The 144,179-nt window shown below is 43.8% G+C and overlaps 4 protein-coding genes across 6 annotated transcripts; 2 read left to right on the top strand and 2 right to left on the bottom strand.

The window, feature by feature from the left end:
• Window positions 1-12,689: 12,689 nt before the first annotated feature.
• SP9 (Sp9 transcription factor) lies at window positions 12,690-15,356 on the top strand. The gene is made up of 2 exons (XM_044304848.1): window positions 12,690-12,710; window positions 13,882-15,356. Exons 1-2 carry the CDS (start codon window positions 12,690-12,692, stop codon window positions 15,157-15,159), a joined length of 1,299 nt encoding a protein of 432 aa, XP_044160783.1. The 3' UTR covers window positions 15,160-15,356.
• Window positions 15,357-48,614: 33,258 nt separating this feature from the next.
• On the bottom strand, window positions 48,615-83,323 carry CIR1 (corepressor interacting with RBPJ, CIR1). Its single transcript, XM_044302599.1, is given in 11 exon segments — window positions 48,615-49,492; window positions 49,495-49,508; window positions 54,874-54,962; window positions 57,631-57,737; window positions 70,582-70,699; window positions 72,407-72,455; window positions 73,826-73,881; window positions 75,862-75,872; window positions 77,802-77,875; window positions 79,308-79,402; window positions 83,016-83,323. Coding segments are annotated over 11 exon segments (1,335 nt in total). The 5' UTR covers window positions 83,088-83,323; the 3' UTR covers window positions 48,615-48,842.
• Window positions 83,324-83,478: 155 nt separating this feature from the next.
• SCRN3 (secernin 3) lies at window positions 83,479-100,039 on the top strand. 2 transcript variants are annotated; one of them, XM_044302596.1, is made up of 8 exons: window positions 83,479-83,626; window positions 89,700-89,869; window positions 90,953-91,134; window positions 91,216-91,415; window positions 94,322-94,534; window positions 95,810-95,972; window positions 99,141-99,321; window positions 99,772-100,039. In XM_044302596.1, the coding sequence occupies exons 1-8, from the start codon at window positions 83,536-83,538 to the stop codon at window positions 99,916-99,918; spliced, it is 1,347 nt and encodes a 448-aa protein (XP_044158531.1). In that variant the 5' UTR covers window positions 83,479-83,535; the 3' UTR covers window positions 99,919-100,039. The 2 variants fall into 2 exon arrangements, with proteins under 2 accessions (XP_044158531.1, XP_044158533.1); XM_044302598.1 differs by lacking the exon at window positions 83,479-83,626 and adding an exon at window positions 83,634-83,787.
• Window positions 100,040-106,237: 6,198 nt separating this feature from the next.
• On the bottom strand, window positions 106,238-143,470 carry GPR155 (G protein-coupled receptor 155). 2 transcript variants are annotated; one of them, XM_044303868.1, is made up of 16 exons: window positions 143,345-143,470; window positions 137,385-137,914; window positions 135,199-135,598; window positions 127,315-127,480; window positions 125,160-125,315; window positions 123,750-123,833; window positions 121,920-122,040; window positions 121,475-121,559; window positions 121,297-121,387; window positions 118,840-119,044; window positions 118,102-118,197; window positions 116,325-116,461; window positions 115,192-115,287; window positions 113,285-113,349; window positions 111,472-111,612; window positions 106,238-107,716 (listed from the first exon to the last, which is right to left on the bottom strand). In XM_044303868.1, the coding sequence occupies exons 2-16, from the start codon at window positions 137,836-137,838 to the stop codon at window positions 107,494-107,496; spliced, it is 2,520 nt and encodes an 839-aa protein (XP_044159803.1). In that variant the 5' UTR covers window positions 137,839-137,914; window positions 143,345-143,470; the 3' UTR covers window positions 106,238-107,493. The 2 variants fall into 2 exon arrangements, with proteins under 2 accessions (XP_044159803.1, XP_044159804.1); XM_044303869.1 differs by having other exon boundaries at window positions 107,576-107,769.
• Window positions 143,471-144,179: the final 709 nt, after the last annotated feature.

The raw sequence follows: 144,179 nt of genomic DNA, 5'->3' as shown, positions 1-144,179 counted from the left end.
CTTCTGCTAAAAGGTGGGTACCCTCTAGCTCTGAGTTTTTGCCACATTTTTTCTAGTTGGATAAGTTGGTTCTGTGGATTGGATACTATGTGTCGTAATCTGGTAAATTGGGATCGTGGTAAGGATTTTTTTGTGTTGTGGGGGTGGCAGCTGGTGTATTGGAGGAGGCCATTCCGATCTGTTGGTTTCGTGTACAGGTCAATGGAAAGATTGCCATTCTCGTCTTTTTGGATCAGAGTGTAAGGTGAATTTTAATTCTGTTCTTATCTGGTTGATGTTGTCCACAAATTGTGTGAGAGTGTGTGTCGGACCTGTCCATATACAGAATACATCATCTATATATCTATGCCGACATAGGGCAAATTGTTGGAATAGTGGATACTTGTAGATGTGGGTAATTTCAAATTGTGACATGTATGTGTTAGCATACAGCGGCGCCACATTTAAACCCATGGCGGTCCCACACGTCTAAACTTAGTAAGTGTCACCAAAGAGGAAGTCATTTTTTTTTAGAACTAATGTGAGTAAATCAAGACAAAAGTTGATGGAGTCTTGTGTTAAAGTTTCAGCTCAGGCAGAACAGTTAGCTACTTTTCCCACAGCCCGTTCTGGACTCGGGGAAAACAGTTAGGCGGTTAAAGCCCATTTACCTTTACCGCCTTTATATGGTAAATGGAGTTAAAGAGGTTAAGGGTGGGCCGCTACACATGGGCCAGTGCTGTGTGCTTGCCCCCCAGGCTAAAATTTGCCAGCCAGCCCTCCGATTTCCTTCCCTACTCCAATAATATACAAATAGGCAAATTGGCTTCTTGTGATATGGACCCTAGTGTGCGTGTGTTGGGCATGAGCACTTATATGGCAACCATTGCCTTCCCAGGGAGTCGCCCCGGCCACACAACTATCCCTGCGCTTTGAGTCCCTGTGAGAAAAAGCACTTTACAAATGTTTGTCATTATTATTATTATTATTATTATTATTATTAATAATAATAATACTACACAATAAAACTATTACTATTTAGTAGTAAAATACTAATTGCATCAAAATATGTAAATAATGTTTTTTAATAATAACATTAAAAGATATTGATGATTATAATAGTAATAATGCAGTAGTTATCAGTTATAATAATATCACTAATAATATTAGTAGTGGTAATAGAAACAATTTAATATTATTTTTCTTTATAATAGCCTTAATAATAATTGACAATAATTCAATAGAATCTTTAGTAATAAAAATAATAATATATCAAATGAATTCTAAAAAAAATACGTAAAATAAGGTACCCTGTGTACCCTCAGCAAAGGTTTTTTTCCCCCTCCAGTTAAAAATTTGTTTATGCAGAGTGGCCGTTTAATAGTGCTAATTACAACGCAGTTAAATTGGCCTGATTGCAGAAAAAGGAGGCAATTTGCGTGCTCTGCGTCTAGGCTGGTGAGAAATCGTTCCATATTCACCTCTTGATAAAGAAGTGGAGGTTTAAGGCTCAGAGTCTGCACCAATTACACTGGGCTGACTGCTAGCATTCAGCCTCTATAATAGGAGTGTTATTTGACCGGTTTGAATAATGTGGAAAGCTGTTCTCCGGGAAATTGCTTTTAACTTTTTTTTTTGTTCGGCAAAGGTGATTTTTTAAATTCCAGGCCTTTGTTATTTGGGGGGGGGGGGGGGGGTTTTTATTAATGGCATATCAAGTATATCCTGAAATTAATACAGTTATTATGACACAGCAGCCAACACACCCAGGAATCATAAAATTCTTTAAAAATCTTTATATGATAGATGGATGGATAGATAGACACCACTGCCTATGTGGCTTCATAAGTAGCCGTACCACTCACTGGCATGATGTGATGTCATGAGGCTGCACATTGCCTGGCCAGGGACAAGTGGAGATAGCACTGGACTCCTCGGGGGAGGGAGGATAGGTAAGTATTGCCAATTACCCCCTATTTCTTGGGATTCATGGCACAGATTTACATGAAGCACTAAGGAGACAATATATGGAACAATATTTATGGCACAGCTTTATTTTGAGACACTACACGGCATAGTTTCTCTGGGTTACAGACATGGATGACCTATGCTTACAGATAGGTAATGAATATCAGATCAGTTGGGGTGCGATTCTAGATCCAGTTCATGTGAATGCGAGCTGAGCTGCAGTAATACGGCATGGCCATTACACAGTGGATGGGGCCTTGTTTCCAGCTCTGCGGTGTTATTCCTTGCCCTGATGCAAACAGCTGATTAGTGGGGTGGAGGATGACAGACCCCCACCAATCTGATATTACCTACCCTAAGGATACGTCATCGATATATATATATATATATATATATATATATAACCCAGAAAACCCCTTTAATGATGAAGCACTGTATGATAGCCCTGATTTATCATACCTTCACTCTAGAATTCTGACGTCAAAAAGTCACAAAAATAGAGCTTTTGCAACTTTTTGCACTAGCTTGCAGAAAACTTCCCATTATGGTTTCCAGTGGTGCTTGCACGGAAACTTTGCAAAGCTTGGACACGGAAAACCATGCGTAAATAATCAGTGGCTGCATCAAGGTCGTCACAGACTCCCATTAAAGACAATGGGGGGGGGGGGGATGGGTGGACAGGTTTTGGTACAGAATCTGCACTGAAATCTGCAGACAAATGTGAACATACCCTCTACTGATAGCATAGTATTATAGTATGATGGTATATTCAGTAACGGTATGGTGGCATTATTCTGTTATGGTATGGTGACTGTATGGCAGTATTTTTTTGTTACTGTGTTTATTATTATTTGCAGCTAAGGCTTGTCTATCTATACCAATTCTGGTTCTGCACAGTGTGTGCTGTATTTTCCAATGGAGCTCACTATTCTTGGGGAACAAAGTCTCAGTACACAGGCATCCTGCTGTTCTTACTGCCCGTCCTTTGTGTCTCACTGTGACCTTAGTGCAGCGCAGCGCTAAGTTGTCGTCAGTCAAATTTATCTATAAATAACTACAAAAATTGGCATGGGGTCCCCCTATTTCTCAATTCCAAGGCACTGGTTCACACTACTGGCCCAAGTCCACTTTTGGTGGCACCCGTCTCGTCCTGGTAACCCTGTATCGAGGGGTATAGGAGTAACAGTGCGTGAAAGTGTTAATATCAGGTCAGGGGTGACAAAGTACCCCTCTGCCCGACAACTAGTTCCAGAATTAGTAATAGGGGGTGTCTGTTACACACCTCCATAAGATAAATAACTTTATTGTGATAAAGACTCTCACCAGCAACCATTTTTGTCCATTTTATTAAATACATAAATCCTCCAACGTATTTAAAAGGAAACCTAGATAAAAAAAACACAATAATGACACAAAAAAGTCAGAAATACAGCAAGAAAGATAACATTATACTTACACAGTGACGCTAGATGCGCTCCTCAGCGCCTTCATGCCCATCCTCTTCTCAGTCTGTAACCTTGACTTGTGGGGGAAGTTACAAGATAGATGGTGATGTCATTAGCGCTGGTCCATCCGAGTGAGAACAGCTCCTGTTCATTGTGTCTATGGCCCATGGTGGCTGCTGTAAAGCCTAGCGCTAAATGCTGTTAACAACAGCTCAGGCAAAATGGCCGCCCCCATAATCATGTTCAAGAAACAGAAAAACAGAATAAATAACAAAATTGCAGTCAGAAAATAAAAACAGATTAGAAAACGAGGATATGTGTCATTATCTGGTATTAAAGGGTTTGTCTCATCATGGACAATGGGGACATATCCCTAGGATTTGCACCTATTGGTGTCTTATAGGTGCTTTAGTGAAACTCGCACCATTTCGCAAGCAAGTTCAATAAGTTTTGTCTGCATTTGCGTTCAGTGTCTCAGTTTTTTCCGCGCGCGCGCGCGCAATCAGTTTTGATGCGTTTTTCACGCACACGTGAATAAAAACCTGAAGGTTTACAAACAACAACTCCTAGCAACCATCAGTGAAAAAACGCATTGTATCCGGACTGCATCCCTATTACATCCGGATGCGATGCGTTTTTCACTAAAGCCCCGCTCACCTCTATGGGTCCAGGGCTGCGTGAAAAAACGCAGAATATAGAACATGCTGTGATTCTCACGCAACGCAGAACTGATGGGTGAAAAAAATGAATGGGACAGGATTCAGTGCGGGTGCTAAGCGTTCACTTCACGCATCGCACCCACGCGGAAAACTCGCTCATGTGAAAGGGGCCTAAGACCTCCGATTTCAGCATTGGCTGTGTTGCTGCTTCTAGTTAATGTCCCATGCAATCTGATTAGATGACAGCTGCAACCAGCAGTACTTCAAAGCAGGTGGCTGCAAGTACTTACCCCGAGTCTGGTCCACCTCAGATAGGGCAACTTGCTGCAGGAAAAATATAGCATAGATACTGGCAGCATGTACCTGCGGGCACTCCTCTACCGCACGGACGGGCTATGGCTATGTCCTTTCTTGGGGTACATAAAGATTCTCCAGTCTCCTCCTACTTGTAACATAATTGCTACAAAGTTACAGTCTCTATTTCCCATAGAACACACTGTTATTAGGGTCATCATGACCTATCGGCCCCCTGTGCTCTGAGCTGTTATGTGCCACCAGTTCGTATGTCCCTTTACCAATCACCTCTCCTCCTCTCAGTGCCGGGTACATGGAACGTTTCATATATATTTTTTCTTTATTCCAACAATGCAGCCCGAGCGATCTCATTTGTCCTAATCCCCAAACCATTACCCCCAGGAATACAAGCAGCGCCAGCACTTAAGTGTTATTTCACTCTGCAGTTGTCTTGGGCTTCTCAAAGCTGCTGGAAATACAAGCCTAAGGACCAGCGATTAATACGTGTGCCCCCCCCCACCCCCATCAGTAGTAGCCTCCAGAAGACCTGGACCCTGTCTGCTTTGTATTATCTCATATCCCTTGTCATTTTTGTAAGGATTCCATCTGCTGGAACTTGCAAATAAAGATGTAGCAGAGCTAAATTTGTTGTTTGATCCAGCCAGTTGCTATATCACAATGTGTTGTCTGAGGTTTTCTGAAGGACTGCAAGTCAGCTTGCTATCAATATACCAAAATGAAACATTTAAATTACCAATATAGGACTGTTACATCTGTATATAATATATGATTTTCACTGTGCAATTTTCTACAGTATAGCGCTATATATAATAGTACCTCAGATGGGGGACTGTTTCTCATTGAAGAGACTCAGCAGTATATGTACATATCTCTTGTTTCAGGTAATGCTCCATGGGAAAATGTATGCAAATTATATTATACCAGCCAAAGCCCAGACACCCACCTGTAAACAGCTACTTTTCTTATCACTGACCTGTATACAGCAGGGTGCTACTTGGCTGGCTGGATAAAAAAAAATTAGGTCTGGCACCATGTGAACTGTTTAAAGGGGGTTTTCCAAGACTTAAAAAGATCTCAGAGACTGGCCAACCCAACGTGGGGTTCATACTTACCTTGTCCCCTCCACTGGATTCCAGCGGCCCAGAGAAATGGAGCCAGAACCCAATGGCGGGGACCAGGTAAATATGAACCTGCCATGGGCTTTTTAACCCCTTTAAGGATGCTTTATGGCTGGCTCAGAGATGCCTGGTCTTGAATTAGGAGATGATGCCCGACCAGGAAATTAGAAATCCAGAAACTATTCCATCATGGACTGTCCGGATGTTGAAGCAGAAAAGGACTGATATCTCTCTTCTACCCTCTCTCCCATTGGTGTGTCTGTCCTAAAAATTCAGGCCTGTGACTCCTCTTATTACTTTTTCCCAATTCCACATTCCCTCTCACGGATGTTGGTGTAGTGCAGTGTGTAATCTAAAGTGTAGGATCTGGGGGGGGGGGGGGTGTCCCTACACAGTATGACACTGGCAGCTCTGATTGGATAGTGTCAAACTGTGAAGGGATGAACCCCTAAATAGTAGCACCCATCTGTACTTTTATTGAAAACTGGTAGTAATTAATTCATAACTTCTACAAGGAATAATGGCACAACATGGAGTCATAAGAATAGATGTTCCAGAGTTATTATTACATTGGAAATGCAGGTGGTTCCTAAAGCAGATATGTCCAGGAGAGGTGACAGGCCCTGTATAAGGAGTCGCAGACAGGTAAAGTGCTGGGACCTGATGGCTTGCTTATAAAACATTTTCAGATGGGTGCTTGACTCCTCAGGAAACTTTGATAGTCGACATTACGGTTATACCAAAAGAGTGTAAGGACACCTCTCAGTGACAGAATTACAGGTCGATATCCTTACTGAATGTTGACCTCAAGTTATTCTCCAAGACGCTCTGCCAGACATTTTTTTCAACACATTATACACAAGGACCAATAGAGGGTTTAAGCTCAGGGCCATCAACCTGATATACCATGTATTTTCCATAGTATTTCCCATGTGCCTACTATCAAGTAATGCTGAAAAAGCCTTTGATAGGGTCAACCTGGATTTTATGTATGAATCTGTCTCATACACTGGATTAGGCACCAAAATGTTCACATGGACCTCTATGACCATTTCTCCTCATCCTTCTCCATCACCAGTGGTACACAGCAAGATTTCACCCTTTCCCCACCTATCTCTTTTCTCTGTCTGGAGACCCCATTCAGGCCAATCCTATGCATCTCTGGGGAGAGATTTCACACAAGGTGTTTCTTTCTTTCTTAACCCAGAAATCCTTACCTAATCAGAGGCATCCAGTGTTGGTCTTAGTACTTCAGGCTGCAAAGGATTTCAGGGGGAAAGGAGGCTCTTAAAGCTTCATCTGGATGTACTCAGGTTAAGTTCTTTCAAATTTTCCAAAGCTTGACCATATTAATTTTCACTATTATTGAGGAAACCACCTTTTTATCCAGACCATCATTTCTGTGACAGATTTTTACTTCACTATTGACCATCTTAATTGAGAAGACAACCCCTCTGGAAGGCCATTGGGTGTCTATCTACACACATGGACAAAATTGTCGGTACCCTCGCGTTAAAGAAAGAAAAATCCACAAGAGTCACTGAAATAACTTGAAACTGATAAAAGTAATAATACATTCAAAAGACGTACTGATAGGGAACTTAGATTGTGAGCCCCATTGAGGACAGAGTGATGCTAAAGTCTGTAAAGCGCTGAGGAATATAGTCTCGTTATATAAGTGCATAAAATAAATAATAATAAATAGAAATTTACTGAATATCAACTAATGAAAATCAGACTTTGTTTTTAAATGTTGGTTCTGTAACTCTCAATGAGACTTATGCACCTGTCCACAGGTATTTTGGCCCACTCCTCATGCATTCTTTGATAGAAGGGTACCAACAAATTTGTCCATTTGTCTATTTATCTATCTATCTAAAGAAGCAAAAAGGCAGCACTCCAAAATCAGTAAAAAATTAAGAAAATGCTTTTATTCACCCATGTGGATACGCGGCGTTTCGGCTCAACACTAGAGCTTTTCTTGAAACGTTGCGTATCCACATGGGTGAATAAAAGCATTTTCTTCATTTTTTACTGATTTTGGAGTGCTGCCTTTTTGCTACTTTGTGTATTGGGCAATAGTCTAGTCCCTTTGGGTGTGCCCCCTTTTTTGTTTACGTTGGACGTAGTGCTGCCAGATTTTTGCTTTATCTATCTATCTATCTCATTCTATTTATCTAGCTATCCTTCTCAGATCTATCTGTGTAGTCAATTTCTCGTGTTACCTAGATGTGTGGTCTTGACCTCTATCCAGTACAAAAAGTTTGTCCCCTCCCTTCTAAGACGATATGTCAAACTCCATGTCGTACAATGGGTTTGTCTTATTCCCTGAGCCTCACTCCTTCTGGGTTATGACCGTACATCCCAAGTGTATCAATGCAAATGATTTTTCCTGCACCCCCCTTTGTCGCAGAGGGTGGAAGAGCTAGTAGCAGTGAGGGTTGGAGGTTTTGGCAGCAGGGAATGCCGGGAAATGTAGTTCTAGGGACTGTTTGCAAAGCTCTTTCCCCTACCCTTGAACATCAGCCATTGATGTAGACAGAAAACATAACTTTTTACATAATTTCAGTTTTGTTTTGCTTTTACTTAACCGAAAACCAACCTTGAACTGCTCTTTGGCTTGAAAAGGATAGAACAAGGGGGTGAGAATGGGGAATGAAAATGCAGATTTAATAAAGTGAACTCTGGGTTAAAGATGTGGAACTTTAGGCTAATTTTTATGTGTTTTATCTAGAATTGGGTTTATACTAGAATGATTACTATAAAATATTAATATAGCATGTTCTGCTATTTGTATTATGATTCTGTCGTGTTGTTATTATATCTTATACTATTTAGATTTTATTTTTATTCTAATTTTTTTTATTGTTGCTATTATTACACTCCTTGCAGTAATTTTTATTTTTTTACTATAAGGCTACATTTGAATGACAAAATGGGCGTTAAAAAAATGTCCATCGTGTGAATGTACCTTAATTTAATACAAACACAGGACACCATACCATCACCTTGTCTGTCGTCAAATTGTCATCTGGCATGGGTGACAATATTATGCCGTCTTATACGATTTTAAAAAGACACAAGCAACAATGTAACCACAATCAGAAGAACGCGTGTGGAGAAGAGGAGGCATATTTGCAGGGTGACATGAGTGATCGTCCCAGCAATGGACACAGTGACTTGTGTGGAATGTCACTCTCTCGCTGGGATCCTCATTTGCTTTTCAATGTCTTACACAGAAAAGCTGAGGAAATGAATCAGGGACACATATGTGACTACAGGCTTAGGGTTCAGTGTTCAGCTCACTGATCAAGGGCCAGGGGGGGTATTGCTTCTGCCCTCTTAGGTCAAATACATGTCCATCAACCGCAGCCTCCCCAGAAATGAGGAAGGGGTCTGGGCGTGCCAAGCAATCAATGGGTTTCAATCATCGCTAGTAACTTACTCTATAAAGCATTGTTCAGGAGCGCTAATACCTGTTACAGACTGTATCTGATCTGTGAAATACCGCCCAGGGAAAATAAGAAATATATCATATACGTACTATATACATATGTCCTTATATATATTCTACTTATGTATTTATCAATCTAGTTATCTATCTCATTATCTATCTATCTCATTATCTATCTATCTATCTATCTATCAATCACTATTATTTATCTATCTATCTCTTTCTATCTATCTATCTATCTATCTATCACTATTATTTATCTATCTATCTATCAATATCTATCTATCTATCTATTATTTATCTATCTATGATCTATCTATCTATCCATCTATGATCTATCTATCTATCTATCTATCTATCTATCTATCTATCACTATTATTTATCTATCTATCTACTTGACAGAGACACCCATATATTTGTCTGCTCAGTATAGAAAGATGTATACATGCTACCTGTGTATATGGTTCGACCTGTGTATAAATACATATATGGGTGAAGAAAGTTTCTATCGCTTCTTCGCTTTATACGTTTGAAGTTCAGCTGCAACAAAATGATAGATACATAACACATTTAACTCAAGCTAAATCTATGGATCATATATAACAGTTACCGGCCAGTTATTAATGTGGAGTAGAAGGATACTGGACATGAATGATATCAGCTCATCGGCGGTGATCGATGTCCTGTATGACAGATACAATGTCTCCACTACTTCCCTTCATATCTCGTATTAATAACACAAACTTTCCTGCATCTACTAAACGCAGACATTCCCCAAATGAGGGAATCACATGGGCTGAGTCTCCTCCACACTAAGGTGTTATTTTATCAGCATCACTTGATTTGATAATAACAAGTCGATTATATAAAATGTAAATGAAAGTGTAATTATAACATATACTGGTGGGAGATGCCCTGCTGCTGACAAATGGCAGGATGCTATTATTTTTCGCACTTTTCCTCTCACTCTATTCACTGTGTTGTCTGTAATTGGAGATATTTTACATATCTTCCTACCGGACCTGTTTATTGATTAAACACATCAGGCACCTTGCATATGGCTAGAGCACAGCCAGGGACACCATACCACTATAGTCCTCTATATACTCCCTTATAATAGTGATATTACAGCGATAACATTGCATCTTTAGCTACGTACAATGGAGTCGTTTAGGCTCCTCTATGCAAGATTGCATTTTACATTTGAGAATTGGTTACGGTAAAATATAACGTATGAGTTATCATAAATGTGATTATTATTAGTCCTGGTAATAATAGTAATCCCAATACTATTGCTACCAATAATAATAATTATTAATATTATTCAATGATAGTAAGAGTATATTTATTTATAACATAACATTGCTAATAATTAATAATAATGATTATTATAGTTTAGCGGTAGTAGTAACTATAACAAGTCATAATAGCCATAATACTTATGTTATTATTAGTATTGCTAATAATAACTCATGGACTATTGTATTCGTAGCAGTAATGATAGTCGTAATGTTACTAATAGTAAAATATAATATTATTATTAGTCCTAGTAATAATAACAGAAGTACTAACACATAATATAAATAATAATATTGCAAAATATTCTTTAGTGGTGCTAAACAGTTATAATTAATAGTAAAAATGAATCTTAAAAATAATATTAATCATGATATATAGAATCGCTTAAAATATTTATATCACTATTTATCAAAAAATATCATTAATATTAGTAGTAATAATATAAATTATTGGATTTATAATAGTGATAATAACAGTCAATAATTAATTTGTAGTAATAAAGATTCTAATAATCAGATGTAAATAAAAAATATTTAATAAAAATAAATCTTGTGGCCTCAGCAAAGGTTTTTTTCCCTCCTCCAGTTAAAAATTTGTTTATGCAGAGTGGCCGTTTAATAGTGCTAATTACAACGCAGTTAAATTGGCCTGATTGCAGAAAAAGGAGGCAATTTGCGTGCTCTGCGTCTAGGCTGGTGAGAAATCGTTCCATATTCACCTCTTGATAAAGAAGTGGAGGTTTAAGGCTCAGAGTCTGCACCAATTACACTGGGCTGACTGCTAGCATTCAGCCTCTATAATAGGAGTGTTATTTGACCGGTTTGAATAATGTGGAAAGCTGTTCTCCGGGAAATTGCTTTTAACTTTTTTTTTTTCTTGTTTTGTTAGGAAAAAGTGATTCTTTAAATTCCAGGTCTTTGTTATTTGGAGCTTTGTATAATGAATATATTGTGTATGTCCTGTAATACAATAAATAGTACATGTGAGACAATACACTCGGGAACTAGATGGATAGATAGATATGAGATAGATAGATAGATATGCGATATATAATAGATAGATAGATATGAGATAAATATGAGAGAGAGAGAGATATGAGATAGATACATAGATAGAAGATAGATACAGATGATAGATATGAGATAGATAATAGATAGATATGAGATAGATAATAGATAGATAGATATTAGATAGATAGATAGATAGATAGATAGATATGAGATAGATAGATAAGAAGATAGATAGATATGAGATAGAAGATATAGGAGAGATAGATATTAGATAGATAGATAGATAATTAGACTAAAATTTCTAACTACACAAAACGCCAGGAATGCTATCAAGTGACTGACATCATTTATAAGGGATACAATGGGGATGCACTTGGTTTTGATGCAACATATTAAACCATTGCAGTTCAGTTAAAGGGGGGAATAATGAAGGCTTGAGCTGCTCCATGGGATGTCCAGGAACGCCTTACTGACACCTCTATTAGCACTTGGCATTAAATATGTACACATTCACCTGTTAGATCACTCACCTCTCCTATGTGTCTGGGCTGCAGCATATTCCTCTTCCATGCAGATGATCACAGATGACAAAATTCTGCATCAAAGCCACCAGGACCCAGGTCTCTCCTTGTGTTCAGACTCCACAGCTATCTGAATGTGTAATAATCAGTCAATAAAATCATATAATAATGACTTGTACCGACCAGGGTGGGGCTGTATTTATAATGAATCAATGATTGAATCAAGTGATGTATACTAGAGAGAAGGGGAATTGGGTATAAGCATAATTTCTGTGCAAATCACTTCTGGAAAAAATAAAGGGAATTAAAGTCCAAGCATCCTTGCTAGATGCGAGATGTTTTATATTAGTAGGACTTGAAGTTGCCCCCTCCCCAAATTTTGCTAATGTCCAAAAGGTGGCGGAAAATAAATGCCATTAAATGGCGGTATAATTAAACAGACCCTGCTATTCTGTCTGTATCACTATCTCATGGCAGATGTACAATCTAAATACGGTGGAATTCTCAGTTTTAGGTACAACAATCTTAAAAAAAAAATTGTAAGGGACTTGTTAACCCCTTAGGGAGCAGAGGGGACTGAACAGAACCTGAAGGGGTTAAATATATTTTGTCTTGTAGGCATCCAGAGCACACGGAGCCTCCAATTCCTCCCCTCTGCTTTGAATGGCACGGCTTGTGAGAACTCAGATTTTTTGCAAATCTTCTCCTCTCATTGGCCACGACGCAGCTCCCTGTCGACGTCCCATGCAATCCGATTGGACGGCATCTGCAGCTAGTGGTACTTCAAAGCAGGCTGCTGCCAGCACTTACCCTGAGTCTAGTCCTCCTCACTCAGTGCAACTTGTGTAGGGAGAAGGTGGCACAGAGCTGGCAGCATCTACCCCCGGGCACTTATCACTCCTCTACGGCTGGGACGGGCTATGGCTACGTCTATACTTGGGGTAAGTAATGATTATTCATTCTCTTCTGATTTGTAACATTTGCTAAAAAGTTATAGTTAAAGTTTATATTCCCCATAGAATAAACTGTGATTTATCAACCATATATGCCCACCAGTTCGTGTGTCCCCTTTTACTCTCATCCGCAATTCAAAATTTCTCCTATTTATCAGTTGCTAACAATGCAGCCTGAACAATCCTATTTGTCCTAATCCCCCAAACCATTACCTCCATGAATACAAGCAGTCGCAGCATTTAAGTGTTATTCCACTCTGCAGCATCCCAAAGCCGCTGGAATTACAACCCTAAGGACCAGCAATGAATAAGTGTGCCCCCCTTCATCAGTAGCAACCTCCAGAAGACCTGGAACCATGTCTGCTTTCTATTATCTTACATCCCTTGGCAATAATGCGTATGTTACTACTAACTCCATAGGTTAGAACTTGCAAATATTTGAAAACGTAGCAGAGATGAGTTTGTTATCTGATACAAACGGCTGTTCTATCAGGTTGTGTTGTTATTCACAGTTTTCTAGAGGACAAGTCAGTTTGCTATCACTGTAAGCAAAAGAAACAAATAAATAGCCAATCCAGCTCTGCTACATCTGTATGATAAAGATCTATACGCTTGATTTTAACTGTCCAGTTTCCAGTCATAATGTAAACAATTATAAGAATGATGAAACACATTGACATGTTTTGTAAACTTAATATTCAATTGTCCAAATTATCTGTAAGGAATACAATTGCATATTTTCTAATTTCTGGTAGATTAGATGTTTTTCTTATGTGTCGTACTATGATGTGACATTTTGTATTTTAAATGTTACTCTGTATCTCGATTTTATATACTGTATTTTTAATATACAAGAAATCTGCTAAACCCTCAATGTTTTTCAAACAGTAAGTTAAGGGCGGTGTAAATTAAAATGTTACACTAAAATAAAGTTCTAATCCATGCATTAATTTATATATTAAAGGGATATTTTAGTACTAGTGATATAGGGGCTCATTGATTATTGTTGAGAATGCTGCCGGTTCCATAAGTAGTGGGTGTCACAGTGTGGTGAAGGTGGCTCTAGGTTTCTGGGCCCCCAGGTTTATGACCAGGCTGCCGTACCTATATTCGGATGAAACATGAATTGACTTTGTGGTGTTTTGTGTCCCCCCTCCAGGAAGAACCCAGATTTGGCACTACTCCCTTGGCCATGCTGGCTGCTACTTGCAACAAGATCGGGAACACCAGTCCCCTTAGCAGCCTCCCCGAGTCCAGTGCTTTTGCTAAAGGAGGTTTTCACCCCTGGAAACGTTCCTCCTCCAGCTGCAGCCTGGGATCCAGCCTTGGGGGCTTCGCAGTGGCCACAAGCCGGGCATCCGGTGCCCTGACAGGAGGAAGTACCACCGCCAACAGCGCCTTCTGTTTGGCCTCTACATCCCCGACCTCTTCAGCTTTCAGCAGCGACTACAGCGGCCTCTTCTCCAACTCCTCCGGGGTTTCCCCCCAGGACGCTGCAGGACAATCTGCCTTCATCTCCAAGGTACATGGGGCAGCAGACGGGTTGTACCCAAGGGTAGGCATGGCACATCCCTATGAGTCCTGGTATAAGTCTGGCTTCCACTCAGAGGTGGCAAATGGGGCATCAGCCTGGTGGGATGTACACGCTGCCAGCCCCAGCACCTGGTTAGAGGTGCAGAACCCTCCGGCTGCAGCAGCTGCTCTTCAGGGGGCCCTACACACAGGTGGACATCATACCCAGCTCAGTGGGTACAGCCCGGACTTCAGTACTTTGACACACTCGGCTTTCAGCTCCACAGGGCTGGGCTCCAGCGCCGCCTCCCACCTTCTCTCCACGGGGCAGCACCTGCTTACCCAGGAGGGCTTCAAACCAGTCCTTCCCTCTTATCCAGACTCTGGCACATCAATGCTCACTGGGGCCTCTGGAGTAGCAAATGGCGCGACAGGGCGCTCTGCACGCAGATACTCTGGGAGAGCCACCTGTGATTGCCCCAACTGCCAGGAAGCAGAGCGCCTGGGGCCTGCAGGTGCCAGCCTTAGAAGAAAGGGGCTGCACAGCTGCCATATTCCTGGCTGTGGCAAAGTCTATGGCAAAACATCACACCTTAAGGCTCACCTGCGCTGGCACACTGGTGAACGACCCTTTGTCTGCAACTGGCTCTTCTGCGGCAAGAGGTTCACTCGCAGTGATGAGTTGCAGAGACACCTCCGAACCCACACTGGGGAGAAGAGATTCGCCTGCCCTGTATGCAACAAGCGCTTCATGCGCAGCGACCACCTAAGCAAACACATCAAGACGCACAACGCAGTAGGAGGGGGAAAGAAAGGCAGCGACAGCGACACAGATGCCAGCAATCTGGAGACACCTCGGTCAGAGTCCCCAGAGCTTATACTGGAAGGTGTAAGGCCTGGGAAAGAATCAGCCAATGACTCTTAGGGAGCAGCAGAGACTTTTGGGGTGCAGAAGAGACTCCTCCTTAAAAGCTGCAAACACTTCTAGGGTGCAGGACTCCTTGGAAGCTTTTGGGTTGTAGGGGCCACATGAACAGCAGGTGCTTTTGGGGTGAAGTATTGAATACTTGGCAGCAACAGCCACCTCTGGGTTGCAGCACATACACCTTGGAAGAAAGAGACACCTCTGGGGTGCAAGAAGGGACTTCTCTTGACCAGCAGCAATAGGTGAAGCAGTAACTTGAAAGCAGTCCTTCATTTATCAGCCACATTTATTAGTGGTGTAATGACTTCCCTTTGGAAGAAGAAGCAGATACTTTTCGGGGCAGTAGTAATGGCCTCGTAGGAATTAACTGTCACTTCAGGGGGGGCAGCAGGACTCCTTCCAGTAAGTGCAACCTCAATGGAACGACTATTATAAAAAATTAGAGTGATGAGGGTGAAGTGACTCCGAGGTTGTGGGGTGCAGCAGATTGACCCATTCTGTGCAGCAGACACAATCCCTCCAGGCTGCACTATCACAACTGATGACTGCAAACTTTCAGCAACCAGAGCAATATAACCAGACAGTGTGCGAAGAACTGAGACCGACATTTATTTTTCTTTCTTGATTTTGCTGGAGAAAACACAGACCATAAATCCCTAGCTGGATTATATACCATCCTCTCATTCATGTTTAATCCCAATCAGATAAAAAAAATATTAAATTACAAATGTTCAAATTACAAATGAAAATTCTAGCCATCCTCTAAGGTGAGAAGTGACAGGAACTCGTGGGACAGTCTCTGTATAAGCTGTATAAAGATCGTGTTCATTCCCATCCCCCTTGTAAATGTTTTTCCTAATAGTTTATATTTGGTGAATTCCTGAAATTCAGGAAATTTCATTTCTTTTTCTTTTAATTTCTGATGCACTTTGTGAAAGTCAATATATATATGTAAAAGATATTTAATATGTTGATTTAACATTTCACTCACAAGTAAATTAAATTCAATGAAAACAAATGAAATGCGTTTATCTGTATTATATAGAAAATAACCTTGATCATATTTTGATTTTTCGTATTATTAAAAGAATTACGATCAAATGTATTCCTGGTATTCTCTGTCTGTCCTGCTCCTCAGAGGAATAGATGCGTTAGGATTGTAAAGCTATGAGGCTGGCATGAAATGTGTGTGTCCTTATTTCTCTTTTTTTGTGTGTGTCCCTTTTTTCAATATTTTTAAATGATCTATCCATTATATATTATTATCCATTTCTCATATAATTACCTGCTTACCTAATCTGCCTATTATCTATTTCATATCTATCTATCTATCTATCTATCTATCTATCTATCTCATATTTATAATCAATCTCATATCTATCTATCATCTATATCTCTATCTAATCTATCTATCTATCAACTGTGTTATCTATTCTTTACTTATCGATCACTTATATATACTTAACTATTTATATTATCAATCCATTCAAGATCTGTCTATCTCTCTATGACAGAAACGTGTGTATCTTTTTTTATTTTCTATATTATTTTAGTTATTTTAAAGCATTTTGTTTAGAATAGCTATGGAATATCTATCTTTTTTTTATTTATTTATCTATTTCTAATTTATCCATTTACCTCAACTACTTATCTATCTTTCTATCCATTATTAAATTATCATCTATATATTTTTTTATTATCGATTTCCTATGTGTACCTGTATATTATATTTCTTTCTTGCTTGCGTTCTTTCTTTTTCTCACTCACTCTACCCCTTTCCTCTTTCACATTATCTATCTATCTATCTATCTATCTATCTAATCTCTATGTATCCACCCATCCTTCTCATATCTACCGTTCTCAACTTATGTTATATGTATTTTAATTGTTCTTTCTTATAAGAAGCAAGATATATGAAAGAATATCTACTTTTTTTAGCTATCTTATGTCTTTCTTACTCTTTCTATCTCTAATATCCTATACCTTTCATTCTAGCCTTCTCCTATGTATTTTATAAAATAGTATCATATCTATCTATCTACTCTATCATCTATCTATCTCATATCTATCTACCTTTCTTTTTACTTAAACTAATTTCTCTTTTTCACAATATTTTTTATTTTCTATAATTTATGTGGAATTTAAAAGAGGTTATATGTTTGTGAATAGCTATCATAAATGTCTGTATATCCATAAATGATCTATTATTTAATCACTATATATATATATATATCAATTACCTCCAAACTTGGTTTACAGATTGTCCCCAGTGACTAAATGACTACAATAAATACTCAACATCCTACATTTCATGCCTAAATGAAAATCGTGTTCAACGTTATTAATTTTGACTGTGAACAGGCAGCAGCCCCCTGTGTCTTGTACTCCCTCATTAGGGATTCATGTCTTATCAAATATCTAATTAATCTGCTAGACATCATTTGTTCTGGCCAACTTTATCTCAGATAGTCCAGGGGGAAAAGTGAGAATATTCAGTGGGACAAAAGCTCCCTTGAAGATCCCTTTTAATTGTCTAAATTAACTGCACAGAATTTGCATGTCAAACGGTATAAGGGGCAGGGGCACATGAAATGGAAAACGATTTGATCGCTCACACAACCAGCACTTGATTTGATAACTGCTCTGTTTAATGTTAGCAATGGCAACTGCGTCTTTCCCCTCTTTGATATATGCAAATAGAGGTTTTTGAAAATGCTGCTTATGTGTCCATGCAGTGCAATGGGCCTTGTTGGTTATTTGAATATCTCTGGCTCTGCTATTGAAAAGGTTCAAGGATACTGTGTTGCTTTTCTTTGTGATTACTCAGTGCTGCGTCCTATGCGCTGAAAAAAAGTCAGGAATAATTAAAGGCTGGGGGATCGGGCCTGGGAACACACTTGGAAGAGGAATCTCATTTAGACAGTTTCTTTCAAAATAAGGCCCAGTTAAATTGACCAGAAGGCAATTATTGAAATGAAAATTATTTTAACTGCTCTTTGTCTTGCAAAAGAAATAAAAAAGGGGGGCAAGAATGGTAAATGAAAATCATTATAGATTAAATAAAGTTGAACACCAGGTTAAAGATTGAGAATTTTTCTATATTTTATTTAGAATTGGGATTTATATTAGAATTATTATTTGCATTGTAAAATTTAGAATTTTATTAGTATCAATAGTATTTTTTTTTTTTTTTTTTTTTTATATGGTTATAATAGAACTCCTTACAGTAATTTAACTTTGTTTCGCTATAATGTATTACAAACACAGGACACTATACCATCACTTTGTCTCTTGTCAAATTGTCGCATGTGATTGTCATCTGGCATGGGTGACAATATTATGCCGTCTTATACGATTTTAAAAAGACACAAGCAACAATGTAACCACAATCAGAAGAACACGTGTGGAGAAGAGGAGGCATATTTGCAGGGTGACATGAGTGATCGTCCCAGCAATGGACACAGTGACTTGTGTGGAATGTCACTCTCTCGCTGGGATCCTCATTTGCTTTTCAATGTCTTACACAGAAAAGCTGAGGAAATGAATCAGGGACACATATGTGACTACAGGCTTAGGGTTCAGTGTTCAGCTCACTGATCAAGGGCCAGGGGGGGTATTGCTTCTGCCCTCTTAGGTCAAATACATGTCCATCAACCGCAGCCTCCCCAGAAATGAGGAAGGGGTCTGGGCGTGCCAAGCAATCAATGGGTTTCAATCATCGCTAGTAACTTACTCTATAAAGCATTGTTCAGGAGCGCTAATACCTGTTACAGACTGTATCTGATCTGTTTAATCCCTGTAGGGAAAAAAAAAAAGATCTATATATTTATTATTATAATGCAATTAATATAGAACTTATTACACAATTTTTCCTACTCATAAAATATAATAATAAGACAAAGGAAATATTTGCTTTTCATTTAATTCATTTCAATACGAGTCTCCTCCACCAAGAGTGATAGAAACAGACCTATATCCCATCTCTATATATTTATCGTGGTCAAGAACGATGCTCTCAATCATCCACTGAACATATTAGGCTTATATCAAACGAGAGATCCTTTAAATCAAATGAAATCCTAATATTAAAACCACCTCTCACTCTTGGATTTGCTCATCCTATTGGTAAGCCCGTAACAAATGCGCCGTGGGTCCTGCACAGCAAAACTCTACTACTATCTGAGGATATACGGCACATTTATACACTCGCTTGTTAATCCCTAGGAAGATGTCACTTGTTCTAAATGTTTTTCTAACATAAATAGATTAAAAAAGAGGAAGAAATAATCGACAACAGAAAATATTGCTCATCTCAGAGGGAAGCTGGTTGTAACTTTAACCCTTTAGCGCCATCTGTTGGGGATTTTGGGAACTGCCTCCAGGTTGCATTCTAGAGCATCTTGTTATTGCTACGTTTCAATGTATAGCACTTAATGATATCATCATAGTACCTGGCAGTTTTATCTATCTATCTATCTATCTATCTATCTAACCTATCATCTTTTAACCTGTGTATGATATATGTCATTTATGCAAATGTCAGAATACCTTACAAAGTACACAGATCAGCCTAAATGTATTCGCACTACTCCTTGCTGATAAGAGGCATCATTGGTGCTAGGTGTGCTTTCAGCACCAGGGAGAGCGATTGTGTAATCAATATAATAAGAAGCCAGTTACACAAAGAATATCATAAACATTACAGACACTCAGTCTTCAGACATAGCAGAGCTCTGCAGTTCTACATAAATAAGTAGACACTTATAAGATATCTATTAGTCTGCTGTCACACAGTCAGTGTTTGATCAGTGATTTCCATCAGCGATTGTGAGCCAAAACCAGGTGCAGAACCGGAATAAATCTTTCCCTTATACCTTATCTCTGTGGAGGCTCCACTTCTGGGTTTGTCTCACAATCGCTGATGGAAATCACAGATCAAACACTGACTGCGTGAAAGCGTCCTTAATGTGTTGTGCCAATTGACAAATTCAGTATTACTAGGTGGAGAAATGTAGCATTTACATCTGTTAGATTCCAGTCTGTTTAGATAGATAGATAATAGATAGACAGATGGATGGATCAATCAATAGATTGTTTGAGATGGATAGATTATATGAGAGCTAGGTTTAGATTGGGAGATAGATAAATATATAGATAATATAGATTTTATACTACAAAGGTCTATCCATATACACAGGTAGCATGTATACATTTTTCTATACTGAACACACAAATATATGGGTGTCTCTCTCAAGTAAATCCCAGCAAGATAGATAGATAAATAATATAGATAGATAGAAAATAGATAGATAGATAAATAATAGTGATAGATAGAAAATAGATAGATAATTGATAGATAGATAGCTAGATCATATATATTTTATATTACACAGGTCTATCCATATACACAAGTAGCATGTATACATCTTTCTATACTGACACAAATATATGGGTGTCTCTCTCAAGTAAATCCCAGCAAGATAGCTAAATAAAAGATATAGATAGATAAATAATAGATATAGATAAATAAATAAATAATAGATAGATAGATCAATCAATCAATCAATAGATTGATTGAGATAGATAGCTTGATAGATAGATAATATAGATTTTATATTACACAGGTCTATCCATATACACAAGTAAAATGTATACATCTTTCTATACTGAACACGCAAATCTACATCTACACATACACAATATACATAGTTTTAATATACATCATTTCAAAACTCATTGTCACAATGTATTACTTGGGATTTTACATGGGACTGCAAGGTAAATGTAATCTTAACTTATTCCGTTATTACGTTGCATCAGTACAATGACACTTTGAGCTCTGCTACATCTGCGGAATTTTCTCAGTACACATTTACATTGGTCCTCTCGGTTGATCAGATTGGTTCTGATCTGCATAAGAATTAAACCAGGCACTCAAATATGGATTATAGGTCAAAATTTTAATCAAATATAATGAAATAAAATATATCGATATACTCATAGAGTGCAAAATAAAATACAATATAAAATGCAATAAAATGACATAGAAATTCACATAAGGGTAACCATAAATTACTAGCAGCAATGTGGCCAATAGTTATAGCAGCTAAAATTGGAAAGACTACAATCCGGACAAAGGTCTATATAAAATTCCAGGCGGTTTTAAGTTAAAGGACCGCACCCTTGATTGTAGCCAGAACCAGCCTGGATAGTTGAAGTTCAGACAGCCGCAATTGTTATGTCAGTCTTTAAAGAAAACCGCAATCCCAAGTATATTAAAACGGGTCTTGTGAAACATTCACCGATCCTCCTCGGTTTAAGGTAAAAGTGACTGTGCACTAAGGTGGCGTCCCACCTATACACGCAACTTTACAGCTTTACCTTGGTCGATGTTGCTTTATCCTATGTCCGGACCCAAAGGAGATATGCTGTGGATGCCGAGTCAACCTTGTATCTGCTCACAGAACCTCCAGTTCACAGCGAATATAAGCAAAACAGAGATAGAATTCTTGGATAGTTTGCAGGCTCTGGACCTTCAGGGTCCCTCAGTGAGATGTGGCTTCTCTCACTCCCAGGGAGTTCTGATCTGCATCACCCGTCCAGTAGTTGCCCATCAGTTTCTGGGCTGCAGATAGACCGCTGGGTAACATATTAGCCTTGTGATAACATAAGGAGTCATTTGGATTTGCAGGTAGAGTGAAGAAAAAAAGTAAATGTAAAAATGAAAAATGTCTATTCATCCAAATGTCTTGCATTAAATATGGAAATTTTTTCTTCTTCCTTAAAATAACATAACCCTGAAGCCTCTCTGTGGCTGGCAGAGGTATAATTATTAGCAGAATATCAGCGGCAAAAAAAAAGTCCTTGTCCATTTCCCTAGGAGAAGCTGACTAGAAACTGTAAAATTGCCTTACTGCCTAAAGCTGCCTTACCTGAATGTCATAATTACAGTAATTATGCACATTCAAATTATATGCTAATTCAATTAGAATCAAATCGCTCTAAATCGGAACCAAATGAGTTAGCGAGGAATTAATCAATGACAACATAAATAAAGAACTTAATAGATATTTATTTCCTGCCATCTCAAGGCGAATGGGAAGTATTTTTTTTTTTAAGTCCCCATTCATTTCCTATAAACAAATATTAAATGATCACAGCTCTCATCAAGACACGGAAGAACTCCGACTGGAAGGAATACAAACTGCAACTTGTGTAATTAGATGTCAAACAACGCAATACAGTTATGTAACGTAAGGGTCAGGCAAGTCACCATGTCTATCTGTGGAAATATCTGACTGCATATATTATGGGAGAATACACATAGTATGTGTCCATCAACTATTTGTTGGTCCTATAACTACAAATATGTAATCAGTCTTTCTTTCTCTCTCTCTACCCCGTTCCTCTTTCACATTATCTATCTATTCTCTATGTATCCACCCATCCTTCTCATATCTAGCATTGTCCATTTAGGTTGTATACATTTTAATTGTTCTTTCTTATAAGAAGCAAGATATATGAGAAAGAACCTCTACTTCTTTCTGCCTCCTCTTTCTATCTCTAATATCTCCCTTTCATTCTAGCCTTCTCCTATATATATTTATATAATGCTATCATATCCGTCCGTCCATCCATCTTACCAAGTTAGGAATACCAACATATTCCCGTCTAATTCCAAATGAACTAGTAGCTGGACATGTACCTTTGGAATAAACATTTTGGGAAGAAATCCTTACAAATAAGAAATCTTTCAAATTGTAGTAATGTGGAAGAAGCTGAGTGGTATGAGGCGGCGGTGATGTATGCTAAGTGCCTGGTGTAGCAGGGACTGGAGATGAGGTCATTATCTGGACTTACAGTAGAAGCAATACCACGTAGGGACCCGGTGATATGGGAGCCTCTATTAGATAGGTTTAGGCTTTGTCTCAGCAGGTGATGGGGATTCCATTACATGACTACACATATTTGGATGTAGCAGAAATTGAAGCTTATTAGGGCAAATGGTATCACCGTTAATAGTGATTGCTCCTGAACATGACAGTAATATACAGCATGGCATACCATATACTAAGTGTTCTTATTTCCTGAGATCAAGGCACCGTTACAAATTCTACATAGTCAATCCCAGAACCGCAGCACAAATACATGTGGTTTACAGCTGCTTCACACCACGTCCTATGTATTAAAGTGAACATCAGTTCATGATATTGTTCCTTTCTAGTATTATCCCTCAGCAGTTTTATTCTATTAATTATTCATATATTTTATATAGCACTAACATATTTCATACAGCTGTACAGAGATGGTCATTACTTACATTGAATACAGTCTTCTCCAGTGGCACTCCAGCTGTTGTGAAACTACAACTCCCAGCATGTTGGGGAACTTTGCTGTGTAGTATAACTAAATGCGTTGGTGTATCTAAGCAATAATTTCTAAAATATTCTTGTTAATGAACCAGCCTTCTGTACTGGAGGAGTAATCAAGTAATTTGGCAGCAGGACCATATACCCCGTCCCCGCTTGTCCTATAAATCCCTTGGCAGAATGTAAGCTCCTATCCACACAGCCATAAAACAAGATCATTGGGACAAGGTAGCTTCCAGTAATATCTCATAGGTTGTTTATCAGACCCCTGTTGAATAATTTCTGCAAGCAGTATGGTTGGTAGACAGCAGGGTTGGGAGCCCTCGATCTCTTTTGCCATTAAAAGTCAATAGCAGAAGAGCTACATCGAAAGCCTTATCTGCATGATTAGTGCCATTCTGACTTATCTAGGTTTCCAGCAATAGATCAGAGCGGTCATTAAACCCCACCTTCTATTGAGAGTAAAATGACCTTGTTGTTCTGTCCTAGTCTACACAGCAAAGCTGAAAAAAGAAACTGCAGAAGACTGGAAATGTCAGCTTATTGTCTGTGATCTTCTGATGCTTTATATAGATATAGATAGATAGCCAAAAACATACAACCAACATAAATGTAAAAAATGTATGCTTTGTATATGCTTTTCCTTGTGTTTTAAATCATCAGTTTTTGTTAAATTTTGTATTTATTTACTCAAATAGTTTTTTTTTGTGTATTGTGTATTCTCATCTGAGACATTGACGGCATTTCAAAAATCCTACAACAGAATTCCTCACAAGGGAAAGAGGTACTATGACCTAATATTTATAAAAGTATGAAAACACCTTTATTCAGTACATCAAAAACATAAAAGCAAACCAATAATTGAGGAGATATACCAGTACAAGAAGATGTATGGCCATATAGGCTGTATGGAATGTACCTCAATAAATCACCTACAATGTATAGTTAACAGTGCCCAGTTAACAATTCTACATATAAAGTATACACCGTACTGCTGTAAGCTATAATAAACCCACGTCCCTGTGATACCGGAAAATACAATTACCCATCCTTGGACATTCTCTTGGATCCTTGGTCCTGGAGATCAATGCACCTTGACATGCTTTTCTCTTTTGAAAATCTTTATCAGGAGGTCTAGGATTTGCCATCAATGTCATATACATGAGGGTCCCACCTCTAGGACCAGCTTCTATCTCCAAAACAAGTCCCCCGAACTGAAAGAGAGTGCTCCGGGCAAGCATGGCCAACTTCCATTTACTGCTATTGGAGTTCCAAAAATATCCAAGTTCCCATAGCGGTGAAAGATGTGATGGTCGTGCATCCTCTGCGCTCTCTTCATTCATCAATATGGGACTTCCAAAAAATGGCGAGCGAGCTCACTCGGCTATTTTTTTCGGAACTAACTCCCATGGCAGCAAATGTAGAGCATGAGCGGTGTGCTCTCCTTCAGATTCAATAAACCGACAGATATCCGTATTGATCGCTTTATTGCATATGGGATATTTTAGCACAATGATTTATTAATACATTTCTCAGTCAGACTCTTGCTAGACTATAGGTCAAATCAAAACCCAGTGAGCGACCTTCCAAAGTGCCAACTGTGGCCAGAAAAGGTGATCCTTTCCTGTGTCATTTAATCATGTCTTGTCGATATCCTTAAAGGGGTTATCCAACCCCAAAAATGCCCAGGCCCCTCACACATATTGTACTTACCTCGCTCCCCTGCACCCGCTGCCCGCATGGCCGCTGCTGCATCTCCCCTAATGCGCATATCAAAACATACGGCGATGGGGGCGGGGGGCAGCCAATAGTAGGCTGCGACGGGAATGAGCCTCAGTAGCATTGCGGAGGCTCGTTTCTGTTGCAGCCTCCCATTGGCTGCCCCTTCTTCCCTTTGCTGGATGTTTTGATCCGCACAACGGAGAGATAAAGTGGCGGCCATGCGGGCAGCAGAAGCGAAGCAGGTGCTGGGAAGAGAGGTAAGTAGAATTTGAGGGGCCTAGGATTTGGGGGGCATTTTTGGGGTTGGATAGCCCCTTTAATTTAAAGTGGTCATACACATTTGATGAATGTCGGCTGAGGACGGTGATGTTAGCGGAACCGACCAAACATCTAATGTTTATGGTGGTGTCCCAACTCTCCCCTCCAGTGGCAGATGTGAGGGAAAATATGGATAAGGCATGGTGAATTTCAATGTCTGATCCTCTGTGTTCAAAAGAGATAAGCCGGCAAAGGATTCTGGTGGTGGCTTTGGCTTATACCACTTTTCACATTAAGAACACATGAATGCTCTGCTGAGCGGAGAGAGGGCTCGGCTTGCAATCTCCATTCTAGGTTATCCCAAAAGGGTCAGTCAGGTTCTTCCACACCAGACTTTTATGGACCCTGCTTTGTGCACTGGGGCACAGTCATGCTGGAACATGTTCCCACAAAGTTGGAAACATGCAATTGTCCACAATGTCTTCTTTCCCCGAAGCATTAGAGGGGTTCTGCAGTTTGTTTAAACTGATGATCTATCCTCTGGATAGATCAGCAGCATCTGATCGACGGGGGTCCGACACCCGGGACCCCCACCGATCAGCTGTTTGAGTAAGGCAGTGGATGCTCCAGCAGCGGCAGCGACCTTCTCACTGTTTACCGCAGGCCTAGTGACGTCACTACTAGTATCACCGGCCTGGGCAGCGGCTAAGCTCCATTCAAGTGAACAGATTTCCCTTCACTGGAACTAAGGGACCTAGGCCAACCCATAGCTTTATCTCTCCTCTACCAAAATCTACAGCTGGCACAATGCTGTCAGGCAGGTAACGTTCTCCTGGCATTCAGCAAATTTAGGCTCATCCATTAGACTGATAGACGGAGAAGCGTGATTCATTACTCCCCAGAACACGTTTCCACTGCTCCATAGTTCAGTGGTGAAGTGCTTTACACCACTCCATCCAGCGCTTGGCATTGTGCTGCTTGCATGCAGCTGTACGGAAGCTCCCGGCACAGCGCGTTTTTTGTGCTGATGTTGATGCCAGAGGAGGTTTAGATTCTGCAGTTATGGAGTCAGTGTTGGTGAATTATATGCACTATGCTCCTCAGCACTTGGCGACCTTGCTCTCTAACTTTAGGTCCATTTCACACTTGCGTTGTTAATTCCGGGATTGAGAGCCAGCAGAGGATCTCAATACCAGAATTAAACGGATCCGTTTTGATTTTACACATTAGGATGCATCCGTTCCATTAGGATGCAATTGTGTGAAATCAAAACCCAAAAATAACGGATCTGTCACTAAATACATTGAAAGTCAATGGGTGACCGATCCGTCACCACTGACATATTATTTAAGTGATGGATCATTTTTTTTCCATTTTTATGACCGGACGCAAAACCGCAGCTTGCAGTCAGAAAACGGAATGCTGCTGGAACGGAAGGCTACTGATGCATCGTGAACGGATCTCTTTCCATTCAGAATGCATGAGGACTAAAAGGAATTTTTTTTTTCCGGTATTGAGATCCTCTGCCGGATCTCAATACCGGAAAACAACAACGCAAGTGTGAAACAGGCCTTATGTGGTCTCCACTTTGTGGCTGTGATTCCTAAATAATACCACTCACGGTTGTTGGTGGAATCTCTACGAGGGAAGACATTTTAGAAACAGCGGTGACATTCTAGTACAGGACTATGCAGGAATTCACTGAACAAGCGATTCTATCACAAATGTTGGTAAAGACATTCTGCATGGCTAGGAGCTGGATTTTATACACCTGTGGCAATGGGGCTGAATGAAACGATTGAGTGGCGTGTCCTAATACTTTCCTCTATAAAATGTATATCTGTATCTGTCCTTTACCAGCCACTTTTCATGATACGCATGATTTGGGTTCATAAAATGCATTTAAGGAGCACTAAACATTTGCATTTTTAAGATCCTAACCTAATAGACCAAAGATCGTGTCCTTCGACATGTCCTGCATTTATCACCGGTTCCTAAGTGTCACAGTGGGGGTGGGGGAAACCCCCCACTGTATAATGGAAACTGGTACTAGGCCAGGCAACAGTGAAGGGAGCAGGCCACAATCTACAGCCGCCATAATCCTGACCCTGATCTCCTGACCGCATGAGCAAACCCTGAAGTTGGGAGGGCTCATGCACTGGAACCTGGCTCCTGCTGACCCTGACGGTCCCTTGGCATAGAGGTCAGAAATAGGAGACAACCGGATCCTCAGGGACTCAGGCAAACCGGAGTCTCCAGCTGTCTAGTAACAGGTGGAAGGGAAATGACCATATGCAGCATCTGGATTGGCAGGTAAGAACACCGGAAAACTCACTTACCTGCCGCTGCCACAACAACTGGAACCCATGCATACGTACAGGAGCCCACACACCAAACAGGACTCCGTACAAACAACACCACACACAGGCATCCAGCACACCTGATACTGCCTGGGCCCCATACAGCAAGGTGCACGGCAGCCCCAGGCAGCACTGCATCCAGACATATGGTTAACCCCTCCGGGAAACCAGCCCCCTTTCGGAGGTATCAACATCCAGGGTAACGTATAGCATACATGCAAGGACCAACACCAACAACAGCCCAGACATGTAACAACCAACAAAACGCTACACACACCCAGAACATAAACCCACACCACACATACAACAAGTGAGGGTAAAGGTAGAAGGAGGCTACAAAAGGGAGGACAATTTATGTTCCATAAGGTGGCCCTCAAGGACTGGGCTGGAACACCCAGGAAGCTCCAACACCAAGCAAGGCTGTAGTACCACTGCACCCAGCCAGCAAGCCACAGGTATATATCAAGCTTGTGGTCACACCCAGGAAACACCTTAATCCCCACTAGCCAGATTAACCCCTTGCTCACCAAACAGCAGGGAGGCACACCTTAAAGGGGAAGTGCACGTGCAAACCACAAACTACACGTTGACCCTGGCAGCCAGTCTGCACGGCAACCGCGTCACGGTCAAACACCAATATGACCGTGACACTAAGGAGCTGATTGGCCAGATATTATTGGATCAAGTAACAAAATGGCAGCTTCAGTGTGCAGCTCCATGACACTATTAGGAAGCATTATACCTCATGGTCTCATATCCTTGCTGTAACGGCGTCGGCGCTCCACGTGATATTTCTTATTATCTGAGACTCATTGGAGACCGAGGAATAATTGAATCGCTGTCTGAAGAAAAATGCACAGCGACATCATTCATGTGTTCCTCGGAACGATTCCCATTTCAGGCACTTACATGCTGCTGTGTGTTTACTCGCTGCTGCTGACCGGCTGCTCAGGGACAATGTGCGATTCAAATGTGTGCGGAAAATCGGAAATTGGGTCTGTCACTCTCACATAAAGCAGTGTTATTATGTTTAAGACATCAACATAAATGTTTTATCGCATCAACCGTATTCCCATTTTCCTAAGTGCTTTTGTGGCGTCGGCCATCTTTGTTTGTTAGTGACTGACAAGTGATTTTTAACTGGAATTAAAGGGCATTCCTCACCTACACACGGTAGGCAGCCGTTCTGTGGCTCGATCCAATATTCCCGGGACTTGAGCCTATGGACGATGAGAAAGTGACGTCTCGGTGACTAATGCACTAAAACCAATGCAAAATACAAAGGGGTTACCACCTAAAATCAAGAGTACTTAACCCCTTAGTGACCTGGCTATTTTAGGCCTTAAAGAGGGAATACAACCTCTCCTGACAAGTCTGTTTTAGCATTCCCAATTCTGGAGCATCTATTTTTATGACTCTTTTTAGTACCATTCCTTTATTATTCCTGCTAGAAGTTATGCATGAATTGCTAACAGTTTGCAGTGAGTGTTACTAGTTGGGGGAGTGTCCCTGCACAGTCTGACACTATCCAATCAGTGCTGCAGGTGTCAGACTGTACAAGGACACTTCTCAACTGGTAACGCTCCTCTGGACCTTCCTTGCAGACTGCTAGTAATTCAGTCATAACTTCTAGCAGGAATAATATAGGAATGACACATCATAGAGTTATAAGAATATATGATCCAGAATTGTTATTACGTGGAGAATGCAAGCGGTTATCAAAACAGACGTGTCAGGAGAGGGGACTTTTTAATGTCCACGCTTTGTTTCACCCATAACTTGAGATAGCCATATAAGGGCTTTTTTATAGGGTGGGTTGTATTTTTCAGTGTCCCAGTATTTGGGTACATATAACTTATCTGGGAATAAGGAAAAATCAGCAATTCTGCCATTATTTTTTGCATCATAAATTTTGCATTGCACACCACTCAGCATAAATAACATAATTATGTGGGTTAGTATCTCTAGGCTTTTATGTTTTTGCACTTTTGCACCATACAAAAACTTTTATTTAAAAAAATATCATAAAATTTGGTTTGCATCACCTCATTTGGAATGCCATTTTGAATTACGTTAATTTTGATTGTTTTTTATTCTGTTTATGGGTGGAGGGAAAAAAAGTAATCCTAGTATTGTTTTCCTTTACTAATCTTTTACATTTACATTTCTGTCACATTGGTTTATCCATTATAAAGTACCTTATTTTTCGCCTTATAAGATGCACTTTGTTTGGGAGTGGGAGGGGGGAAACGGCAGTACGTCTCAGAAAGCAAATACTAATGAGCACTTCTATTATGGAAACGCTCATTAGTATGCAGGAGGCATCTGATCTGAGGTCTAATTATGATTGGGGGTCCGTTTCGGGGTCTTCTCTGAGGTCTGATAAAGCTGGGGGTCTCATAAAGACTGGGATGTCTGATCTGAGGTCTGATAAAGTTTTATGGTCTGATCTGAGGTCTGATAAAGTTTAGGAGTCTTATTGGGGATCTCATAAAGATTGGGATTCAGATTTTGGGCCTGATCTGAGGTCTGATAAAGATTGGGAGTCTGATTGTGGGCCTGATTTGAGGTCTGATAAAGATTAGGGGTCTGATTTGGGGGTCTGATAAAGATTGGGGGATCTGAACTGAGGTCTGATGAAGATTGGGAGTCTAATGAAAATTGGGGGGTTTGATCTGAGGTCTGATGAAGATTGGGGTCTGATCTGAAATTAGATGAATTTTTTTTCTTCTGATTTTCCTCCTCTAAAACCTAGGGGCATCTTATAATCAGGTGTGTCTTATAAAGTGAAAAATATGGTGTATCTATATATTCTGGGGATAAACTTTTATTACATATTTCTAGGTTACGGTATACAATTAATATCTAATAGGCAGACATTTCACATATGAGGCTTTTGGGGCATATGTATGCCAAGTGTGCAGGACCGAGATGTATTGGGACAGGGAAAGACTCTCAGCTGAAACTGTTCTGCTAGATGCACAAAAACCCCACTTGCATATATTAAAAGGAGTGCTTGCTGCTGCGCACCCTGCCGCCGGCACTGCATTCTGGTACACTTGCTGAAAAAAAAAGAATTTGAAAAGAGATCTGTGGCAGCGCTGCAAGAAGGGGAGCAGATGGTCTTATTCTTAAAGACAACTAGGCTTTATTGATGAGTAGACAACGCGTTTCGGGGTTGGACCTGAAGAAGGGGTTGGTTAGACCCCGAAACGCATCAACTATTTATCATGAAAGCCAAGTTGTCTTCAAGAATAAAACCATCTGTTCCCCTTCTTGCAGCGTCGCCACAGCTACCTTTTCTAATTCTTTGTTCTTCATCCTACTAATATAATAATATCCTACGTCTGGCCAACTGTGTCATTCCCTGCAATAGAGGATCACTGCTGGGAGCTCCAAATATCAACTGTAATTCCTGCACTGTTTAATTCCTCTGCAGCGCTCCCACAGGGGAAATAAAGCATTACATGGTGCCTACTGAATTCTGAAGGCTGTCTATGTGAAAGGTGGATGTATCGGGTCCTCCAGCAACACACACACTCTTTTTAGATGCTGACGCTCAGCCTTATCAATAGACTTCCCCAGTGAGGGACCCCCTTCTCTACTAATAGACTCTGTCAATCCACTATGAGCGTAGATACAAGTGACAAACTCCCACCATAGGGTAATATGCAGGCTAGATATTGTCTCATAGCATCACTCCGTGGGCTATCTCACCAGCTTATATATTGTACTTCTTTGTCAGCTCTTAGTTCTTTGTTGCTTCCTGTCATATTTTAATTGCATTTATTCTTGCTTCTCAAATTTTCTGAAGTTGTAGCATGAAAGCCTTGTATTAAAGACTCAAGGTAGATGCAGGATCGATCGCACTAGAGGGTGTATCCACAAGATAATTACAGGCAGAATGGCCCTATTTGCAAAAATGATGGTGAGATTGACAGAATTTTGTAACGATGATTATATATATTTACACATATCAAGTAGGTTGTTATTGATCATCTGAGGAATGTTCTGCCATGCTGAATGCACTTGGGTACTAAGATCATCAAGATCTGCGGCTGGCAGCTCCCTTTGCAACTGCTAACTAATTATGTCCCAGATGTGCTTGATGGGAGACAAGTCCAGAGGCGCTGCAGGCCATGGTAGCAATTTAGACCAGAGCTTCTGGGACACTTTAGAGAAATGGCTGTACCACTGGTTCCATAACCAAATCAATGTAACGCCGAGCTGTTAGTGTACGCGAAGTGAAGACTAGAGGGGTCCGGTACCGTACATTATGCCACCTCACACCATCATCCCAGGGCTAGGACAAGTTTTGCTTTGTTTGTGAAGGCCTCTTCATAGCTTTGCCCATTTAGTCTCCAGACCTATCTCTGGCTATTATTGCATCCAAGACAAAAGCTGGACTCATTACTGAGGAGGACAGACCTCCATTCAGCCTCCGTTGCCATCTTGCTGTGTACCATGATAGCCTTTGAGAGCGGTGGAGTGAGGTAAATGGAAAACCTGTAGCTAGATGTCTGGCTCGTAGCCCAATGTCATAGAGATGCATTCTACTGTTTTGTGTAGACACTATTTGCCACTCTAGGCTTGAGATGTGACGTCCAATTTCACTTGCAGTACAAAATGGATCACTATACGTCATTTTTCTAATCAGACGATCCGTTCATGCAGAGGTCCTCCTCTGTCCATCTCTTGCTGTCATTCCAGTTCATTGTTGTTCTCGCAACCACTGGGACATGCAACGGTGAACAGTGCTGACATCTTGGTCTAGATGTGTAGCAATCTGCCAGAGTGATCTCTCAATTCAAGGATTCCATGCTGCTCAGTTTGTGACAAGTGGTGACACTTGGATTGTGTGAAGGCACAGTTCTAGAGAAGGGCACAAAATATTCTGCTGCACTGACAGTTCCCTAGAGCACAGCGGTCTCCATAATTCTTAAATGGAAGAAGTTTGGAACAACCAGGACTCTTCCTAGAGCATGCCGCCCCACCATAATAAGTAGGGGAGAAGGGCCTTTGTAAGAGAGGTGACCAAGAATCCAGTGGTCACTCTGGATGAGCTCCAAAGATCCAATGTGCAGATGGGAGAAACTTTCAGAAGGTCAACCATCACCGCAGCTCTCCACCAATCCCCAACTTCATTTGGGTGCAATTCTAATTTGTTAGAAAAAAATGTGATTATGAAACACAAAATGCAAATTTCTCAAAATTATTTTTTTAATGATCAGAAACGTAGAAGTTAACATGCTTGAAATGTAATGAATGGTTCAGATTGTGTAAATGTTGCCAATCAAAGACCAAACAAAACCAGTTCTGCATATAAATCTATAACCATTATTCTTTATAATGAAGCAAAGTAATCCACATCTGTGCACAATGGAGGAGAGGAGGCAGAATAATCAGTGCAGTTAACTTCATAAACGGGGTGTCACAGAAATAAAAAACAAAACACATTTTTTTTAAAGCAGGATTTGTAGGCTCCTCATGCACATGCTGATTCTGTCTTAGTTCATTGGCCTCATGTTTGGCAGCAAAGGGCCTCACAAAGAGAACTTTTGACTGCATAGACTATTAGACTTTTTGTGATGCTGTAGACTGTTCTGAATAAAGTGAAGGTGTAAATGACACATGGGTCAGTACACAATGTGCATCAAGAACCACAGCTCCTGGCTGCTCATATGGTTGCACAATCTTTCCTTTCAATGCACCACCCACAATGGATACATTTAGTGTTATGGGTCCTCCACAGATCTGATTTCTAGAGATAATGCTTCACATTAAAGGCTATGGACACCTTTGGGGGCAATTTTTTTTATTATTGCATTGTACTCATTATCAAAATTAAGTCAAAATCCTTTTTTTAATTGGTCTTCATTTAAAATATGGAGTCCTTTTCTCTGTACAGAGCTGAGATGCTCTATTAGCAGGATCTGAATTTTCTCTCTCTCCCGTCAGGCAGGGAGCTCACGGGCTACTTATCTCTGCTTTCTGACCTTATAAACGGTCATTATGGCTCATTCCTTATCTTACTGATATGAATGTGGCTTATATAAGTGTTTATGATCTCTTAGTAGTTTAGAGATAAGGTTTATTAGATGGCACAAAGTGAAAGTGAAAGTACCAGTCGCACAGTTAGAAAAACAGTTTACCCTTTGTGACAGAACAAACATCTCACAATTTTTTTATAAAGACCAATTAAAAAAATTATTTTTGTAGTCCAAAATCAGTAAAATGCAATCACATGTACACCCCGAAGGTGTACAGAGCCTTTAAGTATATCTCCAGACAACTCCCCTAGAATAAAAGCCCTCCAATAGAATAAAATAAAAAAAATATTTTCTGTGGTGCTGTTTGATTAGAAACTGCAGCGGTCATATGCCATATACCTGTCTAACACCGAGAACAATGATTGGCTGCAGTGGTCACATGCCGTACAGCTACACAATTTTTTTTTTTTGTGATTGCATTTTACTCATTTTGGACTACAAAAATATATTTTTTAATTGGTCTGCGACTGGTACTTTCACTTTCACTTTGTGCCATCTAATAAACCTTATCTCTAAACTACTAAGAGATCATAAACACTTATATAAGCCACATTCATATCACAATGGGTCCGTGAAAAAACATGGAGGCACACAAGATTATCATCCGCTTCTGTTTTTTTCCTATCATTTGCATGGCAAACTTGACTTAGATTTTTTTTTACTTTCCTTCATGTCTGGTGATCCTCCAAAAATAATGGAAGACACACGGAAACAAAAACAGACACGGAACAACGGAACCCCTTTTTGCGGACCGCAAAAAAATACTGTCGTGTGCATGAGGCCTAAGCCTCATGCACACGCTGTATGTATTTTGTGGTCCCGCAAAATACAGATGATGTCCATGTGACGTCCGTGTTGTATCCATTTTTTTATTTATTTTTTGCAGACCCATTGACTTCAGTGCCTCTATGGTAAGCCTTTTGCGGGCAAGAATAGAAAATGTTCTATGTTTTGCATAATGGACATAGGGATGCGGAATGATCATCTATATTTTGCAGATCTGCATTTCACGGAGCACAAAATACGTACACTTGTGTGCATGGCCTTATAGTCACTTTAAGGCAGGGTTTGTAATAACACAGTGTGGTGCAGTTTCTGTGCATCTCACCGATTCCATACAAACCTACAGAATACTTTTTTCATTTTCCTTTTTACATAGACATATAAGTGCTTATATTTTGCGTGGGAAGTTCTCTGTGGGGTGAAATTTACAATAAATAAATAAATCAATTCCGCCAAGGTTTTTGGGGTTTTTACATTACAGCGTTTGTGCGCTAAAAATGACATGACGTCTAGAGATTTTTAAAAAATTTGATTCGGCTGCTTTGCCAAATTTAAAAAATTTGTAAGTATGTAAGTAAGTGGGTACAATGACAGGGAGCGGCGATTGCGCTGCTCCTCGTCATTGTACCCCTCATAGCTGATCGCAGCATCTGATATAAATAACAGAGTGTAAAATAAAAAATAAAAAAAATCATACATTTGCCTCCATCTTGCTTAAAGATCTGGCGTGAAATCTCGCGCGGCCCATGATGATATCATCACGGCAGCCAGCGTGGTGAAGTCATACGTCACTGTGCACGGAATATTTTTTTACACTATTTCAGGTAAAATCGATTTGTTACCACGAAGCACGAGGAAATTCGGCTTTGAAGCGAATCGAATTTATCCTGAAATTTGGATCGAAGATTTGCTCAACACTAATGACGTCCTAATTCTGCATTTCAATACGATTACAGCAATATCATATTTGTATAGTTTTTATTTTGTTTTATGTTTATATCAGGATATTTGTGTATAACACTACATATAGAGGGAGAGCTAGAGAGAGAAGAGAGAGGTCTGTAATTTTCTAACATCAATATTTGATGGGGGGTAAAAAATGGACACATGGACCAAACATGGATCCTACATGGACATCTTCATGGATGAACCACTGACCATCTTGTTATTATGTATGTCATCAAGGACGTGTGAAAGAGGCCTCACATAAAGGGCTCATGCAAGCAGCCGTATTATGGATATAGTACAGGAATTATACCCTGCAATGGGCCAATGCTGGACCTCGACGTGCCTCTACATAGAGGTGCCCGAAGGTATTTCTCCTGGAATATTATTGTGGCATGTTCCTTTGCATGCAGCATTACAGATTGCATTTTTCTATAGAAACGTTGCTTCTATGAGAAAAACATGTGTCATGGAGGCACCATACAGCTGGAGTCCGTACACGGCCTACGATTAGTTTTATATAAAAATGATACAAAAGTATAAAAATCAATCCTCAATACATTCCTTGGTGTCATCCACATTAGAATTTGGATAGTTCTGTCTGCATTTATCTCAGTATTTTACCTCTGTTTCTGTGCTTATTTTCTCCATAGTTTTCCTTATGCAGATACATATTTGAATCTGTATTGTACCATTTAGATAGAAAAATACATATCCAAGCAGCTCCATTCACCTCTGTAGGCATCATGGTGCACACCTTGTATTGTAAGTAATGCAGTACGCCAGAAACATACCTCCATAGATTAACATTAGCTTATTGTGGACCTTTTCTGTACAGAACAAATAGAAATCCCAAATCTGTAAGTGTGAATAAGGCCGTTCCCAGCAAAATGAGTTCTCAGTATATATTATTTGATGTCCTCATATTTCCTGCTAAGATCATGAACTGTGTGCACTGCCACATGACCCAAATGAGCTGCTGTTCCTTAAAAACTTCTTTCCTATTAGTGATTTATTGAGTTTGTGTTGTATTTTAAAAGGTTTTCACCACTAACTACTAACTACAGGTCCATTATTACCAGCCGTCATGTCCTATGTGTGCATTGGTAAAGCAACAGCACCCCCTACTGGAACACTGGGAGAACTGTTTTGGAATAGTAGAAGTGTGTCATTTAGGCCTCATCTGTATTGTGGTTTAAAAAACCACGGATGTGCAAAATACGGACACTTTCAAGGCACATTTTTCTCACTCCCATTACTAGAAATGACTATTCTTGTCCGGACAAGAATAGGACACGTTCTATAATTTGTGGAACGGACACACGGATGCGGACAGCACGCAGATGACATCCGTGTGATGCCCCTTTTTTTTTCTTTTGCGGACCCATAGAAATAAATGGACCAGTGTACAATCCACAAAAAAATGTGGATCAGACACAGATACAAAATGTGGTTGCATGCGTGAGGCCTTAGGGTATGTTCACACAATGGATTTTGAAATCCGCCTACAAAATAAAGTATGTGGGGGGGTTTTCGGCGCCTTTTTTTAGTTTTTTTCTTGTGTTGTTGATGTGATTTTTCAACACGTCTTATTTATTTTTTTACCAATGGGTGTTTACCTCAATACAAAGCTGCATTTTCTGCTTCTGGTTTTTGCCACCGATCTGCAGACTTGTACGTTTTTTTTCTCCAGCTTCCTATTAATTTCAATGGGAGAATCAGCACAGATTCCGCGCTAAGATAGAGCAGGGTGCTGTTTTTTTTTCCCAAGTGCTGCCTCCTATTCAAATAAATGGGAGGCTATTTAGAGGTGTTTTTTGGCGCGGAAGTGAGGATCCTTTTTTTCCCGTGGATTTACTGACAATGACGTCGCAGAAAGGCCTCTTTCACACGAGCGTGTTTTTCCGCTCGGGTGCAATGCGTGACGTGAACGCCTAGCACCTGCACTGGATCCTGACCCATTCATTTCAATGGGTGTGTACAAGAGCGTTTTTTTTTTTTTCACGCATCCGTTCTGTGTTGCGTGAAAAACACAGCATGTTCTATATTCGCGGCCCTGGCTCCATAGAAGTGAATATGGCTTCAGTGAAAAATGCATTGCATCCGCATGCAAGTGGTTGATAAGAGATGTTGTTTGCAAACCTTCAGTTTTTTAGTTTCAAAGTATTTTATTAATACCATCACGTAAATCAAATAGCATACATTGAATGGCATTGAAATAATATGTATAATAAATCCAATGAGATGAGTAAGTACCATTACATCCGTACAGAAGATGATAAAATACATATTATGGGAAAAACAAAAAATAAAAATAAGGATAGGTAAAACAAAACAAATTAAAATAACATGAACATACGGAGATCATACCTGGGGGTCAGAATAGACCAAAACCTTCAGTTATTTATCACGCGCGTGAAAAACGCATCAAAACACATTGCACTCGCGCGGAAAAAACTGACTGAACTTGATTGTAAAATGGTGCGAGTTTCACTGAGCGCATCCGGAGCCGATCCATCACGATCGTGTGAAAGGGGCCAAAAAGTCCCAAAATCGATTCAAGCTCACTCGGACCCTGTAGTAAGCTGCCGGACTCTGCTGGTAATCACACGCGCTTTGGACTTCCTACTGCTACGTGGCGGCATGTACAGTTTTTGTGGCCACTGTCACTGTGCATAAAGGTCGTTATATAGGTAACTGCGCCTTCAATGAGCTCCTTAAATATTTCATAAGGGGAAAAATATTAAATGGCTGGATGGTATAAATGGTTCCTCTCTGGTACACAGCTGTCCTAGGCTAGCCTACTCAGGGGACATTATGAATGTAGGTACAATGGTTATATTTTAGGCCCAGTGTATATATAAGCTCAGCAGGTGGAGATGTTCCCATGGCCAGTGTTTGATTAGGGAAACACGCTCCATGGGAGGACTGCATTTCCTGGGCCGAACACTGCTCCTCGGACCAGAACTCACAGCATCATAGTGACATGATGCTGTCAATTCTTGACGGACTGCGGCTCTGTTGTACTGTACTCGTGGCATTATGTGAGTACAGTACAGTAGACCTATGGCGGGACAGGAACTCATAGCATCATTATGATGCTGTAAGTTCTGATCAGAGAAGCGATGTTCAGTCTGGGTAATGCAGCCCTCTCACGGCTGATTGCCAGACTAAACACACAGGTCTGAAACTGGCCATAATCAGATTGTGTTCCCTGCCCAGAACTAATAACAAAGGGTAGCACTGGCAACCCTTCTGGCCTCCTTCACATATAGTGTTTTTTTGTGGCTTTTTTTGGTTTATAAATTTTAATTTGTTTTTGGGTGGTGATTTTCTTTTTATTCTGACACAGCATGTTTTCGGGTTTCAAGTCCTACAGAGAAAACTTTGGGAAAATGCCAAGGGTATGCTGTGTTTTTAAAATTCCACCAACCCCAAAAAACACCCAAAATCCAAGAAAAACCACAAGCTAAAACGTGGCACTGACTTTCAGTGAACATCTTGCTGCAGTTTTTTCTGTAAAAAAAAAAAGCTAAATAAATTGCTGCAAAGACAAAACCAATTTTTAAAAATGTATGAAACCACCCTGACGCAACTGCTCTACTCTTTATATACACTAGTAACAGACCAACATTTAAAGGGCATTAGGGCATGCTTAAGAAATCACTTCCTTAGGAATTTTGGAAGCCGTATTTGTCTCCTAAATAGCAATGTGAAATGTACGTGCATTTATTTCTACGCTGACATTAATCAACTGCAATATTGGAAGCCACATGTTAAAAGCATAAGATTTATACATTTACGGTATATTAAAAGGGTTTCCAGACTATTATATGACTTTTTTTTTAGGAAAGGCCATCAATATATGAATGCAGCTTCATCACTGCAGTACCCAGCACAGCTACATTCATAAAAGTGTTGCAGTGCCCAGTACTGAAGTTCAACCAGTTTCAGCCTCAAATACTGCATTTTTGTGGTGTTTGTACTAATTTTGGTGTTTTGTCTTGGATCACTGTCGTGTGTTTTTTTTTTTTTTTAAACATAGTATGATCTAGGCATGCTTTTTTTCCCCCAGCTGTTTCCCCATAGGTTTCTCTATAGTCATTTAAAAGAGTACATAAAGAATGAAGATTCTTATTTAAAGGGGTTAGGCTACTTTCACATTTGCGTTCGGTGCGGATCCGTCTTGTATCTGCACAGACGGATCCGCACCGATAATGCAAACGCTTGTATCCGTTCAGAACGGATCAGTCTGCATTATTTTATTTTTTTTGAAGTCTAAGTCAAAATGGATCCGTCCTGACTTACATTGAAAGTCAATGGGGGACGGATCCGTTTTCAATTGCACCATATTGTGTTCGTGAAAACAGATCAGTCCCCATTGACTTACATTGTAAGTCAGGACGAATCCATTTGGCTCCGTATCGTCAGGCGGACACCAAAACGCTGGGTGTCCGCCTCTAGAGCGGACTACAGGCGCAACAGAACCAAACTGATGCATTCTGAACGGATCCTTATCCATTCAGAATGCATTGGGGCTGAACTGATCCGTTTTGGGCCGCTTGTGAGAGCCCTGAAAAGGATCTTACAAACGGACCCAGAAACGCCAGTGTGAAAGTAGCCTTAACCGAGATGCCGCACAATCCCGTGCGGCCGCCACTTTAGGGATCACATGCCGTACATTCAGACTCACGCACGCGCTGCTGGCTGGGATCATGTGCCGAATGCACGACATGCCATCACAGAAGTGCCGGACGCACAGGCATCTCAGATGAACCCTTGAACGAATGCAAGCAGAGATCTTAAAAACCAGCAAGTATATCGGAAAATTCTATCATTTCAATTTACCAGAAATATGTTTAAGTCCAAGCCTACACAACTGTATTTTTCATGCGTGTGCTAGCTGCATTTTTTGGGCGGATAGGCACACAGACCCATTCATTTCCCTGGAGCCATGCACACATCTGTGTGTTTTGTGGCTCCATGTGCCCATTCTGCAAATTACAGAACGTATTTTAATTTGGTCCGTATTGTGGACGAGAATAGTCCTTTCTATTGATGCGAGTGAGAAAAATGTGAATTGCATATGAAAGGTTCCCGTATTTTGCAGGTCCGTTGATTGCGGCCCGAAGTACAGACTCGGCAGCGCGCATGGAGCCTTATTCATAGAAACGGTAATACTCATTTAAGCAAAAGTAAATGGTGAACAAAAAGTCTTGTACATACATTTCATGTGGAAGAAACCGGCGCTGTGCTTATTTCAGTTTACTTTCAATGGCGCCCTTGGGATAAATGGTGCTACACCAATATTTTCCAGAGTGACTGCCTATTATGAAATGGTTTAGATATGTCTATAATTACAATACAAGACGCAATTTGTACAATATAAATTACATGAGACTATGCTGGACACCCGGCCTCGCTCAAATTAAAACTAAGGAAATTGACATTAAAATCAACACGTTAGGTGGCTTATTCAGACCACGGCAAATTATGACCGTATTGTTAAGCATTGTTAATGGTATATTTTTGTCGCTTTTAATGAAAAGATCCCAAAGCTTCTCACTTAATACCCCCTCCTTTGTATGGAGGTTGGAAACCAAATAGTTACATTGTTAATGAGTTCTGAAAATATTTTATATGATTTTTTATTATTTTTTTGCCGAAGAAAAGAAGTGACAACCAGGGGCTTTGAACAAAGCTTGTGATCAGGATAAAAAGTAAAAGGCAATTTGTAAAATTATATATGTTTTCCAGACTGAGAAAAGGAAGGTTGAGGCTTTAAAACATGTTGCTATTTCTGCTTGGTGTTAATTGGCTCTATGACAACATAATGAACAGGTTTGCTGCTTTCTTCCGATCAGTAAGCCACTGGCGAATATTAAAGGAATGTGAATTTTAGCCGAGCGGATTATCATGTGAAGTTCTTCTAGAAGGTCCAGTTGTTCCAGTGCTATTTGTCAGGCTTTGTGAAGGATCAACAAAAAAAAAAAAAGGGCATAAAAATATAAATGTAACGTTATGCTCTATAAATAGAGGAGAATGTGTGGGAATGAGGGGAAAGAAGGTTCCTGATGTAATACCGGGATTTAACATATGTATCTAGAGATCGTTATCGTACGTAGTTTTATATTCGCTTTTGCACTGAACTGAGGTCTAATGGGCGTTGAATGGTGGAGCAGTAACCGTTGTGATCTCGGGGGATACTGATCTTTTTACATTTTCTGAAATGTGACCAATTGAGACACTAAAAATAAATCAAATGAAGCAACCCGATATCGGAACCCCTTCACACATTTTTTACTGCTAAAAACATTAGAAAAATGCATGCTTTTTTTGCATATTTTATGGTGCTTTTGTGTTATAAATATAAATTGGATTATTTCAGGTATTTTTCCCTACACTAAAGGGGATTTAAAAATGCCTTTGCTTCAATGTCATATTTTGCATAAAAATGGCAGACAAAAAAATAAAAAATAAATTAAAAAAATGCTACTAGTAGAATAAAAAAAACATGTATGTCTTTCAGATCTCCCATAGACGTTCAGCTAACATCCGGAGCTGAGGCTTTTCAGCATAAGGGTCCATTCTCACGTCCGTGGTGTGTTGCGGATCCGCAACACACCCGGCCGGCACCCGCTATAGAAATGCCTATTCTTGTCCGCAGCTGTGGACAAGAATAGGACATGTTGTATCTTTTGAGGAGTTGCGGACCGGAAGTTTGGAGCCGAAACCCGGAAGTTCGGGGCCGCGCTCCGCAAATGCATAGTGTGCTCTCCGCTTCACGTCCGGGCCATAGAGAATGAATGGGTTCTCTTCTTCTGATACGTTAGAACAGAAAATTTAACAAAAAAAACAAAACAGATCCTTTATTTTGAGCATCCGTTTTGCTCATTTTGCATCCGTTTGTTTCTTTGTCAGTTCCATCAGAGATCCGTTATTTTAGATGGGAAAAAAGTCCTGCATGATGCTTTGATGGATCAGTAGAACGGAAAACAAAAACGAGACGTTAACACGGCCTAAACTGTTTGAATCCAGCCTTAAGGGTGCAACTGCTGGGACCGTCCTGATTGCAAGAACAGGGATTCTGTATCTCCTGGTATGAATGGTGCTGTCACAGATTGTAGAGCGCTGTATTCCGCTTCCCTTCTATTTCCCATAGAAATGAATGGAGACAGACTGCCGGATTGGTTATGAATATTACGCCTGACTCCCGCCACGCTGCCAATCAACTGGAGAGTCCACGGCTCTCTTCATAATATACCAAGCACAGTGCTGTACATTGTATAGTGGCTGTGCTTGATACTGCAGCTCAGTCCCATTCACTTGAATAGGACTGATCTGCAGAAAGGCCATGTGACGTCACAGGCCGAGGAAGAGGCCGCGCCATTCACCTGAGTGCCACAGCCCCTTACAACAGGTGTGCTGGTTACCCTGACAAATGTGATATGGCTGACCAATTCAGGATACGTCATTAATATTTTACTCCAGAAAAAACCCTTAAAACAGATTTCACAAGGCCATAATATGGCCAAATTTTAGGGCTAGAATTCAAGCCACAACACCCAACCCTCAGTTTAATACATCTGTCACCTACCTGCCTCCATACATAAACACCTGCCTCCTACTAACAGCTCTTTGGAAGCTAGCAATGTAATTCTGAGTGTGTGTCCATTCATTTTTAGTAGAAAGCATAGGTAGGAATATATATATATATATATATATATATATATTACATATACACACACATAAAACAAGATGGCTGTACACCATTATACATACAAACAAGAGCTAAGAAATGGGGGACATTCTAAATAAAAGTGGTACAATAACAATACCGACTATAAATGAGTTAATGGAAGCTCTTAGTGCACATATTTGATCAAATGTTTGTAGGGGCCCATCTACCAGGCGTCAAGGTGGCTTCCGCAGATGGGTCCCTATCACTAAATATACTGCCTCTCCTTGGACTTTCTTAGGCCTACAATATTCAGGGCAGTGTAGGAACAAACTACATACGTACTCTGCTCAGAAGTCCCAGGTAGATGAGCGTGTTCAGTCTAAAAGAGGCGCTACCCTAAGGCCCCTTTCACACGGGCGAGTTTTCCGTGCGGGTGCGATGCGTGCGGTGAACGTATTGCACCCGCACTGAATCCTGACCCATTCATTTCTATGGGGCTGTGCACATGAGCGGTGATTTTCACGCATCACTTGTGCGTTGAGTGAAAATCGCAGCATGCTCTATATTGTCCGATTTTCACGCGACGCAGGCCCCATAGAAGTGAATGGGAAGCGTGAAAATCGCATAGCATCCGCAAGCAAGTACGGATGCGGTGCAATTTTCACGCACGGTTGCTAGGAGACGATCGGGATGGAGACCCGATCATTATTAAATAATAGCATTCTGAATACAGAATGCATAGTAAAACAGCGCTAGAGGGGTTAAAAATAAAATAAAAATAATTTAACTCACCTTAGTCCACTTGATCGCGAAGCCGGCATCTCCTTGTGTCTCCTCTGCGCTGAACAGGACCTGGGGTGAGCTGCTCCATTAAATACCGGTTATGGACCTTTGATGACGTCACTCCGGTCATCACATGGTCTTTTACCATGGTGAATCACCATGGTAAAAGATCATGTGACGTACCATGTGATGACCGGAGTGACGTCATCGAAGGTCCTTAACCGGTATTTAATGGAGCAGCTCACCCCAGGTCCTGTTCAGCACAGAGGAGACACAAGGAGATGCCGGCTTCGCGATCAAGTGGACTAAGGTGAGTTAAATTATTTTTTATTTTTTTAACCCCTCTAGCGCTGTTTTAATAATACAATCTTCAGAACATCAATTCCAAGCCCGAACGTCTGTGAAGAAGTTCGGGTTTGGGTACCAAACATGCGCGATTTTTCTCACGCGAGTGCAAAACGCATGACAATGTTTTGCACTCGCGCTGGAAAATCGCGCATTTTCCCGCAACGCACCCGACTCTTATCCGGGCAAAAAAACTGACGCCCGTGTGAAAGAGGCCTAAATATATACAAGAGAATTTAGACTAGAACCTTAAGAATCACAGGTGCATATCCATGAAGCAAATATGATTATAAAAAATAAAATGGCTGCACACCATTATACATACAAACAATAGAGCTAAGAAATGGGTGTTATTCTAAAGAAAAGTGGTACAATACCTACTATAAATGAGTCAATGGAAGCTCTTAGCGCACATATTTGATCTGAAGGTTCTAGTCTAAATTCACTTGTAGTATATATTGAGGGTAGCGCCTCTTTTAGACTGAACACGCCCATCTACCTGGGATTTCTGAGCAGAGTACGTATGTAGCTGGTTCCTACACTGCCCTGAATATTGTAGGCTTAAGTAAGTCCAAAGTGAGGCAGTATATTTAGTGTTAGGAACCCATCTGTGGAAGCCACCTTGACGCCTGGTAGATGGGCCCGACACACGTTTGATCAAATATGTGCGCTAAGAGCTTCCAATACTCATTTATAGTTGGTATTGTACCACTTTTATTTAGAATGACCCCCATTTCTTAACTCTATTGTTTGTATGTATGTATAATGGTGTGTAGCTATATATATATATATATATAGAGAGATTAATTTTTTTTATTTATTTTATTGGTGCACCATGAGGCACATTTTTCCAAAAAACTGTACAGACAGATGAAAATATACTTTAATATGTATATTAGAATGAAATCCTTGAAAGCAACAACCGGTTAAGAAAATAATTTAACCACATGTGTTTACTGCAAAATGGGATAGTTACAGATGTATTTTCAAAATGAATAATAATTTACATAATGAAAAATGCCCTACGTTTCAAACCCGTAATAGTGCCATGTAATATGGCTGGGGAATATTGACAAGATAATGACAATTTGTAGAATTGTGTGTGTTCACAGGGAGGTGAGTTTTCAAAAATAGCAGGCAGCGTCGAATAAAAAGGAATAGATGCAGCGATGACTTCTTTAAACCTATCAATGTAAGTCAGGGGCAAGAGACAGATCGATCGCTGACAGTTGACGAGTAGATTACGGGAGGCAGTTATAAAGTTTATTCTCCAGTACTGACTGAACTGTGCACGGCTAAGGCCTCATGCACACGACCGTTATGTGTGCATCCGCGTTCATTCCGTCATTTTTCACAGTTTAGCGGAGGTCCCATTAATTTTTATGGAGCTGTGAAAAAAAACCTGATAGTCCTCAGTTTTTTCTCCGTGATTCCAGTCCGTCAAAAAAATATAACCTGTCCTATTCTTGTCTGTGGAAAACAGAGGACAGACCCATTTTTTTAAAAAACAGATGCACAACTGGTATGTCATCCGTGTCCGTTTTTTTCTACAAGACCTTGGTGCAAAAAAATTACACTTTTCATTAACCTTCCTTTTTTTCCCCCCGTCAGACAAAAAAAAAGGAAGACACAAGGAAATACAACTGAAGCAAAATCGGACCCAGACCACTGAAGCCAAATCACTGTCGTGTGCATGAGGCCTTACTCATTGAATGCATCAACCTGCCTGACAATCTTCGTGCCATGCAGGGGTGTAGGTAAAGGCTCATGGGCCCTAGTGCAAAAGTTCAGCTTGGGCCCCCCTTCCTTTGTGGCTAGGGAAGCACATAGCATCTTGCTGCCTAAGGCAAACTCCTCAATACCCAATTCTTGACCTAACACCTTCCCTCCAGCCGGAGGTATAACTTGACCAACATGCACTTTCTAGAATACCGGTGTCTTCTTATGCGGCACAAGGGTCTTTGCGCCCCCCTCAGGCTCCTGGGCCCATAGGCGACTGCTACCTCTGCACCCCCTATAGCTATGCCCATGGTGCCATGTGTCCCAAAGATGGCTCGATGCAGTCATGTAATGTGTACGGCTTCTCTTTTACCTCCTTCACATAGATTTATGAAGTCCAAATGAGTTGTGGTGTTTTAGACCTGTAATGTGGACACCTGGTGTCATACAGTTAAAGGCTATGAACACCTTTGGAAGAATCTTGTTTTTAACGACTACATTTTGTGCTAAAACTAATTTTATCATTTGGTTTTATTAAAAACGTTCAGCCATTTCTGAGAGACAACAGTGAAAAATCAGTGTTTGCAGGCTGTCAGTTTCCGTTCTCTTTGAATCCCATCATCTGACGCCTCATTTGTAGATCTGATTTCCTGACCACAAACACTCATAGCTCAATTCTTATCAAACTGATATCAGATCAGAGATAAGAGCAACACAAAAGGCAGATGACAAGATTCAGACTGATTTTTAACCCTGTATTTCAGAAAAGGCTGAACATTTTTAATAAAGACAGACTGCAAAAAGTGATTTTTAGCACAAAGTGAATACAATGCAATCATAAAAAAAATTGCTCCAGAGGTTTCCATAGCCTGTAAGGGCTCATGCACACAAAAGTATTTTCTTTCTGTGTCCATTCCGGGGTTTTTTGCGGTCCGTATGCAGAACCATTCATTTCAATGGGTCCACAAAAAAAGGAAGTTACGCCACGTGCATTCCGTTTCCGTATGTCCGTTCTGCAAAGATAGAACATGTCCTATTATTGTCTGCATGATGGACAAGGATAGGACTGTTCCATTAGGGGCCAGCTGTTCTGCTCTACAAAATACAGAATGCACACGGATGTCATCCATATTTCTTTTTGTGGACTGCAAAATACCTACATTGATGTGCATGAACCCTAAGGGAGATGGCACATGCACTGTGGTCTATTGTTTATTTTAAATGCACTTTGTTAATGACTATTCATGCACAAATGCTTGAAACGCGTAAGAGCTCTAGCTCTATTGGACTGCTTCCTTATGGACACGATATTAACATAATGTCAATAAAGAATATGTTTCATTGAAAAGGCGCTGGAGCTTTTTGCTTTGGATGCATCAATCAGTTCTCTGTGCACCTGTGATTTGGACTGGGCTGAGAAGACTACAGGATGGGTCTGTCTGTAGCTTATATCATAAGGAAGTTACTGGTAACTCAACTTCTCTATGTGTTCCTTGCACCGTTGGAGATTTGGACTATGATGTGAACACGTGACAAGTTGGGAGCCAGTTAAACCCTTTCGTTCACTGGCCTATCCTTGCCCCCTTCCGACATACCTTTACGTGTGTTGGAGTATACATTGGGAGTTCTCTGGTGTACACACCAACAAGGCAGGTGTGAATTTAATCTTTACTTCGCTGCAGGTCTCCAACCCTAATTTGAGGAAACACGGACCATAAATATGCCCTACATAGTATTGAACGAATTGAAGCCCCCCAAAAAATTTGGCTTCGATCCAAATTTCTGAAAAAAATTGATTTGCCAAATTGCTGAATTTCCTTGCGCTTCGTGTTAACAAATCTATTTTTCCTGACATGGCAGCAAAAACAACAAAAAACAAACATACTCACCTCATCCATTTGCTTGCAAAGAGGCCATAGTGATCATCTTGATTGAAGATCCCATGAGAATACTCACGCGGGATGCTGTGTGACGTCACCATGTCAGGGCGCAGTCACGTCATCAGTGATGATGTCACCGCGCCCGACCAGTGTGATGACATCATCATGTCACCTCACAAAATTTTGCGTGGTGTCTTCAATCAAGATGACCGCAGCTGCCTCTCCTCGAGCAAATGGATCAGGTGAGTATGGTGTTTTTTTTTCCATTTGTATCAGATTAACCCCTGAAAGCCCACAATTGTAGCATCAGATGAATTTTTTCATAACTTCGCTCATCACTAGTTGTATGTTACAGATGAGACCCTCCTAGCCGTGCATGGCTAAATGTGACGAACTGTCTTCTGTCTGTGTAATGCACAGACACCACTACATGCTGGTATTACAACCCTGCTGCATTGGGAAGCCGTGCCAATATGGTTTTAAACTGCTTCAAATGAAAAAAAGGGTAATAAATAAAATTATAGATTTGTAGATAAAAGTGATGGCGGAGGTCAGAAAAATGGACTCGCATTTGATTTTATTGCTCCTTTTCAAGTCGGAGGCAGAAGATCATCCTTTCAAATAAAAGTATTAATTCCACAAAGGCCCTGAACATGAAATGCTTAAAAATGTCAACATAAAAATCAAGGCAGGAAGAGAAGACAACATGCTATGAAGCATCTAAAAACCCAACTTGCTCTTAGCTGCTATGAAGATCTAACTCGTTTAATAGAATAGGAAACAGATGTTTAAACCACATGTGAAGAAGCTGGAAGTGAAATTACGTACACCTTGTCTATCTCCCTGTTATGATCTCTCTCTCGGCTCCTACTTTGGCTTCTTTCATCTCGGCTCTTCCCCTTATCTTTTCCATCCTCATATTCTCTCCCATTTCTGTGGTTACTTCTGCTTGAACTCCTGCTTCTATGCCGGTGGCTTCTAGATCGTTCATTGCTTGGACTTCTGCAAGATCTAGATTTTTCAGGTCTATGACTCTTCTCCGTTCTTGGTTCCTTTTGATAACCCCAGCTGTCGTCCTGTGTTCTGTGGTGTTCCCTCTTTTCTTTTTGATCATGGGACCTCTGATGATCTTTACTGCTCTTACAGTCCTCTTGTCCACCCTGACCTTTTCTGTGGCTAGTGGAAGGCTCATCTGAATCTTTGTTTCTCTTTGACCGAGATTTGTCTTCATCGTCACTGCTACTATCTTCAGAGTCTTTGGCAGGCTTCTTATTCTTGGACTTCTTCCTACGCTGCTTCTCCTTCTCATCGCTGGTGGATTCACTGTCGCTACTTGAAGAGGAGTCAGAGGTACTGCTGCTTTTGCGTTTCTTGTGCTTAATTTTTCTTTTTTTCTTTTGTGCCTTCTTTTTCTTTTCCTTTTTCTTCTTTTTCTTTCCAGACGATCTAGCTTTCTAAAGTGTGAAACAGAAATCATAATGTATTTAAGTAATCATCTACAGGAATCAACATTACATCGGTGCTGGGTTACAGATATACTTATAGCATATTTAAATCACTTCAAAACTAGGCCATTTACCCCCCTTACTGACTAAGGGGCATTTTTTTTTTTGTACATGCATCTTTTTCCCCATACAGTTATGTACTGTATTTTTCGCTTTATAAGATGCACTTTTTCACTCATTATGGAAGCGCTCACTAGTAGGCAGGAGGGTGCAGGCAGTGTAGAGCTGCTTGTACTCATCACACCCTGGGGTCTTCCTCTGGGCGCTGCACTATCCTGTGTACACAGTCAGGTCACTGTGCAGAGTGGCGCCCAGAGAAGAACAGGAAATAGTGACTAGAGGAGAGACCGCTGGATCTGCAGAGTAGCAGCAGAGCGAGAGAGGCAAGTTAATTTATTTATTTTATCTCTGATGGGGGTCTGATCTGAGGTCTGATGAAAATTGGGGGGTCTGCCCTGAGGCTGGATGAAAAATATATTTATTTTCCTCCTCTAAAACCTAGGTGTGTCTCATAAGGCTACTTTCACACTTGCGTTGTTTGATTCCGGCAGGCAGTTCCGTCGCCGAAACTGCCTGCCGGATCCAGCAATCTGCATGCAAACGGACAGCATTTGTAGACGATCCGGATCACAAATGCATTGCAAGAACGGATCCGTCTCTCCGTTTGTCATATGTCAAATTTTTCACATTTTTACCAGTCTGCGCATTGCGGTATTTTTAATGCCGGATCCGGCACTAATACATTTCAATGTAAATTAATGCCGGATCCGGCATTCCGGAAACTGATCCGAAATTATGGACGGAGATAATACCGCAGCATGCTGCGGTATTTCCTCCGGCCAAAACGCCGTTCAGTGACTGAACTGATGACATCCTGAACGGATTTCTCTCCATTCAGAATACATGGGGATAAAACTGATCATTTTTTCCCCGGTATTGAGCCACTAGGATGGAACTCCGTGCCGGAAAATAAAACCGCTAGTGTGAAGGTACCCTAAAGTGAAAAATACAGTAAATAATTTTTGCCCCTTTTTTCGGTCAGACGAGGCTTTATTTTAGCATTTGTTTTCATTATTTGCAAAAAGGAAAAAAAAAAAAAAAAGGAAAATAGTTATTTTTTTTCCCTCACGTGCCCTTTCCATAACAATTGCTTTGATATATTGGATATACGAGTTACGGTAACTAGGGGTGGGGCTAGAAGCTGTGTTGCAGCTTGTGGTGGCGTTTTATTATTATTATTATTTTTTTTTAAGTGTGTTTTTATTTTACACTTTGTGCCTTCATAATATCATACAAATCCTTTGGGGGACATTTAACATTACTTTTTTTTTTTCATTGCCATTTCTTCTGTAACTGGCGCTGCCACGTTTGCCCAACTTACAGGGGGAACACAGCCCCTTGAGAGGTTGTAGAGCATTGTACATTCTAACTGCAGAGCTGATCCCTGGGTCTGCTGAGACCTAGCAGCTCATGCAGACAACTTGCCCCCGACGATCACATGACCGGTGGGACCAGAGCAGGAAGTGCATTGCTATTTCCTGATCTTCATATGCAGCGCTTGTTCAGTGCTGTGTATAGAGCGATGGGAAAGCAGGCACGGTAAAAAACATCCCCTCCTCCTCTGTGGGGAGCCCTGCTGTCTGACAGTGGGCTTCTTGCTCCCACACAATTTTAGAACATCCATGCAGAGATACGTCTGGATGTATGCAGTCAATGGGCGGTTGACAAGGGGTTAAAAAAAAATTAGCGCCATGCAATTAGTCTATGCAACTACATCTACAAAGAAAACCAAGGTATTATCCAAGGGCAATGTCAATGAGTAAAATAGTGTAAATAATATAGAAGGAAACATACAAAAAACGGTGAATGGGGCACAAGGTGATGCACAGATTTATTTTCAGCCTACTGCCTCTGGAAGCTGTGTACTTTACATCAGATCACACAATGGACATCCAAATGCATGTAATGCATAAATGCATGGCGTCCAGCAGAGTCCTATTCATTCTGGCTCACAGGGATGGGGGCAACCCCCCTCTGTGTCATCCATATGATGAGATAGATAGAGATAGATAGATAGATAGATAGATAGAGATAGATACTGGATATTTTAAGACAACCCATCAGGGTAAATGCTCCCATACCCATTAGATTAGCGTCGGCTGAACCAGCTGACTAATGTGTACAGAGGGCGAGTGACTATATCCCCAAAATATCATGACGTTCAATGCCTGACCCTTTTGCTCCGGCAGGCCATAAGCCACCACCAGAGGTTTCTGGCAGCAGCTTTCTCCATAACTGCCATTGACAACACATGGGAGAGTCAGTAGGAACTGAAACATTGATATTCCTTTCTCAGTATAGGACATCAATTTGAAACGGTTGGGGTCCGACAGTCATGGCGGTCACTGGGGCTACTGTGAGCGCGGTGGCCTCCTCACAGCTCACCCAGCACGGTGCCGCACATTAGGATAGCGGCTGTGCTTGGTATTGCAGCCCAGACCTATTCAGTTGCATGAGACTAAAGTGCGCCTAGTGCACGTAAAGTGTACGGTGAAGTCAATGGCTGAGGTGCAGCCTCTCCATACAGTTTCGTACCCACCGATCTGATATCTATGACCTATCCTAAAGGATAGGCCATCAATATGACTTTACCAGATAACCCCTTAAAGCGCATCCCCCAGTGGTGGAGGGGGATGTCAGGACTGGCATAGAAAACACCAATGACCCCAAAAGAGCCTGCTGTGGATCTCAAAATCTGCAGCATTCTGATGTTTTTGTGCTCGTGTGAATGGGTATTTTGGAAAACCCCATTCACAAGTATTGTGATGTTAATGTCCCTTGCCTATATATAACTCTGATGAGTTACCGACAATAAAAATACCAGTCCACCTTCAAAAAAATAAATGAAAAAATATATATATATAAAAAATTAAAAACTCATTCTATGTGCCCACATAACTAGAGAAGGCTTTTATCCATGGGGAGAAGTAAAAAAATAAATATATGGCAGATGAACAACACTGTGCGGTTTGCAATAGCTTTCCATTCTAATAAATGTATACATGTGTAATTTTTGTAACACCCACCATTGTTTTCTGCGAGGCAGGCACCCCTGCTGTCAAAACAGCGTTAACCAATAGACAGACTATTCAACAACTTCAGCTCTAAAGCCTGTAATTCTTCTGTGCACGGTTGAATATTCTCTTTCAATGGACGAACCAATTACAGTATACATGGCCACTTTACAAGCGCATGGATCCTGCTGGTAGATCAGACTTCATATTTGTCTACCGCCATAAAGAACGGGGACATGAAAATACTTAATAAGGACACCCCCTGTAGAACACGGTCAGATTTGATGAGCCGCACGTATAGTTGTATACAACAGAAGAATGAACGCATGGCGCGTTATATGATCACAAAGCAAATGATGTGACAGCCGTAAACTGTAAAACGTCCCCCCCCCCCCCCCTCCGGGCTCAAGCAGGAATGTCTCATCATATAGGTAAACAGTCGTCACCTACACAAATGCTGAATTTAAGCAAGTATTGGTACAGCATCCTCTAGGCACTACCAGAAATGGATCTGTAAGGGGCTTGTGAATTGAAAGCCTCATCATAAAGAAGCATTGGCGCTCTAGCGGTATAGTGCCCCAAATGACGATTTCTGTATCTACAAACAGTGACCATAACTACTTAAACCAATGAGACAGAATGGGGTAATGTCAGAGTAAAAACCTAATATACGAGCTGTTAAATCAAATATATTAGGCTCCTTGCGTCTGCTTAGGATTTAGTACAGGGAATATAACGAGTTAAACAACTTTCAAGGGGTTATGCCATAACTGATGTAAAAATTAAAAAAAAAAAAATATATATATATATATATATATATATATATATATATATATATATATATATATATATATATATTATATATATATAAAATCAGACATGACGACCTCTTTTTAACAAAGCTAGAACCAGCCCTGGACCTCACATGGATCCACAGATCTCCCCATTCATTGCTCCAATTGTTCTGCTATCTAACAGAAGATAGGGCTGGTGGAAATTGAAGATTGAAACTGAGCGCGTGCGACCACCTCAGTGAGGTGAAGAAATAAGGAACTGGCTACACTAAATTTTTTATGACATGCTATTACAAAAGTATTCAGATGTAGGTAGTGGTTTGATAATATAGAATTACTTTTGTGGCACAACCCGCTGAATCTTATTAGTTTATATCTGGGAAGACTGTAGACCTTTGTTCAATGGTGGTTTATAGCGAACTTGTTGTCATTGTGACCTGTGACGCCTATGACCATCTACTGCTATCTACACTGACTAGTAGGCAATCTGTGGTCCTAACCACACAGGTAAGAACTGCAGAATCCACTGACTGTGCATGTAGAAAATTCATGCTATGCTTCTTATAATGCAAAATAGATGGGAATTTTTTCAGTTCACACCATATCCAATGATCAATGCAATAAGAGGTGAATGAATGTTCATTTTTTTTCAGCATAAATGCAAAAGAAGCATTTCCAGATTGTGTTATGTGACATTTCGGGCTAGATTAAGACCTTTCTGAAGCTAAATCTGCATCAGAAAAGAGGCGACCCTACGGATGCGGAGTAAGATCTTTTCAGCACACCTGCAGCAGCTTACTCCACATCCATAGATTCACTCCTTTTCTGATCCAGATTCGGCTTGAGAAAGGCCTTAAAGGATATGTACACCTTTGGAGTCGATTTTTTTATGATTGCATTTAACCTATTTTTGGATAAAAATCATATTTTTAATTAGCCTTTATTAAAAATATTGAGCTGTTCTGTCACAAAGGGTTAATAGTTTTTCTAGCTGTGTTACTGGTACTTTCACTTTGTGCCCTCATCTCTAAACTACTAAAGAGGTCATAAAAACTTATTTAAGCCACATTCTTATCAATACGATAAGGACTGAGCTTTAATGAGTGTTTATAATGTCAGAGAGCAGAGATAAGGAGCCCGTCTGCTCCCCAGATGACGGAAAAGACAGAAAATCCACAGGCAAATAGTAGAGTATGTCATCTCGGTACACAAAAAAGGATTCCATATTCTTTATGCTGAAGAAGATTGAACCTTCATTCACTTCTGTTGCATGGATCATTTGATCTGGTGTGAACTAATAAAATCACTTATTTTGAATAGAAGGGTGCTGCAAATTTCCTACGCGATACATGGACTGAAGAGTCCTTCTGCGAGCACCTTCCGCTGTGGTACCATTTTTCTATCGGTATGTATGTATTCACGATATGAAACCAGGTGATGAATTACCTCAAAAGCTTCTGTTTTTGTTTTGTAGATAAGGATTTTAAAAATTCGACTTCTGGATCATCTTCCTCAGGTTCACTGACGACATATCCCTGGAGGAAAAAAAGAAGAATCAGCATCCACCATCAGATGGTGCGGACCATGGTATGAAGCTGCCATATTTAATGGCCTCCTTAAATGTATACATCAAGCCACTATACTTAAAGGTTTTGTCAGAGCCCTTGGAAAATGTATCTTTTTTGTTGAAAATTCTCCTTAACCAGGCGTCCTTGGCTTCCAAGATTAAATCCATGTTCAGATACAGAGAGCATAATCGCCTCCATCTGTGCATGAGCTTCAGGCTGGGTTCAGACCTGAGCGCTGTGTATGCGCGATTCTCCCGCGTCTCACATACGCGGCTCCGGTAGTATGCGAACGCCCATTGTTGCGCGTTCCCGGAAGTCTATGTACGGGAACGCGCGACAAGACGCCCCAAAGAAGCTCCTGTACTTCTTGGGGCGTCGGGCGTTTTACAGCACGATCGTACGCGCTGTAAAACGCTCAGGTGAGAACCATTCCCATAGGGAATCATTGGTTCTTGCCTGTTGAGCGTTTTACAGCGCGTAGGAACGCGCTGTAAAACGCTCAGGTCTGAACCCAGCCTAAGGCTTAGAAGAGGTAACTAGGAAAGTGGTCACGTGCTTAAGATTTGCTACCAGATGATCGCTAACAAGCGTTCGTAGTAACACTGGTTAGCGATGATCTGGCAGTGTAATACTGCCACCGATTACCCAATGAATGAGCAAACACTTCATAGGGTAATCCAAATCTTTTGACAGGTTAAAAAAAATTAAAATCATTGTTTGCAGACGGCAGATAGCGGTGTCTAGTTGTGATCTGCTGCTGGCAAACAATTATTCAGGTAAAGGGAAGAGAGTGATGGTATAATGATCACTGCTCCCTATACGGAGGAGGAGATTGTTGCATGTAATAGCAGCGTCCTCCTCCGCTGGCGAGCAGGCGATTTACCGGGAAGAATCGTCTGTCTAATACAGCCCTAAGGCATTTGACCGTTGTCTCCACTGTTTACACATGATCATGGAGGGATGGGTTGTGTACCAGAGTAAACAATGACCCTTATAAGATTTATATGCATGGCAATTTCTGACATTTCATGAGAAAGTGGCCAATCCCTTTAATTTAGTATATTTATAAAGGGACTGAGTGCTATGTTTGTTACTGAGCTTTAAATTTTTTGCCTCCTTTCAGAGTCAAACTTAAGGAGACCGTTTCATAGTCAAGAGAGTCCTTGGCCCAATGATAAATTCTGGCTGTCTGCAGCCACCACTAGGGGGAGCTTATTGAAGACAGATTTATACAACTACAATAAACTAAAACATAAATCTGCCTGCAGTAAGCTCCCCCTAGGGGTTTAATCATTTTACACTACAGCTGGGGGAGGCCCCATTATTTTATTTTAATAATTTATAATGGAATTTCCCTGAATGACATTTATCTTCATTAAAGGGGTTCTCTGGGCCTTTAATATGGATGACCTATCCACATCTGCACTGAGGAGTCGGCACGCACAGTGTGCACGTGCCCTCTCCCTTCCTGTATGTCTATCGCAAAGCAGCAGCAGAGCAGGAAGAAAGACGGGAGACGGCATGTGCACACTGCGAGCGCCGTCTCCTCATACAGCTGATCAGCAGGGGTGCCGGGAGTCAGACCCCCCACCGATCTGATATTGATGACCTATCCTGAAGATAGGTCATCGATATTAAAAAAGTCGGGAGAATCCCTTTAAAATAAATATAATAAAAATATATCATAACCCTGATTTATACTAATAAAATGTAACATGCATAGAAAAAAATAAATAAATTATCTTTGTATACGGGCAACTGTCAGTATAAACTGTATTTCAGGTGACTGCTATAAAAGCTGTAGTACACAGCGCACACAAAGAGCAGGTACAATAAAGGCAGTAATACAATGTACCACGTGTAATATTCATGTCCTTTACAGGCCGTTCTAATATGGTGCAGTTTGTACCTACACACGGCTTTGTCTGGATTCAAAAGCTCTTGACAAATCCATCACTAAAAGTGTCGGGGAACAGATTGCTTGCAGAAAAAGGCTTTATGGAGTGGCCATCAGGCGGCGGCCGTCTTACACTTAGATGCGTAGTTTCTGTGAAGATGTCTGCCTTTTATTATGAATATTCAATTACAGCAATCTCCGCGTGCCGGGATGATGCCATCTAATGCACCCAGTTTTTATCAAGTCAATGTGGAGTGCCGCCATCCGCCATTGTGTCCATCTGGAAACACAATCCTTTCTAGTCTTCCCTTTTCAAGGCTCGGAATCGGCCAGCAGGTAGCAGGCAACAAACAATGGGCTAGGAGATGACGGCTATTACTTAAAGTTCACACTTTGGCTTCCAGGGGACTGGGGCACTTTTTTTTTTAATGCAAAACCGCCGCAAGAAACAAAAATCATAAAATATATATATATATATATACACACACACATATATATATATATATATATATATATATATATATATATATATATATACACACACATTTTTTATTTTATTTTACTTGCACTATAAAAGGGAAATGTAAACGCCATCATGATCCACTTTAGTGTTGTCATTTTCTCTTCACTATGGATATGCATATCAGCAAATGATGAGTTGTAATTTCCGGACAATCACATGAAAATTTTCAGATATTTTCAGCTTACTGATAAAAATAAATAAAAATAAATCATTACCTGTGATGGATCATTTACGGTCAGGTTTCTTCCCAGTACATTTTGTTTCAGTGCAAACCCACTGTTTCTCATCTCCGCCATTAACTCCGAGGGGCGCATTGATGGCCCTGAAAATAGGAATTTCGGTTTGAATGCATCATTGCTATCTCCCCTACCTTTATTCTGACTCCGCTGTAGGAATGCGTTTGAAGCTTTGTTAAGTAAAATCGGTGCTAAATCAACTCAATAATCTTCTGCTGGGAAAAGCATCGGATACGATTTTCTAAAACAGCGGCCGGGAGGGGGGATTCAGAATACAAAATAATTGCATTTGTGTTTAAGCGAAGAGCTGGATTCTCCTCTTATGTAACTTACTATAATGCGCCAAACAACATGCCGAGCGGATCATTAGTTAGGGGGTTTCTCATTACAGGAGGATGCTGGAAGGTATACTGGAGTTACCCAGATTAAGCCGAGGATCTCTCGCAGCCTGCCACCCAGTACAGAGCAACCATACAAGCAAAAAATAAAAATAAAAAAATTACGTGAAACTGCCTGGCAGCTAAAGGGGAAAAAACAAAAAATAAATAAATAAAAACTTACACAGTACAGTGGCGAAGTATTGCTTGTACTTAAAAATTCTGCTTATTCAAATGATCATTATTCCACTTAAAGGCCGACACCTACAGCTTGCTTCACTTTTGCGGAGATGTAAATTTGTGCCACACAAAAATGGCCTTTAAACGCTCATTTCATACTTGTTATTCCTGCAGAGATGGCCATTATGACCGTACGGGAAACATTTTCTGCTTATTGAAATAATTACAGTAGGTTTAAAATGCACAGACCCTGGCAGCTTGGCTTCAGTATCAGACTGGAGGAGTTGTAAAATAACATTCAAGAAGAAAAGGGTAACGCAGAGGCACAAAAAGACCTCTGATTGATACATTAATGGGGATAGTCAACCTCTTATACTGATCGTTATGGGTTTTGCCTTTCAGTCATTAATGTGCTGGCATTCCAAGAGAAAATACATCAGCCAAAGTGGTTAAGATTCATTTTAGCAGGTGGACATGGAGGGAACGCAGTCTTGCAATTGCCAACAAAGATTTAGGCTATGTTCACATATGTGTTAGAGAAGGCCGGTAATCTGTTCTGGGAGAGGAGCAGCCTACAGGAGTCACCGTATCCGGCACCGCCGGATCCCCATTCACTGTAACGGTAACAGACGGGTTTACGGTCTGATACCGTTAAAAAAATAGTGCTGCACGGTGGCTCAGTGGTTAGAACTGGTGCCTTGCAGCGCTGGGGTCCTAGGTTTGAATCCGACCAAGGGCAACATCTGTTTTCCAACGCATATGCGAGTGTATGAAATTTAAACCTGGAAGCTTTTTACAATACAGTGGAGATATCCCCACCTACAGAGGTCATCCTCATTCGATGGGATGTCAGTTTCCTTGCCATCTCATCGAATGAAGGGGTTAAAGGGAGTCTGTCAGCAGATTTACCCCTTTTTAACAGTTGCCATACCGCTGTAGCCGCAAAACAGATGATTAACACAGTACCTTTATATGCTTTGGTGGACTTTTAAATATGCCAAAAACGAACTTTGATGAGGGCTCGCAAGTGCCCAGGGCAGAGTCCACCGGGTTGGAGCCCAGGCAGCTCTGCCTCTTCGGCTCTTATCCCCACCCAGCCTCCTCCTCTGCTCGCCTATCTGTTGTCTCTCCCCCTCAGCGAGATCCCGCGCCGACGCGATGACTTCCTTGGTCGGGGCATGCGCACTGCCATGCCCATTGCCGACACGGCATCGCAGTAGCTTATGCGCATTCCCCGACCAAGGAAGTCATCGCGTCGGCGCGGGATCTCGCTGAGGGGGAGAGACAACAGATTGGCGGGCAGAGGAGGAGGCTGGGCGGGGATAAGAGCCGAAGAGGCAGAGCTGCCTGGGCTCCAACCCGGTGGACTCCGCCCTGGGCACTTGCGAGCCCTCATCAAAGTTCGTTTTTGGCATATTTAAAAGTCCACCAAAGCATATAAAAGGTACTGTGTTAATCATCTGTTTTGCGGCTACAGCGGTATGGCAACTGTTAAAAAGGGGTAAATCTGCTGACAGACTCCCTTTAAGCCCTGAATGCCTATCATTAGGAAAGGTCATCAGTATTAGATTGTAGGGGGTCCAACTCTCGGCACCTCCACCAATCAGCTGTTTGAAAGGGCTGTGGCCTATTCAAGCGAGTGGGATAAAGCTGCTATAACAGCACAGGTAGTGCGAAAACTACGGTGTTGTGCAATATGGACTAGCGTAAAAATTTATATATATATAATATATATATATATATATATATATATATATATATATATATATATATATATATATATATAGGCCAAAGAGACTCCACCGGTCCTAAGGATAGGCCAGCAGTTTCTAAAACCTGGATAACCCCTTAGTGGGCCTAATTTATAAAAAAACAACGGTCAACAGAATAAAACCAGAAAAGAGAGGCAACTTATCCCCTACCCAGCAGATAGGGGGTAAGCATCTAATTCTACCCCGAGACCCTCATTCATTCAACTGAACGGCGGTGCCATGCACTGGTATGAATAGAGCAGCAGGTTGGGCATGATTGTTGCTGCTCCATTTATTTTCTATGGGACAACCAGATCTAAGCCAAGCGATGTACTTGGCCATCAGAGGCACTCCTATAGAGAATGAATGCTGCGGCTCCATCAGAACGAGACACCTGTTTTTGTGATTGGAAGGGGTCCCGGTGGTCGGCTACTTATTCCCATATCCATAGGACAGGGGATAACTTGAAAAACTTGACACAAGCCATTTAACGTTAATCCTGCTTTATGTTTATGACCGGGATTTCTGTTCCGAGGCAATAAATATCAAGCAGATTTTAAAAACAGAACTTTGCTGTACACAGGGTGATAATTTCCTGAGGCAGATCTAGAACATTTTGTGAAAAATCAACATTTTCAGTCATGACGTTCGTGAACGCGGTGCTGCTTTCTGAGTTACGACTGTGTCAACACACATAGGCCGGGAGAGATTTTATTGCAGCTGCTAGTTGGAGTTGATTGTCAGGCTCTTTATGCCTTTCCACAAAATGCCAATGCTAAACACAACCCTGCAGGATGTTTCGTAGGTTTAAAAAAATAAAAGTACAACTTATTTTCTTTTGTGTTTAGCTGGGTTTCAAGAGGCCCTTAGGAAGCCAAGAAGGAGAAGGTTTAGAAAGCAAATATATTAAGCCAATGGAGGGAGCAAACTGCACTGAAGGGCATGTTCACTCTATGGAAAGCTCAGTGTATATTCTTGTTATTCCTTCTGTTTTTAATGGGAACACGCATTGCCTTTCATATGAACAGAGAATTTTACACCGTGGACAAGGGGCAAGCCACTTGCCATGCGCAGATTATAACCCAATGAATGGGGCTAAGCAGTGTTCAGATCGGCACAAACTGCAAATCTATGGCAGAAACCCAAAGACCAGCCTGGGATTTCTGCAGCGGATTGCACACTGGATTTTTCCACGACAAAGTTTGAAATCTGCAAAGTTAATTTAAAAGGGGTTGTCTAATCCAGTCAACCCATTGCCAAATGCCCTACATTAGCCCGAGCAGAGAGTCACAAAGAGCAGCCCTTGCCCTGGTGGACCAGGTCGATGGTTAGCCATTCGTTCCCTCTGTACCTTCCTGGCTGCGGGGGCTCTTGGCTGTACCGCTGATGATTGGGGAGGTTTCTGAAGCAGAACCGGCGTCAATCAGCTGATTGCCAAGATGTCTTCATGAGGCAACCCCTTTAAATAATGCTTATACACAGGTAACAGACATGAGTATAAAACTTTGTCGCTTTTGCTGTACATGGCATGCGAAACAAAACCCCACCAATGGGGAGAAAAAAAAAAGCAAAAAAAAAAAAAAAAAAAAAGAAGAGCGTGATTTTGGTGTAACCCTCAAGCAAGGTCAAATGAGAAGCAATGACAAGCTACCATTATTCCATAGCAACCTGACAATTCTGCCCATTAGAGCGATGCATGATGAGCAGACAGGGCTAGTCAGGTGAAGGGCCAACCCTTGTTTAAAAGGCCTTGAATCCATCTTGCCTGGAGGCTGCTGCCAGATGTCGCCCTCTCTTTAAATCTATGTTGTGTCCTTCTCAACAGGATCACCAGACATCTATAAAACGCATGGAGAACAGACGACCAATAAATGATTCTTCCCTTAAAGCAGATTGGAAGCCCGTTCTTTCTGAGGTTTTTGAGCTCCCCCCCCCCCCCCCAAGACCAAGCCACCATGTAGTGATACCGCACACATCTTTTTCATCATTGGAAACCTCTGATTTCTGACTCTTCAAGACATCACATTGGGTTTCATCAAGAGGGACTCTCTTCTGACTTCTCATGCTGTCGGGTTGTGACCTTCACCATAACCGTGTGTATTTTTAGACCTATCCTAGTGTTATCTTAACATTGCCTTCTGCGCTGTTATGTGTTATCAAAAAGAACCGTTCAGGGGAGGTGTCAGGTTGGAGATGGTCAGGAAGAATGATCTAGCCCATTCAAAGGTCTGAGTGTGAACAAAGGCTTTACATGGCATGTACGTAATTACCTACCGTTACAGTATAAAAAAATAAAATAAAAATCTACGATGGATAATCAATAATAAACTCCTAAAATACAGGAAAATATCTTGTTCATACAGAATTTGTGGACATTCATTTATGTATAACCTTTAAAACCAATTTTTTATTGCCCCAATAAATTTTATTTGAAAAATGAAGCAATTTTGCCACAGGTTTTAATTAAAATCTAATATAAAAATACAAAACTTCCTGATTTGCCATAATCTACAATCCTAGCCAGTGTTAAGGAGGTTGTCTCATCTGAAACGCTGATAGCATATCACTAGGATAGGTCATCAATATCAGAAAGGTGGGAGCCACACCTATCTCTAGAGCAGGCCCCCCAAAGTGAAGGAGAGCACACTGCACAAGCACGGCCGCCCTCCACTCACAGCTATTTTCGGAACTTCCATAGTGGAGCGCTGGCTTGGCTATTTAGGGCATTCCTAAAGTGGTAAATGGAGAGGTGGCTGTGCAAATGAAGGGTGCTTGCCATTCACCACTATGGGACTTCTGAAAATAGATGAGCACGCATGCCCGGAAAATTGTGGAATTCCCATAGCAGTGAATGGAGAGTACGCCGTGCACTCTTTCACTTCAGGGGTCCGGTTCTGGAGATAGGAGGGGGTCCCAAAGGTGGGACTAACACCTATCTGACATTCGTGTTATAAACAATTTAATCTGCCTCTTGTGTAAAGTCAAATGTGTTAACTTGTACACGACTGACCCATATGTGGTATTTATCTTAAGAACAATGATCATTGTACTTCTGCTGAAATATGATGCCTGGGATAAATGGTTATATTCAGCACTTCTGTTATTTTTCAATAAGATTGTGCTAGTGGACATAATGGCCGTCACAATGATAGAAATCACTGGGACCTTCTGCTACCATTGACTTTGTAATAGACGTCAGCACAATCTCAGTTAATCCAGTTTGCCCTCTTCATTCCAAAGCCAACAGAACAACTACTAGGCAAGTACACAATTTTTCTTTTTTTTAAAACACTTTTTTTGGGCCACAAGGCGCACAAAATAACATAGGACAGTGGATTTTGAGTTAAATTAACATTCCACCCACCACCACCAATGAGCCCTAGCGGGGTTCATTCAAGCACAATAGGACAATACTGTTTTGCACAACTCCAGCTCGGGCTGTGTGGCTGCAGGGTGGGGACACATTGAGGGCTCTTTCCCAAGACAAAATGTGAAAAAACGAGATTTTTGTATAACTTACCAGTAAAATCTCTTTCTCGCTCTTTCCTTGGGGGACACAGAAGACCTTGGGTATAGCTCATCTCCATAGGAGGCGTGACACTAAGTGAAAGCTGTTAAGCCCCTCCTCCACAGCTATACCCTCAGCCTGGAGAGAGAGGCTGCCAGTTGCGTGTCCAAGTAGTGAAAAAAGGCAAAGTCCAAAAGTGGAACCAACAAGCCAACTACCCAACGGGTAAAACAACTCGGAAACCGTGTAGAGAAAAACAAAGAATGGGTGGGTGCTGTGTCCCCCAAGGAAAGAGCGAGAAAGAGATTTTACTGGTAAGTTATACAAAAATCTCGTTTTCTCGCCCAGTTTCCTTGGGGGACACAGAAGACCTTGGGACGTTCAAAAGCAGTCCAAAAGGGGGAGGGACCACAGCACCAAGGCGAAGCACCCGAAGGCATCAAGAAACCGCCGCCCGCAGACCAGGCGGCCCAAGGCAGCACCTGCCGAAGCCAGAGTATGCACCCTGTAGAACGCTGTAAGGCAGACCAGTGACCGCCTCGCACAGACGCATGGCCGAAGCCAAATGCCTCCGGCCCAGGAGGCACCGACAACTCTGGTGAAATGAACGGAGACACCAAAAGCAGAACCCTGCCCTTGGTGCGGTAACCACAGCAATAACCACAGTGAGAAAGCGGAGGAAAGCCACCCCGGAGGCCACCAACCCGTTGCGCGGACCTCCTAGAAAACCAAGTGACCCAACGTCGACAAGAGCCGGAGATCTCCAAGTAAAAACCGCAAGGCCCAAACAACTCCCAATCTGAAGAAGAGTCCGTTCCCGGGGGTGGAAAGGGGAGGACGAAAGCCTCGTCAAAATGAAAGACAAACACCACCTTCAGAAGGAAGGAAGAGACGGGATGGAGAACAGCCCTGTCCTGAGGAAAGAGAAGGCCCGGAACAAGAAGGGCCGCCACCCAGGCACCCGCCAGAGACACGGAAACATAACCGTACAGGACAGAAGGAGTAGAGAGAGCATCTGTAACGGCTCCAAGGGAAAGACTGGAGTGCCAAGAGCCCAGCATGCAATGCCCAGGGCGGTACCCAGGGGCAGTACAAGGGAACCCCAAAGCCGCTCCATGGAAGAGGGTCCCGACAGGCCCAGAGGGCCGGGGAACGCTGAAAGGGGAAGGACAGCGCCGACACTTGACACTTCAAGCAACAGAGTCCCAGTCCCAGATCTAGGTCGGACTGGAGAAAGACAGAACCATTAGGAGCGAACACTAGCGAGCACGCAAGAGTCGCCCGGGCAAGCGGGTGAAAACCCAATGCGAACAGGCGCAGACCCGAAACACGGGCAGAACGGTCGGCAAAAAACTGGTCCCATCAGCCCCCGAGCAACGTTGTCCTGTAACCACCCGGAGTGGGGGAGCAGAAGGACAGACGGAAAGGAACCGAAGGGTCCGCCCAGCAACCGCCAGGACAAGACAGGCTAAAGTCCATGTCGATGTAGCCACCACAGGAAGACGTCCTACAGTCCCGGTGTGGGAGATCTAATGACAATCTCGACCGAATGGGGGGTTCCTCCCAAGTTACAGCCAGAGTGAACAAGGGAGACAGTACGAGGCCAAGAGGAACACCAGAACCATCCACATGAACAACCAAGCTCTCCCCAGAGGGGAGGGCAGCGAAGGAACCGCCACTGAAGCGCGGCCGGGGCAAAAGCCACACCGGAGGGAGCCGAGCCGAACCGAGCGGGAGCCAAGCAGAGCCGGCGAGAAAAGGCAGTCGAGACAGAGGCCGGCATAACACCCTCCAACCGAAAGGAGGAGTGGGCAACAGGGAAGCCATAGGACAGCTCAAAGGCAGAACCCCGCTCACTGAGACGCCCGGTTCACTGCCACGCAGAAGGCGAGTACCCTGAAGAACCCAAGGTGGAGGTCCTACGGACCTGGGTAAGCGAGCACCCAAGAGAAGCTGGGTGACCATCCCGAGAAAAGCGGCCCGAACCCGGTAGCGGACCAGCCTGAAGCGCAGAGGGGGCGCCAAAAGAAAAGACTCATACTGCACGACACCCGAAGAGGAGGAAACAGTAGCAGGCGAGGGAACAGCAGCCCCGCCAGAGCCAATGCCGAAAACGAGTGGCACTGCAAACAGCACTCTCGACCCAGTGACCACTTGCGCCGGGAAGCGAGTGCACGGGAGAACGAAAGGGCACCTATCAAAGAACCACGAACACTCCCCAGGTGGAAAGGCCAACGGACATGGTGGATGCCGACCAACGGGACCACAATATACAGGCCAAACCAGAGAAACGAGCACCACCCAGCTCGGCGAAGTAGAGAGCAGTAGAGCCCATCTACTCATATCTAAAGAATACACCTTTGAATACAATGGCATTCTTTTAATGCTTGTATGACAGCACCCAAGGGGTATACAGGTGGACAGAATGATCTCTTTAGAGAAGAGCGCAAGGCCCGTGACAAGCACCACATCCCAAGAGAAAAAAAGGGAATGTCGCAGGAGGAAGTGAGGCATACGTACGAGCAGCCCCGCAAGCAGTGAGAAGGCCAACCCACCTATGGGAGGAGAAGGCATACACGGCCCAAACAACGGACAGAGTGCACCAGAAATACCGCTCACTGCAAAAAAATAGTCACCCAGTGAAGGGGATCAGCCACAGAGCCCAACAGTATCAACGGAAGTGCAAAGTGCAACCTGAAAGGGAGTTATGCACAAGACATCAGTATGGCATGCGATGGAAACGCAGGCAGGTCCCCCAGAAAAGGGGGAAACGTATCTGGCAACACTGCAGCTGGTAAGAATGCAAAGGCCCGTCCCAAAGGGGGGATGCCCAAGGCCAGTAACAACTTCAGAGAAGTAGAACATACCATAGTCTGCCCAGAAGGTGACCAATCACATGGCCGCACAGTACCCAGCGGGAACGCAGGAGGGAGGTCCGCCCAGTGAAAGGGGGACATGCACGGGGTTATCCAACCATTAAGCGAGTGCGCAATAACCCACCCAACACCGAATACTGTGAGAGTGCAACTACTCCACAATGAAGGAGAACATGCAAGAATCCCACACAGCATATCACGGACAGCCATGGGTCACGTGAGGGTGCAAATTTGTCGCCCATGGATGAGGAGGGCCGTGTATGGCCCGCAACACATCCGGCGAAAGAGCAGTATTCCACCCAGAAAGGGGCGGGGTAATGCACACGGCCGTCACCGCATCCAGCAAAAATGCAAGCACCCCGCCAAGGATGCGGGACATGCACATGGCCAGCAACACACTGGCGAGAAAACAACCACAGTCAGCGGTGTTGTGCGTATGCCGCCTGAGGAAAGGATACATGCTCATTGCTGGCAGCGATTCCAGTGAGTGCAGCACACCACCCAAGGAAGGGGTCGTGCACATGGCCGGCAGCGAATCCAATGATAGTGCAGCAATCCACCTATGGAAGGAGTTCATGCACATGGCCGGCAGCAAATCCAGAGAGAGTGCAGCATTCCGCCTATGGACGGAGGTCATGCGTATGGCCGGCAACGAATCCAGAAGTGCAGCATTCCGCCTATGGAAGGAGGTCATGCACATGGCCGGTTCATGCATATGGCCGGCAGCGAATCCAGCGAGAGTGCAGCGTTCTGCCTATGGACGGAGGTCATGCATATGGCCGGCAGCGAATCCAGAGAGAGAGACCGCAGCAGTCCTCCTTTGGACGGAGGTCATGCGTATGACCAGCAGCGAAGCCAGAGAGAGTGCAACATTCCACCTATGGAAGGAGGTCATGCATAAGGCCGTAGCGAACCCAGCGAGAGTGCAGCATTCCGCCTATGGAAGGAGGTCATGCATAAGGCCGTAGCGAACCCAGCGAGAGTGCAGCGTTCCGCCTATGGAAGGAGGTCATGCATATGGCCGTAGCGAATCCAGCGAGAGTGCAGCGTTCCGCCTATGGAAGGGGGTCACGCATATGGCCGTAGCAAATCCAGCGAGAGTGCAGCGTTCCGCCTATGGAAGGGGGTCGTGCACATGGTCAGCATCGTATGCGGTAAAAGGGCAGTATTCCGCCTACAGAAAGGGGGTCATGCACAAGGCCAGCCCGCAGGCCAGAGAGAGTGCAGTATGCCGCCTACTAATGGGGGGTCATGCACATGGCCAGCACCGCGACTGGAGAGGGCGACTAATTCTGCCTATAGAAAAAGGCGGCCTGCACCTGGCCAGCGCCGTACCCCAGGAGAGGGCAAGGGTCCGCCTAGAAAGGGAAACATGTATACCTGGCCAGTGCCACGGAGCGCAACATGCCACCTATAGAATAGGGGCAGGCATACGGCCAGCGCTCTAAGGTCAGGCTGCAGTATCCTGCGCAGCCAACATAAAATACTGATATTTCATATATATGATATATATTCACACTTCATCATTAATATTATTATATTTTTTATTTTATTTTAATTTATTTATTTATATATATTTTTTTTTTTTTTTTTTTTTTTTCTATTTATTATTGTAAAAACACAGCCTCTTTTAGGCAGGAAGGGGCCACCATATAAGAGCACAGCCTCACTGAGAGGCTAGCCATCCCAGGGTCTCCTCCAGATGGCAGCCGTCATACAAGAGGTTAATACAGATCGGACCTGAGGGCGGTGCAGCGATCCCCTGGGGGCGGGGGGACCTCCGGCGGGAAGAATTCGCGCCTGCGAATGCCCGCCCCCTCCAATCGAGGCCGGAATATTGCGGCCTAGTAGGCCGCGAAGCCGGGGCCTAAAGTTTGCGGTGCCCGGAGGTACCGGCCGGGATCTGGAGGGAGCGAAGCGGCGCATGCACAATACCGGCCGCGGGAGCCCACCCCGCGGGCCGGAGAATCAGGGGGCCCGGAAGAAGGAGCCCGGGATAGAACCTTTCTGCGGCGCCCGACCGACCGGAAGACAGCCTCTCAGAGCACCTGCGGTCGGCCGGGGTCCGCTGAACACCGCAGTCATGCCGGCCGCAGGAGCCCACCCCGCGGACCGGAAACAAGGGCCCTACGCCGCAGCAGTCAGGAGAGGGCCCAGGCCCTGAGCCGTCTCAAGGAGGGATGCCTGCGCACCGGTAAGGTGATAGGGGGGGATGGGGGACCCTGCAAGGAGAGAGGCAGCTCCCTGGGCGGCATGATAGGGACGCCAGCATAACCCCTCAGTGGATGCACCTATAGTGGAGGGGAGGAGAGGGAACTAATAAAACAAACTAGGATGGCCAGACCAGTATGGGGGTCAGTCAAGCAGGAGACCGGGGTGGGGGGGGGGCGGGGGTCGTAGGGCTGGAGAAGCCACTCTCTCACCACAGCCGTCTTCACCCTCGGTCCGTTCCAGCAGGGTCGCCCCTTCAGCTACTGGCACCGTAGTGGCAGGACGCTGGAAGAGGGACTTGGCGTGCGGGCGACCCTTACGCTGGCGGGATGCAGGGGAGCTGGGCTGCCCTGGTCCACCTTGCCTTCTGTGGGGGAGGCAGCAGTGCGGATGCCGGCACTGGCGCAGCTCAACCCCGGGAGAAACAGAGAGGTCTAGTGCGTCTCTGTTGTCCCGTATTCTGGAACAAAAGAAAATAAAAAAGTAAAAATCAAAAAATTTTAAAAAACAACAAAGGAGAAAACAGCCCTGCAGTAGCAGGGAGTGTCTTGCCTCCTTGGACACTAAGCAAAAAACTGGCAGCCTCTCTCTCCAGGCTGAGGGTATAGCTGTGGAGGAGGGGCTTAACAGCTTTCACTTAGTGTCACGCCTCCTATGGAGATGAGCTATACCCAAGGTCTTCTGTGTCCCCCAAGGAAACTGGGCGAGAAATCTTAGCTTTCTAACAAGACCAAGAGCTTGGTTGTAGTCATTATCTAGCCTGAATTAGAGCAGGTTAAAAAGTGACAGCTGCATACACTGTACTTCCAGCTCTCCCTTCGGCCTGTGTGGGGAAAGAGCAGGATGCGTGGAGGGAGAAGAGGCGGCTCAGAGACCTTCCTCTTCTCTCTGTACGGAGAAAGGGGCGACATTAACACGTTATATTTTCTCCCCGCATATCAACCAGACAGCAAGTATACCGTTTGTCATGTTTGATAGAGGTATTTTTCATGAGCCAAATAATGGATTTGTTTTTTTCTTTTAGGCCAATGTACCGCTCTTCTAAAATAATTTATCCTTACGACTTAAAAGGGGTGGTCTTACAAAAAATATTTGACAGTTTTCAAACCAGCATCTGGATCTAAATACTTTTGTGATTGCATATAATTAAAAATTATATATAGCCAATGAGCTATTCAATAAAATTTATCTGTAGAGCACCACCTGCTGTTTGTTCTTTTTCTTATTTCTTCGTCCTGCTCACTGGGAAGGTCGCACATGCTCAGTTTTATCCTTCAACTGCCTCCTGAGCTGTGATAGGTAGAGCTGAGGCACGCCCCCTGAGGTGCAGCAGAAAAGACACGCCCCTTGAGCTGCCAGCTTGATATAAATCCAACAGAGCAATTAATGGGGACATCTCTGGATCCATGTGAGGTACAGGGCTTTGCTAGAATTAGATTGTCATGCACTATGATGTCCGATTTTCATTTTTTTACATTAATCATGGGATGACCCCTTTAATGAACTGTCAGAGTTATAAATGTGGTAAAAGTGCGTTTAAAAAAAATTAAATCCTATCCTGTTTTTTACAAAAATACAGATGTCTTAGGAATCGTCCTTATGGAGATGTGAATGAAAGCCAAAACAACCTTGCTCTAAATACAAAAGTATGGTCATAACGAAATGAGCTTCATGTCCAGGAATAATTGAAGTAATAGCATGAGCCGCAGTAAGACCGGAACAGAGTGAATGAAGGCAATCTCTAACAGCACTGCAGAATAGGTTGGGGATAACACGTGCCGGGACCCCCTAATGTAACGCATCTCCTATGTAGCCCATCTACACACTGTGGAAATTCTTTACCACTCTACATAACCAAACAATAATCTTAATATAAGTATATCTAAACTCAGTGTACAAGAGGCAACCAAATAATATTCCCCAGAAGCCTGTATCCAAAAGGATACTAAAGATATATTAAAAATATGCTTTCCAGGGGTGGTCCATAATGATACAATCTACAAGACAGACAATGCTTCAGCTTTTACCTGCTCCATCGGCAGTGACCGAGCTTGCGTTGATTCCTGAGAGACCAAATAACGGACATTCTCTGTCTGTGTTCACGTGACCCCACTTGTGACATTTAATACACCTCACATTGCGAACCTGTAACGGTTATGGCAACAAAATGTCAGAGGAACAATATGAATAACACCAGTTTAAATACAAAAATGTTTTAAGCCATTTATTACAGTGCACACTTTTTTTTTTTTTTAAGTTCCAGCTTGCAAATTCAAATTTTTTTTATGTAAAGGTCACTGCGCTTTCAACAAACTTTGTATTAAAGGGGTATTCCCATTTTGGATATTGGGGGCATATCGCTAGGACACACTCTCTCTATTCATTTCTATTGGAGGGCAGAAAAAAGCAGAGCGTTGCGCTTGGCTATTTTCGGAACTCTGACTGAAATGAAAGGAAAGTGCAAAGTGCAAGCGCGGCCACCACTCCATTCACTTCTATGGGGCTTATGGAAATAACCAAAGGCTCTGCGATTTTCGACAGTTTCTGCAAAAATGAACGGAGGGAGGAAGCGCATGCGCTCTCCGGCACTTTGCGGGCTCTGTTCTAAGTATAGGTGTGGGACACCTATCAGACACTGGGGGCATATCCTAGCGATATGTCCTCAATATGCAAGATGGGATTACCCCTTTAAATCAGAAGTACAGTATATGAGGAATAACTTTCTGGCCACTATATCTGGCATTTATTAGCAGTTTTCCCTCTGTGCATAGTGAATGTGCTGGGAAGCAGCTGGTAAACAGATGATAACTAGAGAACTAGCCATTTCTTTCTGATAAGATATATTAGAAAGTTTCTTGTGGTCGCTTGTTCTATTGATTTATGCAAAGTTATATGAAAATGTAGTGACCATTTAAAGGGGTTTTCCAGGACCAACGTATTGATGACCTATTCAAGTGATTTGAAGTACCCAAAATTATACAGTGTATGCATTAGACAGTGTACAGAGCTGTGGTGTCCTGGCTCTGTTCACCATTTACTTTTGGAATCCGTGTCTTCTACTAACAGTTAATTGTGCGGTGTGCTGGTCATTGGACCCCTACCGATCTCCTAGTCAAGTCTCTACTATAGACAGGTCACCAATATGTTAGTCTCAGGAAATATCTTCAAAAGGAGTTCTCTGGGATTTTGATATTGACGGCCTATCCTCAGGATAGGCCAATAATATCTGACTGGGGTCCGACTCCCGGCATCCCCGCTGATCAGCTGCATGAAAGGCCATGGAGCTCCGCAGGTGCTTGGACCTCAGCCTAGTCCATGTGATGTCATGTTCATCGGTCACATGGCCCAGGTGCAGCTCAGTCCCAATCAAGTGAATCCAATGGACGATGCTGTGCTTTGCCAACCTTTGGGACACGGCAGCGCTCACCAGAGCTCCAGCTCCCTCAAACAGCTGATCTGAGAAGGGCCTCTGTCATCCATATGTCCCATTAGGGCCTATGAAACCAGCAAATAGTTGAAATGACATCTGACCACAGTTTTTTGAAACCATAAAAGATGTCAAAAAATTCTAAAAGAGTAAGTGTGTGGATCCAGCCCTATAAAAGGTTTTCTTGATGGGGCATATTAATATTAGAAATAAGAATACAAAAAATGATGCCCTATTCTGAGGATCTGAACCCCTTTAAGGAATCAAATTGATATGCAAGTCCTCCAAATTGGTAGAGAGGAAGGTCACAGAATGTATCACAGCAATCTGGTACATTTCCACCAAGAGGAATATGTGGATTGAGAACCGATACGCAGCTTTAGAGAACGTATTGAAAAAGAAGAAAGAAAAAAAAAGACAAATACCTGAATACCAAAAGGTTGATCTCGGATATTCATATCATCCTTGGCATACCTACAAGTAAAAAACAAATGGTCATCTTTAGATGTTGCAGACATTGAATTAATGTCGTGTAGGCAAGGTCAACCAAAGCCATTCAAGAAACTGACCTTTCCAGTAAACGTACAGTACTGCCTGTCTGAACGGAGTCCACTTACTTTATCACTGTAGCCAGGGTCAGCATTGCACCAACAGATGGCAGCTATATACTAAAGGGTGGGTCCCCAGAGGGCTTCACATGGACAAATACAGACATATCCTGGCTCCATACATGGGCGGAACCATCAAATTCAAAAGAGGGTTTGGGGTGCTACAGCCTTAATACCACCATAAAATACAGTCACCTTACACTGTCCGAAATATGGCCCAACATTATATTCAGAAACTGCTTTTGCCATAATACCAAAAAAAGGGGAGTTCCCTTTGAAGAGTAAGCAGCGATATATCACAAAATATTACCAATAAAGGATTCTATTCTCTCTTTCTTTCTAGGCATCCTTCAAAATAGGAACATTAAAGGGAGCCTGTCAAATTGAACATGGTGCCTGAGCTGCACGCAGCAGGGTATAGAGCGGGAGGAGCTGAGCAGATTGATAAGAGTTTTAGGTTTAGGAGTCCAGTAGGATGTCCTACTTGCTGACTGACTGCAATCTCTGTATATATATTCCTACTGATTGGACTGCCCACTGGACTCCTAAGCCCAGAATAAGTTTAAGGAAAAAAAATAAATAAAAAAAAAATGAATCTTTTATAACAAAACTACTTTATCAATCTGCTCAGCTCCTCCTGCTCTATTACATGCTGCCTGCAGCTCAGACACAGTGTTTAACGTGACAAGTTCTCTTTAAGGCTAGGGATACACTGCGACATGCGTTGTGCAACGTGTAACGATAGTCAATGGTGTCGCATTGCGACTGTGCCGCGGAAGTCACCCAAAAATCAAATTTTTTTGGGCAGCATGTCGCAGTGCAACACCATTGACTATCATAATAAAAAAAAAATCTGTTAAAAAAAAAAAAAAAGAAAGAAATAAATTTATTAATAAATATCCGTATTGCATTTTTTTTTTTTTGCGGATCCATTGTCTGCAAAACAGCCACGCGGACATACGGAAACTGAATTTCCTTTTTTTTGGCGGACCCATTGAAGTAAATGGTTCCGCATACGGCCCGCAAAAGAACGGACACTGAAAACATACATTTGTGTGCATGAGCCTTTAACATGAAAAGTAAAGAACAGGTACCAGAAGCCTAAACCCTTCTCTGCAAGTTCTGAGCGGAAGCTTTGTGAAGGTCATCTTCTTGTTCACAAAGCACTGCCATTTACGTGAAAAGGTGACTTTATCACAGGCTGGGAAAGCTCACAGTTACAACAGTATTACTTACTTTTCTCGAGGAGCCATCTTCTGCCACTCAAATTTGTAATCCGTCTCTCCCTCGTTCTAGAAAAAAAAAAAAAAAAAGTACATTTTAGCTTATCAGTGGTGCTTATGGTTAAATTATTATTATTTTTTTTTTTTTATCAGAGTGACCTCTATGTCATCCATATGTCCCATTAGGACACATGAAACCATCAAAAATAGTTGATTTGAAGGGACATCTGATCACAGTGTTTTGGAACTATAAAAAATAGAGTCAAAAAATGCTAAGAGAGGAAGTGTGTATAAAAAGGTTTTCCTGATGGGGCAATAATTTTAAAGTGGGAGTGACCCAATAATACAGCAGGGAACCACGGGGGATTAAAGCATTCCAGTGATGCCACAGCAGTGGAATGGAGCACGTGTCTGCCGACATCCTCAACGTTAGCCACAGTCAAGTACCCAGGACGGAGTGTCTCTGCTCGTGAAGTTCTGAAGATTCTGATGATACGAGTCTATTAGGGATGCATGTATGTGTACTTTTTTCATAATATTCACGTACTGTATTATATTTCAATGAAGTCAGGGACATAGATAAATGCAAGTGCATTCAATAGGATCCACTAGGTCATCTTACAATACGAGTTGCAAAATCTGAGACTGCAGTGCTTGCCCTGCTAAGCATACCACTGTATATACTAAAATGCATCGTTTGGTTTCTCCCTCTGCCTTGCAGGTACACTCTTAAGAGAACAGCGACATCATGAGGTAACCGGTGGTACAAGTCATACAAATGTATGCTCCGTCCATCCAAACAATCAGATTATACCAACCATAGCCTAAATCTTTGATTTAAAGGGATTGTCCACCACGCCTTTACAAGTGATGGCTTATCCTCCGTTGCGTAGTGTACGGAGCTGGTTACTGCCACATTGAAGGGAACGGCAGCAGTGGTGCAGTACACGGCTCCGTCCACCACACAGTGGATTAAGCCGTTTGGTTTTGAGGATAGCCTATCACTTGTAAAAGAGTGGACAACTATTTTAAAGCTATGGACACCTTTGTAATATTTGTCATGTTTCATTTACTTCCACAATGCAAAACGATAAATAAATAAACAAGTCACGCCATTGGCTGTTGTATAGTCTGTGCAACTTCTGTACATATACTTCCAATAGCACACTGCTTCTGGCTGTTGCCTGTCTGTGCCTTACCTCTCCCTCATAATAGCGGAGTTTTAAGGTGGATTTACACATACAGAGGAGCAGCCAATTATCCAGAAGGAAGCGTCCCCCCCCACTCAATGTGCAGCCAGTTTTCGGGAAGGAAGTGCTGCATGTAAATCCCCTCCACAGCTGCATTGTTTCCGGGAAGCAGGGTGCTGTTTAATCAGCACACTCTGCTGCCCAGAAACAATGATTTACATGCCAACACTGACCACAGTTTATCGGGTGATCGGCTGCACCTTTAGACTGGCAGAATGTCGGGAAGGGGTGTTCGCAGGAATGTTAGTCCCCACTAATCTGCCTGAATATCAGGCTGTAGAACTCCACCATTAGAAAACGTGTGGGAAGGGGTTGTGCAAGGCTGATTAGAGAGTGGAGAGAAAGAAAGCATCCAAGTCTTCAGAGGGGGCAGACTACATAGGTTGTACAGTATCAGAGTGTAGATGAAGAGGAAAACAGACAGGACAAGCTACTGGGGGTAGACTCACACAATCTGGGTGTAAGTGTAGCGAGAGCAAACACAGCAGATTCTGCAGAGTGAAGGGGGGAGGGGGGACTCCTCACATCACATCAAGATAGGACACCTATCATGGGGCAGTTTTTTTATATGCTAAAGCTATCTGACAGGCTGCTCCCGCACCCAAGCCAGAAACCGAGAAACCGTCCAGTTCTCATAGACAAAGGGGTCTGGTGGTAAGGGGCAATATCCAGCTAAGCTGGGTATGGCGCCCTTAGCCTTTTCTCAGAATTACATGCAGTAACATTTCTAATATTACAATTTATTTAAATCTCTAGAATACAGACCAAGCATGCAGGTTTCTCTCTTTATAGTAGTTACCTCTTTTATTTCTTGATTGAGGAGTCAGGAATGGAAAGAAAAAAAAAATATATATATATAAAATTAGATTTACAGAAATGTCAGTTCTATGCATTACAGTAGTAGTCATTAGGTGCACGTTTTTGTCTCTGCAACTTTACTGACCCCATAGTTTTCTCTGAAAACAACTGCCAGGCTGCCCCCCATACAATAACTGCACTGCATCAGTCTTCAAGGTCTACATAAACCATCGTATGAAATGGTGCAGTTTATGGACAGACTTGTACAGAAACCTGAAGTTTTTACACTATGGATTAGTCAGCTCGTACTGATCACGAGTTGCATTTTGTGCTGTTGTCAAGAGCTGCATTCACAATTCAGCTTTCTGCCAGGTGTGATGTTTTCACTGGCTGACCCTGTCAAAGTGCAGAGGAAGAGAGAGCAGAACCTCTAGGAGTAACTGCAACGCCCCCGTTGCTCCTAGAGGCTTATTTGCATATATTAAAATATCATTTTTCTCAGTAATGCGGGCACATATGAACATGGGACCAACACAGATGCCTTCCGCTGCCAAGTGCACATGCAACAGGTCAGCCAGTTTCATAGGTACAAAACTGCTGACAGATGCCCTTTAACCTAGCTCTCTCAGTTTTGACAAAGTAAAGATTCAGTACACCGCTTGTGAGAAGCACTACCCAATTGTGGAGCGGATCCAGTATCTAAATCAGGACTCCTCGTTCTATGAGGAACACCCTCCCTAATCAAAAACCTGCCAGTTGTTTGAGAGTTATACAGGCCTTTCAAAATCCTCCCGTCTAAAGCCTCATTCACAGACATGTGCTGTACGTGTTCTCCACGGACAGCACATGTCCCCATTCATTTTAATGTGTATTCAGACATAAGTGTTTTAGCACTGTCCGTTGGTCCGTGTTTTCAGTATGGATGCATGCTCTATTTTGTCCGTCCATCACGTCCATTATAGTCTATGGGTCTGTGAAAACCACGGATGCAAAACAGATGCCATCCATGTTGCATCCGTGTTTCACAGATCATTAAGAAGAGATGCTTTGAAAATTATTTTTCAGCTGTTCCGTGTCAGTAAAACACGGATGCAACACGGACACACGGACCCCCGCCGATCAGATGCTGATGATCTATACAAAGGATAGATCACCAGTAGGAAAAAGGTAACAATAACATACAAGCCCATCCACAAATCTCAGATGTAATCCCAATCCTCACACGACCTCCTTTCACTGTTCTCTTATTTGCCCCCCTTATCTCCAAGATTTCTTCCACGCATCCTCCATACTCAGGAACCAGATACTCCAACACATCAAACTCTCCACCACCATGGAAAACCTTCAAAAGCAACCTGGAAACCCACCTCTTCAGAAAAGTCTACAACATACAATAGCCCTGACGCCATTGCCATACTGTATGAGCACCTGCGGTGTCATCCAGACTTCCCTTGTAGATCGTCAGCCCTCACAGGCAGGGTCCTCTTCCCCCTCTGTACCAGTCTGTCAATGGTTAAGCTCATGAATATTGTACTTGTTTTTATGAAATTATTTATTTTTTTATTATTTTTACTTGTTTTTATTAAATTATTTCAATGAGAGGGGTATTCCCATTAGATTGGTGGAGGTCCTACTGCTGGGATTCCCACTGATCACAATAAATGGGTGCCCCCATACCATGCACAGCCCACCGAAATTAATAGTGGCATTTCAGGCATGTCGCTGCATTCACCTCTATGGGACTGCCGGAGATAGCCAGTAGTGGCCATGCCTGACCTGCTGGTCAGTTCGGGGGGGGGTAGCATATGGGCCCCCATTCTCATGATCAGTGGTGGTCCCAGTTGTAGGAATCCACATCATGTACTCGTCACAGGGAATCCTGCAAGTCATTGTGTAAAATCAGAGAAAACGGTGACCAATGGCACATGAGGAGCTGCATACCTTTCTCTGCCCCTGGAGGTGCTTCATACATAAAAGTAAGTCCATGTTTCACTTTTTCATCCCCTAGCAGTAATCTGTAAATTGGAAAGAAACAAAGTCAGAAAGTCGTACGCGTTCATGAAAGTTTTATAAGCCTAGATATTACCCCCTGCAGTGAATACTGGTATATACAGCTGGTGCCCATTATAATCTATATGATCGGCCTCATACACATTGTCACCATTTTTTGCATTTTCTGCCATTTAAAACTGCTGCAAAAAACGATCGGACAATCATCTGACAACGGAGTTGACTTGTGGTAAAATTAGACGTCAGCTTGGTGTTCATCCCGCACCTCTGCCGGGCTGTAGCTGCTGCGTGTCCACACCCCAAGGCCATGTCCACAAGTGACCGAAATGCTGCAGATCTGGCGGTGCAGCTTTCATGCAGCGTTGTACACTACCAGCAAAATGGATGAGAGGTTAAGAAAGATCATCCAGACGCTGCACAAAAAAAAACCTCAAAAAAACAAAGCATCAGAATTGCGGTCCAGATTTGAAATGTGAAGCATGTCGATGCATTGGATTTCATACTTTCCAATGTCATTTCTGAGGCAAAAATGCAGTGGACTTTTCAGGCACGTGGGGATGTACGATTAAAAGTTATTCTTGAAGAACCTCTGCAACATGATCGAGCATTGCTGTTTCATGGGGGGAAAAAAAAAATTGGATAAATAATGGGAGAAAAAAAAAAAAAAAAAAAAAAACACACGCCAGGAGAGGTGACGGGCAGAAGTCTGTATGGACTTCCTTTAAAAAAAAATAAAAAAAAAATTAAGATTGCAGTCATATACAGCACCAACATATACTAATAGCATATCCCTTCATTGCCACAACTTCCATTTACACCAAGAGGGGAATTTACCAAAGCATGTACTGGCATACAAATGTCGCAATGTCTTGAACAGAAATTTGGATCTTTGTTTTTCATTTCATTGTAATGCTTTAAAAAAAAAACAAACAAAAAAAAAAAACAATCACTGGAATGAGGGAGGTGTGTGGCAGATTTCATATAAAGAACCGGGCATAGAATTGGACGCCTCTGCCTCTTAACAGAGTTGATACATCTTAGTCTAGCACGTGTCTTAATTCTGAACGAAGTCTTAGGCTCCATTCAGACGTCTGTAGAAAGGGTCCGTTCCGCAATTATCCGGAACGGGTGCGGACCCATTCATTCACATATGTGCTCTCGGCATCCGTATTTCCGGAGCGCGGCCCGATCTTCCGGTCCGCAGCTCCGCAAGAGAATAGAGCATGTCCTATTCTTGTCTGCAATTGCGGACAAGAATAGGCATTTCTATGGGGGAGCCGGCCGGGTGTATTGCGGATCCGCAATGCACTATGGACGTCTGAATGGAGCCTTAATACCCCCAAAAAAAAAAGTCTGCATAAGTCATGAAGACTATTCTATACCACTGGGTGTCAGATCAGAGGCTGCTAGATGGGGGATGGGTCGGCTGTAACTCACCGGTTGTTGTAGGACTCCTGTTCCTTTAAGTATTGTTGCATTGAATCTTCTTGTTTTTTCTTATCATATGTTATTTTCTGCTCGGCCATCCATACCTGCCGATAAAACAGGAACAACTAACAATTGTAACGCAGAACATGTGATCTTTTTCCTCATGAGCTAGACAGGAATCCGGCTACTGCACCACGTTACCCTCTAGAACACATGTCAAATTCATGGCCCTCCAGCTGTGGCAAAACTACAACTTCCATCATAGACAGCCTACAGCCATTAGGGCATGCTGGAACTGTGTTTTTTTAAACTGCTGGAGGGCCATGGGTTTGACATCGCTGATCTAGGGATATAGAGAACACTTAGGCCTCATGCACACGACCGTTGTTGTGTTCCGTGTCCGTTGTTCCGTTTTCCGTGATTTTCTGCAGACCCATTGACTTTCAATGGGTCCTTTGAAAAGTCGGATAATGCACCGTTTGTCATCCGCGTCTGTGATCCGTGTTTTCAGTCCGTCAAAAAAATATGACCTGTCCTATTTTTTTCACGGACAACGGTTCGCGGACCCATTCAAGTCAACGGGTCCGTGAAAAAACATGGATGCACACAAGATGGTTATCCGCGTCCGTGATCCGTGTCCGTTTTTTTCCCTATCATTTGCAAGGCAAACTTGACTTAGATTTTTTTTTCACTATCCTTCGTGTCTGGTGATCCTCCAAAAATCAAGGAAGACACACGGAAACAAAAACGGATCACGGAACAACGGAACCCTGTTTTGCGGACCGATAAAAACAACTGTCGTGTGCATGTACCCTTGGAGGGACTGTAATACACTGCTGTATTGCATACTGACACCGCAGTGATTGGCTGCAGCAGTTGTGTTGTCGATGTGAGGTCACGGCTGCAGCTGAATAAAGAGAGCTCCGCGGGGAGAACAAGGCTGGTGGTGCTGGATATACTAGGTAAGTACTGCTGTATTATTTATCCTACGCCAACATCCCATGGGCGACCCATCCACTTCAACCACTGGAGGCTCCTGAAATGTTACACAAAAAAATAAGGCAAGGGGCAACAAATGCCCATAAATCGGCATCTCTCACATAAAGGTGATGTGGATACAGCATACACACTGTTCAGAAGGTTAAAGGGCTTCTGTCACCCCACAACAGTCATTTTTTTTTTTTGATAGTTACATTTCTTATAGCGCGATATAGGAGAATATAATCTTGTCACTTACTTTCATGCGGCCGTTTCTTGAGAAAACTAAGTTTTATAATATGCAAATCCGGTCTCTACCAGCAAGTAGGGCGTCTACTTGCTGGTAGCCGCCGCAGAAAACCGCCCCCTCGTCGTGTTGATTGACAGGGCCAGCCGTGATCTCCTCCTCCGGCCGGCCCTGTCAGTATTTCAAAAATCGCGCGCCTGTGTTGATTCGGCGCAGGCGCTCTGAGATGAGGAGGCTCGTCTCCTCAGAACTCCCTCAGTGCGCCTGCGCCGATGACGTCACCGAAAGAGAAGACGTCATCTGCGCAGGCGCACTGAGGGAGTTCTGAGGAGACGAGCCTCCTCATCTCAGAGCGCCTGCGCCGAATGAACAGAGGCGCGCGATTTTTGAAATACTGACAGGGCCGGCCGGAGGAGGAGATCACGGCTGGCCCTGTCAATCAACACGACGAGGGGGCGGTTTTCTGCGGCGGCTACCAGCAAGTAGACGCCCTACTTGCTGGTAGAGACCGGATTTACATATTATAAAACTTCATTTTCTCAAGAAACGGCCGCATCAAAGTAAGTGACAAGATTATATTCTCATATATCGCGCTATAAGGAATGTAACTAGCCCAAAAAAAATAATAATGACTGTTGTGGGGTGACAGAAACCCTTTAATGCTGTACTCCGCTTATATCTGCAGAATGCACTGAATTAAAGTAGTTGTCCACCCCCATCATTTTTCAAATAACGCTGGGTGGTGGGGTATTTAAAAAAAAATAAAAATAAAATATTATATGAAGTTGTCCAAACCCTTTAAACACCATGTACACTTTCAGAGGCAATTTATTTTAGGACTGTATTTTAATCATTTTGGGCTAAAAATAATTTTTTTATTGGTCTTTATTAAAAATGGTTAGCCGTTTGTCATGCTGTGCGAATGGTACTTGCACTTTGTGCCTAACCCTTCTCGCTAAATGGTCATAAAAACGTATTTAAGCCACATTCTTATCAGTAATATTTTGAGCTATAATAGTGTTTAGGAAGTCAGCGATAAGGGGCCGTCAGGGAAACCGTAAAAATACTGAGCCTGTTACTAGAGGGAAACTAAAAGGGAACGGAAGCGGAAAGAAAAACACGTTCGTGTGCATGAGCCCTAATAGGACATGTTCTGTTTTTTTTGCGGAACAGAAATACGGAAACAGAATGCACACGGAGTAACTTCAGTTTTTTTTTGCAGACCCATGGAAATGAATGGAAAAGGAATGAAAATATGTTAGTGTGCATGAGGCCTAAGACAGACGACTGACTAGACCAGTGTTTCCCAACCAGTGTGCCTCCAGCTGTTGCAAAACTACAACTCCCAGCATGCCTGGACAGCCTTAAGCTGTGCGGGCATGCTGGGAGTTGTAGTTTTGCAACAGCTGGAGGCACACTATTTGGGAAACACTGGACTAGAACATCAGGGCGACATCTTGACAGCATCAGCTGTGCCAACTTTACACCACACTGCCCACCCACTCTGCCAAACTAAAGGGGGGCAACAACAAATAGGAGTGCCCCAATACATAACGCATTCCCTGGTCCCGTTGAGGTGCATGATCCCACTCAAACAGTCAGCAGGATAAGGCTCTTTTCGTATTTCCGTTTTTCCATCACAGAAGCAGAAAGGCCTAAATAATGGAGTCCTGGATCTGTCCTATGACAAACACCAGCGGAGCTCAATGGACCCTTTAAAGCGGTTTCCAGGAGAAAAATACTGATGCCCCTGTCCTCAGGACAGGTCATCAATACCTGATCGGTGGGGGTCCGACTCTCAGCACCCCCGCTATCTGATCGGTGGGGGTCCGACTCTCAGCACCTCCGCTATCTGAGATCGGTGGGGGTCCGACTCTCAGCACCCCCGCTATCTGAGATCGGTGGGGGTCCGACTCTCAGCACCCCCGCTATCTGAGATCGGTGGGGGTCCGACTCTCAGCACCCCCGCTATCTGAGATCGGTGGGGGTCCGACTCTCAGCACCCCCGCCAATCAGCTATTTGAAAAGGCCACAGCGCTCCTGTGAGCACTGCGGCCACCTCACAGCATACCAAGCACAGCGCCGTCCATTGTATAGTGGCTGTGTGTGGTATTGCAGCCCAGAGACTGAGCAGCACCTAGGCCATGAGACTGATGAGCATGACGTCACTGGCCTAGGAGGAGGCTGCCTGATCGGAGGGGTCCCGGGTGTCGCCCCCCACTGATCAGCTATCCTGACAGAAGTGAACAGTCCACTATGTACTGTGCCTGCGAGTGTAGATCATATGATCCTTTCCCGAGGAGCTGATTGGCTAAAAGCCCACAAAACAGGAAGTGCCTTATTTTTAACCCATATATATATATATATATATATATATATATATATATATATATATATATTATTTTTATTTATTTTTCTGGGGGGGGGCTGGGGGTTAGTGGATCCACATCAGCCCCGTCCTGACACATCCGCAGACAGTTCTCGCTTCTCACCTTCTTTATGTTGGACTTGGAGGCAGGATGGAAATCCTTCTTACACATGAAGTTGGCAAATGACTTCCCCATGGTGACTACCTCTCCCCCGGAGGAGGCCCGGTCCTCGGCGCGCACACGGGAGCTCTTCGCGTCGCTCTAACGGCGACAACGACACACAAACTCCTCCGCTGTGGCGTAGAAGCTACCTCCCAGCCCGCTGAAGGACCTTTGATGACGTCACGGCCCTGTGATAGGTCGCAATAATGGGAGGAGTCAGTGTCGGGGGCTGTTGTTTTTAGTCTTTGCTAGCTCCTCGTGGGATAGAGGACCTTCGATGACGTCACACTCCTGTGATAGGTCACTTTTATAGGAGGAGTCCGGCTCGTGGCCGTTGTTTTCAGTCTTTGGCAGCGCCTAATGGGATAGAGGACCTTTGATGACGTCACGGCTCCGTGATAGGTCGCTTTAATGGGAGGAGTCAGTCTCGGGGCTGTTGTTTTTAGTCTTTGCTAGCGCCCAATAAGCTAAAGGACCTTTGATGACGTCATGCCCATGTGAACAAGTCACATGTGTGGGAGGAGTCGATCCGTGGGCTTTGCTTGATTATGTGAAGTGTCAGGACTTGCGAAGTAAGGTCTTTATTTCATCTGGAAGGAGGCTTTGTGGCTGCAGGCAGGGGGCGCCACTGTGCAGCGGTGGTCTGCAACCTGTGGCTCTCCAGCTGTTGTGAAACTACATGTCCCAGCATGCCATGAAACCTTCATAATGCAATGATATGCTGGACACACCGGTTGGTGACACTGCACTATAAGAGCTGTGTGTGTACATGAGAGTTGTGTTTGTAATGTGTAATGTATGCATGTAGCAGAGTTGGGTGTGTACCATGTATGCAGCAGAGCTGTGCGTGTGTACCATGTATGCAGCAGAGCTGTGTGTGTGTGTGTGTACGTACCATGTATGCAGCAGAGCTGTGTGTGTGTGTGTGTACCATGTATGCAGCAGAGCTGTGTGTGTGTGTACCATGTATGCAGCAGAGCTGTGTGTGTGTGTGTGTACCATGTATGCAGCAGAGCTGTGTGTGTGTACCATGTATGCAGCAGAGCTGTGTGTGTATACCATGTATGCAGCAGAGCTGTGTGTGTATACCATGTATGCAGCAGAGCTGTGTGTGTATACCATGTATGCAGCAGAGCTGTGTGTGTATACCATGTATGCAGCAGAGCTGTGTGTGTATACCATGTATGCAGCAGAGCTGTGTGTGTATACCATGTATGCAGCCGTGCTGTGTGTGTACCATGTATATAGCAGAGCTGTGTGTGTATACCATGTATATAGCAGAGCTGTGTGTGTATGCCATGTATATAGCAGAGCTGTGTGTGTATACCATGTATATAGCAGAGCTGTGTGTGTATACCATGTCTGCAGCAGAGCTGTGTGTGTGTATACCATGTCTGCAGCAGAGCTGTGTGTGTGTATACCATGTATGCAGCAGAGCTGTGTGTGTATACCATGTATGCAGCAGAGCTGTGTGTGTGTATACCATGTCTGCAGCAGAGCTGTGTGTGTGTATACCATGTATGCAGCAGAGCTGTGTGTGTATACCATGTATGCAGCAGAGCTGTGTGTGTATACCATGTATGCAGCAGAGCTGTGTGTGTATACCATGTATGCAGCCGTGCTGTGTGTGTACCATGTATATAGCAGAGCTGTGTGTGTATACCATGTATATAGCAGAGCTGTGTGTGTATGCCATGTATATAGCAGAGCTGTGTGTGTATACCATGTATATAGCAGAGCTGTGTGTGTATACCATGTCTGCAGCAGAGCTGTGTGTGTGTATACCATGTCTGCAGCAGAGCTGTGTGTGTGTATACACCATGTATGCAGCAGAGCTGTGTGTGTATACCATGTATGCAGCAGAGCTGTGTGTGTGTATACCATGTCTGCAGCAGAGCTGTGTGTGTGTATACCATGTATGCAGCAGAGCTGTGTGTGTATACCATGTATGCAGCAGAGCTGTGTGTGTGTATACCATGTATGCAGCAGAGCTGTGTGTGTGTGTGTACCATGTATGCAGCAGAGCTGTGTGTGTGTGTGTACCATGTATGCAGCAGAGCTGTGTGTGTGTGTACCATGTATGCAGCAGAGCTGTGTGTGTGTGTGTGTACCATGTATGCAGCAGAGCTGTGTGTGTATACCATGTCTGCAGCAGAGCTGTGTGTGTGTACCATGTATGCAGCAGAGCTGTGTGTGTGTACCATGTATATAGCAGAGCTGTGTGTGTATACCATGTCTGCAGCAGAGCTGTGTGTGTATACCATGTCTGCAGCAGAGCTGTGTGTGTATACCATGTATGCTGCAGAGCTGTGTGTGTATACCATGTCTGCAGCAGAGCTGTGTGTGTATACCATGTATATAGCAGAGCTGTGTGTGTATACCATGTATGCAGCAGAGCTGTGTGTGTATACCATGTATGCTGCAGAGCTGTGTGTGTATACCATGTCTGCAGCAGAGCTATATATGCACACAGCAGTGCAGAAATGTTCTAGCTATTTCAAGTCATATAACCTAGCCACAGGATAACTGTTACATCAGTGGGGATATAACTGCTGGGGCCCCCACCGATCACAAGAATGGGGACCCGTACCCTGCAGGGCTCCTTAAAACGAATGGAGCAGCGGTAGGTCAAGAATGTGCACTGCCACTTCATTCATCTTCACTACATTCACATGGGACTGCTGGAGATAGCGGACTACAATGCTCAGCAGCTCCACAGAGGTGAAGGGAGCAGCAGTTTGCACACTGAACCTGGTTTATGGGAGGCCCCGTGGGGAATGGGGGTCTCGTAATCGATGGGGGTCCCAGTGGTCTTATAGTTCTCCCCTATCCTGTGAATAGATGATACTAGAATACCCCTTTAGTAGTTCATTTAGTTCTGTAGCAGTAAGGCCTTGCAGAGACGCACCGCATTATAAATCGGTACAATGCCTGCGATCCTGTGCGCCCGTAATGGGAAATGACGCTCACCCACAAAGTGTGATTACTGCACAGGACACGCTCGTCTGAAACAGGCCTTAGGCCTCTTGCACACGACCGTATGGCTTTTTCAGTATTTTGCGGTCCTCGAAAAACGGATCCGCAAAAGATACGGATGGCGATCCGCTGCGGCTGCCCCACGGTGGGTGTTCGTGCATTGCAGCCTGTAATTTGCGGGCCGCAGCACGGCCACGGGGCGCACACGTTCGTGTGCAAGAGGCCTTAAGCTGCTGCTTTTGGTTTATTTGTGGTTATCTTGAGTAAAACGTTAAGGCTGAGTTCACACGGGCGAGATTTCCGCGCGGGTGCAATGCGGTAGGTGAACGCGTTGCACCCGCACTGAATCCGGCACCATTCATTTCAATGGGGCTGTGTACATGAGCGTTTTTTTTCACGCATCAGTTCTGCAATGCTTTAAAATCGCAGCATGTTCTATATTCTGCGTTTGTAACGCAGGACAGGCCCCATGGAAATGAATGGGGATGCGTTAATAACACATTGCATCCGCAAGCAAGTGCGGGTGCGATGCGTTTTTCACTGATGGTTGCTAAGAGATGTTGTTTGTAAACCTTCAGTTTTTTATCACGCGCGTGAAAAACGCATCAAAACGCATTGCACCCGCGCGGAAAAAACTGAGCAACTAAACGCAATTGCAGCCAAAACTGACTGAACTTGCTTGCAAAATAGTGCGAGTTTCACTGATCGCACCCTGAACGCATCCTGAGCCAATCCGTCACGCCCGTCTGAACCCAGCCTAAGGCCTCATGCACACGACCGTTGTGTGCATCCGCGGCCGTTGTTCCGTTTTCTTCCGCGGACCCATTGACTTTCAACGGGTCCGTGGAAAAATCGGAAAATGCTCTGTTTGGCATCTGCGTCCGTGATCCGTGTTTCCAGTCCGTGAAAAAAATAGGACCTGTCCTATTTTTTTCACGGACCCATTCAAGTCAATGGGTCCGTGAAAAATCACGGCTGCACACAAGATTGTCATCCGCATCCGTGATCCGTGTCCGTGATCCGTTTTTTCCTATCAGTTCAAAGGCAAACTTGACTTAGATTTTTTTTTCATTTTTAATGTCCGTGGATCCTCCAAAAATTAAGGAAGACCCACGGAAGAAAAAACGGACACGGATCACGGAACAACGGAAACAGTTTTTGCGGACCGCAAAAAAAACGTCCGTGTGCATGAGGCCTAATAGACATCTTTTTTGTGCAGTAAAGTGTCCTAATAGGCCAGCAGGTGGCAGGAAAGAGCTCCTTTGCGGAATAGAGTGTTATAATAGACCAGCAGATGGCAGGAGTGAGCAAAGAAGAAAGTTAATGTATTAGAGAAAGTGAAAATGTAGTGTGTTACGTATATTTAAAGTGGTTGTTCGGGTTCGGAATCCATTTTCATTTACCCTGAAATGGTAGATGAAAATTGAGTTAAAGGGGAACTCGGCCTTTGCTGAAATCACAAGGTTGCAGCAGCGCTTCTCACTGTTCTGCATCTTCAGGTTTGCTTTTCCAGCACGTGGAGGATGGATCCTGTATACTTTCTATAGATCTGTACACTGAATGCATAGAAAAGCCGTGCAGATCCGATAAAACCTGAAGGTGCTGAGCTCTCTGGGAAGCGCTGCTGCTCCTTCGTGGTTTCAGCATAGGTTTAGGTCCCCTTTAAAAAAAAAAAGGGGTCCTCTGTTCAGGAGCCTCATTTCTTGGCCAATTTAGAGAAGGGTAACAGAGCATCGCTCAGTCAGGAGGAGTCTTGCATTACACAACCAACCCATTGATTTGAATGGGAACTGTACTGCTGCCAGGCTCTTCCACAGATGCCAGCAGAATGTTTGGGGTTCCAGCGGGGGGGACACTGGTTGATCAGCTTGATGCCAAGGGACCCTTCTAACAAGGAGGGATTGTCTAAAGTGGAGTAATATATAAAAAACAAGCAGTCTAATGTACAGTGTCTCATTTGAAGATTTATAATCTTGTTTTATTAGCACTATTGCATTTACAGAACATGCAGAATATGGATGTGAGCCTATGTGATCAGCCTTTTGGGGGGGAAAAGCTGCAAAAGACAAAACTGGTGCTGAAAAAGATTAAGCGTAGCTTCAAATGCGCCAGAATATTTCTGCTGTGGATCTCATGTCTTACCTGCTTAGACTTCTTTGGATATCTGCAGAACACATCTACGGCATTTTCCAAACCCTATTCACACGTATTGTAATGTACAGTAAGCAGAATTCTCACTGTAATCTGCAGCAAAACTGGTCTGGTGGCTTACAGCGAAAATACAATGCCGGTATTAAAGGGGTTCTCTGGGATTTATTAAATTGATGGCCTACCCTTAGGATAGGTAATCAGTACCAGACTGGCTGGGGTCCAAATTTCCTGGCAAACCAGCTGTTCTGCAGTAGTTGCATCCAAAGCACAGTACATGGAGCTGTGTACATCTGGCAACTACTTCTGTGGGGTGTTGGACCTCCTCCAATCTGATATTCATGACTTATCCCTAAGTTCACACATGAGCGTTTGAACGCGCTGTAAAACGCTCAACACGTGAAAACCAATGCTTCCCTATGGCCCTGGTTCACACTTGAGCGTTTTACAGCGCGTTTGAACGCGCTGTAAAACGCCCGACGCATAAACAAGTTCTTGAGCTTTTTTGGGGGCGTTTGTCGCGCGTTTTGGCCCATAGACTCATTGGACAACACTGCAGTCAATCACACAAACGCGCGTTTACTATTGCAAAAATGTGCATAAAAACGCGCGACAAATACGCGCGTTTTACGCGCGTCTCAGAAACGCTCAGGTGTGAACCCAGGGTTAGGGCCCTTGCACACGACCGTATGCCCTCCGAGATATACGGTCCGTGAGCGGGCAATATGTCCCGGAGCGGCATTAATCGTGCGCACGGGACCGCACAGCATCATAGATTACAATGATGCTGTGCACGTCGGGCCGCCCGCGGGGCTATTGTCCTGCACTCATATGATTTTATGAGTGCAGGACAATAGCCCCGCGGATGGTCCATGTGATTCCCCGTTATGGCCACTGCTTGTTTCTCAGAAGTGCATGGCATTAGACTGATTTATAATGCTGTGTGTCTCTGCATAACCTTACTGCTACAGAATTATACTGTCACTATGATTCTGTAGAAGCAAGGTCATACAGAGACACACAGCATTATAAATCAGTCTAATGCCATGCGCTTCTGAGAAACCAGCAGTGGCCATAACGGGGGATTACGCTCCCACACGGAAGGTGATTCCCGCACAGGACTTGCTCGTCTGAAACAGGCCTTAGGATAGACCACTGATATAAAAACCCTTGAAGTTCCAAGTACATGATAGTTTTTGAACTTTATGTGACCAACATTCCAAAATGTCAACCCTTTTAGTTGCTCAGTGACTGTACTCTGCTGTATTGGTTACCACCTGTTAACGGTCAGGGAGAGGAACGTTAGCAAGGGCTTAAAGGGGTTATCTGAGAGTATAAAAATGTCCCCCAATATTCTGGGCCCCCACACTGAATATACTTACACTGCGCCACTCCTGGTCCCAGCTGCTGCTTCTCCCCATGGGGCCGGCGTGTTGGGGGACATTTTTATACTCTCGGATAACCCCTTTAAACTACAGCAATTTGGATCCACGTGCAGCTATGACTTTTTCATATCTTTAGACCGTAGGGACAATATGGAACCCTGCTCCTGTGACACCTTCGTTGCTCTTCCACCTGCAACAGTTGGCAACAGAATCATCTTTGGAAAAAATTCTGACAGGCCGAGTGATGAAGTACAGGAGATTGTGTATTTCCCCGGACAGTCACATGAACCAGGAGAGACACTACAGGTAGGAGCATACTTTGCTGGTCATATGATTTATGTGCAATAAAAATGCCTAAATGCTATAAAAAGTGATGCAGATACATAGACATGAACACTTTACAGCTGATGCGACCTTGGTGTTGGAATGGGCTGACAGTCTAAAGTGTATAGGAGCAGATGTTGGGGGGTAGGACATGGATAAGATATTTAAAGCCGTCTGGGCATGGAGCCCCCCTCCACTCATTAATGTGTAAGGAATAGGTTACGTGAATGAAAGTCAATACGCAAGAGTTAAAGGGGTTGGCCACTTCTTAACAGCACATAATGTGCCACTACAGGTACTTTCACACTAGCGTTTTACTTTTCCGGCGCTGAGTTCCGTCCTAGGGGCTCAATATCGGAAAAGAATTGATCAGTTTCATCCCCATGCATTCTGAATGGAGAGCAATCCGTTCAGGATGCATCAGGATGTCTTCAGTTCAGTCACTGAACAGAGTTTTGGACGGAGGAAATACCGAACCATGCTGCGGTATTATCTCAGTCCAAAATTCCGGATCAGTTGCTAGAATTCATTTACATTGAAATGTATTAGTGCCGGACGGCATTAAAAATACCGCAATGCTGGATCCGTCCTTCTGGTGTGCGCATGCACAGACCGGTAAAAATGTGAAAAAAATATATAACGGATCGGTTTCTCTGGATAACATACGGAGAGACAGATCTGTTCTTGCAATGCATTTATAAGACGGATCCGGATGCGTCTACAAATGCTGTCCGTTTGCATGCAGATTGCCTGATCCGGCGACGGAACTGCTTTCTAGATCACTCTGCCGCAAGTGTGAAAGTAGCCCAAGTGGAGTCGTTTCTCTTACTTCATCTCAGGTTAGAAGGCACCAGAGACGCTGCAGCCCCTTCCATCGCAGCCAAGATGGTGGCAGCGTCTTCTGTGCAGGCAGCGGAACGGTTCAGATCTCGTCCAACGCCTGCGCAGACACGGGGCAGCCAGGAAAGCGCTGACATAAGGGCCATTATACACTCAAAGTGGAACACATATCTAATCTGCGCACCTTGCTTATTGACTTGTGTATCTTTTGACTTTTGTTCCAAGTGCACCTACATTGAAATTGAACAAGCAGAGAAGACCCACGCGGTGGTTTTAAGTCGCCCATCCTGGTTATGGGGCGCTGAAATGGGAGCGAATGAATTTGGTGTGTGTATTGGAAATGAAGCTGTTTGGGGGAAAGAAGAAATTGATGATAAGGAGGCACTTCTGGGCATGGATTTCGTCAGGTTGGAAAAGTAAACGGTTTAGTTTTAATATCAGAATCGGTGGATGAAGGTTTTTTTGTGAAGAATCTGTGTTGTCTCCAGGCTAGGTTTGGAGAGAGCAGACACCGCTCATGGAGCATTGGACGTGATCATTGGCTTGTTAGAAAAATATGGTCAAGGTGGTAACTGCATGGAGAGTCCGATGTCCTTCACTTATCACAACAGCTTCCTGATAGCGGACAGGAAGGAGGCATGGATACTGGAAACGGCGGGCCAGTACTGGGCGGCGGAGAAAGTAGACGGTAATGTTATCCCTTACCTCTCACTCATTTTCTCTCTCAGAGGCCCTTTACATGGGCCAAGAATCCCAAGGATAATCGCTAACGAGAAGAAGTAAATAGGTGTAAATGTACCACCGATTACCGGAAAAACTAGCGATTCGATCGTTTGTGCACACACAAAAATTATCATTTACTAGCGGCAGATTGTGCTGTGTAAACACCATCTGCTGCCGGCAAATGGGTCAGTATGAGGAAGCGTGATGGCATAGCGATTGCTCCTCCCTATACTGTGGAGGTGATTGCTGCATGTAATAGCAGTGGTCTCCTCCACTAACGAGCAGGCGATTGTCGGGAAGGAACGCTAAAGGGACCTTTACTTATCGAAAGGTGATAGAGATAAAATTACCACGTGTTAAAGATGTTTTACAATTACATTAGGATAGTTTGACACTAGCACTAAAAAATTCGGCCAAGCTCTTCTGGTAGAGGAACACCCTGCTGGAGTCCATCATATCCAGCATAGGCCACAAACAGCCGGAGCACCGCCAGGACCCTTTGACTATAATGGGACCCGGAAGAGATCGGACACGAGTGCCAGGAATCAGTCAGACAAAAAAACAGTGCCTGCATTAGTTTTTATCCAGCAATAATGCCGGAAACAGGCCGGGTCCCATTATAGTCAATGTGGTCTACCAGTGCTCGGGCCCTATCCGGCTTTGCCAGATACGATGACCTCCGGTAGGCTGTTCCTCTGCCAGAACAGACTAACAGATAGTTTTAACTCATATGCAGAAGTAGCATAATAACATCACCTATCCACAGGATAGGTGATAAGTGTGTGATCGCTGGGGATCTGACCCTTAATAATCATTAGTATGGGGATCCCAAGTCCCCCAGTTCAGCATGCAAGTTGATGCTCCATTCAGAGTCTTTTGGACTGCTAAAGAGAAGCTGGCCTCTGCCACCTCTGTCAGTCCCATAGACTTGTAATGAAGCAGCTGCACACATGCTGAACTCGGGAACTTGGGCTCCCCATTCTCGTGATCAGTTGGGGTTCCAGTGGTCAGACCTCCCCAGTGATCACACACTTATTATGGATAGGTGACAAGTTTTCATTCTCTGTTAACCATAGGAGAGAAGTGACTTCTCTTTAAATAAACATGCACAGGGGCCTTTTTACTTTTCCTTCTAGTTTATGTCCTTTAGGGGAATGTATATGATGCCCCAAAATAGGTGGGTCTCTGTGTTTGTAATTGTTGTATGCCATTTCCAACACTGCACTTAAAGAGGACCTTTCACCACCCCTGACAGGCCTGTTTTATTAGCTTCATGCATTCCCCATGTAAAAACACTTCTGGAGCATCTATTCTTATGACTTTATGTTGTGCTATTACTTTATTATTTCTATTAGAAGTTATGAATGAATTGCTGTCAGTCTGCAGTAAGGGTACAGAGGGGAGGTAACCAGTTGGGGGGTGTACCTGCACAGGCTGACTCTATCCAATCAGTGCTGCCATTTTCAGAATGTGCAGGGACACACCCACAACTGGTTACCACCCCTCTGTACCCTTAGGCCCCTTGCAGATGAGCGTCGAGTCCGCAGCGCAGCTCCCGGCCTGAGCTTTCAGCACTGATGGGGTCACATAGCATTATATTGATTTATAATGCTATGTAACCCTTACAGTTCTGGAATGTATTGAATAACACTGACAGTGTCATCTAATACATTCCAGAACTGTGAGGGTTACATAGCATCATAAATCAGTATAATGCTATGTGACTCCGGCAGTGCTAGGGAGGTCAGGACGGGAGCTGCGCTGCGGACTCTCAGCGCGACACACGCTGGTCTGTAAGGGGCCTTACTGCAGACTGCTAGCAATTCATTCATAACTTCTAGTAGAAATAATAAAGGAACAGCACAACATAGAGCCATGAGGATAGATGTTCCAGAAGTGTTATTACATGGGGAATGCATGAAGCTATTAAAACAGGCCTGTCAGGAGCGGTGAAAGGTCCTCTTTAATTTGGGCGTCACAGCAAGTGTAGAATCCGGTCACTGGCATGACCAAGAGGACTCCGGCTTAAAGCGAATATGTCACAACGACCTTGGACTATTATTACTTGCTGTACTACATGAGCAATGTTGCAGATAAGGACTTCAGATTTTCCTAATGCCTTCCACCAATTACCGCGCTGTCGTTTTTAGTGCTGACAGGAGGGCAGAAGGAAAATACTCATGTATTACTGCAGATAATAGTCCAAAATTGTGGTGACAGATTCCCTTTAACCCCTTAAAGACCGGGCCATTTTGCACCTTCGTGACCAGACAGAATTTTGAAAATCTAACATGTCACGTTATGTGGTAATAACTTTGGAACACTTTTACTTATCCAAGCCATTCTGAGACTGTTTTCTCGTGACACATTGTACTTCATGATAGTGGTGAATTTGAGCAATATATTTCACCTTTATTTATGAAAAAAATCCCAAATTTAGCAAAAGTTTTGAAAAATTCACAATTTCCTCAATTTCAATTTCTCTGCTTTTAAAACAGAAAGTGATAAAATATTTATTACTTAACATTCCCCATATGTCTACTTTATGTTGGCATCATTTTGTAAATGTCATTTTTAGGGATGAGCGAATCGACTTCGGATGAAACATCCAAAGTCGATTTGCATAATACTTAGTTTGAATACTGTACGGCGCTCCGTACAGTATTAGAATGTATTGACTCCTATGAGCCGAAGTTATTACTTCGCGAGACTTCGCATAATAACTTCATAAATCAATTTCTACTGTAAAAAAAAACATTTCCCAAACTCTGGTTCGGTTCAGATGCGTTTTAATGAAACTTTATTTACTCCCCCAAAATGCCTCCGCCTGAATGCATATGTGGAATCTCTCTTTTTTTTTTTTTTTAACAGAAGGTATAAAGAATATATCCAACAACTTGTCCATCACCAGCAAAATTGATCGCGAGCACCCTGCTATGAGGGAATATGCTAGAACTAAAGGCTGGTGGGACGGAAGAAAAGACTTTAACTTTGCAGCTGTGTATTCCTATTTCAACCCATCCAGATCTTCATCTTCTGGGGATAGATTTTGTGAAGGATACAAACTGCTCAGGAAATACAAAGGCGAGTTCCACGATAGTGTTTTCTGATAATACATTTTCCTATAAGTCTGTATTTGTGGTAGGTGACATACAACCACATAAACTGGAGTATAATGCATCACATTTGGATGTTTCCCTCTTACCCACTGTAAGGGCTCATGCACACGAACGTTGTTTGGTTCCGCATCCGAGCCGCGTTTCTCTGTTGTGTGGGGCCGTGAAAAAAAAAAGCATGTCCTATTCTTATCTGTCTTGCGGACAAGGATAGGCATTTCTAATTTGGGCGTCCCGTTCCGCAAATTGTGATCTATGTTTTGCGGACCTGTGCATGAGCCCTAAAGGGGATAGTAAGGGTATGATCGCATATGATGTACTCACTCTTAGGCCCCTTGCAGACGAGCGAGTATTCCGCGCAGGTGCAATGCGTGATGGGAACGCATTGCGCCCGCACTGAATCCGGATCCATTCCTTTCAATGGGTCTGTGTACATGAGCGTTGTTTTTCACGCATCACTTGTGCGTTGCGTGAAAAAAACGCAGCATGTTCTATATTCTGTGATTTTCACACAACGCTGGCCCCATAGAAGTGAATGGGGCTGCGGGAAAATCGCATCGCATCCGCAAGCGAGTGTGGATGCGATGCGTTTTTCCACTGATGGTTGCTAAGAGATGTTGTTTGTAAACCTTTAGTTTGCGTGAAAAACGCATTAAATCGCATTGCACCCGCGCCAAAAAAACTGAACGCAATCGCATACAAAACTGAATAAACTTGCTTGCGAAATCACGCATTTTTCACTGAATGCATCGGCAACGCATCCGGAACTATTCCGCTCACGCTCGTCTGTAAGGGGCCTTAGGCTCACACTATAGGCCGATATCATTTCAGATGTGAATACTGGTATAATAATACCATGTGACATCACCCAACAAGTGACATCCAGGAGACTATATATATATTAGTAAAACTTCGTGGCACTCTGCCGTGCTTGCTGCTTGAAGTCGGGTTCCTACCCAGTCTTAAAGTAATGATAAATACTCCAGCGTTTATGATGCAAAAGAATAGGTATTTATTGGATATTGCGGCTGTATAATACATGTGACGTTTCGGCCACTCTCTGGCCTTCATCAAACTGGTGCCGCTTGGTAGGTGGATGTCCTGGGAAATAGGCGTGCAGGAAAGAGTGCAGCAGCAATAAATACCTATTCTTTTGCATCATAAACGCTGGAGTATTTATCGTTACATCCAGGAGACTAGACAAAGTTCCTGCTGTCTTACAAGTAATGTGTCTGTCTTTTAGGAAACATGACAGCTGAAACCATGATGGAAATTCTATCAGACAAGCCAAGCGGCATTAACATGGAGGGTGGATTTATGACAACTGGGAGCATGGTTTCAATTCTGCCACAAGATCCAAGCCAGCCATGCTGTCACTTTTTCACCGGAACCCCAGACCCGGCCAGGTAGGTCATCAGTATGTAGAAGCACCAAACTAAGCGGCTGCTCGTTCAGTGGGGGTGAAGCGCTACATTTGCATGCAGGGATCACCTCCACAGTATGAGGATGAGGGATCGCTATTGCGATTGCTCATACAGCTGCATTGTTTCTGCAGAGTCCAGAGGCACCACCATCTGCTGCCCACAAATGATAATTTAGGCGCCTGCACGAACAACAGTTTCACCCGATGAACAAGGGGACTTTCCTAGAAACGTTCGTCTCCGATAATCTGCCCGACAATCGGGCTGTTAAATCCGCCATAAGACTTAATTCACGTTTGCATATGTTGGATAAAACCAGGAGTCGGTCCAAAATATAGAAGAGTTACAAATCTTTCCAATTTACTTTTTCACTGTGTTGGTTAGACTCCTGGTTTTGGATACAAAATACTGCCACGTGAAAGTGAACTTTTTGCTGTCCTATAGGAAATAATGAGAACTTTCATAAAACTATTGCAAATGTAATCTCATTGACTTTTATAATGCTGTACAAGTGTGCATATAAAAAACATGAAAATACAAGTCCAAATATGAAAGTAACGCAGTCTTAGACATGACTGCAGCAAGATACAAGCCAGTAAAAGGAAGGGGAGATGGTGGGAGATGCATGTAATCTCAATAGGGTGCTGTCTGGTTGCTTTCCTCTAATGCACGGGTGTCAAACACAAGGCCCGCGGGCCGAATCCGGCCCGCCAGACCTAGTCATGTGGCCCGCGTAGCCGCCGCCCTTCACCTTTTATTCTCGCTTTTTTTTTTTTTTTTTTTTTTTTTTTTTTTTTTTTTACACAAGAAAGCCGCCTCTTCAGCGCATGCGCGGCAGCCTGCAAGCCAGAGAACGTCTGCCCTCTAGCGGCGCCGGCCGTTCTACACAGGAAACCTCCACTTTCAGGGGTGTGGAATTCCTATCGCCCGACGCCCGGGACATGCAGTTCCGGGCGCCGGGCAAGTAGTTTGAACAGTTGTTTAGCCCTGTGCGGGCAAGTAGCAGGGACATGTCGGTTGGGCAGTAATAGGAGCGGTCATATGCTAGCCGCGAGCTGACCGCTCCTACATCTATGTCAGCCTGCATCGTGCATATGAGTACCATACATATCACTTCCTGCAGGCGGCGCCCGCTCCTCCCGACTCCTGTATCGAAGTCTCCGCCCACCTGCCAGCACAGGAGCGCACAGTAAGTCAGCACACCGTCTCCAGAGACTGAGTAATTGCAGGCCAAGATGGGAGAAGAGGAGTGAGAGACCCCACGGCCCCCTGCAGATGAGCGTTCCTCCCGGAGCCTGTCCACATCGCAGCTCCCGGCCTGACCTGCAAGCGCTGACTGGGGTCACATAGCATTATACTGATTTATGATGCTATGTAACCCTTAGGTTATAAGGGAAAATAATAGCATTCTGAATACAGAATACATAGTATAATAGTGCTGGAAGGGTTAAAAAAATAAAAAAGTTAACTCACCTTATCCTCTTGTTCGCGTAGTTCGTTCCCGGTCTGTTCTTTGCTAGCTGTGGGCTTGGGCTAAAGGACCTTTGATGACGTCAGATCACATGCTACCAAACATGCGCGATTTTTCTCACGCGAGTGCAAAACGCATGACAATGTTTTGCACTCGCGCGGAAAAATTTCGCATTTTCCCGCAACGCACCCGGCTCTTATCCGGGCAAAAAACATGACGCCCGTGTGAAAGAGGCCTAACAGTTCTGGAATGTGTTGGATAACACTGGCAGCACTATGCATACATTCCAGAACTGTAAGGGTTACATAGCATCATAAATCAGTATAATGCTATGTGACCCCAGTCAGCGCTTGAAGGTCAGGCCGGGAGCTGCGATGTGGACAGGCTCCGGGAGGAACGCTCATCTGCAGGGGTGTCAGAAATAAAGGTTGTGCTGTCTGTCTTCTGAGGCTCTGGCCCTGCCTGCAATCTGCACTGCACGTGCAGATTGCTCCCTGTTGCCCCCATACAGTATAACGTCTCCTTGTGGCTGCCCCCATGCAGTATAATGTCACCTTGGGGCTGCCCCCGCACAGTATAACGTCACCCTGTGGCCCCTGCCCCCATACAGTATACAACCGTATACATCCTACAGATACAACTGGCCCTTTGAGGGTGACCAAACTGCTGATGCGGCCCCCGATGAATTTGAGTTTGACACCCCTGCTCTAATGGCTTCTGAACCTTATTAAAAGGCACAATTATCCAAATTCTAATACATAAAGGCTTGAAATATCTCGCTTTGCATGTAATGAGTCTCATATATTAGTTTCACCTTTTAAGTTGTATTACTGTAATAAATTAACTTTGCACGATATTCAAATTTTTCGAGTTTCACCTGTATTTACTATAATTTATTTAAAGGGGTTGTCTCATTTATCATGTAAAGAAAGTTATTATAAACCACTTACTAATGTATTGTTATTATCCGTATTGCTTTCTTTGCTGGCTGGATTCATTTTTCCATTACTTTATGTACTGCTCGTTTCCATGATTAGACCACCCTGCAATCCATCAGCGGTGGTCGTGCTTGCACAGTACAGGAAAAAAGCACTAGCCTATGTGCCCTCCTGTCCACCAGAGAGGCTGACACTTTCTCCTAAACACGACCACCACTGATGGATTGCAGGGTGGTCGTAACCATGGAAACAAGCAGTGTATAATGTGATGGAAAAATGAATCCAGCCAGCAAAGGAGGCAACATGGACAATCGCAATACATTAGTAAGTGCCTGGTATTCACTTTCTCTACATGATAAAGGCCACTTACTAAAGTGAGACAACCCCTTTAACTGGCCTAGAGTTCAGATCTTTGCTAGTTTTTAGCTGGAGTAGATTTAAATTTCTGTCATCGACAGACATAACACTGAAACTAGCTCTTGCAAGGAAGGTCTTGGTCTATCTGTCCACATGTTTCCAGCGACTGCCTGCAAGCGGTGATCTTAACACTCAGGATTTAACACACAAGGTACAGTGTATTAGAAAGTTGTGTAGCTGATCATTTTAAAATGAATACACGCGACATAAGACTGGAAACAATCATTAAACAATTACAACATTCACGGTGCCGCCGCTGCTTTTACGGTAAAAAGATGACAGCAGCTAAACTCTTACAATATTACTATTTCCCCCCCTCCCCCCTAGATCAGTTTTCAAGCCGTTCATCTTTGTGCCTGAGATTGAACCGTTTGTAAGAACCGCTTCACCCTCATTTGGCGCTGATGATCCCGTCAGACTGAAGCCAAGATTCCAAACGAAGCCCGACAGGAGACATGAACTACATAAGAAACATGAAGACGCCATCATGTCCAAGAAGACATCACAGGTACAAAGTAATATGTTTATAGCGGTTGTGCTAAGTATGAAAGTTACCCCCCATCTACAGGATAGGGGATAACTAATTGGTCGGTGGGGTTCCTATATTCCTGTCCTGATGGAGCGCCAGGCCGAGGATGCACCCTGCCGCTCCATTCTTCTGCCAGAGATAACCCTTTATAGCTCAGCCACAATGTCTAAGGGGTGCAGGTCTCAGATCTGTAACCCACATTTATCTCCAGAATCCATCCGGTAGATTTGTAATGTTAGGCTTCTTTCACACTAACGTTGGGCATTGCCCAATGTTACAGCAATGCCCGCCAGCCGCCACTGACTATAATGCGGTGCAGCGGAGATTCGGCTGGACAAAAACCGCTGCATGCATTATAGTCAATGGAGCCAGCGGGCATTGCGATAACATTCAGCAGCCTTAGTTGTGGTTTTATTTTATTTTTTACAGAAAGATTTGCTGAAGAAGATGAAGAATTTTGAAAAGAAGAAACTTGAGGAGGTAGAAAGTTTTTTAAAAGATGGCACTATTGACAGCTCAGGGCTGACCCTGCTGTTTGCCAACTGCGTTGATGAAGAAATGACCCTTTATGAGTAAATATAATGGCACTTGCACCAATTTCCACCTTCCAGTTTTCGAGCGGCTATCAATATTCTTTTAGCAATGCCCGTGCTTTGTAATCCAATTTCATCAGCCATTAAAGGCTATTATTGCAAAGTTCATATCGTATTATTTCCAGCTCACTCATTAATGAACACCCCGCATGCACGGAACACAACAGGGAAGACCTCAGGATACAAAAAGAAGAAAAAAAAAAGTTCCAGCACTCACTTTAAAGATGTGTCGTTCTTTGTCTTTATTTACTGCATCAGCATAACCAGTAAGGACAGATTCATCCACCTCATGGCAATCATTGACACGTTTCGAACATACTGTTCTTAGTCATAAAGGCTATGATTGTAGTAATATATTCAAACCTTCTAGAAAAAGCCTAAAGAACTGCTGTGAATAAAGAAGTCTAATTTATATTCTGCCAAGTGAGCTGCTCCATAAATATACAGTTGTGTTTAAAATAATAGCAGTCAGACATCACTAACCTGATCAATCACAGTTTTTGGTAGAAATGATATTTCTACATGGCAAATAAATTACTAGCAGGTGTAGTAGAGTAATAGAAACCCAACAGTGATGACATGTATGCTGCTGATTCTGTGTAATTGAATCACTAATTGAAAGGGGCATGTTCAAAATAGTAGCAGTGTGGAGTTCAATGAGTGAGGTCGTTCATTCTTTGAAAAACAGGTGGCAATTATTGCCTTATTTAAGGAAGGAAGGCAGCAAATGTTGTACTTGCTGGTTACAGTGCATTTCTCTCTGAAATTCTGAGGAAAATGGGTAGTTCCAGACATTGTTCAGAAGAACAGCATACCTTGATTAAAAGGTTGATTGGAGAGGGAAAAACATATAAAGAAGTGCAGAAAACAATAGGCTGCTCAGCTAAAATTATCGCAAATGCTTTAAAATGGCAACCAAAACCTGAAAGACGTAGAAGAAAGCAAAAAACTACCATTCAAATGGATAGAAGAATAGCCAAAATGGCAAGGACTCCGCCAACAATCAGCTACAGGGAGATCAAAGAAGGTCTCAAGTTACCTGTGAGTACTGTTACAATTAGAAGATGCCTATGTGAAGCCGAGCTATCTGCAAGAAGCCCCCGCAAAGTCCCACTGTGGAATTTTTTTTGTGGACTGATGAAAGTAAGATTGTTTTTTTTGGGTCTAGTGGCCGGAGAGTTTGCCAGACAACCCCCAAACACTGAATACAAGCCACAGTACACTATGAAGCATGGTGGCGCAAGCATCATGATATGGGGATGTTTCTCATACTACGGTGTTGGGCCCATTTATCGCATACCAGGGATCATGGATCAGTTTGAATATTTGAAGAGGTCATGCTGCCCTTTGCTGAAGAGGAAATGCCCTTGAAATGGGTGTTCCGACAAGACAACGACCCCAAACACATCAGTAAACGTGCAACATCTTGGTTCCAGACCAACCTGATTGACGTTATGGAGTGGCCAGCCCAATCCCCGGATCTTAATCCAATAGAAAACTTGTGGGGTGACAAAAAAAAAAAAAAAGCCGTTTCTGAGGCAAAACCAAGAAATAGAGAAGAACGGTGGAATGTAGTCCAATCCTCCTGGGCTGGAATACCTGGTCACAGGGGCCAGATGGTGGTGACTCCGAGCAGCACAGATGTCCAGCAGTTCTCAGAAACAGCGGTTACACAACTAAGTATTAGTGAAGCGATTCAAAGGAAAGCAAAATCTTCAAACATTTTTCAGTTTATATAAAGAATGTTTGAGTTTGTAAAGAAGAATACAAACACTGCAATTTATTTCAACAGTCTAATATTCACTTTTCTTTAAAAAAAAAATTTTTGGTTGAACAACACAAATTTGACATTTTTCTTCATGTTTTGATTTGGAATAGAATGTGTAGTGTCCCCAATGCATTTGTGCGTATGGAAATAAAAGCTTTTAGAAGGATTTTGAACACAACTGTAGGTTACATAGTGTCGAACCATCTGCCATGTATGTTGAAAGGGAAACTTTCCATGGGCAGAGATTTGGATTAGCCTACATGCACACAAACGTGGTTTGGTTCCGCATCAGAGCCGCATTTTTTGCAGCTTGGGTGCGGACCCATTCACTTCAATGGGGCCACAAAAGATGCGGACAGCACCTTTTCGTAGCCCCACAAAAACCATAGAACATGTCCTATTCTTGTCCGTTTTGCGAACAAGGATAGGCATTGTTACAATGGATCTGCAAAAAAATGCCATACGGACGTCATTAATTTTTGGGCGGACCGCAAAACACAAACGTTCGTGTGCATGTAGGCTTACATTTTAAGGGACTTTTCAGGCAAATTTGATCAAACTGTGTTGCCTGTCATGCTTATCCCCTTAGGGTTTTTTGGGCTTTACTGAGTAATGACTTAGGCTACATGCACACGAACGTTGTTTGTTTCCGTGTCCGTTCCGTTTTTTTTTTTGCGGATAGGATACGGACCCATTAATTTCAATGGGTCCGCAAAAAATGCGGACAGCACACAGTATGTCCGTTCCGTAGCCCCGCAAAAAAAAAAAAAAGAAAATAGAACATGTCCTATTCTTGTCTGTTTTAGGCATTGTTACAATGGATCCGCAACTATGGCATACGGATGTCATCCGTCTTTTTTTGCGGATCCGCAAAACCCATATGGTCGTGTGCACGTAGCCTTATCATCAGGTTGACCGAGCTGTGTAGTTGCAGTGCTGGAGCTACACGTAAAAAGTTGGCCCTCTGGCGGGGATGCGAGGTGTGGGAACCCTGCCGATTAGCAAGTGAAGGCCTATTCTGAGGACAGTAAAGGCAAGACATCCCCTTTAAAGAGGGCCTGTCAGCTCTCCCATTATAGAAATGTAGGATCTGCAAAAAAATGCTGCTCAAAACTACGGTTGTGTGCATGAGGCCTAACACTTTGTTGTGCCGTTCCCTTGTTATTCCTCTTAGAAATATATGACGAAACTGACAACTGGGTGTTACCATTCTCCTTGTCAAAGGGGTCTATTTGTACATGGTCCGATATTGTCCGCTCTGATTGGACAGTGTGAGTGTGTAGGGACACACCCCACAACTGGAAACACCCAACCGAGTCCTGTGGCGGACTGCTATATACCACTGTTGCAAAGGAGCACTTGAAAGATTCAAGCAACGTTTTTCCCTTTTCCTTATGTTACAACTTTTTTAGCTTGACAGAGCCCATTGTTTTACCTCTGCGACCGTTGGCCTAGACCAGGGATGTCAAACTCGTGGCCCTCCAGCTGTTGCAAAAGTACAACTCCCATCATGCCTGGGCATACTACAGCTATCAGGGAATGATGGGAGTTGTAGTTTTGCAACATCTGGAGGGCCACGAGTTTGACATCCATGGCCTAGACAATATGGCTGTCCACAGACATCAGATAGACCTGATCAACAAACTACCATCTATAGGGGGCCCATCCCAGTGCTGGTAACGTGCACTACACTTCCCAGGGTCATGTCCGGCTAGTGGCATTTAACAGTCACCAGAGTTGATTTCTTTTGACAGGTGGGGGTCAGCCATTAGAAATAAATGAGTCAAAAACAGCACCGTGTGACACATGAATTATATTTAATAGAAAATGCAAATAAAATCCATTCAATGATTCGATTTGTACTTTATGACATGAACCACAAGCCGGATGAAAGAATCCAGGAATTTATCTTGCATTTCCCTGTTGTCAGTTCGGCAAACGACACAAATATTACCCTGCAGGTCGGTTCATGGTCTCGGACACAGAATTCATAGTGATATCATTTTATCCAAGTGCGTATAAGCCCGGTCAGTGGTTGTACCACTCACTAATTCAGTAGTTTCTAAGTCAGTGAAGAAAACGGAAAATAATGTCCGTTCCATGCCTGTATTTAGCGTAAGACATGATAACATTTATTACATAATTAAATACACAGTTAAAACACATCCTGGACTTTGCAAAAAATTTAGGAACTCAAAAAAGGCTTATTATTTTTTTCCCCTCCCCAGATACAGCCCCACTCTTGTCCATTATCTGTGTCTGGTACAGCAGCTGTACCCCTAGTCACATAAATGGGGTTGACCTGCAATACACAGTGGAACTGTTTCTGGAGAAACTGCAGACACTCGTCTGATCTCTTTAAAAATGAATAGTTGAATTTAGAGTACTAATGGGTAATCTAGAATGTCCGCTCACTTCAGTAAGTGGCATTTATCATGTAGAGAAAGTTAAAGGGGTATTCCCATCACATACAATGGGGGCATATCACTAGGGACCCGCACCTACAAGGAGAACAGAGCGGGGAGCGCTGCTCCCATACAAGTGAATGGGAGCGCACCGCGCATGCGCGGCCCCTGCTCCAGTTCGTTTCTATGGGGCAAAAGGAAATAGTCGAGCCAGCTCTCGCCTATTTTCGGCGGCCCCATTCATTTCCCCGCTCCGTTCTGGTTGTAGGTGCAGGTCGCAGAGGTGGGGCCCACACCTATCAGACAATGGGGGCATATCCTAGCGGTATGCCCCCATTGTATGTGATGGTAAAACCCCTTCAATACAAGCCACTTACTAATGTACTGTTATCATCCATATTGCCTCCTTTGCTGGCTGGATTCATTTTTCCATCACATTATACACTGCTCATTTCCATGGTTACAGGCCACCCTGGTATCCATCAGTGGTGGTCGTGCTTACACACTATAGGAAAAAGCATCAGCCTCTCTCGTGGCCGGAACCATGGGAGCGCACATAGGCCAGTGCTTTTTTCCCTATATTGTGCATGAACGGCCACCACTGCTGGATTGCAGGGTAGTTGTAACCATGGAAACGAGCAGTGTATAATGTGATAGAAAAATGAATCCAGCCAGCAAAGGAAGCAACATGGACCATCACAATACATTAGTAAGTGCCTTGTATTAACTTTGATAAATAATAAAATAATATTTAAATTACTAGCACAGGATGTGTGCTGGTGAAATGTACAACATATCAACTGTACATGGACTGTCACATTATGCTACCATTAAATAGACACCTGAGGACCCCAAGACATTTTCAGTGCCTTCTTGTAAGTACGGCATTTGTAGTCATTTAGATATGGTGACCTATTCCAGATGGCCACTTAGAACTGCAGTGAAAATGGTTTTCTTTAATCAGTTCATTGTAACCACTGCATCGAGACCAACTGAAAAAAAGAATTACCAATATGGAAAAGGCATGAAACAAAAAACCAAAACAGCAAAAGAAAGGGGACGGTGATCTTTAGGAGAGGTTTCACCGCTTTGGATTCCCTTTAGTTTTCACGCAGTCCAACACTGGGATTTGGCACAAACACTCCAATACTGCAGATGCCGCTTTTCGGAGTTGACTGTCACACAGGCAGGCGGAGGGGCTGTAAGACTATTTCGGAGTCAATGGTTTTCTTGGTAAGACAAAATGTAATACCAATGTCCATAAATTGGCAACATATTTCAGAAAATGTCACAGTGCTCTTCATAAGGAGCCTGTATACCGACCGTCCTATCCTATTGCTAAATATACATTTCTCAGTGGGGATCTGACTAAGGTCAATTTCACACACTGCATTTCTGGCATGGTCAGATTTTTGGGGTCAGCATGCTTTATGTATGGTGCTTTTTCTATATTTTTCTCAATAGGACAGCAAAATCACCAGGTAAAATCCCAAAAATTAAATAATGCAAAAAATATATATATTTTTTTTAAAGTATGACGTTTTTATGCACTTAAAACGTATGGCAATGTACTGCGTTTTAGCCTAGTTAACCTAGAGCTGTTGCTAAATATGGCACATGAAAGAAAACCCTTTACTCCAATTCATGTTGTATGGTACTTGGGCTTTTACATGGCACTAGATGCCACAATTAGCTTAAAGGTTTTGTCCAGGATTAAAAGAAAAATAGGACTTTATTCTTCCAGAAACATTACCACAAAGGTCCATGGGTTTTGTCTTGGAGTGCAGCTTAGGCTACTTTCACACCTGCGTTAGGTGCGGATCCGTCTTGTATCTGCACAGATGGATCCACACCGATAACGCAAACGCCTGTATCCGTTCATAACGGACCCGTTTGCAATATTCATAAAAAAAATTAAAAAAAGTCCAAGTCAAAACTGATCCGTCTTGACTTACATTGAAAGTCAATGGGGAACGGATCCGTTTTCAATTGCACCATATTGTGTCAGTGAAAAACGGATCCGTCCCCATTGACTTACATTGTAAGTCAGGACGGATCTATTTGTCTCCGCATAGACAGTCACCAAAACGCTGCAAGCTGCGTTTTACTGACAGTCTAAAAAACGCAACGGAGACCAAACACAGCCATTCAGAATGCATTGGGGCTGAACTGATCCGTTTTGGGCCGCTTGTGAGATCCCCGAAACGGATCTCCCAAGCGGACCCAGAAACGCCAGTGTGAAAGTAGCCTTCGCTCCACTATGGTGAATGCTGTGCACAGAGACGGCACTGTCTTTAGAAGCAGCCAAGGTTTTCTGATTCTGGGCAACCCCTTTAACAGAGTGTCCACAACTGAGAAAGCCTTGACCAAACGGGACACTGTTTAAAGATACAATAGGGCTAGTTACAATGACCACTGTAAACTGTGCAACAAAATATGCATTAGTGTGCAAAATGTCAGCGGGCGGAAAGCAAATATATAAATTCTGCCAAAATGTAGGGTTTGTACCTGAGCAAGAAAATGAGATGAAGTCTGTGTATGCAATTTATCACTGCAGGTGTCTGACTGCTGAGAACCACACCAGTCACAAGGATGGGGGTCTTATGCCCCCCCATATTGAATGGTGCAGTGGTTGAGGAAGCGCACTGATGCTCCATTCAGTTTATGGGACTGCTGGAGAGAGTAGAGCGCTGTACTGGGCTATGTTCATCAGTCCCATAGACTAGGAATACAGAGGCAGCACACAATCTTGACCTCTGCTCCAATCTAATTGGGGAACACAGGACCCCCTTCCTGTGATCAGTGGGGTCCCAGTGGTTAGACCCCCCCACTACTCAGACATTTATCATCAGTCCTGTGCATTGGCGATATGTGCTCCCTCTAGGGTCACCCCTTTAACTTGAGGTAATGGGATTCCTTTCCTTGTAGCATTAAAGCTCACTAGGAATAGTGGCATTGCATAGGCAGCTCTTAGGGTACATTCACACCACGGATTATGACCGCTGCAGTTTCTGCCGCTGGGTTTTCATTTTGATTGGGGCGGTCCTGCTGTCGGTTTGGCGTCATTGAATGGAGCTAAACTGTGAGCAGGCTCCCGCTGCAGATTTTCAATGTGTCCGCGTGGTTGCCGCACCAAGAATGGACGTTTGCATTCTTGGTGCGGTCTGGAGAACTGCATGGGAAAAATCCTCGGCCGCATGAGTTGCGGCGTGGCCTCCCACTGATTATTAGTTTTCGGCACCGAATCCTTGCTGAAATCAGTGCCAAAAAACAACAACGTGTGAACATACCCTTAGAAGCCACTGTGCTTTATATATGGCTTTACAGATGCAAGGAAGGTGGCATCTCCTTCTGCAGAAACGGCAAGGTGCAAACTGTGAATGGGTCATCGACTGTAGTCGGGCATTTGCCTCGTCTTCAAGATGCGGTAGTAAAGGTTTTCATCTCGAAATTCAAATTCATCTGTGATATGCTGGATGACCCCTCCTTTCAGCAGTCTCTCTCCATATTTCACCGCTTCGCCACGGTCTGACGCCAATCCAACCTCAACAAGCCAGCTCACCAAATCTGAGCCCCAGAAGATTCCTCCAGATGTCCTGGGACCACACCTGTGTGTCAAAGGAATGATTCACCCACATGTTCTGTAAGTCTTGTACCAGCGCTGTGTATTTGTCAGCAGGTAAAGAAAAACAGAGAGGAAACAGGACAGCATGATATAAGCAGGTCAGGTAGAGTCCATCACAGGGTTAGTGCATAGTAATGGGGGTACTTCTGTTAAAGTGATAGTCAAGTACAATGCTATCAAATTTAGGGCTGTTTCACACAAGCAAGTCCATTGCTGGAATCACGCCTGTGTGGGCGAGCGATCCTCCATTCTGAACCAGTAGTGGCGCACGGCATCGTCGTGATTTATAATGCTGTGTGTCTCTGCGTGACCTTACTACTACAGAATCATAGCGACGTAAAGCTGTCAGTATAATCCTGTAAGAGTAAGGTCAAGCAGAGGCACATAGCATTATAAATTATGATACTGCCCTGCGCTCCTATAAGTCTAGAATAGAGGATCACGCTCCCAAATGGAGCGCGATTCCCGCCATGGACTCGCTCATGTGAAACAGCTCTTAAAGGGGTTATCCCATCTTTTGATGTCTGCTTAATTGTGTAGTTTTTGACACAAGTATCAACTTACCCAATATAAGTGATTACCGATTCGTCCTCCCTTCTTATATATTTGACATTCTTTTTTAGCATTGTTTACAGCCGGCTGTTATTGGTTACGGCCACCCCAGCGACATCGGAGCAGTGGCCGCGCTTACACGCTATCCTCTTTTATTTCTACGCAGCCCTACCTGACTCTCGGGCTTGCGCATTTTCGCGCATGTGCGCTGGATTTTTTTTTTTAAATAGAACTCTCTGCGCCTGCGCGCTTGTTAGTTCTCCTGCGCAAATTATTTCCTGCTCACACGGGAGCGCGCACGCCAGGCAAGTAGGCGGAGTCTGTAGATCACCCCTTTAAAGTGATGTGAGGTGACTTATATACTCTTCAAGACAAGGGGGAAATCAACAGGAATCTTATATCAGAACAGAATTTTCCTGATCCCCTTTCAGAACGTCCACCTAATGTCCCAGGGCAGATGTGGCGCACATGCTCAGAAGCTCAGTCCAGCCAATATAAATCCATGCACCAGAACTGAAGTTCTCACCAGCGCTGGACACATTAGGCGATTGTTTTGAAAGAACAGCAGGTGGCGCAATAATATATGCACAAAGGCATTTGTTATTAAATTTTTACATTGAAAAACTTTTGTCTGATGTAACAGAAGAATATGATATTTAGGGTCCATTCACACGTCCGTTGAATGGGTGCGGAACAGGTGTGGACCCATTCATTTTCAACAGGGCCCGGAAAAGATGCGGACAGCACACAGTGTGCTGTCCGCATCCACATTTTCAGAGCGCGGCCCCGAACTTCCGGTCCGCAGCTCCGGAAAAATAGAGACCATGTCCTATTCTTGTCCGCAGCTGCATTTCTATTGGACGTGTGAATAGACCTTAAAATTGTTGATTTCCAGGGCGACATGGAAAATTATACACATTCGCACTAGCACAGGTGGTATGTTTCCCCAATCAGCACATTGAGGGTAAGAATTTGTGCCTCTCAGTGGTTCCCCCACATGTTTATTGCCTTTAGTTTACCTCTGCATCAGGCCATCAGGAGATTTGCCATGCTTACATACTAGGTGAGGCAGTGGGAGCTTAAAAGGAGTTTTCCAGGATTTTTAAACTTAGTTACCTATGCAGAGGGTAGGTCATATCTGATTGGCGGGAGTCAGACACCTGGGACAGGTCATCAGTATAAAAGTGCTGGAAAACCCCTTTAAGGTAAAAGGTAATCATGGTTTTTAATATATATATAAAGCCTATTCTAAGGGATAGCTTCTGCTTTCTGTATGTCTTCTGGTTCTTGTATCATTATATATATATATATATCACAAGCTCTCATCTGGACAGCTGTAAATAGTCTCGTGGATCACTTTATTGGTGGCCGGGTCACGTCTTTATTATCCCTTTAAGCCATGCACTCATGGTTCACTGTCGTGTGGGGACAAACTGGACAAGACAGGCTTCTAAGGACAATACAAATGAAATCATGCACTGTTACAATGTGATGGGAAGAAAAGGGATAAAGCAAGAGCAGACGGAAGACAGATGAAAACAGATGGTCAAAAACACAACAGCAAACAGACACGGCCACAAGAGGGCGCCCTCTATGCAGACAGAGCATCAATCAGTGACAATATGAAAACGTTGCAAGCAAAATAGTAACCACTGGTTAGTAAGCATCCAAATTATTAATGGGGTAGACAATCTATTAAATGTTTTTTTAAATTCATTTTACGCTATAAAATGTAATTGTATTGAAATGAATTTATGAAGGAAGTGATGACATCACATAACCTGTTCCAAATGAAGACAACTACTCTGAATTCCCAGCATCCTGGCAGAGCCTTTACCCCAAAATGTAAAAACTTTTGCCAGTCTACTACCCAGAAAGGACAGATTTTTGTAAAATAAGATGATTTAAAGAAATATTCCCTAGTCCCAATATTTGCTTTTAAAAAAAATATTAGATGAATAGGATTTTTTCGAGGATCACCATTCAGTATTTAGTGCTTGCCAGGCATGAAAGTTACGGATGGAGGAGTCTCTGAACTCCAGCAAATCACTCTCGTATATTTTTGGAGGCGTAAACTCAGTGATCGATAAGGCAGAGTAAAAATACTATGATGTCTATGGCCAGCGTGACTTCAATGCCGTTACATTAAACCTCACCAGCATCTCATGGAGCACACAAGCCCCCTGTGCAAATAGCAGTGTGATATATATGACCAACTGCAAACTTTAAAGAACTGACCCCGGCCATTTAATAGTTATATGTGCAAATCATTTTCTATGTTTAGAAACCTAAACAACTACGCACAAATACATACACTTAACTCTAAAGCGCAACACTTACACATGTACAAGCACAAAGATGACAACCCCGCAAAATGCAATTCCAAACGTGGCCCGAGATTGTGTCCACAACATTCCCACAATGGATGGCGAGTAAACTGTTCAGTTGTTCCAGGATGCTTCACTTCTTAGGCCTCATGCACACTTGTTTTGGTCCGCATCAGAGCCACAGTTTTGGCGGCCCAGATGCGGACCCATTCACTTCAATGGGGCCGCAAAAGATACAGACAGCACTCAGTGTGCTGTCCGCATCCATTGCTCCGTTGCGTGGTCCGCAAAAAAAATAAATAATATAACCTGTCCTATTCTTGTCCGCGTTTGGCGGACAAGAATAGGCAGTTATATTAATGGCTGTCCTTGACGTTCCGCAATTTGCGCCGTGTTTTGCAGATCCGCAGTTTGCGGACCGCAAAACACAACGGTCGTGTGCATTAGGCCTTGAAGTGAAGAATACATAAGAAGTCATTCAAAGTTTCCCTGAACTTTCAATAAACCTTTGATACGTTTTTTATCGGTGAGGTCTGAGTTCTGAGACCACCATCGTTCACTAGAGGAGCGAGAAGCGCTCACACTGTGTAATGTCTCTCTTTGCTGGGGGAGACGGGCTCAATAGAAAGTCTATGGGCCCATCCCAATCCAGTCTCCTGCATCGAGGACAGAGCGTGCGCTGTGCGATCGCTGAGGGTCACAGCACTCAGACCTCCACCGACCAAAACCTTTCACAAGTTTTATTGAAAGTTCAGTGACCCTGTAACCTTGCATGATGTAGTATTAAAAATCTCCAGTAAATATTTAAAAAAAACAAAAAAATAAAATATAAAAAAACACAAGTGTAATATGGCGATACCTTCTTTCCCTGACAATGTTCTTGATGCACAGGTCTTTGTGGTATTGTACAAACTGGTAGCAGGTCATTCGGATTTCCTCAGGAAGCCTGGTCTCCTCAGCCACGACATTTGGTTCTCGGCCATTCCAGAGGAACTGAAGTCTAAGACATATACAGTAGCGAAAATTAATAAATCTGTGTAATGCAGAGCACACTGCAGATGTATCTTTTGTACAATGCGATTAAGAAAGACACGGAGATCTGACACATACACACAATAATTTCCACAACGATGCGCTTTATTTTACTCGTCCACATATGGGATGGTGTAGTCGTCTCTCTGCATGGTTATTGTTGGGGGAGGGGGGGGGGGGCGAATATATGTCCATTCTTTATCGTTTGTATGTGAATAAACTTTATTTCAATAAAAAATATATTTGATTTAAAAAAAATATATACATGGAGGCCAGTCCTCCCAAAACTACTGATTATAGCTCATAATGATGTAGGGTGAAGAACCTGTCATCCATGGTTGATCTAGAGCAGGGATCAGCAAAACTACAACTCCCAGAATCCTCCTTTTACTTCTGTGGTAGTTACGAGAACAGCCGAGTAAGTTTGCATGCTGGGAGTTGTAGTTTCACAGCATCTGGAGTGCCGAAGGTTGCTGATCCCGGATCTAGAGCTTTAAAAACTACTAGGAATATCCTCACAATATAAATGAATAACAGGGTGAGCGTAAAATGTTATAAAGGTAGGGAGCAGTGGAGTACTAGGTCAGTGGTGGCGAACCTATGGCACCCGCACCCTGGAAAAAGTCTATGGTGTACCAATATGCCTTAGACTTTTCCTGCCATTCATGAGCGCAGGGCGCACTATGTACGGCACAGGCAGCGCACTGAATGTAGGCAGGCTGTTATAGCTAAGTGATAAAGTACATGGAAGATATACTATACTGGACTGTGGTATTCAGGTTTAATTGTCGTGTTGGCACTTTGTAATAAATAAGTGGGTTTTCGGTTGCAGTTTGGGCACTCGGCCTCTAAGCGGTTCGCCACCACTGTACTAGGTGTTACTACTGTGTCGCATGCTGGCCTGTTTTGAGAGGCATTAACGTTTAATCAATTTCTTTGCTTAAAGGGGGTTCTCCAGGAATAATAATTATTTTTGCAAGCACACCCAGCTTGCCTCCAGAAACAGAAGATTCATACTAACCTGCTCCCCCACGCATGTCCATGTTCCGATCCTCGTGCAGGGTTTACATCCGCCGCAGCAAGGGCATGGTCATACGTTCACTGCGGCCAATAACAGTGGTAATGTGGTTACAAGCAGCACATCACTGCTGAAGCTAGTCATTTGCTGCATCAGAGCTTTGTGACCGTGCCCATGCTGCGGCGGATGTAAACACAGTGCGGAGACCGGATTATCGGCCTGCAGGAGACAGTACGGAGGACCGGAGCAGGCAAGTATGAAACTTCTGTTTACAGAGGCAGGCGGGGGTAACCGGCAAAAAAATACTAAATCAGTATTCCTGGAGAACCCATTTAAAAGAGTAGTCTCAGAATGACAATTTATGACGTGTCCACAAATAACTTATTATTTTCTATAGTGTCATTTGCGCTCTATGCTGGATAAATACAGCCACTGCATACCGCTAAACAGTGAACTCAATTACAGGACAGCACGCAGCATGTTACATTTTAAATCTACGTTTTGCAGTGCATTTGGAGCTCTGTATCAGAAGAAGAACGACGCTCCGACTGCTACAAAGATATTAAGCAGCACAGAATGTTGCATCTAAAAACGAGATGATAAAAAGAAATGCTAAACTTACCTTTTCTTGCATGGAAGTATGATCAAGTGTTTATCTAACCCAAAAATGGCAAAGGACAGGAAACCCTGCAAAAATTGTGACAACCAGGAGTTACTTTCACAGTACATACAGAATAGTCGCATCCATACATTTTTATATTTTGTTCATTATGGGAACGCTGTCAACGTAGCGGGGCTCCCACTTCAAGACTGCTCAGATGCCGTGGTCACATTTGACCACAACATCTGAGGGGTGAACTGTATGCTATCAGCCTTGTGGCCGCGGGTCTTCGCTGTCTGAAAACAGCAGAGACCAGGTGGCTACAGTGGCCACGTGCCATGTTTAAAGACATGACTTCAGCCATATATACACGGTGGAGGTTGCGAAGGGGTAAAGCAGGCCACAGGTTTCAAGCAATATGGAAAAGAAAAAGGATCTCTCTGCTGCACAAAAGCATCAAATAGTGCGATGCTTTCGACAAGGTATGACAACATTAGATATTTCACAAAAACTTAAGCGTGATCATCGTGTGGTGAAGAGATGTGTGGCGGATTCAGAGCATGGACGGGTTTGTACAGCTAACTGGCATAATCAGGAAAGTTTCTACAAGACAAATTTATCGGATGAAGGGAGCAGCTGCTAAAATGCCTTTACAAAACAGGTATGTGAGGCTGCTGGTACCTCTGGAGTCCCGCAAACCTCAAGGTGTAGGATCCTCCAGAGGCTTGCAGTTGTGCATAAACCTACTATTCGGCCGCCCCTAACCAGTTTTCACAAGCAGAAACGGTTGACATACATGAAGACTGATTTGCAAACAAACAGTCTTGTTTACTGATGAGTGCCGTGCAAGCCTGGATGGTCCAGATGGATGGAGTAGTGAAGGTTGGTGTCCCAACAAGGCTGCAATGTCAGCAAGGAGGTGGCAGAGTTGTGTTTTGGGATGGAATCATGGGGCGAGAGCTGTAGCCCCCTTAAGGGTTCCTGAAGGTGTGAAAAGGACCTCAGCAAAGTATATAGAGTTTCTGACTGACCACTTTCTTTCATGGTACAAAAAGAAGAACCGCGCCTTCCGTAGCAAATTCATCTTCATGCTGCAAAGACCTCTCAGTCATTGGCTACTATGGACATTAAAAGGAGAGAAACTCATGGTGTGGCCACCATCCTCCCCTGACCTTAACCCTATTGAGAACATTTGGAGTATCCTCAAGAAAAAGATCTGAGGGTGGGAGGCAGTTCTGAGAGGCTATTCTGACATCCTGCAGAGAAATTCCAGCAGAAACTCTCCAAAAACTCACAAGTTCAAAGGATGCAAGAATTGTAAAGGTGATATCAAAGAAGGGTTCTTAGGTCAACAGTAACTTGACCTGTTAAGATGTTTATGACTGAAATAGCTTTTGATTTCAGTAAATGTGACCCCTTAATGCTGCAAATTCAACAAATGACCATTTTCAGTTCTTTACAACCTATAAAATGTTTTGAAACTCTGTTGTGCAGAGCAGTTTGAGTTTTTTAATTTATGAATAAAAAAAAAATACTGTTATCATTGGGAGATTTGTTAAAATTTTGGTAAAATTTGATTTATGCTCTAACGGTAACTGACTGACTCATTTGCATCGACCATTTAGGAAAATCAGAGAAAATATAATTTGCATAATAATTTGGAACGCGGTGCAGTAACCTAGTCCCTCCCCTGCACACCCTGGGGTTGTGCCTCCTCCTCCAATATATTTTACTCCCATAGTCACACCCCTGTACCATCTGCAAATGCATACCCTACGCAAGTCTTTAAACTGATAGAAGTTCCATTCGGCCATTTTTGGTTAGCAGTTTTACAAATCTGATTACATAAGTGTATTTCGTACGTCAGACGGCATAGGTGGTCATACTAAATGTTAGGCATGAATGATATACAACTAACGTGAACCTACCTGACCAAAGTTAAACACGGCACAGAAAAACTGAAGTTCCACATAAAGTCTTCCCGGTTCAGGATTAAAAAGCCACCAGAAGCAACTGGACGCATTCTGTGAAGGGAGATAACATACATGCATTAATAACGGAGCATCTTTAAAGTGAAATTTACATAAAAGGTTTGAAGACTTATATTTAAGGCTACTTTCAAACTGGCGTTGTTAATTCTGGTATTGATGGATCAGGATGCATCCGTTCCGTTAGGATGCTGTTGTGTGAAATCGAAACGGGAAAAAAACCTGATCTGTCACTAAATACATTGAAAGTCAATGGGTGACGGATCCAGTTTTTAAGGCTCCTTAAAAAACGGATCCATCACCAATGACTTAGGGTACTTTCACACTAGAGTTTTTGTTTTCCGGTATTGCGTTCCGTCACATGCATTCTGAATGGAGAGCGTTCCATTTAGAATGCATCAGTTCAGTCCCTCTTAGGTTTTTGGACGGAAAAAAATACTGCAGCATGCTGCAGTTTTCTGTTCGGCCAAAAATACTGAACACTTGCCGGAATGCATTTACATTGAAGTGTATTAGTGCCGGATCCGGAATTAAGTATTCCGGCAAAACGGATCCATCTTTCGGGTCTCTGCGCATGCGCAGACCTTTAAAAATGCAAAAAAAATAAAAAATCTATACCAGATCCGTTTTTCCAGATGACACCGGAGAGATGGATCCAGTATTTCAATGCATTTGTCAGACGGAGCCGTATCCGTCTGACAAATGCCATCAGTTTGCGTCCGGATTGCCGGAATTCTCTGCCGCAAGTGTGAAAGTACCCTTACATTGTTTTCATTGACTGATCCATTTTTTCTGTTTTTCCAGACACAAAACTGCAGCATGCAGCGATTTATTGTCCGGTCACAAAACGGAATGCTGAACGGATCTCTTTCCATTCAGAATGCATGGGGACTAAACAGAACCGTTTTTTTCCTTTATTGAGATCCTCTGCAGGATCTCAATACCAGAAAACAACAACGCAAGTGTGAAAGTAGCCTGAGGCAGTAAGAATTTAACTATTCAGCAAAAAATGGGCCCCATATGCTTCTATTATATGAAAAGTATGTGTGAATATTCTCTGTAGATGCACTTACTGCAAAGAGCCCCACAACGAGAAGCAGACAAAGTAGTACGTGTCTTGCTATCTGCCTGTCTTCACTTTGCAGGTGTTGCTGCTCTTCCTGGGACAGGGGACATCTCTGGGAGTTGCAGCGAGTTAGACATTCGTGTGCTTTTAGATGGAAGAAAATAATAATTCAGACAATATGTCATCATGTAAGCAGGCTGTCATGCCAGTACCGCTCATTTTACCTGACCACTCTTGCCCTTTATCTTTAAAGAACACAATCCTATAGGGTACGGCTACACAAGGCGTAAAGGCTACGGATTCTCTGCAGCAAAGTTTTGTGCAGAAAGTATGCAGCATTTACACTATGTGCAAAGTGGATGAGATTTTAGCAATGTCATCCGCACTCTGCAGAGAAAACCCTCAGTATAAAAACTCAATTGCGCAGTTGGTTTTTAATCCGCAGAATGTCAGTCATTGCTGTGGCTTTTTCCCACGTCTTTCAACCTTTAGCTTTATTGTCTGGATCAGTACGATTATGGAAATACTAGGGTTTATATAGGGGAGGGGGGAGTAGAAGTTTTTTTTACTTTGAATTTATTTTCTGAAAAACGAATATTTTGTTCTACATTTTTTGGTCCCACCATAGGACTTGCCCATACTGCTGTATTGCAGTGCATCATGGAATAGGAATACAAGGATGGCAAACCCTTTCTTAGGACCCTGGCTGCCATGGAACCCCCTCAGTCCCCCATGATAGGGGATGCCACTGTTGCTATGGACACTGGCGTCAAAAAAGTTAAAGGCTATGTACACCTTTGGAGGCAGTTTTTATTTACGATTTCATTTTACTCATTTTGGGCTAAAAATCATATTTTCAAAACGGTCTTTATAAAAAATATTGAGCCGTTCTGTCACAAAGGGTTAACTGTTTTTCTAACTGTGTGACTGGTACTTTCACTTTGTGCCATCATCTAATAAACCTTATCTCTAAACTACGAAGAGGTCATAAATACTTAAAGCCACATTCGTATCAGTAAGATAAGAAATGAGCTATAATGAGTGTTTATAAGGTCAGAGAGCAGAGATAAGGAACGTACATAGACTTTCGGGAACGCGGGACAATGGGCGTTCGCTTGTCTCTGTATGCGCGATTGCAAACGCCGGTACAATCGCGCATACAGAGCGCTCCTTTCAGAACGCTCAGGTGTGAACCCAGCGTAACTGACGGAAAGGAGAGAAAATTCATAGGCTGCTATTAGAACATCTCAGCTCTGTACAGAAAAAAGGGCTCCACATAAGACTAAATTGAAAAAAAAATAAATAAAAAAAAAAAAATGTTTTTTTAGCTCGAAATGAGTAATGTCACCAAAAGGTGTATATAGTCTTTAAATAGCTGGGATCGGAGCTAGCTTCAATGCTGGGTGTGAGGTCTATGTTACCTACTGATAAACTGATGTTGCAAGCTTAGCTCAGGAGCCCCCACCATCATCACACCACACAGAGGGGTTTAAAAAAAATAAAAATACAAAAAACATAACACTCTTAGCTCCTACGCAGGCTACAAACCAACACTAAGCATAATCAAATACCATCTCTTCTACTGTCTGTAGCTTGCCATACAGCCGCCCCATATGAAGTTATGGAAACATGACATTTTACGTAGCCCAAGATACATTGAGCCTGCTTTATGTCATTGTCATGAGAAAACAAAATCATAAAAGGCAAACTAAATACAGTTCAGCAGAGATCTCCACGTACACCATGGAGCTGACAGTATAAGGCTAACAATCTGTATACTGTACCGTCTTCAATGCTGGGAGCCTCATTTACACTCAGCATATTTGGAGATCCCGCAAGCTGACACACGTCTCCGTTTTCCTGGCCACACGCACAGACCTCTGTAAGCCGGAGACACCACAATGTTATTACTGCGCTGCAGCCAATGTACTAGATAGACAATCCATTTTCTATGTTTCTCAGTTATATTTTCTGGGGCAACACAAGATTTATTTGCATTTCTTCTTAGAAATGAAGGATTCTAGTGATTGCACAGAATTAACAAGAATAAATTACCAGCTAAAAAATAAACTTCAGTTGTCAGTATCATATGAGCTTACGTCTAAATATATCAGCAGTAGAAATGTCCTGAGGGTTTGTTACAGTGTGTCAGCCAGGAGTCTGGGCTGTGCACTTTTAGTAGGACTCCTTTTAATAAATGACAACAGTAAAATATCTTTAAATGGGTTTTCTGAGATATTTTTATGGATGACCTATCCTCAGGGTAGGTCATCAATATCAGTTCGGCACTGACAAGTGTATAGGAAGGAGCCGGCCCATTGAAGTGAATGGGACGGCTTGTTGTAATGACACTGCTCACTGCTGCGATGTCGACGGCGAGCAGGTAAACAATGAAGGGAAGGCTGCGCTGGCACGGCGCGCGCATTCTCTTCAACCAGCTGATATTGATGACCTAGCCCGAGGATATGTCATATATTAAAAAAAAAATTAAAAATTTGAAATATATTAAGGGCTACATTTACCTGTTGCAGAGTTTGATGGCGTGCTAGCCATGATGGGACTCTCTGGCTTGGACTCGGTGGCGGTATCTGCAGTCCTGCTACTACTGCCCTGGAATGACTGATTCAGTACCTGGTAGTTTCCATCTTGTCCACTGCGACTCATGCACAAAAGCGAAATGCCAGAGAGCATTATACTGATGCATAAGACCACTGCTGTGCTAATAATCTATACAAGAACAAGAGGGATATGAACAAACCGAGGCACGTGCATGAGGTCATCACAACTACGTTACGTACACCATTATGCCACTGATTCACATCTTTTCAGTTGGTTGATCAGCTGGATTCAAATTACTCTGAAAAGGTTGCCTAACCTTCAAATAAAAAAAAATAAAAAAAAAAATAAAAAACACCACACACTAGTGGCTGGTAGAAAAGTGAATTAAAAAAAAACAAACACAATTTGAAAGCCCCTTTGTTCCAGCACTGCGGTTCCCATGTCCACTATTTCCAGTCCCTAATGAAGTCCCATCTCATGTGACAGCTGCAACCAATCAATGGCCTCAGTTTGGACGTGTTTACGAGTAGCATATAAATATAGTTAAAGGGGTTATCCCATGACTAATGTAAAAATGGGAAGCACATTGCCTTAGGCAAAAACTGAAACGGCACCATCCCCCCCATGCCAAATTCTTGACCTATCCCCTTCCCTCCAGCCAGAGGTGTAACTTGACCAGTATGCACTTTCTATAATACCGGTGTCTTCTTATGCGTCACAAGGGTCTTTGGGCCCCCTCAGGCTCCCGAGCCTGGTAACGACTGCTACCTCTACACCCCAAGTAGCTACGCCCCTGCCTGTACCTCACATGGATCCAGAGATCTCCCCATTCATTGTTCTGCTAGATTTATATCAAGCTGACAGATCAAGGGGCGTCTTTTCTGCTGCAGCTCAGGGGGCGTGTCTCAGTTCTCCCTATCACAGCTCAGGAGGCAACTGAAGGATGAAACTGAGCATGTGCGACCTTCTCAGTGAGCAGGTTACAGAAATAAGAAAAAACAGCAGGTGGCGCTATACAGATTATTGAATAACTCAGTGGCAATGCAAAATTTTTAATTACATGCAATTACAAAAGAATTCATATCCAGGTACTGGTTTTAAAACTGTAGAATATTTTTTCATGGGACATCCTGTTTAAAGAGGACCTTTCACCAGTTTTTACTTTATAAAAGCGATACCTCACACTGTAGCCATGTTCCCTAGATGTCATATCGCTAATTTTTTTTCACGATATGCTCCTCCGTTTCGCCGCTGTGCCCCTCGTTCTGTTTAGGCGCCCTGTATGCTAATAGCATCGGAACAGGGAGGAGACATCAGCTTTTCTCAGGGGGCGCCTCTTCTATCTGGCTGTGGCGCTGTCCAATCACAGCAGAGGGCGTCACAGCCAGGAAGAAGGTGAGCAGTTTTTTCTCAATGGCTCTGACGCGCCCCGCTGTGATTGGACAGCGCCACAGACAGATAGAAGAGACGCCCCCTGAGAAAAGCTGATGTCTTCTCCTCCCTGTTCCGATGCTATTAATTAGCATACAGGGCGCCTAAACAGAACGAGGGGCACAGCGGTGCAACGGAGGAGCGGATCAAGAAAAAAAAAAATTTGCGATATGACATCTAGGGAACATGGGCTACAGTGTGAGATATCGCTTTTATAAAGTAAAAACTGGTGAAAGGTCCTTTTAAATATGAAAATGTTTATAGTCTGAGTAGTTAGGAATATGGCTATGCCAATGATGTGTATTTTTTATTTTGTTACATTAATAAAAAAATATATATATAATCTGGGGGGAGAGTATTTTTGTGTATTTTTTTCCTGGCAGGGTCAAATAGGCTTATGAACATGGCAGCCCTAGGGACCATTGTTAGTCAATGGTATCAAGAGGGAGGGGAGCCGGTGTCTAGCTACTTAGATGCTGTGGCCACTAACGGCACCCACAAGATCACCATGATAAAAATGTACATCCCGGTGCGGAAACTAGCATCCGAACACAATGTACATTTCTATCAAAGACTAAGGCCTATTGCACACAACCGTATGGCTTTTTCAGTGTTTTGCGGTCCGCAAAAAATACGGATGACATCCGTGTGCATTCTGTTTTTTGCAGAACGGAACAGCTGGCCCCTAATAGAACAGTCCTATCCTTGTCCGTTATGCGGACAATAATAGGACATGTTCTATTTTTTTCAGGAACGTAATTGCGGATCCCTAAGAACAGAAATACGGAAACGTAATGCATATGGAGTATATTCCGTTTTTTTTTGCGGACCCATTGAAATGAATTGTTCCGTACATGGAACACAAAAAAACGTAACATAAACGGAAAGAAAAAAAAATAAAAATAAAAGCTTATGGGTTACATATTTGTGATTACACCAAGCTGTACACATTCAAAGCATGTCCATTTCTTGATATTTTCCAGACTTACCTGAGCCTTTCCATAAAAGAAAGCAGAGTCAATACTGTCTACGTCACGTTCTCCGACGCTCACAAGAATACACACTATTAACACAGGAAGGCTATAGGGATAAAGCAGGTAGGCATTAATATTTCACCATTAAATAATCACAGATGATAAAAGACAGACGTCCCAAACGAGCACTTACCCCCAGCCAGTCAAGGCTATTATAACAGTGGGAATATTACTAACTTCTCTCTTCGTTAGTAAAAACAAGCACAAAGAGATCAAACCTAAGAAGCATAAAAATAGTTGGGACCAGTAAAGAAATGATGCATGTTTCACATACAGCGCTATGAAGCATTTACTGGCAAATTCCTATATGCAGGGACACAACAATAAGAGATACTGATGGGATATTGCTAGGGTATAGGTGAGAGTCATACTGCTGGGACCATCACTGATGACCAGGGGTTGCAGCCCCTTTGGCCTTTTTCTGTAATACAATGTCACTTCAGACTAGGCATGGAAGGTATCCGTAATGGTTCCAGGAATCGAATCAGACATTCATGACTTTTTCTAGTAATAACCTACAGAATAAGAGAACAGATCATTTATTGGAGGCAGTGCTTGATATCAACAGGTTGAAATACCTGTCCACAGGAAAGTGCTGTAGAGGGAACTGTAAAGGATGACAAACACCAGGATCTGCCCCACGATGTTGCTTTCTTTTATGATGAAGTTCCATAACACCATTGCAAAGCAGACAATAAGCTGGAGAGACAAAAACATCCAGGGTGTACAGCAGGACCGGCAAGAAGGTCTTAGGCTTGTTTATAGACCATCACTAACCCTATCTAAGAAAAAAAACGGAAGGATGGTGTTAGGGTCCTCTCACACGTCCGTTATTTGGGTCCGCATTCGTTCCGCAATTTGCGGACCTATTTACTTTCAATGGGGCTGGAACGGATGCAAATCTACATTTTCGGGATCCGTTTTTTAGGGATCCGCAATTACGTTCCTGAAAAAAAATAGAACATGTCCTATTCTTGCCCGCAATTGAGGACCAGAAGAGGCATTTTCTATTACAGTGTCTGTGATATGCGGTCCGCAAAACACTTACGGACGTGTGAATGGACCGTAAAAGGGGTTTTCCCCATCTCAGACAATAGGGGCGATATGCTAGTATTTTCCCCCATTCCTCTAGGCCCCATACCCATCTCCTAAACCCAGCCGGCAAGGTGAAGGTGGGCGGACTGCACATGTCCTCCATTCATTTCTATGGGGCCACCGAAAATGGCGGAGTGCTGGCTCGGCTATTTTCGTCAGCCCCATAGAAGTGAATGGAAGCAGTGGCCGTGCAAGCGCGGTGAGCTCCCATTCAATTCTATAGGCATTCCAAAAATAGCCGGGTGTGCCGCATGACTATTTTCGATGGGCTAATGGGAACGGTTGGTGGTGGCCAGACCCAGCACTGCCGACCGCCACTTTGCCGCCTTCGTTTTATTCTTCATTTTAGAGATAGATGCGGGTCCCACCTTTGACGATCCTAGCGATATGCCCCCATTGTCTGAGATGGGAATACTCCTTTAAGCACTCATTTCTGGCAAGATCATCATCCATCATAGCACAGCACAGAATACCATACCAAAGAACCAAATACCAAAGTGCAGGACTAAATACCCTCCCAGAAGCTGTCCCTCGGTGGTGGCCATCAATTGCTGCCATGTTCTGTCCTCCTTTTCCAATTGTCTCTAATATGGATATGGAGCAGGGATCTTAGGATGTGAGATTTGGGCCACAACACCAAGCCAGCCCTACCTTCAGCATGCTGGCTGGACTTCCTCTAATAATGCCCCCTATAGTTCCCCCAGTAGTATGTACCAGACCAGCGGCAGTGAGAAGGGCTTGGGTGGCACTGTGGGCATCGGCCCACCGAGACAATTCCCAGTAGTGTCTACGGCCAGTCTGTGCCTGAAGGCCGGAGATTTGTTTCACTGACCATCTGTACATTTTACTTCAATTTTTAAATATACAACCTTGCCCACAAGGTGCACCTTAAAAGAGGTTGTCCGACCCCCCAAGCTAAAAGACCAATTGTTAAAATAGGAAAAAAAGAAATCACCTTGCTCACTGGCGCTCCGCTCCAGAGTCGAGGTTCCTGTCCCTGCCCCTTCCAGTCCTCTGTGGAGCGGAAGCGCGATGTCCCTCCACCTCGTCATGTTCACTGCTACAGTCATTCACCGACCTCAGTGGTGACATATCCCCAAGCAGCACGTGACTGCATAGACTCAGTGGTCACATGCTGGTTGGGGACATGTCAACTCTGATAAACTGGCTTTACTCCCCTCGATCACTCACACATTCTGAGCATAAGGGTTTAACCACAATGCAGATAGTAACTCTGCCGGCAGCATTGTGATGGTGGTGGTCTTTGGTTTTAGAAACCTGAGAGTTTGCACCATACAAAAATAGACACTCACCTGAGCAAGAAACAGATTTGCCGTCAGCATGTGAGGAAGCCGCTTATACTTTTTGCTCAGAAGCAATACAGCCAGAGTCCAGACCTGTAAGCAAGGAGACTACATGGGATAAATGGAATTTTACTTTATAAACCAATCATCACTTACAGTCTAATTTGTTATTGTCCCACCACTGAGGATATTAATCAGTTCACTATAAAGCAGCAACAATTTCTGAAATACATTACAGGGTAAAGTGACAATAAACCTACAATCAGATAGAATATAAAGTTCAGAGGGACCTGTCACCACGTTTATGCGGAGGGTAGCTTGCCCACTGATTACAGCACTAGCTCGGTTACATACCACAATGAAGAAAAAAGCAGCAGCACTAACGGCTCGTGCAAATTTATTTTTTTTTTTTTTTTTTTATAAAATGTCCATACAGGTCAAGTATAGGGTAACAGAGCCATTTCACTCGGTTCCTTCTTTTGAGCACAATCTAGGTCGGTTATGTACTTGTGATGCACTTTTTGGGAAATTTATGGTTTTATTAGTTACAGCACTCGCCTCGTGCTGGGAGCCCTCCACCAGTGATTGAATGCTTTCTCACTATGCATAGTAAGGGCTCATTCTATCTTCTGTCTGCATCTGATCCGCTTTTTTTGTGAATTGGATGTGGACCCATTCATTTCAATAGGGCCGTAAAAGATGTACATTCCACAGCCAAAAAAAAAAAAAAAAAAAAAAAAAAAAAAAAAAAAAAGGAAGACAAGGATAGGACATTTCTACTGGAGTTTGAAAAAATAAAATAGAAATGGTGGTATGCACATGGCCAGGATGCGCAAATTGTGGACCACAAAACAGATACAGTCGTGTGAATGCCCTAAGGCCTCATGCGCATGACCATATCTTTTTTTTTTTTGCGTTCTGCAAAATACGGATCCATAAAACACAGAGGATGTCCGCGTGGCGTCCGTTTTTTGGCGGAGCCATTCACTTCAATGGGTCCGTGGTCTGCATTTTGCCACCAAGAATAGCACATGTTCTATCATTTTGCAGAACGGACATACGGACACGGATAGGACACGGATGCAAAATACAGTCGTGTGCATAAGGCCTAGTAGAGAGAAAGCCGTCAATCAGCAGCAGGAGGGTTGATAGAGCCCACAGCTCGTGTATACAGAGGACTTCTGGCTCATAGCATAATGGGAACACCGCTACATTTCACAAAAAGCACATATACTCAACACAACACCGAGACCTCGTGGCTTCATGTGGTGACAGATTCTCTCCAAGGACAGAGGGCCGTAGCTCCCCACCTGCTGATACATGGTGGCTAATCCCATAAGATGTTACAAGAAGTTGCCATTTGAGTTCCACTTTTATTAATTAGCACGTACTTACTCTACACCCATTGTGTAAACTCACCAAGGAGACCATGCTCACAATACTAATGTCAAAACTGACGTTTTGCAGAGCAGAGACTAGGGGCTTCGGATCCATTGAAGGGATGGTCAACAGCCAGGCCGAGACGTACATGATCGGGGCAGACACAAAGGTGCTGATCACCATTCCGGATGTGATCTGGAAGCAAAAACAGTTGAAGGATTAACCAGAGGCGCTGCTGCACACAAAGAGCCTTGGCATCAACTGGAGAGGGTGAAAGTCCTTACTTGGGTTTGTTTCTAGTATAAAGGTTTCAAAACCTCGAATGGAAGCCAGCTGATATCAAAAGCGCCATTGTTAAAGGTTGATGTTAAAGCTAGGCAAATTTAGAGACCTGTTGCAACAAATTTATGACGGACTGCTCAGGTCTTCTTTGCCACAACATACACGTACATCATCTCGGCTATTTATTTTCAACGTAGCTAAAATTATAGCGTATAGGTTTTGTACACCATCAAAATCACGTGTATGGCGAGGACAACATTCAAAAGTAAATGGTTAATAGTGCCCAAAAAAAAAAAAAAAAAAAAAGGGGCAAATACACTGATAAATGTGGATTTTAGTGCATATCACAACATATGGCCACCGAGCAAACCATCCAAAACAAAAGGGAAATCTACAGACCACCCGGCTGCCTTTCTGTAGAATTGCAAAAATTATTTACAACAGGATTCTACTGACAAAACTAAAAAAAACTGAGAAAAACTAAAATCTCCCATGCATATTTAGGCTCCTATGGAATACGGATGTACCAGCGGAGTACTGCACACTGTACAACCCAACGCAGTAAACCCAACACGGCCCGAGTAATGACAGGGGAACATTAAGTACAGGGGCGGACTAGCGGTAGGGCCGATACGCGGGGGGCTGCCTGGGCCCTCCTCACTGCCGCCAGCCATGGAAAGTAATGGTCTGATGTCCCCCTCCTGACACCAACTGTAATGAGGCAACTGCAGTAGAAGGACAGAACATGGCAGCTAGCAGTGGTCACCACAGAGGGGCAGGTTTGGAGAGGTATTTTGTGATGGACTGTGGTATTTGGCTCTGCTGGGGTGGTATAATGTGCCGCAATATGGTATTGCTGCCTCCGCCTACTTGTGTTGGGCCTGCCTTCTGTCATTTTGGACCCGACTACAAAATGGGGCCACTTTTAGTTTTTTTCCAGGGCTATTTTAGGGCTCTTTCACACTTACGTTCTTTTCTTCCGGCATAGAGTTCCGTCGTCGGGGCTCTATGCCGGAAGAATCCTGATCAGTTTTATCCTAATGCATTCTGAATGGAGAGAAATCCGTTCAGGATGCATCAGGATGTCTTCAGTTCCGGACCGGAACGTTTTTTGGCCGGAGAAAATACTGCAGCATGCTGCACTTTTTGCTCCGGCCAAAAATCCTATAGACTTGCCGCAAGGCCGGATCCGGAATTAATGCCCGTGGAAAGGCATTAATCCGGATCCGGCCTTAAGCTAAACGTCGTTTCGGCGCATTACCGGATCCGACGTTTAGCTTTTTCTGAATGGTTACTATGGCTGCCGGGATGCTAAAGTCCTGGCAGCCATGGTAAAGTGTAGTGGGGAGCGGGGGAGCAGTATACTTACCGTCCGTGCGGCTCCCGGGGCGCTTCAGTGTGACGTCAGGGCGCCCCACGCGCATGGATGACGTGATCGCATGGCACGTCATCCATGCGCATGGGGCGCTCTGACGTCATTCTGGAGTGCCCCGGGAGCCGCACGGACGGTAAGTATACTGCTCCCCCGCTCCCCACTACTACTATGGCAACCAGGACTTTAATAGCATCCTGGCTGCCATAGTAACACTGAACTTGCATTTTTCCGGATCCGGCGTGTAATTCCGGCAAATTGAGTACACGACGGATCCGGACAACGCAAGTGTGAAAGAGCCCTTAGGTTCCAAGTCCGCCCCCGATTCAGTCATTAGCACTTGGTTCCGTTGGAAAACCAAACTCCCATTTTCCTGATTTTTGGTAGAATTAGTCGAGGACCACCACACATAGGGCGCTTATGCTGAATGCCATTTTTATTTATAGAATCACACCAGATAACCGCTGTAACTGGATAAACACATGTCCCCCCCCCCCCCCCCCCCCAAAGCATCATAGGCTTAGCTGTGTAAACACGTACAATCTCTACTTCCATGTTGAACTGGTTTGCAAATATGGCAACTCCTGGTGCCACTGGGAAGACGCCGTACAGAAATGCATAGTTTGATAAACTGGTGTGGTTGACCGCAGACTTATTCTGATCCAGTAGTTCCACCATTTCCCTGCAGATAAGCGGCAAGACCAGCCTGAAAAAAAAAAAAGGAAGTATTTAGGGGGGTGGGTTAAAACTCATTTTTTTACATAAACACGGGGTAGCCTGCAGCATTCTACGGAGAACATGCACAGGAATGCAGCCTGTCATTCCACAAAACGACGCTTACAAGATGTGATCTGTATGGACGACTGTCTGAAGATGCTGTTATTAACTATTTATGCTCCGTCCTGAATAACGTAGGACTGTCTGCGGACATTTTGGAGACTAGAACAGATTTTCATACATGTGATGTAAATGTTATTAATTTTGTGGCATTTGCATGAATTTCTGCAAGTCGCATACAGGTGAATGGGACAATTACAAACATTCTGCAACAAATCTGCCCGTGAGAACCTATAAGGGTCAACAATTGGGGCAATTAATTTCCAGAGCATTTCCTAGCAACAATCCATGAAACACGGACGGCATCTGTGTTGTATTGGATTTTTTTTCAGGCAACCATAGACATGGGGGCATGCTTCTGTGCTTAAAGCAAGGACCGTGCCAAAATACAGATGTGTGAATACACAACATAAACAAAAAAATCACAGAAAAAACTAAGATAAAAACATCCTGCACGATATGATACAAATTTGCGGATGTCCCTGACCATATTATTGAAGAAAAACACAGAAACAAGATAATAATGCACTTATTAAAGCAGATGCAAGCACTATATATTATTATTATTATTTATTATTTAAGCGCCATTCATTCCATAGCGCTGTACATATGATATGATAAGGGGTGCACATACATAATACAGACAATTGCACTAATCATAAACAAAATGAGTTACAAACTGGTACAGAAGGAGAGAGGGCCCTGCCCGTGAGGCCTTACAATCTACATGGTTATGGACTAAGTCCTCACCCTGATATGATAATGTCTGAGACACTTAGTCAATATATTTTGATCAAAACACATCTAAGCCCGCCACCAAGCGTCAAGGTTGTCTCAGGTCAGGCGGGTCCTACGCTAAACCTACCTAAGCCATTGGGCTTCTATGTTCAGGAGCGCAGACACCGCACATATGGTGTGCTGCTCCTAGTAACCTCCATGTGCATCAAGCAACCAATGGGAGGAGGAGCAAGCACAGCCATATGTACCACCTAATTAAGGCGCTCATTGGATAGAGGAGGGGGGCAAAAGTGCAGAGGAATGCTACTCCCAAGATACTAGGTGCGCATTCACACTTGAAGGTGCCACTCCCTCAAGCAAACACTACATAAAGTGCTTGCATCTGTGTGAATACACACATTAAAATAAATATATTCATGCTCTGCATGGACAGCACACGTCTTTGATTCACTCACGTGTGAATGAGGCCCTAAGGGTGTTTAAAAATTAGATCAAGAAGGTTATATTGAAGGATTGGTGCAAATGTGGAGGGCATGGGGGTTCAGCAGCAAATTAGTGCTTATTAACGCAGAATAAGTAAATAGGAACAAACCACAGAGGATATGAAACTGGGCAAACAGAAGTGAAAAAAAGAAGGTGGTTGAAAAAGAAAACTGGATTTTTGAACTCACTGTAAAATCCTATTCTCTTGAATGCATTGGGGCACACAGCACCATGGGTATATGCCCAGCTGCCACTAGGAGGCTGACACTAGAAGTAAAAAGTTTTGGCTCCTGGACTATACCCACTGCAGAGGCAGGAGCAAACCAGTAGGTAGAAAAGCAGGAGGAGCACAAGACAAAACTATAAGCCAACAAGTCCTAAGCCAGAGAGAACCAACAGAAAAAACTAGCCAGAGGGCGGGATTTGTGTCCCCCAATGCATCCGACAAGAAAAGGATTTTACGGTGAGCACAAAATCCAGTTTTCCCTTGAATGCATTGGGGGACAAAGCACCATGGGACGTCCTAAAGCAGTCCACAAGGGAGGGCAGAAAAACAGCCATGCAACTGGCATCAGCAGAAGCCAAGGAGTGGATGTGATAAAATTTGGAAAACGTGTGGACAGAGGCCTGATGTCTAACCGCCCAAGAATCCCCGACCGCCCTAGTGGAATGAGCGGTCAACCGAAAGGGAGGAACAAAACGCTTCGCAACATAGGCCTCCTTAACTGCCGGCCTAATTCATCGGGATATGGTGGCCTTGGAAGCTTGCAGGCACTTGCAATGACCCTCAGGGACCACAAAGAGGGAGTCCGACCGGCAGTGAAGAGAATGCTCCTTAGGACGAGAGGAGTTAGGACAGAAGAACAATCGCCTCATTAATGTGGAATGAGGACACCACCTTAGGGAGGAAGAAAGGGACCGGACACAGAACCACCTTACCCTGATGAAACACCAAGAAAGGGGATCTGCAAGAGAGCGCAGCAAGTTCAGAAACTCTGCGAAAAGAAGTAGTCGCCACAATAAAAGGCGACCTTAAACGAGACAAAAGAAAGAGAAATATCCTGTAAAGGCTCAAAAGGAGAGGCCTGAAAAGCGTCCAGAACAATGTTCAAGTCCCACAGTTCCACAGGAGGACGAAAAGGCGGAATGCGGTGAGCGACCCCCTGCAGAAAGGTTCTCACTTGGCGGCGGGAAGCCAGGGGTTTCTGGAAAAGAACAGATAAGGGTCAGATTTCGGCCCTGAGAGAAGCCAGGCGAAGGCCCTTGTCAAAGCCCGCCTGGAGGAGAGACAAGACTCTGGAAATAGAAAGGTAGAGAGGGTGAAACTGAGCAGCCTCACACAAGGAAAAATAAGTCTTCCAAGTACAATGATAAATTCTGGAAGACTGGGGCGTGCGGAGCATAGTCTGGATAACAGACTCAGAGAGAACGCGGAACCTCAGTACCACGGCCTCAACAGCCACGCCGTTAAATGCAGCTGATGTAAACTCGGGTGGAGTAGCGGACCTTGGGAAAGGAGGTCGAGACGTAGAGGGAGACGCCACGGCGCGTCTGCGAGAAGGAACAGAAGATCCGCGTACCATGCTCGGCGAGGCCAGTCCGGGGCCACCAGAATCGCCAGAACCCGGGCCGACTTCAGGCACTTGAGAACCCTGGGAAGGAGCGAAATGGGAGGAAAAGAGGTACAAGAGACTGAACTGGGACCAAGGAAGGACCAGAGTCTCCGAAGCCAGCGCCTGAGGGTCCCGGGACCTCGCGAAGTAACGCAGTATCTTGTGGTTGAGACGGGAGGCGAAAAGGTCTATGTCCGTCGTGCCCCAAGGTTGACAGAGTCGAAGAACACCTATGGGTGAAGAGACCACTCGCCCGGGTCGGGGCTTTGGCGACTGAGTGAGTCTGCTGCCCAATTGTCGACCCCGGGAATGTGGACTGCACACTTCTGGTGCCCCCTTGATGATTCAGGTACGCCACCGCAGTGGAGTTGTCTGTCTGGATTCGGACCAGAAGACCGGAGAGAAGGTGTGTCCAATGAGAGAGAGAGCTAGAAAAAAAAAAAAAAAAAAAAAATAAAATCGCCCCGAGCTCCAGAATATTGATGTGCAGGGAGGATTCCGCTGCTGACCACAGGCCCTGAGCAGAGAGGGACGCGTCAGGCTGGCGTCCGTGGAGATCCCCCGCCAACGAGGGGGAAGAAAGGACTTGCCCAGAGATAGGGTGCGAGGTAGAAGCCGTCAGCACAACTCCTTGCGGACGAGATGGGGAAGACGAACCAGACGGTTGAGGCCCGGACAGGATCACAAGCTGAAGAGGCCTGAAGTGGAATTGCGCAAACGGAATGCACGTCCAAAGAGGTAGAGGGGACAGCTTGCGAAGGCGAACCACTGCATCTCGGAGAGCCACCACTTTGTCACTTTGTCTTGGGGAAGGAGGCGAGTGTCTAAGGTCATGCCCAGGAAAACAATTCTCTGGCAGGGAACCAGGGAGGACTTGGGATAGGTGACCAACCACCCGAACTGAGACAGGACAGACAGGGCGATACGGAGGCTGGCCAGGTTGTCCTCCAGAGACGGAGCCTTCACCAACAGGTCGTCCAGGTAGGGAATCACTGCCACCCAGGACCTTCGTGAAGACCCTTGGAAATGCAGAGAACCATCCGCGAAGCGAAGGAACCGCTGATGGGCCACGGCAATAGGAATATGGAGGTATGCGTCCTGTATGTCGATGGACGACAGAAATTCGCCCTCCTCCAGGGAGGCAATCACCAACCTCAGCGACTCCATGTGGAAGTGCCGGGTCCGAACAAGGCGGTTGAGCGCCTTCAGATCCAGGATAGGGCAGAGGGAGCCGTCCTTCTTGGGGACTAAAGATTTGAATAAAATTCTTGGAAGCGTTCCGAATTGGCGACTGGAACGATCACACCGAGGGATTAAAGGGAATGAATGGCCCGGAAAAAATCTGCCGCCTTTACAGGAGATTTGGGGGGACACGACATTAAAAACCGACCGGAAGGAAGAGTGGAAAGCTCTATCCTGTAACCAGAGGAGACGATCTCCAGGATCCATGCGTCATCCATGCTTGCACGCCACAACTCGGCCCCCCACATGTGGTAAAGTGCAGTCATGCAGAAGAGGTTTTTGCAGACTGGGGCTTTGAAGGCTTGGGGAAAGAATGACAGGCAGGCCTGGCCTTGAAGGAAGGCCCCCCGACTTTTTGTCCGAGCGGGAGGAGGGAGCTTTTTCCACCCATGGCCTCTGAAATAAGCTCCACCAGGCGTTTCTCAAAGAGCTTTTCACCCTTCAAAGGGAGAGAGATCAGCGCTTTTTTGGAAGCCGCATCTGCCGCCCATGAACGGAGCCAGACCGTACGGCGGATGGCCACAGAGTTAGCAGCCGCCCTGCTAGACCGGCGAGCCGATTTCAGGGAGACATCACATAGGTATTGGGAAGCCTGGAGAAGCTGAGAGGCAAGAATGGAAACCTCATCTGGAGCAGAATCCGGCAGCGAACGGATGAGCTGCTTGGCCCAGACCACGCAGGCTTGGCGACCCAGGAGGCGGCAAAAGCAGGCTGAAAAGCGGAGCCTGCGCTAGAAAAACGGCCTTAGCCAAGGAAACAATCTTCTTGTCAGCGGGATCCGACAAGGAAACCGCATCAGCCAAGGGACGGGTGGTGGCCTTGGCCAAACGGGCCACCTGAGGATCAACCAGAGGTGGGACTGACCAGAGGTTTACGGACTCTGCACTGAAATGAAACAGAGCGTCCGAACCCTTAGAGATCTGCAGGCGCCTATCAGGCTGATGCCACTCCTTGGCCAGGAGTCTATCGAGTTCCGTGTGGTTAGAAAAAAAAACAACACGGAACGCTTGGAACGGCGGAAGGACACAGAATCCTGAGAAGAGGAGGGAGTACCCTCCTGCATATGGAGAGAGTCTCTAACCGCCTTAATGAGGTCCTGCATGGCCACAGATAAAGTAGAACTCTGCTCTGATACAGAATCTGAGTCAGAGGTGTCCCCAGAAGCGTCAGAAGACGAGACCCACGCCTGCCTCAGACTTGTCCAGGGAGTGACCAGAGGACGCTGAGGATGAGCGAGACGAGGCCGAGATCACTTGCGGTCTTTTACAGGACCTGGTGTCAGAGCGGGGGCGAGCCCCTTTAGCAACATGGTCCCTGCGAGGGGCTTAGACTGCCGCAATTTGAGCAGGCAAGCGGTCCAGCGACTGAACCATGGACCGGGACAGGCTGGCAAGGCCGCCTATGGCCTGGGACAGTGAGGTGGCCCAATCAGGAGGGACTTCCACCACAGGGGGGGCCAGGGCATCAGTAGGGGGCATGGGAGCAGCGCACTGCGCACAGAGCGAGTTAGGTTGCGGGAGGAAAAGCCTTACTGCACTTAGAGCAAGCATAAAAAATAGCCACCCCAATAGGCACCCGGGCTTTAGGGTCCGTACTAGCAGAGGACATGATGGCAAAAAGAGACCAACTACAGAGAGGCTATCCTACCAGGCCCCCAGGTGCTGTGCCCCACAATGCGCAGAAGCAGCGAAGGGAGAACAGGAACACTCCGAATGGCGATTAGGCTCTGAGCTGCAAGATGGAGCCTCTTCTCCCTCTTCTCAGCAGCAGAAGAAACCGCTCCTCCAGAGGAAAAGACCGCACCTAGCTGTGATAGGAGCCAAGCAGGAGGTCCCTCCTAGTGAGAGGACGAGTCAGGCCGAAGCCCGGGAAGAAAAAAAAAGGGGCGGGGATATGTCGCAGCCTAGCAGGCCGAAAAGCCGGGGACTAAATTAATTAAAGCGGCCGGACCGGATCCCCAGCGACCAGACCAGAGCCCCGGCGACCGCGCACAGAAACAGGAGGGCTAAAGATGCAGACCCCAGCGAGGAAGCGGCACCCCAGGAGACCATCAGAAAAATAGGGGAACCGACCGGGAGGCAGGATTGCAGGCCCATATGTCCAGCACATGCGTCCCTGAATGGAAGAGTCCCAGGAGCCCCATGAACAAATGCCCTGGCCAAGATAGAAGGGATCAGTGGCCCAGAGGGGGGAGAGGGGAAAGAGCTGTACTTACCCTCTGACGTTTTCAGGCGCAGCAGGGTCACCCCATCAGCAGACTCAACACGGGGCCCGTGGGAATGCTGGCAAGCCACTGCGGCGGCAGTAATGGGGACTGGGTGACCAGCGGTACCGAAGTACGCACCCACAGGGGGTGCAACTAAAGTGGCAGCCCACGATGAAGCACCCACCTGCAGCAGGAGAAAAACCTGCATAAAGAAGGAAAAGAAAGAAAAAATAAAATAACAAAATAGCAGGTTGTGTCTGCCTCCTACAGACACTAGAAAAAAAATGGTTTGCTCCTGCATCTGCAGTGGGTATAGCCTAGATAGGAGGAGCCAACACTTCTTACTTCTAGTGTCAGCCTCTTAGTGGCAGCATATACCCATGGTGCTGTGTCCCCCAATGCATTCAAGAAAAAGTAAAGATTTCACCTCCAAAGCAACTGCATCCCAAGCACTAACATCATACATCCTGGATAAGCTGTCAGCTGAGCACTTGTTTGGCCAGCAGCCATTACCCACCTCCTGTACACATGCACACTCAGCTCACAAGCACATGCACTCGTTTTCAATACGGAGTGGGGAATAAACAGCTTCTGACATCTCTGGCGGTATCTTATCATCCTTGGGAACATAGGATTGGACATGTTGAAATACAATATGCCTGAGGAGTCTTTCCCCTGATCTCTGCCACTGAACTGGACACCGCCATACACATTAGATGGTTAACAGATCCGGCTGAGGACTGTGGGTCCAGCTGACATTCGTTTGAAGAGTATGACTAGTGTTATGATATGTTCTGCAAAGGAAAGCCGTCTTATACAGCAGAATAGGGTTGCGTCTGCAGGAATTTAGGAGCCTGTCCAGTACCGCAAGGCCATAGTGGGCTCCAATTAATTACAACCGCACTGGTTAGTCATTCTGCATTGTTAATAACCGTGTGGTATTGCAGCATTAACAATGCAGACCGACTAAACAGCGCAGTTCTAATTAGATAATTGGAGCTCACTGCAGCTAGTATGGCTCCGCGGTAGTTCAGAGCACCGCAGCCAAGACGCTACCATAGCACGACCACGCCTTGGGGTCATACACTAAGAAGCATGAAACAATCGAGTGATTAAACCCTTCTGTAATGGGCATGCAAAGAAGAAAAATGGGCAGAGTCAGCAGAACGTGCAAGTAAAGGAGCAAGACTTCCAGTAATACGGCTTATCACCTGGTAGAACGCATAAAACGTTTTAGAATACAGTAATAAACCGCTGGCCCGTCACCTCCGCACCCAATAAGCCCACATCGTAAATCACACTTACAGCTTTGCAGTGATAAGTAGCAGCAAGGCAACAAAAGACGATTTCTTCATCTTGCTGGTCTGACCAACCATGGTAAGGCCCAGATAAAATAAAGCTGAGCCAGAAAAGGAACTGGCCAGGCCGTCCAGAAAATTCTCCAAGTAGACAGGAATCTTCTGACCAAGTGCAAAGTTAAAGGCGATGCCTATAAATACCATAAATACTATAGGGTTCTGGAAGACACGGAGGAGGGCAAATCCCAGAATCTTCATTTTGCTTTGTGAAGTGTTTGGATTGTCTCTCCATTTCTGGATCTCGCAGAAAACAAACCCCAAAGGGTTCAGCATCATGAGGGATACAGGTGCCACCAGGTATATGTACTGGAGGTATTTGGGATACTGGGAGTGGTACAGGGCATCAACTAGAAAACAGTAAGAAGAAACACAAGTCAGAACACAGGAAGCATACCAAAATAACGCATGCAGAAGAGATGACGGACCATTAGGCTACGGCCACACAGCACTGCCTTTCTGTGGTTGGAACGTGGCAGGTACTGTCGGAACCAGACCGTTTATTCGGTGTACATTTGTCAGGCACGTCCGGTCATACCCTCAAATGGAAAGTGCAATCCGTAAATTGCCTATTGGGTCTTATAAAGAAACATGGCTGGCGGCACATTGCTAGCGGATATCTAAGAGCGCAGTGAGATGGCTCCCTCTAGATCAGGCATCCTCAAACTGCGGCCCTCCAGCTGTTGCAAAACTACAACTCCCAGCATGCCCGAACAGCCTACAGGTATCAGCCTACAGCAGGGCATTCTGGGAGTTGTAGTTTTACAACAGCTAGAGGGCCACAGTTTGAGGATGCCTGCTCTAGATGTGTGGAGCAGGCAGCAGCCATCGAAGCTGAATGCCGCTGGCCTACATGTCTTGTCCTCTGCAGCCAGGATCCCGCTCTATGACAGAGGAGGAGCAGTCTTCCCTCTCCTCTGCACGTTGAGCTGATGGTGGATTGGCTCCACCAATCAGCTCAGTCACTTGCTCGCCGCTTCTGTAAGATAAGAGGAAGAAGGAGGGAGGCTTACTGGCCCTCCAGTCCAGCACTGCTATTCCCTGGGATTCCTGGGCTGTCTACACCTGAAGTTCCTGGGTACTGCAGCACATGGGTGTATTCTTAAGGATGAGGGGGAGGGGGGGGGGGGGTTATAGTCACTTTTAATATAAATACTGGAAATTGCGGCCAGCAGAGATCAGTGAAAAAACGGAAATGTGAATGAGGCCTTAACTTGTGCCTAAAGTTTGCGTGGACAGAGTAAAGTTTATTGAGAACTCCTGTGTGCTCTCCACCCATTAGGTGCCTCTTCCAGGCAGAAGGGTGACGGATGTTTTTTTTTTTTTTATGGCTGTCACACCTCCGTTATAAGAGCAATGGTAATCTATGTGGTTATTCAAATGGCAGTTTTTTTTTGACGGACAGTGAAAAACAGACATAGAATATGTTCTATTTTATCTTGTTTGTTCTCATGGACCGACAGCCCCCATACGATTGAAGGGGGAACGTTTATAACATCAGTTTCTCAAAAAGGCATCAGTGGGGAAAAAAAAACAAACATAAAAAAAACATCCGTTAAAGGGGTTGTCCAGGTTCAGAGCTGAACCCGGACATATCCAGAATTTCACCCAAGCAGCCCTGTTATGCTCCGATGCTCTCCTTTGCCCTGCGATGAATTGCGCAGGGCAAAGGCTTTTGCTGGACGGAGGCTTCCACCCAGCAGTGTATTCGGTGACTTCACCGGCTCTGATGGGCGGACTATAGCGCTGTCCTAGCCATTTTACAGGGTAGGGCAGAGCTAAAGCCAGTCCACTAGTGCCGGTGACATCACTGCTGGGCGGAAGCCTCCGCCTGGCAGTTCTTATGGAGAGCCCGGTACGTCACTGGAACTCCATAAAATGCTTCGATGCTCATATTAGGGGGGCTGCCTGGGTGAAAATGTGGATATGTCCGGGTTCAGCTCTGAACCCAGACAACCCCTTTAAAACCTTGCCGTTTTTTCCACTGTTGTGTGAATGCAACCTTAGTCCAAGAACCTGGCTCTTAAAACAGGACCACCTACATTACATTTTGGGTTTCCTCATTTCTGGGTTCCAAAGAGAGCGCTTCACTTGTGAACCCAACTCAGGTCAATCAAAGGTGACAAGATAGCTCACCTATGGGGTAGCCAAGGGCAAAGTCATTGCTTTGCGTTGCAAATATAGGGTAGAGTCCAGCTTTGCTAAAACGACTCTGAGGGTTTGCCACCAACAAAGTCAACACGCAGACGAAGATGAAGACGGAGGCCTTGGCGATGACTATGCTGTACAGAAACGACCAGTTGACATCGGATAAATCCAGCACAACCATGTTCTTGAACAAAAGTGCGGGCAGTGCAAATCGGGAAGCATAGTTGCCGAGGCCTTTCGCCTGTGTGGCGGTTATCACATTGGCTCTACCCGCGATGTAGCCGCACATGATGATGCCAAAACATTCCAACAGAGCGGGGAACAGTCTGTTTATCGACATGGGGGGGCTGCCGTTTGTGGTGTTTGTTAGATCGCCAAGGGACTCCGTCATATTGCCTCCAGCAGACAGCGTCATCAACGGCAGCTCAGAGGTGCTGTCCATGTTCTTCCTCTCTAGATGTTCGACTCTAAGCAAGTTTCAGCTCTTTGCCGATTTTTCTGTGGAGATTCATGGTGACCTAACAGAGACAGACAGTCCAAAAAAAAAGAAATTAAATTAAAATGTTGCATTGCATTTAGATCCTCGTGTGCTTGCACAAGCTTAGGCGTTCAGGCTGCAGACCTCTGATATCGTCATCTGCCAGGTTACAGCCTGGTCACGCATATCCGTCGCTCCACTCAGCTCTATGGGGTTGCTGCAGATAGCAGAATTATCTGCAGCAGCCCCATAGAGCTTCATAAAGAAGCGGACATGCATGCTTGGCGAGGGGGACCCCATCCTCGTGAACAGGGGATAAGTTATCATAATGGGACAACCCCTTTAACCTAAAGGACAAGATACCTGTAAGGCTCAGCATCATATGCAGTGCTGGATCCGCTGCATGACAGACAATGGCAGCAGCCGCCCACTGACCTAAAACTGTAGGAACGCTCAACCTGCGGCCCTGAAGCTGTTGCAAAACTACAACTCCCTGCATGCCCTAATAGCTGCAGGCTGTCCAAGCATGCTGGGAGTTGTAGTTTTGCAACAGCCGGAGGGCCGCAGGTTAGGCATCCCCGATCTACCGGATTCCACGGCGGCATCCGTTGTTTTCACGGGTAAAATAGTGCTGCAGATGTGAACAGAGCCATATAAGTGTCCGATAATAACTTGTGTTCATGCTGAGCAAGTAAATCAGCTATTCTCGCATGGTAATGAGAAGACAAACACACAGCGCTCCGATGGTCTCCTGCCAAAAGAACATGCTGCCAATGGAAACAGGAGCGCCCTGCAGGAAGATGATAAGTGTTGTAGTCAAGATATCATCCCTCAACAGACAACATAACGATCTAGAGACACAAGACCTGGCATGTACTAAAAGACCCCCCCCCCCCCCCCCAAAAAAAAAAAAAAAAAAGGAACATCTAAAAAGGGAAACAATACCATATACTTCAAATGCAGGTAATGAAGTGAAACACCCACCCAGAGGTACCCCAACACCTCATGCACACAAACGTATTTTCTTTCCGTGTTTTTTTTTTTTGCGGACTGTATGTGGAATCATTCACTTCAACGGGTCCGAATAAAACCCCGGAAGTTACTCCGTGTGCATTCTGTTTCCGTATGTCCGTATTTCCATTCCGCAAAAAAATAAAAAAATAAAAAAAAAATAGAACATGTCCTATTATTGTCCGCATTACGGACAATGATAGGACTGGTCTATGAAGAGCCAGCTGTTCCATAAAATACGGAATGCACACGGACGGCATCCGTATTTTTTGCGGATTCGTTTTTTGCAGACCGCAAAATACATACGGTCGTGTGCATGAGCCCTAACTGATATGTTTAAGGGTCCATTCACACGTCCGCAAGTGTTTTGCGGTCCGCAAGTTGCGGATCCGCCAAACACAGACACCGGCCATTTGCGTTCCGCATTTTGCGGACCGCACACGGCCGGCACTTTAAATAGAAATGCCTTTTCTTGTCAGTGTCTGCGGACAAGAATAGGACATGTTCTATTTTTTGGCGGAACGGAAGTGTGGATGCAGACTGCACACTGTGTGCTGTCCGCATCTTTTGCAGCCCCATTGAAAATAAATGGGTACGGATCCGCTCTGCAACGTTGCAGATCAGATCCGGACCCGTTTTGCGGACGTGTGAATGGATCCCTTACTGTGTGTACTTTATTCCACAATAGATATTATAATGCATGATAATATTATTTATATAATATATATTATAACTATTATATAATATGATGAGTATTTAAAAAAAAAAAAAAAACATTTGGGGTGGTGACAACTCCCTCCTTCTGGCTAGAGCTACAAATAGAAGCATACCTGGATCCGCCCCCCCGCAGTAAACATTCACTTCGACGCTGCTCCAGCCAATAACCGGCTGCAGCAGTGACCTGCTCTCCATGTCTTATGTCAGTTGATCATGTGATGCAAGAGGGGGCAGGTCACCACTACAGCAGCATCAAGATAGGCAGCTGAGGTCGGAGAGTGAAGGGGGTGCAAGTCTGGCAAGAAGGGGGAATGGGGTGGTTAAAAAAAAAAAAACCACAAGAGATGTGGGGACAGCTACGGTACAGCTCTTTTGAGATTCCGGGGTGGAAGTCACTGCACAGGTGCGACCCCATTTATTTTTTATGGGATCATTGCGACATTGCGATGCCCCTGCGATCCTGGCCGTGACCAGCATAGTTGTACCCTAGGGGGACCTGCACACGAGCGCAGAAGAACGCACATAAGAGCCGCACAAATTTCTGTGCATATTTATCTGCGTTTCTGCAGCATATCCACGCCAAATTCTGAAATTTCGAACAGTGGAAAAGGGTAAAATCTGCAGCTAAAACCGCAAACATAACAGCATACATAAGATTTGTCGAATCTCATACGCTCGCTGGTTGTATACGAGCCTGCGTTTTTTTCCGCACATATTCCGGAACGTGTGCCGGTGGCCTTAAAGGGAACCTGTCACCGGGATTTTGTGTATAGAGCTGAGGACATGGGTTGCTAGATGGCCACTAGCACATCCGCAATATCCAGTCCCCATAGCTCTGTGTGCTTTTATTGTGTAAAAAACACGATTTGATACATATGAAAATTAACCTGAGATGAGTCCTGTGCGTGACTCATCTCAGGGACAGGACTCATCTCAGGGTAATTTGCATATGTATCAAATCGTTCTTTTTACACAATAAAAGCACACAGAGCTATGGGGACTGGGTATTGCGGATGTGCTAGCGGCCATCTAGCAACCCATGTCCTCAGCTCTATACACAAAATCCCGGTGACAGGTTCCCTTTAATATGCTGTAAATAATATGTAAAAAAATGCTGTGAACAATTGCAATTTCAGCCTTAGGGCAGAGTGATCCGGCAAAACGTATGCCAACTGATGGCATTTGTAAGACTGATCAGGATCCTTATCAGTCTTAAAAATGCTTTGAAATGTCGGATCCGTCTTTCCAGTGTTATCCGGCAAAATGGATACAGCATTTATTTTTTTCAGTCTGTGCAAGGACGGATCCGGCACTAATACATTCCTATGGGAAAAAATGCCGGCATTCAGGCAAGTCTTAATTTTTTTGCGCCGGAGATAAAACCATAGCACGAATCCTGAACAGAATGCTCTCCATTCAGAATGCATAGGGATAAAACTGATCAGTTCTTTTCCGGCATTGAGCCCTTTTGACCGAACTCCGTGCTGAAAAAGAAAAACGCTAGTGTGAAAGTACTCTTAGGCCCCTTTCACACGGTCAAGTTTTCCGCGAGGGTGCAATGCGCGAGGTGAACGCATTGCACCCGCACTGAATCCGGACCCATTCATTTCTATGGGGCTGTGCACATGAGCGGTGATTTTCACGCATCACTTGTGCGTTGTGTGAAAATCGCAGAAAGCTCTATTTTGTGCGTTTTTCACCCAACGCAGGCCCCGTAGAAGTGAATAGGGCTGCGTGAAAATCGCAAGCATCCGCAAGCAAGTGTGGATGCGGTGCAATTTTCACGCACAGTTGCTAGGCGACGATCAGGATGGGGACCCGATCATTATTATTTCCCCTTATAACATGATTATAAGGGAAAATAATAGCATTCCGAATACAGAATGCATAGTACAATAGGGCTTGAGGGGTTAAAAAAAATTGACAAAAAAAATGTAACTCACCTTAATCCACTTGTTCGCGCAGCCGGCATCTCTTCTGTCTTGTTATGTGAGGAATAGAACCTTTGATGACGTCACTATGTTCATCACATGGTCCGTCACATGATCCATCACCATGGTAAAAGATCATGTGACGGTCCATGTGATGAGCGTAGTGACGTCATCAAAGGTTCTATTCCTCACATAACAAGACAGAAGAGATGCCGGCTGCGCGAACAAGTGGATTAAGGCGAGTTAAATTATTTTTTTTAACCCCTCCAGCGCTATTGTACTATGCATTCTGTATTCAGAATGCTATTATTTTCCATTATAACCATGTTATAAGGGGAAATAATACAATCTACACTACAACTAACCCAAACCTGAACTTCTGTGAAGAAGTTCGGGTCTGGGTACCACATTCAGTTTTTTTTATCACGCGCGTGCAAAACGCATTGCACCCGCGTGATAAAAACTGAACATCGGAACGCAATCGCAGTCAAAACTGACTACAATTGCGTACCTACTCGCGCGGGTTTGCCGCAACGCATCCGCACCTTATCCGGACATGCTCGTGTGAAAGAGGCCTTAGGGTACTTTTACACTCGCGCTTTTCTTTTCCGGCATTGAGTTCTGTCCTAGGGGCTCAATACCGGAAAAGAACTGATCAGTTTAATCCTAAGGCATTCTGAATGGAGAGCAATCCGTTCAGGATTCATCAGTTCAGTCCCTCTTAGGGTACTTTCACACTTGCAATTCCGGCAGGCAGTTCCGTCGCCGGAACTGCCTGCCAGAATCGGCAATCCGGACGCAAACAGATGCATTTGTCAGCCGGATCCGTCTGACAAATGCATTGAAATACCGAATCCGTCTCTCTGGTGTCATCTGGAAAAACGGATCCGGTATTTATTTTTTTCACAGATTTAAAGGTCTGCACATGCGCGGACCGGAAGAACAGATCCGTCAATGCGGCAATTTTTTTTCAATGGAAATTAATGCCAGATCAGCCATTCCGGCAAGTGTTCAGGATTTTGGCCGGAGAGAAAGCTGCAGCATGCTGCGATATTTTCTCCGGCCAAAAAACGTAAAGGGGACTGAACTGATGCATCCTGAACGGAATGCATTAGGATAAAACTGAAGCATTTTTTTTCCGGTATAGAGCCCCTAGGACGGAACTCAATACCGGAAAACAAATACGCTAGTGTGAAAGTACCCTAACGTTTTTTGGTCGGAGAAAATATCGCAGCATGCTGCAGTTTTCTCCCCGGCCAAAATTCTGAACGCTTGCCAGAATGCCGGATCCGGCCCCAAGTGTTTGGGCAAAACAGATCCGTTCTTTTCGTCCGCACATACCATTAAATCTGTGGGGGGGGGTTGGGGAATACCGGATACGTTTTTCCGGGTGACAACCGGAAAGATGGATCTGGTATTGAAATGCATTTGTGAGATGGATCCGCATCCAGAGCCGTCTGACAAACGCAGCAGTTTGCGTCCAGATCTGCCTGCCGGAATCCTCTGCCCCTAGTGTGAACCTACTCTTACACAATTTTGCACTTCAAAGGGTCTAGATAAAGGGCTCACGGCCACCATAGCTTAGTTTTTTTCTAATAAATTTTGTGTTATTGTTTTTTTTTTCCAAAACCTGTAAATTTACACGTCAGTGTATTCCTATGGACTGCACTGCGACCATGTACACACAGTGCAGATGACACTTATAACCGCACCGGGCTCTGCTCGCCTCTCAGTGTGACGCACTTTCCCTGTGCAGGGGCCACATAAACACTTCACCGGACCTGCAGCTGCTGCTGCCCTGCCCCTCTTACCTGACTACAGGCGGCGGTCACCAGGGAGGCTCCGTCACCTTCCCCAATCCCCATGACTCTCTCGCTCTGCTACAACCAGAGGCCACAGCGGGATCCTATAGGGCTAGATGACGTAACGGGCACGTGATCAGTCACGTGGGGGAGGAGCCAAGAGTTTGGTTATGAAAAGTGTGAGAGTGACAAGGACGCGGGTTATGTATCTACAGAGAGGAGCAGCAGAGCTGTGTGTGTGTACAGGGTGCCTGCAGCAGTATAGCATGTAGCAGAGCTGTGTGTGTACAAGGCGCGTGCAGCATACCTATGTATAGCATGTAGCAGAGCTGTGTGTGTACAGGGTGCCTGCAGCAGTATAGCATGTAGCAGAGCTGTGTGTGTGTACAGGGTGCCTGCAGCAGTATAGCATGTAGCAGAGCTGTGTGTGTACAGGGTGCCTGCAGCAGTATAGCATGTAGCAGAGCTGTGTGTACAGGGTGCCTGCAGCAGTATAGCATGTAGCAGAGCTGTGCGTGTACAGGGTGCCTGAAGCAGTATAGCATGTAGCAGAGCTGGTGTGTACAGGGTGCCTGCAGCAGTATACATGTAGCAGAGCTGTGTGTGTACAGGTGCCTGCAGCAGTATAGCATGTAGCAGAGCTGTGTGTGTACAGGGGCCTGCAGCAGTATAGCATGTAGCATCAGCGGTGTGTGTACAGGTTTCCTGCAGCACGTATAGCAAGTAGCAGAGCTGTGTTGTACATGTTACAAGTATAGCATGTAGCAGCCTATGTTTATACAATGTGCAGCATGTATTATGTTTGCAGATTGTTGTAAGTGGGCCTGCAACATACATTGCATAC

This window comes from Bufo gargarizans, chromosome 8 (genome assembly GCF_014858855.1).
Source record: "Bufo gargarizans isolate SCDJY-AF-19 chromosome 8, ASM1485885v1, whole genome shotgun sequence".
NCBI lineage: Eukaryota > Metazoa > Chordata > Amphibia > Anura > Bufonidae > Bufo > Bufo gargarizans.
Note: the sequence above shows the minus strand (reverse complement) of the source record. Positions and strands in the feature narration are given on the sequence as shown.

Bases quoted from the DNA above. Each gene is read 5' to 3' on its own strand.
- GPR155 (XM_044303868.1), bottom strand. From the start codon at position 137,838: ATGGACAGCACCTCTGAGCTGCCGTTGATGACGCTGTCTGCTGGAGGC. The intron at 127,481-135,198 runs GTAAGTGTGATT...TTTTTTTTTCAG, and splicing joins CTACTTATCACTGCAAAGCT to GCTGGTCTTGCCGCTTATCT. The intron at 125,316-127,314 runs GTACGTGTTTAC...TTTTGCTTCCAG, and splicing joins TCAACATGGAAGTAGAGATT to ATCACATCCGGAATGGTGAT.
- SCRN3 (XM_044302596.1), top strand. From the start codon at position 83,536: ATGACGTCATGCCCATGTGAACAAGTCACATGTGTGGGAGGAGTCGAT. The intron at 89,870-90,952 runs GTAGGAGCATAC...TTTTGTTCCAAG, and splicing joins AACCAGGAGAGACACTACAG to TGCACCTACATTGAAATTGA. The intron at 94,535-95,809 runs GCGAGTTCCACG...TCTGTCTTTTAG, and splicing joins ACTGCTCAGGAAATACAAAG to GAAACATGACAGCTGAAACC.
- SP9 (XM_044304848.1), top strand. From the start codon at position 12,690: ATGGCTACGTCTATACTTGGG. The intron at 12,711-13,881 runs GTAAGTAATGAT...TCCCCCCTCCAG, and splicing joins TGGCTACGTCTATACTTGGG to GAAGAACCCAGATTTGGCAC.